Here is a 142,637-nt window from a genome sequence, read left to right as displayed (position 1 = left end):
AGTGTGTGACCATTCTGTGACGTCGTGGACTTTGCGCCCAGAATTTAAAATAAATCTGGCGCCGTCAATATTGCTCTAAAAAAATGTTGTTGTTTTTTTTCGCGTAAAATTAATTTCTTGGCACGCGTGTCCCAACCAGACTTTAAAAAAAAAAAAAAAAAGCTTTTTTCTTTTTCTTTTAATCAGGCAGAGGGCTGCCGAACGTTTACGTTCAGGTCCTTTAAGTAGCACGTTTTTATAGTTTTTTTTTTATTATGGTGAAATGATTCCAGTTGGCATGCGCGAAGAAATTTTGCAAATTGATTGATTGAATGAGTTTTAATGCCACAAGCGCCAAATTTTACGGCGCCAACAACATAGTAACATAAGAAAATAATTAATCAGGTAAATAATGGCCATACTACTTAATGACTAGTGACTTAGTGTTGAGTAATATTTCCCATGAAAGTGATCTTAGTGAGCTAAGACGCTCAAGAAAATCAAAGATTGAAAAATATTAAACTCAACGGCGATTTTTTCGAACACCCCATAGTTGATTTTCCCATTGCTTGTGTATGAAAAGCCCTGTCTGCATTTCCAAGGCAGCGATAAAAATGATGTGCAATGTAATGTGTTGTGGGTTACACTGTTAATTTGAAAACGGTCATATTTCGTTTCAAAACATGGTTCGAAACAGTCATCACCAACGATCCAACAACAAGAACTTCCACAGTTTTTTTCAGGCGACCGTCGCCGGGATCGCTTAATTTTGAAATTAAAGATGCACACCTCCGACTCTTCCGGACGGCAAAGATACTTGATCGAACGAATGTCACCACTTGAGTTCTTATGCAAATAAAGATGATTAAAAGGTTAATTAATATTTTCCCATATATAACCTTTTATTTTAATCTGAACGCAGGTTTTCATGACAGAGACGAACTTAATTGGTACTGCATAAAAGATTTAATAATTAAAGCATTAGTTTTTATCTTCAAGTTTTTCTTTATTATAAGGCAAAAATGACTTCCTGACGTTAATTTTCGTGTGCATGCGAGCTTGTGAACAGACCGTTTATGTGAGAGTCCTGAACAAACTCCAACACAAACCCACGGACAAACTAAAAGAAGAAAAAAACTACGTAACTTTTGAGAGTTTGTGTCAGATTAGGACCGGAGGGCTTCAGAATGGGAGATATAACGGGTGTTTTTTTGTTTTTTCTTATTCTCACAGATCTGTTTAAAAAAAAAAAAAAAGCCATGAAAGCTACACTTATGCGGTTTGTGCGAGTGAGGTATACGTCCAGTGTGACATTATGGGGGTGGCTAATCTTTGTTATAAGTCGGATAATTAATTAAAATTCGTTAATTAACTTTTTTAATTAGTGATACTAGTCATATGGTTCCAAGTAGAAATTCGCTGAGCGTCGTCCAAAATCCCTAAATCAGTAAATTTGAGAAAGACTGGGGTTCGGTTCCACAATTTATTTTCAGACACGTCAAGTTTCGAAGTTCAAGAGCCAGATTTTTCTTTTCAGCGTGCAATAAAGCGTCCGTTCGTGCATAGCCTCCTCTATGGTTCGTGACACGATTAGAGCAAGACGTGAAACAGCATCGGTGTCATCCTTTCGATTTTATTACTCGCCCATGTCGTCAAACAAAACAGCGCTTTTGTGTGTTTCTGCCTAAACGCCCCAAACAAACAGTTCGATACACGATATGTCTCGCGTGATCGTAACAAATCAGACACAAAACTAGTTCTTTTTCTTTTTTTTTTTTTTTTACTTTATCGCCTGGGCTCTAGAATCTAAAATTGTCGCCTGAGCTCTAGAATCTAAGATAGCCTTTTGACGTCCGCGTCTGCACCTGCACCCACGTGAATATCACGCACATGATCGCCGCGCGGTAGGTCGACGTTGTCACAATCACGAGATCTCCACTCGTCGTCGAAAACACGCCGCTTGACTTTTGCGGGGAATGAGCGGCACAATCGTGCTACACACTTCGACGGCTTTGTCCCGATCACGATATCTCCACACGCCGTCGAAAACACGCCGCTCGCTTTTTCACGGGCACGACGGGGCACAAGGGGCACAATCGTTCGCACCCTCCTTCTTCAACTGCGTCCCACTGGCGTAGCGTAGTTTCGCTTTGGACAGCTCGAACACCTACGGCGACGCCACGGAGTTGACGAAGCCATGCTGTTCTCACACACGTTCTCCCGTGCACGAAAAACACGAAACAATCACATGCCTCGGTATCTCTGAAATAAAGCTAAAACTCGATTGGAAACTCCTACTGCAAAGGCGAAGATACCTTCGTCTTAATTTTTTTTATATAATCGTTATTACGGTAACACTGCTCTGGATATATCCAAATATATTTCTTTTGACGATTTGACTGGTATTGATAAAAGCAAATACGCAGAATTACTTAATTATATCTCAAATCGTGTGGGTCATTCCAGAAAGACAAGGGAAAGTTTCTGTAAAACAGATTATAAGAAGTTTTCTTTTTTTTTCACACACAATCGCTCTGTGGAACCTGTTACCCGAGTCTTTTTTTTTATTAATGATGACTTGGGATCATTTACCTTAGGAAATGGTCTTGATTTGTTGTGACTTATTTTTATCGATTACAGCCGAGGCGGTATATTCAAGTGTGGTTTTTTAGTTTTTTATTGAGCGTCCATAGGGTTGTACCTGCTATAATGCCGAAGTTTCGGCGCTGTAGGTTTTCTTCTGTAAATAAATAAATAAATAAATAAAATAACCAAAGAAAATTTCGGAATATTTTTGTGAGAACTGACGTCTTAAAAAAAAATGTTTTTTCCCCAAACAATTAATGATTGCAACGTGCTCCCCGAACCATTTGTAGATCTAAGTTCTACAGTTCAATTTTTTTAAAGAAATAATGCCATTCATTTAACTGTGTGTTGGAAATTTGTGCTTGTCCTTTGTCCCCTTTGTTCCCCTTCTCCAGGGATTATTATTGTCATTCTTGTCCAGCTCGCTTGCACCTTTGCATTAATTGCATTATACGTAATCATAAGCTTAAAATGCAGGCCGTTCATCCTTGTTGGTGTTGGACTGGTGGCAGTTGATAAAACCTGTTTGCTCTACTCGCGTCTAACTCCTGGTTAGCTCAGTGTAGTGTGTTTGGAATGTTTCCTTTGGGTGTTTATCTTGTTCAATCTCATCATTTATTTTTTGCTGTTGTTTCTGCGCTTTTTTACAATTTCTGTGTCCCCCATACTGTAACGGGTAATCTAGGCACAAACAAACAAACAAATAAATATGCGCGCTATGGACAGGGCATTTAATTTACGCGACCGAGTGCAAAATTAGCTACCATTTTTTTTTTTTTCAGCTTCGCTTACAATTAATTTTAGTACCGCTTGAGGAAAGCAGACAGATCTTTGCGTATACCAAAAGTATGAAAATTGGACCGTGTTAAGCAAAGCGGTTTTGAATTAGTGGGAACAAATGAACTTGGGATCCTTTAGTAGCTCGTTTTTATCACTCTCATTTTGATGTATGCGATATCGAGCACAATAAAAATCGCCATCTATTTAGTTTGCAAAATATTGCCAGGGGTGCTCAAGTGGGAACATAAGAAAAAGTACCGACAAAGAAACTGTTGCCTTATCCAAAACATAAAAGTCAAAACGATTATTTTTATTGTGACCTACATATTAATTTCTCCTCTGTATAATGCCCCCCCCCCCTCACAAAAAAAAAAACAAAAAAAAAACACGAAATAAATAAAGAAATCTTGTTTTAGACGAAGGCAACAAACATATATATATATATATATATATATATATATATATATATATATATATATATATATTTGGGTGTATGTGTTGGCGCGCGCGTGTGTATGAAAAAAAAACCCATAAGATATCGTTTTACTTGCAAGAACGTGTTTGTTGCCTTCGTCTAAAACAAGATTTCTTTATTTATTTCGTGTTTTTTTTGTTTTTTTTTGTATATATATATATATATATATATATATATATTGATTTGGGAGTTGAAAGAAGAGAGAGCTCGTCTGTTACATTTCCGTTGCTCCGGTGACCTTGCCTGTGCTTTCGGTCTGATTTGTTTCCTGCGCGACGGTGCAGTTGTCACTCACATTCCTCGCCGAAACCCATCTCAACAAAATTTCGCACGTGCCTTTTTCTTTTGTTTACGGCCGCGTTTGACGCTGCGAAAAAGCGAAGGCGGTAAAGCGCGGCCGTGCCCCCGCGTTTGCCTTGGATGTGGCGCTGAAGGGAACAACGGAGGCGCTTGACCGACCGTCGCCACGTTCCGGAGTGGCCGACGTTGCCTCCGTGCTCCGCGTCCAGACAGGTCAAATATGGCCGTGCAGCTACGGCACGGCAGGCACCAGAATCTCACCGAAACGAAACGCTGACAAGTAAAGCCTATTCTAACCACCTTATCAACACAACTCTCTTATTCACCGGATAGGCGGGAAACTGTTCGCCACTGGGCACCGTATTAATCCTATTTATCGAGGCACATAGCGTTTATGATAACTTTGCACAGTTAACTTTTTTTCATGAGTGAAAGTAAACAGTGTTCCAGTGTTCCAGTCTGGGGCTCGATGGACATAATCGAAAGTCACTAAATCACTCAATTTTAGTCAGAAGATTTGGCTTTGTGCTCCGAGTGCTTTTTTTTTTTTTTTTTTCTGGGAGTTTCAAAATACACTTAACCCGCTGCCTGCACGGGTTTTCCGTTTCTTAGCATCCGCATTTTCGCTCCGTCAGTCCTGTAGCACATGCGGTAACTTCTGCGCACCGCCGCGCTCAGAGTCTTTCTAAAATTTACGGATGTTTGTGTTCAGATAAGGACGGCGGTCAGAGCCACGAGCCAAGAAGTAGGCCATGCCTACTTCTTGTTTTAAGTAAAATTTTTATATGAAGTAGCAAAACACATCCATACAACAGAATAAACCTTACTTTTGGAGAAAAACAATCTTAAAAACTGTTTTTGCGAAAAAAAAGAAAAAGAGAGAAAAAAAAATTAGTGTAAGAGGAGGTGGAAGAGCGATTTTCTCTATTGCGCGTAGACGCAACATGAGGGTCACAGCAATAACGAAATGCAACTTTCTACGACTTAAATATGTTTCACACATAAAACACGCCAACATGAAGTAGTTAGATTTATTTAAGCTTATATTTCAAGTAACATAAAATTACAAGCTTGACCTCTCGCACCACTCTTTCATCTTAATTATAATAATAATAATACCTTCTTCTCTTTGCCCAGAAACAACCTTTTAGTGCAACTGAATGGAAAGGTGCACGCGAGCTAATCCCTGGAGAAGGGGAACAAGAGGGACAAAGGACAAACACAAATCTCCAAACACAGCTAGGTGTCTGGTGCGCGACCGAAAAAATTCGCCTGATCCGGGTATCGAACCCGGGACCTCTCCATTTCCAGTGGAGCACTTAGCTGTGTTTGGAGATTTGCGTTGGTCCTTTGTCTATCTTGTTCCCCTTCTCCAGGGAATATTTTCGTAACTTTTCAGTCTTCACAGGCAGCAAGAGATCGCCGAAACCCAACCCAACACAACACTTCTTGCCATATTTAGGCGATAGACTGTTTGCAAACAAGTAAGGTAAAAATCCTCATGGCACGTGAAAATATCCAGATGCTGTTTCTTATTGAAGACCAACTGAATCCGCGACAAAGGGGACACGGGGACATGCAAGATGGATAAAACGTTGATAAATTCCGACTGACCCTTGACGGAAAGTGGAAGTCTATGGATCGTAATAGATCCATGGAATTAACATGGCCGTGGACAACTTTGTGAATAAATATAAAATCTCTAAACTGCCTCCTCATGGCAAGCTTACGTAACGCGAGTCGTCTAAGTAACGTTCCATGATGATAAAAATGGCCCTCTTCCAATATAGCGGTCATATATTGTTCTTAGCGTTCGTTTCTGTACATTTTCGATTGCAGTTGCCTGAGATATAGATAAAGAGTTCCAGATGACCGAGCCGAATTCTAACCGCGTGATCTAACTAGTGACTTAAACAAATGCAACAACATAAAAGCGACGAAAACTGTCGACACGATGAAGAAAATTAGCTTTCTAAGCGCAGCATTAACAGTTATGGACACGCGTTCATTGAATACCAGTGATAACAGACACCCGGGGCGCCCTCAACACTCTCAGAAAAAAAGGAGCCAAATGAGCAAAAAAGGGTCTTTTCGCTAAATAAGAACCGATTTCGGGGAAGATCCTTTAGAAGCGTGCTTTCTCAACCAAAAGCACCCCTCGCAAAGTAAAAAAAGAAATGCAGAGCTAGTTTCCGGCCTGGAGAGAGCGAAAAGGGTTCTTGTTGCAGCCAGGAAAGAGATAAAGCGATCTTTGGAAAAAGGAGGTCACTTAAGTCTTCTACCGGATATAGGGACACAATGACCAGGCTCGAAAGGCTTTGCACGCGAGAAATTGGGTGCGCCATTCTGTGGAAACAAAGCTGCCCGTGCGAGCTGTCAAGTCCTTGAAAGCTTAGAGAGGTGGAATGCCGTAGTTATTTACCAAGTCGCTTTGTGTTATTTACCAAACCGAGATAATCTTCGTCTCGGACCACAGATGAAACAGGCTTCGATGCCTTTGACTCCCGGGCCACCTGCTTCAGCGGTTTGAACACTGGCGTTCGTTTGCAAGCGTAACTGCTCGCCGTGTTTTATTTAGTAAGAAATGTTAGTATAAAGCTACTCTTAGGTACTCATTTGTATAAACCAGACGGGTCATTGAATTAAAGTTTATTTGAAGAAATCTGTACCTCCGGAAATCGATTGTGTAGTTTATTTCTCCCCAACCCCCAAAAAATGCATACAAATTTTCAAAGGTGCAAAACTTCGATGAATGAGCAACACACACAAAAAAGTGCATGTTGCGATGAATGAGTGATACGGTGATTAAGCGGCGTCGTGTTTTTTTAGTAACAAAAGCTATTTTTTAAATTGCTTTCGTGTTTAAACAATATACGTATAACTGCGCGTATGAATGAAAAAAAAAATAGAACAGAGGAACGTTTTTTTGTTTTTTTGTTTTAGTATAGAATGCAGTTGTCCTAGCTTGAGGTCATGAGTCATGACACCACCCGTCTCCCAATACGGCGCCTCTGATTGTTTCGCGGCACGCGCCAAGCCGCAAAAATAGAGTTGGGACCCATCCGCGAGGGGCATCAAAAATCCTGCTGCGCGGAAGGTTCAAGTGATGTGTTGCAGTCATCTTTATCTTCAAAAATAAATCAGTCTGTAAATGGTGGTTTTTCGATTTCAAGGAGCAGTTATGTCTAGAAGGATACCCCGAAATAATCCCATAGGCATATTCTATAAGTGCGTTTTGAGTGAAGCAAAACTAAACTTCGATATGTTGTGCGTTCAAATTTATGTGCAGTGTAAGAAATGAGTGCTCCGTCCGCCGTTGAACCCCGCTCGCTACTTTGAGGTCGCCCACCAAGAGTTAGGAGAATGGGATGGCATGAGGAAAAAAAAAAAAACAACAACACAGAAACGTGGTCGTTGCTGTTCTCGTAGTTTTCGCGAGCAATATGGCATGATAGGATGCAGAACAAATGGCCTCGGACGAAATGGCCCTGGACGAAACGGCCCCGGACAAAATGGTCCCAAGTGCAATCCCGGAGAGAATGGTCCCAAGTGATTTTTAGACACTCATCTTTTAATAAGGTGCTACTCTGAAGTTCTGTTAAGTACATTCAATGCTCTTATAATGCAACTTTTGTAGAGACTATAAAAAAAAAAAAAGAAGCTCAATATAGACGCGACAATGTTGGAAAAACACACACACAGGGCAGGCACCTGTCTCGTGTGTGTTTTTCTTCGACTTTGTACCGTTTATTTTGCACTCTTTTTCATTATGCCGATCAACCAACTAGCCAAACAATCTATTTTACTGCTTGATACAACTCTTTCCGATCTCCCGCTCGAAGCTTTATATTGATGCGGTACAGTTACATTTTGTGAACTTAATGTTTTACTTTAAAGGAGTTCCCTCTTGTAGCTCTGTTGAACAGAGCTACAAGAAGACGTTTGAAGCCAAACGTAGCACACATTTACAACTAGTTTCTTTGTGTAATGAAATGTTTATTTCACAAAAAAATGTATTGCATTATACGAATATTTATCTTTTTATATGTTGGGATTGTACCAATTAAAGCTAATAAAAATAAGGAGCAAGAAAAAATACGAAAAAAATTTATTTGAACCACTTTGTCCGAGTTTACTATTCGAACAATTTTGTCCGGGGCCATTTTTCCAGTTTTTGAGCTGGTTCTGTTTTCGATTCCCATTTCTAGTGTAAAAGGGATAAGCACCGCCTGCACGCCCAGCATTTGCGTGACGTGGCGCTTAATGAGCTAATATTTGTTCAGAAATGGCAATCGACGGTTCGGAGGTGGCTCCGATTGGAAGAAAAATTCTTTGTCAGCGACATCAATTCGCTCTCTCTGATTGATTTATTATCACTTCTCCTTCGAGTTCCAAAATAGGCTCGATTATCATTCAATCTTGTTTCCAGGCCCTCTATTTTGATAAATTCCTATAAAAAACACGTCACTGACCGGACACTGAATCATCGAATCTAGGTGCGTTGTCGTACTGCCGGCACAAAAGTCGCTCAGCCACCAAATAGGCCAACACGCGTTGCTCAACACAGTGTGTTGATTGTTTCCGTTGCCGGAAGGTGTCACGCCGAATCGAGAATTTCGCTCTTGTTTATTTTGTGTTTATTTTTGGCAAGAGAGTGAACTGCCAACAATTTTACCGGCGGCTGACGGACATGCTTGGTGACGTGATCGCCGTGTTTCCTGGCAGACAAGGACGGAAAAGCGATGACATCTGCATATTATCTTCGCCAGCGAACCATGGTTCAGGCAGCTCAACGGCACCCCAGAAGATAAGCCGTAATGTGTTCAAAAGCGACGTTTCGGTGGCTAATCTGCTCACCACTAGGCTGACAGTTCGTTGGGAACGTCATGCTCGTTTGACCAGTGAACCTTCTGCCTTGCACCATGTGATCACAACCGCAGAGAAAGGTGTCAGGTGATAAAAACCAGGCGACTAATTGGTCCGGCAAGCACGTAGCTTCCACCGCGCTGTCAGCTTAGCGGTGAACAAGAATGGGTCGCTGAAGGTCACTAGAGCCAACAGGATCTAGTTTCGTTGCTCGAGGGAGTGCCACACTCGCTCGTACGAGTGGCGGATCGGAACAATGTTTGACCTCCTCTCCCTTTGGGTTTGAAGCTCTAGAAGGAAGTACCTTCCTCCCTTTCCTCTTAGCCATCACTTGCAACATGTCAGCGGACGTGAGCACATGGACGATTGGAGACGTCTGCTGGTGGCTTTTTGAAAACGAACTGCAATCGGCCTGTTCATCATTTCAAGGTAAAACTTCTTCTAATCAGGCAATATTTATAATTTATCTTGAAAAATGCTATAAGCACAGTAGTGCTCAATATGGCCGGAAATTGTTTGATGCATAGGCAGAATAAGTAGGACAGGGGGCGGCTTCTTATTAATTAAGCTACTTGTCGTTTGAAATTTGTTTTTATGCTATTTTAACTTGAAGTTGTCCAAACAAGCAAGCTGCAAAAAAAAAAAAACAAAAAAAAAACATTATTTTACAGTCTTGTATGTTGAACTACACAAGAAAAAAACGTTTTTGAAGCGAACACTGATTTCATTACTACAATACTGACTATATATAATATGACAAAATGCTGAGTTCAAGCTTTCCGCCAGAAAGATCTCAAGAACAGAACTTCGAATTTACAGCGCGAATGAAATGAGCAATGATATCTCTTCGTAAATGTAAAAACGTATGTTACCGGGCTTTAATTAGCTAATGTATCCGTATTTATGGCCCCAATAAACGTGAGCGAATAGGTGCTGTAAACGTTTTTGTTTTTTGACCGGCCAGGGACATGGCACTCCGAGAGCCAATCACTGCAATTTACGGCACCGCTCAACTAATGAGGATGCCGAACATTTGGTTAGACCCAAAGATGCTGCCTGCGACATCAGGGAATGCAAAACGTCCCGCTTGCTTTGCTTAATGTAACAGCGCAGATTGCATTTCTTGGTCTAAACGTATGTTCCGCGTCGTCATTCGCTGAGAGGACTTCGCAGGTTGCAACGATTGGCTCTCGGAGTGTTGTGCGGAAATCGACAGGCGCGAACTTTTTGTGCATTTTGTGTTTGCACAAATGTGGATGTACGTTTGATAAGAATAACTGTTATACTTGGTCCTATATTCAGTGCTGCAACTATTATGTAAATAGCTTACATGCGTAAACGGCGCATCAACGTAACAAATTGTTTTTGTTTTAAGGATTCGTTGATACTCACAAATGTGAAGACGCCGTGAGTGCTCGCTGTCATGTTTTGCTCATGAACGAAGAGATAACTAAAGCGCCCCTGAACGTCGACTTGATACAAGACCGCATGATGCGGACGCTTCAGTCTTGCCAAGAATGGATCCACAGCGATGCTGGAGCCCTCACAGTCCTTGAGGAATTTCCGGCAATGACGATTCCCGGAATGGTAACTCAATATTATCTTCTTTATATTTAGTCTTAAAGTTTCGAGATTTTTACAGGTCATCAGGACTTCAAAAGTTTCTTACTACTCGGTTTATCGCCTGTGAATGAGATAGAAGCTTTTGATACGTGCTAAATTAAATAATTTTACCTCGTAATAAGGCTAGGCAATCAATTAGTTAACATTCCGATTAATTAACTACTGTTATACTCTGAAACAAGTGAGTTTAACTGGCATATTGGTTGGATTTAGGGTTACGAAAAGTCTTATAAACAAAAAAGTAAAAAGAATATTCATTTAATTCTTTTTGTGTGTTTATAACACAATTGTCTCTCATGGCTACTTAAGTGTTTTATATGATTATTATCTAGAGTGGTTTTGAAGTTTAAATAATAACGTACAAATATTTTATTTTAAATGTTTTCTATGCTTTTCTTGTGTATGAGCACAACGGCAAGTTGATATTTGAACTTGTTATTGTACAAATATGTACATATATTTTATTTTAAATGTTAGCCATGCCTTACTTCTGTATGAGGCACAATGACAAGTTGTTATGTACTAAGCCTTATAAGACGTAGTAAAAACTTGTCAAAGAAAAAATCGGTTGTTCTAGGCCTTTTCTGGACACAATATCTTGCCTCGAGATCAGCGCGACCTATAAATTGATTAACTAGTCAATATAAAAGAAAACGTAAATCGAAATTATTTTAATTGACGCCAAGCCCTACTCCACTATAGTGACAGTAAGTGGTCATTTAGCTAATATATATATATATATATATATATATATATATATATATATATATATATATATATATATATATATATATATATATATATATATGTGTGTGTGTGTGTGTGTGTGTGTGTGTGTGTGTGTGTGTGTGTGTGTAAACAATCCGTGTGTACAAATTCATAGCGCATAAATGTACTTTTGTAAACCAGCAACACTGTCCATTCGTTGTTTATTTTTCAGTTACTACAAGACGTTAAACTGCCGTTCGGCAAAGACATCCGGAGGACATGGGAGCCAAGATTGAGGCATTTACAGCTTCTACACAGGTGTTCCTCAAAGGAAAAGAACGTCACTCTGAACCTCGAAGAGCTGCTTGAAGGTATACTTTAGTTGGTGTTTTTGTAATCTATCACAAGTTTCAGACTGCGACGACGCAGTCTTCGTCCACCTTCGTCCAACATAAATATGCAGGGTTAACTTACTACCTCATTACGAACTGATGACCGCTTATCGGGGCCATTCGTTTAAGACAGGGTTAACTTATACTCAGAAACAACTTTCTGTGGCGTTTCTGAAGTGAAGAGTGCTTGTGCATAGCCTTGGATTGGCGCTTAAGATGCGCGGGCGTTTTTAACTTCGACTACATTGCCAAAAAAGTTGCCCAAGTCACCCCCGAGTATAGTGCATTGTCACAGATGGTAATGCAAACTTGTCAGGGTTATATCTTCAATATACGAGCTAGTAATATAAAACATATCCTTGCTTTATTTTCTAAAAATAATATAGAGGAAATATAAGCGACTAAAGTCAATGACAGGTTAAGAAAAATCTAAAAGAAGAAAGGCGATGGACGCTTGAAATGGAGAAAAGGTTTCTCCTCTCCCCTACAAGCTTCTGTCCGCTTCCTCCTCTCCAGCTCGTAGATTTTTTCTTAACCTGTTACTGACTGTAGGGCAAGAAGGATTAAATATGGGTAGAACCAACGTTTCTTGAAACATGCTAAAAATTCCTGTGCATCTACTTCCCGCAGAACACTCGAGAAGCCAATCACACCAATCCACGAAGAGAGCTCGGCGAATAAAAAGGCCAAAGCATGTTTAGACATATGAATGAAGCGAGAGATGTCACTGAGCATGGCGGTTCACGTACTGACTTCATGCTCAGTGTCACGTTACAGACTTCATTTTTAAGTCAAACATATTTTCAGCTTCTCCATTGGCCGAGTTTTCTTCGTAGATTGTATTGATCGGCACCTCGAGTATTCTCAAGAGAAGTGGACGCACGGGCATTTTTAAAAGCAGAGAAAATGCGGTGGCACGTTGGGCATTGTTTTACGTGTGTACTGCACATATGTTGTAATTTATTGACTTCCGATTTTCTTCCTTTACTACTTCTTGGATGGAAAGGGAACGCTTGATGCTGCGTACCGTTTTTCGCTTTTACACATTGTTGTAGCGAAGGGGGCTTCGAAGGGGACGCTTCGTCATCCGCTGGTCGCGCTCTCTAGATCGCACTGATTGACCCACTAAATGTTTTGAAGGAAATCATATCTGCGGGTATGTTTTAGAGCGTGAGGCTAAACGAGAAATAAAATGCTTAGTGAAACCTATACAATTATAATTGATCTGAAAGCGCGGCGAATGAGCAACTCGCAGCATAATAATACAGAGGAAAATACATGTGTTCATATTCTTGCTTTCTTGTTGTAGGAAGTCCGGACACTGATGCCACTCATCCATCTCCAGGAAAATGAATTTGACATCTTTTTGGACCTGACAGTGAGCGACATCAGAACGACAGTAGAAGCTGTGTGCACATTGCTGGCAGTGATACCCGTCTCGTCTTGAAACTGTTTCGAATTTTGTTAGCTTTTTTACTGCGAACAGAAGAATCAATTTTTGCTACTCCAATAAAGTATATGATTGGACATGATGTTTACTGTTCTGCCTGTCACCTAGTTAATTACGTACAGGAATGAAGTGTGTTGACACTGGCCAGACTGATGTTTGTCAACCTGTTGAAAAGGCCCAGTGCTAGCGATTAATGAACAATCTAAAGACACTTTGGTTGGTAGAAAAAAAAATGTACCTTGTGGAGCAAAAAATACAAAATACGATTTACTAAAAACTAACTAGGAATGTAAAAAAAACTCATTTGTCATAAAAGAGGGTTAGAAGTACAAAATATGGTTTACTAAAATAACGCCAACATAATCTAAAGAACTCGGGATTTATTGAAAGAACCAAGGAGGGTTCCGAATAAAACATGAAATAGGGTTCATAAAGAAAAACCAAAGAAGGATCCGTAAAGAACCTCGAAATAAGGTTCATTAAGAGCACGAAGAAGGGTTCTGGAAAGAACCCGAATGGGGTTCATTAAGAAGAACCAATAAAGGATACGAAAAGAACCCTGAAATAGGGTTTATTAAGAGCACCAGAAACGGTTCTAGAAAGAACCTGAAATAGGGTTCATTAAGAGCACCAGAAAGGGTTCTGGAAAGAACCCGAAATGGGGTTCATCAAGAGCACCAAAAAGGGTTTGGGAAAGAACCCGAAATAGGGTTGATTAGGAAGAACCAAAAAAGGATCCTAGAAGAACCCCCAAATAGGGTTCGTTAAATAGAACCCAGAAGCGTTCTGAAAAGAACCAAAAATAGGGTTCATTAAGAAGAACCAATAAACGATCCGAAAAGAACCCCGAAATAGGGTTCATTAGAAAGAACCCTTTTTGTGGGTTCTTTTCTGCACCTTTAAGGGTGCCGCCCATTGGACAAGCGAAAGAACCCTAAAAGGTGCTAGTTGGCACGCTTTTTTTTTAGAGTGAAGGTTGTAGGAAAAACACGTGCACTCATTCTTTATAGATAGCACAATAAGTTTAGGTCTCTCGGGATCAATTAAAAACGTGTTTTTAAGTTGAAACATTGTGCACAGAGTATTTTATGCTTTGTTCGCTTTTAACAAAAGAAGTTAGCACTCAACTATAGTACGTGTTTTTGTGTTTTTTTTTTCTATTGCGCCCGCTTCACGTCGAAGAGACAAATTTAAAAAAAAAATGCGTCAATTGAAAAATTAAATAAAATCGTCCTCAATTTTCTTTACATTTTCCTCGATGAACCCTTGAAAACGGTTAATTGAAAATCCGCAGAAACATGTTGCATTATATTGCTTTAAACTAAAAAAAAAAAAAAAAAAAAAAAGGAAACGATTAGGCAGGTTTATGTTACAGTGAATTATAGTTGGAGGGTTTATGTCGCAACAACTAGGGGTACTCGAGCACCGGATATCCGCAGTGGCCGTACATGGTCGCATTGTCTCCCAAACACCGTAAATCATATACAAAAAAAAAAAAAAAAAAAAAAAAAAAAAAAAAAAAAAAAACCTTGCGATCTTTTAAGTTTGATTATTATCAGTAATGTGGCTGATGTTGCCAATAAAAACTGACCTTTGCGGCGCATTCGGTCCCTAGGGTGTTGTGCTTGGTTGATTGCGCTGCACTGTGCTACCTTCCCAGGGTAGTATGATGTGGGTAGTCTGCTGACAAAAATGTTATTCGATTAATTTATCTAGACATCACTATACTCCGTTTTCAATTCCAATGGATGGTATACTTCGTCTCACCCTACGATGGACTAAAGGCAAAAGCTACGGACCGCCAGGTCCAATCACGAGCCACTTAGAAATTGTGCGATATTTCGCTTCGATGCACGTTTCGGTGCCCGCGTCTCGGATCACTGACGAGGGGACGGGTGGACAGTGGTTCGAATCGAAAAGCACTGAGTGACTCAACAATTTGAGATCTCAAAGAAGCCACGACATATAGGCTCTTTGCGGCGTCTAAGCTATAGAAATGATGCGACGCTTTTGGGTTTGAGCAGTATTCGTCCACCCCTAATCAATGTTAACCGTGTCATAGTATAGCGTGGAATGTGATTGGACCTGGCGGCCCGAGGCTTTGGCCTTTAGTCCTTCGTAGGATGAGACAAAGTACGAGCTATCTCAGCCGATTCGGCGCATCACTATGACGACACGTCACTGCGGCGTTTTCACTGGTCACGCGACACTCACACGGCAATAGATTGACTCGTCTAAAAAATAAATAAAAAAAAAAGGGACGAAGAAATGGAAAGTAGCGTGATTGGACCAGCGTTGCGCCTCCGCGCAAGTGATGCCTCTGGTGTTCGTAACGTCGCAGCAAGATAAGCCAACTCGTGATGATATGTACATACAGAGTCCCTTAGTACCGTATTATATGGGTGATTTCATCTCAAATCGGGCAGGCTAAAAGTGTCTAATTTTTAATTTTCACGAAAAAAATATATGTTTTTGGGGTATTTCTCAAATGAAGGAGGGCGCAAACCGCATGTTCTCCCGATTTTTCGTTCTCGAGTTACGAGCCGTAGAAGCCGCAGTGGCAGAAACTAGTGTTTTCGCCTGCCGTCGCAGGTCGCGTGTTTGACACCCTCTGCTGACGCTATCGTTTTCTCTACACCCTTTTAAATTTTAGCTCCTAATTTAATAGGTATTATAAAGATACCTTGATGTATTCAAATATTTTTAGAAATTTGATTATTTTCTAAAACAGATGTCAAACTCGTCACTCCGGTCGCTTTTCGGTCAAATTTGACAGGTCATTACTTTGTCTGTACTTAAGGTAAATTTTCTTTCTTTGACTCTATAGAAAGCCCAAAGCAAGGAAATTATAGATATAATAATATTATTATTATCTGCCGAGTAGCCGCTCCGCTACCTTCACGTAAACGTTGTGAAAAATAACAAATGTTCACACATTTCACGCGATTGCGGCTCAAACAGAGGACATACAACCAAAATATTACATTTCTAGAGTGTTTTTTTTGTAGTCGACTAATATGTCTAAAATAATTTAAAAAATAAAAATTTACAAAAATGGGGTTTTTGAGAAAATCGACCTCAAACTTTCAACATTTGTTATTTTTTACAACGTTTACGTGAAGGTAGCGGAGCGGCTAGTCGACAGATCATAATGATATTATTATATCTATAATGGGCTTGCTTTGGGCTTTCTGTAGAGTCAAAGAAAGAAAATGTACCTTAAGTACAGACAAAGTAATGACCTGTCAAATTTAACCGAAAAGCGACCGGAGTGACGAGTTTGACATATGTTTTAGAAAATAATCAAATTTCTAAAAACATTTGAATACATCAAGGTATCTTTATAATACCTATTAAATTAGGAGGAAAATTTAAAAGGGTGTAGAGAAAACAATAGCGTCAGCAGAGGGTGTCAAACACGCGACCTGCGACGGCAGGCGAAAACACTAGTTTCTGCCACTGCGGCTTCTACGGCTCGTAACTCGAGAACAAAAAATCGGGGAGAACATGCGGTTTGCGCCCTCCTTCATTTGAGAAATACCCCCAAAACATGTATTTTTTTCGTGAAAATTAAAAATTAGACACTTTTAGTCTGCCCGATTTGAGGTGAAATCACCCATATATAGGGTGGTTTCATCTCAAATCGTGCAGGCAAAAAGGGTCGAATTTTTAATTTCGATGAAAAAAATATATGTTATGGCGCCGTTTCTAAAACCGCAGTCGACACAAACCGCAAGTTCGTCGGATTTTTTGTTCTCGACTTATAAATTTTTAAAGAGGCCGCGGCGAAAAGCAGTGTTTTTCACACCCGTCGTGGGTCGGATGTTTCGCTTGATCTCCCGCCATGGATTTTCAGTCCACATTATATTATATTTTTTGAAGCACTCTGTGGACACATTTAAAAGGCTCCAATACCATGAAATAATTTTAGGCCTTTTGCTTTTTTTCTGCAAAAATGTCAAAAACGTCTCCTCGGTCAATTGTTGACAAACTTTGACAATTAATTACTGGCGATCTACTTGGGTTACACCGATATTTTTTATGTCCACAGAGAGCCCAAAACACGCTCTTTATATTTATTATAAAATGCCTTGGCTGTATAAAATATCCTTTGCGGTACGTTTACGTTAATATTATGCAAAAACCAAAAAGTACCATTTTTGAAATTGATTTTCTCAAAAAAACCCATTTTTTATTTTCTTTATTTTTTGTTCAAATGTAGATATGATAGTTGTCTACACGAAAATCAAGCCTAGAAAGTGTATATTTTGTTTGCATGTTTTATATTTAGGCCTCAATATCGGAAAAAGACGTCTTTGTTTTGCAAGACCTAAGTCAGACATAGCGACCCATGCGTCTTTATGAATTGTGAAAAAGTTTTCTTGAATTTTCTTCTGCATTTTGTAATCAATTATAAACGGATTTTGTGGTATTGAATATTTATGTATGTTTTGATAAGAGCGGGATCCATGAGATACATATCTAACCAAATCAGCAGGCCTAGTAGACTTTCAATAACCAAAAGGCACAGACGTTGTATTGTTTCGATTTATAAACCTTTCAAAGTAAACTAGCACGACTAGCTATTAGCTGTCATATTACTAAGACAAAGAAAGTCACCACATCGTCGATATATTATATACAATTCTTTACGAAACCAAACACTGTTGCTTGTTCACCGCACATCGCACAGGTCACCAGGAAATGGCCTTCCACTTCCGTAATACACAAAAGTGGTGACACAGAAACGGTCCGAAACACACAGAGAGTGTGTGATGGAGAGGGGTAGGAAATAAAAATAAATAGGAATTAAATTGCCCAACTACGATCTTAAAGGGCAACTCCGGTCCATACTTTCGATTATGGGATTATGACTGTTTTTAGTGCAGTCAGCGTTTCTGAATTAAAAGGTGTAATTTTTTTCTCGTTATTGTGCGTAGTTTTAAAGATATCGACGTCTCAAAGTTGTGTTTGGGGCGCGGCCGACAAGACCGAAACTAGCCGCTCGAAGTTCCGGCAACATTGGAAATCAGCCGCTATGTGGACGTGACGTCATGGTCGTTCTCGTTCAACGAGCACGCAGGCCGAGCGGCACCTACGGCTACCTCTGTTGCGCTAGCCGTCTAAAGATAGAAGGTAAGCTGATTTTGTTTTAATTCTGCATACGTGGTAGTTATCCAGCACATGCAGCAAGAGTTAGTGAGTATACCCAAAAGCTAGCGACTGGAACACCCGTCAACTCGTTCGGTGCCGTGCTCGGCGGCTGCCGCCGTGCGTGCGCTATGCCGTGCCGTACTCGTCGCTTGTATACCCAAAAGCTAGCGACTGGAAAACGAGTGAACTCGTTTGGTGCGTACTCGGCAGCTGTCGGCGTGCGTGCGGTCTCACGTATTCGTCGCTAGGCCTAAATTGTCATCGGGAGTCCGTGGAAGGAGCGGCGTTGATCTACGCCGCGCTGCCAGTGACGTACAGTACTGGGGGCCCTCTTGCTTTCGCGCTGCGGGTCAGTCGCAGACACAAAGCTTTGACGCTCTCCGGCGCGGGCCGCGACACTTGAACAGACGTGTGCTAAGCTGTAGACGTCTGTTTTTTCGTTATTTTTTCCTCAGGCGCGTAAAAGCCGAATTTTTAAGCTATGACACTAATTCACCACGCAAGTTCGTCTAGGTAACAGTGGCGTCACAAGCGGGGGGGGGGGGGGGGGGGGGGGGGGGGGGTCGCGGCGGGCTACCGCCCCGCGTGCCGCTGACCCTCGTGACGCCACTGCTAGATAGTGAATCTAATTTGTAAAAATCAAATAACTTGCCGCACTAAAAAAAGAAAAGAAAGAAAAGGAAGTTCTTTGGGTAGTCATTTTCTTCTCAAAGCTAGCGAAAGTTTTTGTGGGTGATAGAGGAAAACAGAGAACGTTAGCAAGGTAAGAACACTTTCTTTCCCTTCCACCTCCCCCCCCCCCCCACAATAACAATTTTTAATTGGAATACGTAGGATCTTAAAAGTTTTACTCCGTAACTTTTTGACTAAAGCAAGTGTTTTTTTTTTGTTTTTGCGTTTTTGCATTTTTAAGTATTATATTTACCTCCAGCCGAACTCGGGTAAATTAGAGTTCTAACTTACAAATCCGAACTTTCGCGATTTTTTGAAAGTCCTTTGTGGTATCCACAAGCCCAGTGTTAATTAATACTGCTGCGTAACGGGTTTGAACGATTGGGAGGCGAATGTTTATACCGCATAAGCTTCACGCGCCGGCTGTTCGCTAGTAGTCGTTACGGACCTTTGTACTACTCACGAGATAGCGTAGTAAACAAGCAGTGGCACAAACCAGAACATTCTGTTTTCCTCTTCATTATAAGCCACCAGTAACCAACCCGTAGGTTTCGTTCGTAACTCTCCGGCGAAAAATGATCGGAGCAGAGCTTCGATCTGGGTGTCGGTGTCCAAGGCTTTCCAAAGTCCACTCGTCGAACGGCGTTCACCCACAGCTTCTCCAATTTCCGATCCGTTGGAAACTTGTGAAAAAGCACCTCCGTGTTGCGCAGCGGGTTGTTTGAGCAGCCCACAGCGCTACAAGTTGTACTCGGCATATTTCGAGGAACAGCCGGGCAGTCTTGGGCGCACCGAGTTGCTCGCTAAAACGAGTCTTGGAGTCCTCACAAGCAAATAAACAAAAGGCTATACCGAAGTTACACGGGCTACAGATAAAAGCAACGTAATCACAAGCCGAAGTAGCGGTGGTAGCGGCACAAAGAAGCGCGCGCAACGGGTGCGCCCGTCCGGAACGGAGAAAAAAAAAAAAAAAAGAGAACGACTATGACGTCATGGTCCAATGTTGCTTGAGCGATCGGCAACCCGCTGCCCGCCCGCTAAGGAGCCGCGGCTCGCGGCGGGTCGCATTTTTATTATCGGCATTAGTTGAGAATGCGGCGTCCCACGGGCGTAATATTTTGGCTGGGGTCGTATTTTGTGTCGCTAAAGCGATACCAGTAATTTAATTCATTTTGAGTTTTGGCCGGAGTTGCCCTTTAACGAAAATTGCGTTAAAAAAAAAAAGTATCTAGGTTCGAGCGGTGGCAAGGCGATAGGTCCACGCCTGGTGGAGAGTCAAACAAAGAACTCGACGGCATGTAAAGGTAAAAAAAAAAAAAATCAATAATTTAATAAAGACGGGAAAACTCAGCCGCACATGGCAAGAACAAAAACCAACTCCCCGGGGCATTCCCTAAACGGGACGCAACCAAATGCGTGCGAACACGCTCTCTTCATCACCGCCAGGCCGCTACGCCATGACGAAATAAACCCAACAACTGAACAGTGCTAACAAACAGTTAGTAAAAAGACATTAAAAAAAAAAAAAAAAAACGTTCAGAAAAAACCGCACCCGATAAACAAAGTTCAGCGGGGCGAAGAAACACACACGAGTCGGTCCCACGACATTGAAGTCTGGCAGGATGACGGCGTCCACATGATGCTCGAATCTGTTCCTCCCTCTATTACGCACATCCACGACGGCTGTGCGGAACAGTGGCTGTACGAAAGAAAGTGAAGAATAGATTCAAGCAGGCGATGCGCGAGAAGGTAACCGAGACTGTGCTTCAAGCTTTATATCGGGAGAGGAGCTTTCGAGGTAGTTTCTGCAGTTACTCAAACTTTCTCTTTCCCCTTCCCTTTTTCAAAAGAACACGTCAGCCGGCGCTAACGTTTCATCTCGGGAGAAGCCCACTCTTCACAAACGGTTATAGTTGACAAGGAGGCTGACTTCGACCCAACTAGTCTCCGGGCAGAATACAAACACAAGTATATTTACCAACACGCTCGTTTTAATGTCAGTCTCCGGGCTTTGCTGTTTCCAAAAGAGATAACCCTTTATAAGGACAGAACGAGCGGGTTGGTGGGGATAATTAAACTTAAACACACCCTTCTAGTTTTCTTCCTCAAGTTTAATAGATAACCCTTCGGTGCTATCGGATCTCCCCGGAGAGAGAGAGTGAGCACGGCCGTTTTAAGGTAAGGATAGGGCGCTCGAAGCTAGGGCAAACAGGCGGTATCGTTTCACGCATGCACGGATGGCTGGTTTCAAATTTCCCCACATCCCTAACGAAACCGGCCCATCTTCGTGTGTGCGTCTGCGGGATTTCTGTCCCGCGCCGTCGGTTTTAGCGCGCACGCGGCGTTGTTTTGGCTGGCAGAGCAGTTGTTGACCGTCGACATTGTAAGGCTGTGGTGTCCTCATCCTTTCAGGCAACGATTCCTTTGCTTTCCCTTGTGCAATACTCTGACAGACTCCTCCTGGGTGGCTGTCAGTGTTCGCCGCGTCAACGACACAATCGTACCATTTCACTCCTCGTGACACAGGGTGCGCTGCTCGCTTTACTGTCACGGGCCGTCCCATCTAACACAACTAGCGCGAAAGGTCGTGGTCATCTGCTGGCTCCGAAAGGGCGGGACGTTCATGTAGGCCAATGAGGGCCCCGAATCAATAAGACGTCTGCCGACTCCTACACGTTAAAAATTTACGACACCTGCTGGTCTGTTAAGAAGTGTTGCTTTCTCTTTTTGGAAATCCTCCGATGTAGCTTGCCGCCTATAATAAAATTTAAATAATCAATAAATATATCAGGGTGGAAATACTCTATTTCATTTTTATGTGGGAACGTTGAAAAAAAGAAAAAAACTATTTCCAAGCTTGTGAAGACGCGCAATTCGCAAGTCCATTTCGAGCCGTAAAAACACGTTTTTGTACGATATTGATGCTTAAATGTAGAACATACAAACAAAATATACACTTTCTAGGATTGATTTTCGTGTAGACAACTATCATATCTACATTTGAACAAAAAAAAAAAGTTTTTTTTTAGAAAATCGATTTCAAAAATGGTACTTTTTGGTTTTTTCATGATATTAACGTAAACGTACCGCAAAGGATATTTTATACAGCCAAGGAATTTTATAATAAATATAAAGAACGTGTTTTGGTCTCTCCGTGGACATAAAAAATATCGATGTAACCCAAGTAGATCGCCAGTAATTAATTATCAAAGTTCGTCAACAATTGACCGAGGAGGCGTGTTTGACATTTTTACAGAAAAAAAGCAAAAGGCCTAAAATTATTTTATGGTATTGGAGCCTTTTAAATGTGTCCACAGAGTGCTTCAAAAAAGATAATATAATGTGGACTGAAAATCCATGGCGGGAGATCAAGCGAAACATCCGACCCACGACGGGTGTGAAAAACACTGCTTTTCGCCGCGGCCTCTTTAAAAATTCATAAGTCGAGAACGAAAAATCCGACGAACTTGCGGTTTGTGTCGACTGCGGTTTTAAAAACGGCGCCATAACATATATTTTTTTCATCGAAATTAAAAATTAGAAACTTTTTGCCTGCACGATTTGAGATGAAACCACCCATATATATATATACTTCGCTGTTGTCGCTTCGCTGCAGTACACAAGAGCGCGATGAGAAGCGCACTCGACAAAGCTATAACTATTCTGCCATGAGAGATATTGCGAAATCTCGGCCGAGTACTGTCGGTGTTTGTCAGGGACATCAAATCGAATAGCACTTTATTTGCGGCGATAGTCAAAAGTCCTGAAAATTCGCGCAAGCCTACCATAACGATCCGCACGTGCAGCTCGCCGGGCTCGAGTTAGTATATTTTCAGTAAAGGGAAGTATTTAAAGGGAAATCAGGTTTTGACGCAATGTTGGCGCAAATTCCTCACATTTTGCCGATATGTAGCAAGGCAAGCCATTTAGTGCATACTACGGGGATGAGTTGATATAGTTGGTTATGATACATTACGGGTAGGATACATATTATATGATACATTACGGTTATGATACATTAATTAGATACGCACAAGATTTAATAGAAGAGGAGGACGATCTAATAAAATAGTTGGTAGTCCAGCGATTGGTTGTCTTTTCTGTTTCTCCTTCCTACATTGTTCAGCTGGTTCCACCCGTAATGCATTTAGTACAGTTTAGCGCAAATGGCAGATCTATGATTTTCGAAAATCGTCTATAACTTTTGATTGAGATTAAAGCAAGTTCTGAAACTTTGACACCTGGTCCGAACCGCCAGTGCTACATTTGGGCGGGGAAAAAACTCACGATCGCTTGTTCGTGCTTTAACTCATCGCACACTGTACACAGCGCTTAGTGTAATTCTGGCGCGTATATAGTTCAACAGTAATTTAATTGTTACCGGCAGTGTTCAGGAGTATGGCTTTTCCAAAACGATAAGAAGATGACTGGCATGCAGGCGTAACGAAAAACAAGAAACGGTTAGGCAACAGCAGGCTTTTAGAGACGTACGCTGTGAACTAATCTAACGCCAGTGCAGTACAATCACTTGCCTGGGGGCAGTGGCGTCACTAGGGAGAGGGGGGGGGGGGGGGGGGGGGTGCCGCTGACCCTAGTGACGTTACTGCCTGGGGGTCTTTAACGTGCACCACGGAGTAGTAATCCACGGCCGCACGCCGGTAAGATGCTCATCCAGATCGAAACGAACATGGATGTGGGATTGAACCTACGGATCCCTGAGTCACTGTACCCGGGTTCTGCAGCGCGAGCTTTCGCTCCACGCGCTCCGACCTGAGATGCGTTATCACACTCGGCCACCGATCCGCCCTCGGGTATACCCGATGAAATTAACTTGGCATAGTGGCTAGTTACGAGAAATTTCACCTGTCATAGTTACACCAAATACCTTGGTTACACGTTCACTAGACCGACAACAGTGGTTTAACCAAAATTTCTTTAAGGTGAGGGGTGAGCGAGGGTGTTTACATTATTAATAAAATTTAAAAAAAAAATACTTTTTTTTCCTGGGGGGGGGGGGGGGGGGAAGGGAAGGGAAGGGAAGGAGAGGAAGAGAGGGGAGAAGATGTGATGCACATTCATATATTCTTAGTTTTATTCTTGTTTTCTTTTAACAAAAGCTAAAATTTACTTTCTTTTCCTCCTCTCCCCACACACACACACACAAAAAAAAAAAAAAAGGCCGAGCGTACACAAGACTGGTAGTTTGACCGCTATTAAAAATACTCTAATACGTAACTAACTAAAAAAAATTGTTTGTTACTTTTATTTTTGGCATAATAATATGCATTGAGATGAAGTCCGGTGTACCCAAAAACGAGCAAGTAGAAAGCAGTGTAACTTGACTACGCAGTTTCGATTTTTTTTTTTTTTTTTTTTTTTTGTGACATTTGGGCACGAAAGTGTCCATGGAGGCATATGACCCTGATGATGTGAACAAAGTTTCGCGTTCTCTGAAACTGGATGTGGGAAATAATCTTCAGGTAGCCTTAGGTAGGCCCTTAGCTGTCCTACGGCGAAGTGTTTTTGCAGAACCCGGGAGGCTGTTACTGAAACACGTAGTATATCCGCCTACACATCTTGATGAGATGCAGAGGCACGAAAGAGATGGTGTGCTCAGGAAAAATGAAAGGGGGGAAAGGGGGGGGGGGGGTTATAATTCAGAGGGGCCCTAACCCCCCCAGTCCTCGGTATGCTCGAGCTAAATGAGATAAGTAACAGGTCACCACTCTTCGGTACATCGTCGCTTCTGAGTCTGTCCTGTCTTGTGTGTAGCGCAAGTTACGCACACATTAACTTCGTTCGATTTACCTGCGCCTTCTGCACCCGTGCAGAAAAGTATAGGGCAGCGTACTTCCGGTATGTGTAATGAGATACGACCGGAAGTACACCACTATGTTCCTCTGTAGTCTTGTGCGAATAGTGGATTTTGAGTTCAAAGCGAATATTGATTTTGGCCGAATATTTTTGATTCGAATGTCGAATAGTTTTCCCACGTCTTCCACTACCATTTCATAATGCTTAGACGAAAACCCAGCTAAACTCGTGAAGGTTGTTCCACTTGTTCATTTATAAGCTAGGTTTAATCTATCTATTTGCTATTTAAAAAATTAGAAATGTATGGCTTCGGTGGTCAACTGTTACTACTTATAAGTTCATATTTGTCTTCCCGTCAGCAATACGTACGTACATATTAATGGTCATTCATCATCAATAAAATCTATTCGGTCAGGCGTTCCCCAGGGAAGCATCTTGGGCCCTTTTTTATTCAACCTTTACGTAAATGACATTGTAAATATCAGCCGATCAACGAAGTTTATCATTTATGCTGACGACACTAGTTTATTTTTTACTGGTGATACCGCCTCAGATCTCATAGATACCGCGAATGATACGCTAGAAAAACTAGCGAAATGGAGCAAATGTAACGCTTTAAAAATAAACATAAATAAGACTAAGGCAGTTCTATTTCGCCCAAAGAATAAACAAGTTGACATAAACAAGACCATATGTTTAAACTCTTCTAGAATTGAGTTAGTCTCTTCTTTTAAAACATAGGGTATTTTTTTCTCAGGGACAATGTCATGGGATGATCACGTTAACTACATTATATCCAAATTGTCCAGCATTGTTGGCTTGATATATCGTAATAAACACATATTTCTCCTTAAGGTAAAGTTGTTAATATATAATTCATTATTTTATTCCCATATAAACTATGGTCATCTAGTATGGGGCACAACTACTTTTACTAACTGTAAAAAAATATTCATTTTGCAAAAAAAGATTTTAAGAAGTATTTGCAAAGTCCCACTCGAATGTCCAATGGATTCACTTTTTACTCAACTGTGTGTAATTAAAATTTTTGATTTGTATAGATATCGCCTTTGTGCAAAATATATGATTGAAAAAAACATGCATATACATCATCTTGAATATTTAGCGAATCTAACACAAAAAGTACACTCGTACCAAACGCGCATTCTGCAGCCCTGGCAAGTGCCTCTTTTTAGAACAAATTATGGCCATTATACTATAGCATACACACTACCGACCATCCTTAACCACCTTCATATGCACAACATAGAACTTGACACGTTATCGGTGGGTACCTTGCGGGACATGATACTCTCTGGGCAAATCGGCCACGATTGAACGGTGCCTTTGTGTGTATTTTCTGAGTATTTTTTTTTTTTTGTAAAGGGGAATGTGCTTGTGTTTTGTGTATTGTACAATTAATTAACGTAGACTATTTTTCTGGTTTTTCCTTGAACGATGTGGGGCAGTGCTATTTTTTGTCTACTCTTAAATATTGTATTTTTTGTTATAGTGCCTTGAACGATGAGCAAATGACGTTATGCTATAGTGCCTGCTTATTTTCTTTAGTTTCATACATCTCATTGCCAACTGTTCAATCTCTTTTTTTGTTTAGCGTTCTCAGTGTATTTCTTTTTTTTCCGTGCACGCTGCTTGTAGCTGCTGCTTTAGGGGGGCTTAGGACTAGTCAAGCTGTACACACAGCTTTTTTCCAAAGCCCCCACCAACACTGTACCTTTCTTGTTGGAAATAAACCTATTATTATTATTATATTTATGCACTGTTACCTCAGAAGGTCTGATGTCTTGGTATGGCAAGTAAACGACGGATTTGACATAAAATGGATCTTATAGAGATGGCCAGATTGAGTGAATTTACGAATCTTGCTATAAAATATTCTTTCTTTAATCTCGAGTAAAAAAAAACTTTCAGCCTTTCCACTCTGGTGAAGAAGGAAGAGCAGCGAAGCTCTACTATGTGCCCCCATCTATGAGCGATGGCGGCAACCAGACAATTGGCAAGCCGGTTGTCTGGTTGCCACCGTCGCTTATAGATGGCGGTAGCTGTCCAGAGGGTTGTGTCGAGATATATTTGTCCGCAGAAACGAAACTGGGAAGCTTACTCTGAACACCTCCGCTATAAAAAGAAAGAATCGCGCATGATGAATGCAGGTTGTAAGGACATATCTGCCTAACATAGTATACTCTTGTATATCGGTCAGTTTAATTTTGAAACTTTCACTTTAGTGTAGATATACACATTCACAAAGTTTCCATTTATTTTCATATGCAGCCGGCACGCATGCACCATCCCGATTTTAATGTATGCTTTTCTTCCAAGCACGCAATTGATATATTCATACTTTTCCAAGTGTATATCGCGGCGGGTTACCCCGTTGAGTGCGCTTCTTACCGAACACCGATGTAATGCAGAAAAGCGACACCCGCGAAGCTCGCTTCCGCGAGTATTGCTTCTCCGCAGTGCACCGGTGCTCGGTAAGAAGAGTGCCTTAACGGGGGTAACCCACCGCAATCAACACTTCGAAAAACGCGAATATTGCAGTTCTGCTCGAAGCGAATATCTAATAGTGAATTATTCGAAACTACTCTTTGGAATTTCGAATATTCACACAACCCTACTTTTCTGCCCTGGTGCAGCAGGACCAGGTCCAGGTAAATCGAATGAAGCTATTGTTTGCAAACAACGTTACCCGGTGATTACCGGTGCACTAGATTTCAGCAGTTTTATACCGCCAGGTCCACGAAAGCGCCATAAAATAATTGGGGTTGTGTGGATATTTATCAAACTAAAAAAGCAGATGGTGGTAACCACACTTGATAGCAAGGTGATATCGAGAGACACACGGAGGCAGAAAAGTGATGTTAGTGATGTGGAGTTATGTTTTTAGTGATTTAATACTAAGGCTAGCTAAGGTCTTTTTTTCTTATCAAAATCCCCCAAAGTTATCGCATTTTGCTCTTGTCACCACCACATCACCACAGTAGCCACCACGTCCAGGTGGCGCAAGTCACCACCTAATTTAAACATCCAAGCTTTCATCGTCTGCTCGCCTCTCGGCCGACTCCGTGTATGCGGTCTGCTTCTTCTGCTCGCTGTCGCGGCTGGCTTTCAGTACGATCGATGTACTACAAGAATTTTCGATGCGAACCCGCATTCTCATCACGGCGGGGGGAAACGAACACCAGTGGAAGCAGGGTTTGTACGGCTTTCTCAACCCATGGTGCCAATCTCAGCAGCGTTCATGCGTACGACGACTGACACGCTCGCTTTCCAAGGCAGCGCTATTATGACGACTCGCTCTGGTCGACGCTCCCGGCGCGGTGTTGAGAGCGTCTGCTGCATGCCGAGTTCATTTGTCAACTAGGCGTTCGGCTCTAAATCTGAGCTATTCGACACCGATTCGGTGGACGCCGCCATGAAAATATCGGGCAAACAACCGCGTTGCTACGGCAATGCCATGGCAACGCGGATGCTTGCCTCAAATATTCATGGCGGCGTCCATTAACTGAGTTTTCTAATGACGATGAAAATGACCCAAGACTGATGTAAAAGATGGGAAACTTAGTAAAATAAAAAAAGACATCAGAGAAGGACTGTCTCAATAGCCAAGAGACTTGGGGACACTTCGTGGCCACGCCTACTTCCGTTCTCTTGAACGGAAGTGAACTTCCTTGCCTTGCCGTTACGCGTGTTCTTGTTCCTGTCGGTTGGTTTGTATTTGGTGGTGCGCCGTTTTAAACGTTTTAAGCGTGTTAAAGGAATTGGTTTGAGAATGACGACAGATCAAGAGACTGAAACTTTTTACTGTAAAGCGCTCGAGCTCGTAAAGGAAGCTGGCACGGTAAGTATGGCCAGAGTAGATGATTAAGTGTATCGGACGCGGCAATAGACCCTTTGACACATTTCTTTTCCTCCAAAAAGATCGTACGGAAAGCGATTGGCAAAGGCAAGAATATAGAGACGAAAACGGATTTCTCTGACCTGGTCACGGAGTCCGACAAAGAGGTGGAGAAGCTGATAATCGGGAAACTGAGGGAAGAGTTCCCGAATCACCGGTAAGTGCCTCCCCTCCGCAATGCGACTAGTTCGTTGGCTGTTGATTCTTGTTTACCCGCGTATTCCATGCAACCTTGCAGATTCATTGGAGAGGAATCCGTGGCGGCAGGTTTGAAGAGTGAGCTAACTGCCGAACCGACGTGGATTATTGATCCCATCGACGGGACGATGAATTTCGTGCACGGGTAAGAAAGCCTCTCGTGTGAGACGGGTGTGATTGTTCCATACTTATATACATCAAAAATTTCGCACAGCCACAAAGAGAAAGATGGGGAAGCTGCTTTTGTACGAATTTTGAGTGACGGGTTAATCTTCTATAATCTTTTGGAGGGATAATAGCGACATCTGGGCACGTCTGGGACAGAGCTGTATTTAGAAAGAGCTCGGCCATTCATTGGGAAGTATTGACCATTCCATTTAGCGTTCTCAGGGCGGCGCCATTTTGTTAGACCGCAGCACCCTCTCGTCAAATCCGGGAAGTTCAGCAGGTTCGGCGGTGTAAAACGAGAGAGAGGGCACGCGCTCGACTCCGCTAGCAGACGACAAACCGGGAGGTTGCCATTCCCCATTTTTGGGCTGTACCTGCGGGCTGTACCGAACATCGAACTCTCACTCGTGGCTGCCGTTATGAAGTGGTTCGTGTTCTTAAAATATTTTATAATTACTCCAAAATCGGCCTTTAGCGCTCTGTTGTTTTATTTCAGTAAATGATCAACTAGCGTATCTTTGTTCCGTTACTTCATTACCAGTGGAGTCAGCCGGCAACTCAACCACTGCGTCTTTTGTGCCAGGAGTGCATGTTTTTATTTATTATTTCAGACTTCCACACGTTGTCGCTAAAGGCCTACACCAGTACAAACTTCATATAGTAGTAAAACAGCTGCTGCAACCGGGTTTACTTTTCGTAGGAGCAACCAACCACTCTGGCACAGTTTTTCCTTTTTTTTTTTTTTTATTTGCACGCAGGTAACATTGCAGTTAGACTCAGTTAGTCTTTTTATTGAGCATAGCATTACACGATAACTCGCATATCAAAATCTGCACTTCAAATTTCCAGAATGACGTGATTTTAAACCGAGTTTGAACACCAGCCGGATGTTAGGTACAGCCCACTCGGCGGAGCAGATGACACACGGGGTGAGAGGGTGAAGGTTTTTTCTCTCCTCTCCTCCTAGTGGAACGGTCTATAGGAGGCAAACAAGGAGGCGCCATTGGCCGAGAGCGGACTGGCCGTGCTCCAGGGCGTCTTCACAGATTCGAATGTGGCTAGCCAGAAGCCGCGAATAATACCCTGGCGGTGGTCGTGAGAAACAATATCAATAAGTGTGTCGGAGTATCTCTCGGTGACTGAAAATTTTGTGCATGTCATGTTTCGATTGCGGTCGTGCAAAATCAAAATCTAGGAGATCGGTCGACGTGATCGTTCTCCTAGGAATATGCTCCAGGAATATGCCGTCCGACCCACTTTCGAGCAAAACAGAGTTTGAGCAGCGCATTTGATTGTCGTGTTGACTGAGAAAGAAGAAGAGAGGACTGGATAGACTGGATGAACGGTGACATTGTCGGTTCATTTTACGGCACAATACAACATTGATTCTTACAACTTTTTGCATGATCATAATCGAAACATTAGGTGCACTATATTTTAACCATGAAGGATTACACTCCATTTAGCTCTTACACACTTTTTAAAAGTGTTTCTCGCTACCACCTGTGGGAGATCATTTTCGGCTTCTGGTTGGTCAAGAGTGCATGTCTAACCTTCTATTTGAGTCTTGTGCACGCCCTGGCTCTGCTCGCTCCTCCCATTAACTAAACTCTCTCTATATAAGGCTCTGGTCTGGGACACACAAAAGAGAGTCCTGGCGAGAGAGATCTTCCTTCCCCTCTTCCCCGGTGGTGGCCAGAGAAACGACGGGATGATGTCAGGTGCAAAGCATGTATGGTCTGATACGACATAGGAAAGAAAGTGCGAGGGGGAAAAGGGTGTGCACGAGAAAAGCTGTTGTGGAAAGGAGGTGGCTCCTCTCCACTGGAGCTTTCCTAGTTTCTGCCTTTTCCCCCTCGCACTGTCTTTCTTATGTTGTATCCGACTGTAGTAGGCGCCCCTGCTTACGGGTAATAATATCTGCTAGCCATGCACACTTCCTGCGTTCCCCCTGCATTCCCCCTTTGTGCAAATAAAATATTGATTGATTGAGAGGAACTGAAAAGTGGGAGCACTGGCAAGACGATTTACGCCTAGAATAAAGCAACACCATGTAATCATTTCATATCCACTGTATTCCATTTTCAGGTTTCCTGTTGTAGCAGTTTCTGTTGCTCTAGCAGTTGACAAAAAGGTAAATTCTTCGAGTTGTGTGTGAAAAAGATTGCGCCTGTAATGAAAAATAGAGTGGAGTGTCTAGAGTTTTGTCCAAACAGAACAGTGACAGAAGCAGGAGAGTAGGAACGATAGCAGGCCCAGCAGAGTTCCGTCCAGACGGAATCATAGCAGGTGCAGCGGAGTTATGCCCAGACGGAATGATAGCAGGCCAAGTAGAGTTCCGTCCAAATGGAACAACAGCAAACCTCTTAGAGTCCCGTTGGTTCTGTCCTGAGGGACCAGTACGAAGTAGTGTTCCTTTTCATTCAAGCTAGAGTAACGATAACAAGCTTGTCTATTTTTTTTTAAAAACCAAGGTTTTTTGGGTTTTCTTTTTGTGATTATTTACAAGATGGAGCCACGATACCAGGTTTTCAATTTGCGAACCTAATTACAAAATTATGCGCTGCAATCAAGAAGAAACGTTGTGGAAAGTTTAAACAGGGAGTGCTCCTTCATTGCGACGATGCACCGAGCCTAAGGCCTTGCATTACAATGGTTGCCGTTCCTAAATAAAGATTTGGAAATGATATCCACCATAATCAGTGTTAGGAAGTACTTTAAGTACATTGTGCTTAAAGTACTGCATTAAGTAGTTTTAGAATATTTGTACTTTACTTGAAGATAGTTCTCTAAGTATGTACTTGGGGAAGCATGTTTTTCTGGTACTTTCTGAAGGAAGTATAAAAATGACTTCAAAGTACATTCGCCACATTTGATCTTGTTAAATTCATTACCATTTCTGAAAATAACTTAAGAAAATTTCCAAAAATAATGTGTAGAATGTGCATGTGAACAGTCATTTGAAGATGAAACTCGTCTCCTACTAGAATACTCGACATTCAGAAAGTGTTGAAAAGAGCTCAATATATGGCTCGTGGCACTTGATGACTGCCCCTGGTTGCTAGAGGAGGTGCTTAGCCTACCCCAGTTCTGCAAAGAAAGGCTGGTTGCCTTACATGATTTCACCTTGGAAACTAAATAGCAGACAGTTATTAGAGTAATAGACCTTCATCAAGAAGAACACAAAACTAGAAACATCATTCTGTGATACATTGACATTACATTATTGTGCTAAAATGGGCTTTTAATATAAAAACTGTGTGGGTAATCTAATGTGCATTACGACCCCTTTAGTGTATATTGCACAGTACACATAATCGCGTTCGAGTGTATGAATTGTATGTAAATAGCATAACAAATCGTTGCAACCTAATGTAAATAGTGTAGTTTTATACTTAGGAGTGTATTGCAGGATGTTCTTTAAAGTGCTTAGTTTTTGTGACAACTGTGTACTCAAGTAAATTAACACTAATAACTCAAGTTCAAAGGAGTAGCCAGTGCCACTATAGCGGCATCCAATGTCTCCCTTTTATTAATTTTTATCAGTTATTAAAGGAAAGAAATATACACCCCAGATTACCCCTGAAGCAATGCATACCTGTATTAAAAAAAAAAAAAAAAAAAAAATTGGGGATGAAAGGGCATAATGAAAGATTCTGTTGAAAAGAATTTTGCTTTGAGAGTACATTGTATTTATAGTAATTTACTCCAAGTACATTGTGCCCGGTGTGCTTACTACTTTACTTGAAGTAAATAAGATCTCATTTACTTAGTTTTTTACTTCAAGGACTTTTTATATGTATGTACTTTACCCAACACTGTCCATATTTTCTGTATCAGGCTCCTAGTGGCTACAGACTTAAAAAATCTGAAAGAAACACCTGCATGGGTGTTTCTTTCAGACCAGAGATACATGGTTTGCAGAGGTTGGACAAGCTTTTTTTACAGAAAGCAGAAGAAATGTGATAGGATTGCTGGGACAAGTGCATTGTGGAGCATAGGGATCAACTCTCGTGTATGCTGGACAAAGCTTCAGTGGCAAGTTTCTCTTCTGTCTGGACGGAACTGTAGTGGCGGCTATAGTTACGTCTGGACGGAATTCTTGTGGCGATTGTTGTTCCGTCTGGACAGAACTCTACAGGGTTTGCTAACTTTCCGTCTAGACAGAACTCCAGTGGTGACTATTCCTCCGTCTAGACGGGACTCTAGCCACCGTCAAAAGAGAAATATATTGCAGCTATATGTTGACTTTAAATCTGCATGACTCTCTTTAAATCTGCATCATTCTTGCCTTGCCATCCTTATTTTGAACAAACAAAATCTGTTTGCATTCAAAGGTTGTCTTGGGTATCGTGTACAATCCAATCCTTGACAGGATGTACACTGCTCGTAAAGGAAGAGGATCCTACTGCAACGGAGATAAGCTTCACGTTTCTGGAAACATGGGTATGTTGCAGTTGATACATTCATGCCATGGCTCTGGCTGCTGATCTTGCACATCCACGAGGCTGCAAGAGTTAATACAGTTCATTGGACCTTGGGAACAGGGGCGAATTTGAGGGGGGGGCAGGGAACTTTTTTCTGTCAATGAAACGACATACACCAGCTTTTTCTAGAAAAAAAAAAATGTTTAGTTTTTAATAAAATGGCAAACTTTTGGTTAAAAAATAGAGATCTGAGCAGCGTCTCGTGACCATTTCGCATCAGTCTGTGACAGCAATTCTCTTTGCAGACCACCCCCCCCCCCCCTCCAAAGCCAGACTCGTAAATTTGCCCCTGCTTGATATGGACAAAGGTGTCAACACAGTGTGCCTACTTACAGGAAGAGCCTAGACAACCTGAATTTGTCAGGAATTTGGGGAAAACATTGCAAGAGTTATTGAAATTTATAATAGACCGATCTCACTAAGCATTCGGCGCATGCGTGACGCCGCCATAACTTTAGTTCTCAGGAAGCAGACGGCCGTGCACGCGAGGGCTCGGACCTTCTCGTGCTTTACACGCGCAGTGCTCCAGCGAGGTTTTTGCACGTGCAAAAAGACTAAAGTTCCCTGGATGCATTGCGGCAGCGGTGGCGTAGTCAAACTGGCTGGTGAGATCGGTCTATTAACTTCTTTTATTAACTTGTATGTTCATCAGATCCGAACACAACTTTTCGGTGCACTGGTAGCTCTGTTGGCATCATGGCCAGCTTTCTGGGACACGCTGTTTTAGTATCCCGATTCTCATGACACGTGGCGTATCAACCTTGAGCAACCTAAAGCCCCTTCGGGTTTCAAAAGTAGCGCAAGGTTCGTCGTTGCACGAGGCACGTGCAGCCCTTGGGAAGATCATGGCAGCACAGCGCAGCACTGAGCTAGATTTCAGACTCTATGAATTTCCCAGAAGTGGCACGTGGCACGTGCCTCGAGAATTTTTACAACAATGAATGGCGCCACTTTTCCCAGGATAGAGGGGCTTTAGAACGATCTTTGCAAATTTTCAATAGTGTGATTGTACCGATTGGGTAACTTCATCTAATCACCATGCATAAACCGTGCATGAAAGTGGAGCGAACCAATATTAGCAACTCCAGCGAAATTGACGGCATCTAGTGGCTAGAACAGAAAGCTGTGGAGGCAGGTTCGCTCACCAGCCTCCTCAAGCGAATCAGATAGTCACAGCGCCTGGTGGTTTAAAGATGAAGCCGTGAAAGTAGGTTCAAAAACACGTGATAAAAATCGCCAATATATCGTGCGGTGCCCTTCTCACGCGCTGGCACATTCAGGGCAACAATGGATGTATTCACCCTCAGACAGACAGACATGTAGGCACCCTAGAGCAAGATAAACGGAGAATTTGAAAGCGTGCGACCGCTATCTGAACCTCCTCTCCTGTGCCTCTCTCCAGCCTCCCACCCTTTTCACCGTTTGCGTCTGGCCAAATACTTAACTAGGGGGAATGCGTTCCAGTCCGCTGATTTGCATTAGACAGAACGCCTGCAGCGCCTAATCCAGCCCTGACGGAGGGGAGGTCCGCGCAGAGTCTTCTTTTTTTGGCAAATAAGCTATCATCATCATCAGTCGCAGACATTTCACGACTACGCGCTATGCTACGCTGATGGTCGGTGCGCCAGTACAAGCCAGTGTCTCGAGGTGTGAAACAACGTCAAATGTGTTGCATGGTGTTTTCGTTTGATACTTTTTCGAAACGATGCTCACGATATACCCCGAGTTTCAGCAAAAATTAGTTGAGTTTAGGTTTCTGAATTTGGCTTTTAGAAACAAAAAAATCTCCCTAATTATGTGTATTTTCCCGTTTTGCAATCAAAAGGCAATCTGTTATTTTCTGTATTGCGTATGTTACTTCAGTGATGTGCTAGGAGGGTGTAGTTTTGGAATTTGTATCATCTAAACAGGGAAACACTATTCTTTCTTTTAAGGTGCTACCAGCTATTGGTCAGCAAGGCATTTTGTCTTTAGTCCTTAGTTTTTAGTTTTTATTTATTTGGCTCTGGAGAGCCGCGGCACCGCGAAAAGGCAGCAGCCCATACCATGGAGGCCCGCGGTGCCGCGTCTAGTGAACATGATGATGTGATGAGTATATACATGCATGATGACGATGACATGGATTGTTGGTATTGGGGAGGATGGCAGTCCGATTCGCAGAAGTCCAGATTTCGTGGAGGTGGGTTTGGGCAGGTCAGCACCGAGCCATGGGGATCTGGCACGCCGTTCGATTGGTGCATGAAGGAGCCCCAGGAACATGATGGCGCTGTTCCTCACTGGGGTCCACTGGGGTCAAAGCACCAGGCTCCAAGGAGGTAGCCCAGTCAAAGTAGAAGCTGTCACTTCCGAGGAGCCAGGGCTCAGATTGAGGCACCGCCGTCGCCCGGTGTGTCATCTACTCAACGTCGTCGTCGTTAAGTTCTTTATTTATACGCGTATATATGTATAAATAAAAGAAGGTAGATAAAAAGACACACAATCGAACGGCCAGCGGCGCGCCGTTCTAGTTATATTTCTAGTTATACATGCCTGAAAGAATATTGTTCGGTTTGTGTCTGTAACCGAGCTAAAACTTTACATACACAGGTAAATTCAAAGCAAAATATATACAATGCAAGTGTTTCTGACCCTACATAACAGTTGCTTATATTTAAAATCCAGGGCACAAATTTTGATTATAAACATCTAATTATTGTATAGTCATATTATAGCTGCCACATTCTTAGTCAATATGCTGTCAGAAACGCATTGTACAAATCTTTTTTTCTATAAGCCTATGTAAAGGTAGCTTGGCCGCAAGCTTCGTGGTGCACGGCAGAGTGCTAACTTTACAGGGGCAAAAAGCGGTCCGAATTTGAAGAAATTTTAACTGAGGTGTGTGCTATGAGTCGGCAGCTATTATATTCCTCGGGAACTTTACGATTCTTCATTTCAGTGAGAAGAAATTTAAAATTTTGTCAAAGTGGCCCATAGGACCCAATGCAGCAATATTATATCGGGCCCAGGAATAAAAAGTGTACAATCCTGAGGTTCAAGTAGGTATAAATAAGAGTGTATTAGTGCCCTCTATAGATATCCCGGGAAACCTAAGGATTTGTGCAGTAGTTTGGTTGAAATTATCATTTTACTGCGTTTTGCTGAAAATAGCCAAGAGAGGGCGTAAGGAGACCGTGTCCAAGAATGTTGGGGATGATCCAGGAATTTTTTTTCAAGGGGGGTGGGGTGGATGGCTGGTTGGGTCTCCATGACTTGGGGAGTGGGTCGAGGCTGAAGACCCATAAGCCCCCTTTCCCCTGTACATGTATCAGTAGAGCCTCAGAACGCTTAATTTCTATATATTTCTATATTAGTTCGGAGAAAGTGGTGGTTTCAGTCTTTTTTTTCTTTCCTTTAAAATTAGTTGAGGAATAAGGTTGATAAAATAGTTTGATAAACCTAGAAAAGTTGAGGCATTTGGGAACATAGTGATGGTAGACGTCTTGCAATTAAATATTGTCAAATTTAAGAGAACGCTGAAGGCGGGCAAACTAATGAATTTTCATATTGTAAATATCTGCAGTCGAGGGAACTGAGTATGGTATTTTCCGGTGTATAAGACACACTTTTTTTCCAAAATTTTCGGTGGTGCGTTTTATATGTATTTTTTTTTTTTTCTTTCTGGCAAACTGAAGGAACTGCTGTTGATGCTGATTAGTCTTTTTTTTTAACTATTATGACAGCTCAGTGCAAATGATGCATCATAAATGCAAGTCAACATCCCAAAACTGGAGTTCCATAACAAAAAAAAAAAAAGAAAGAAAGTCAAGGAAAATGGAAGAAAAAAGGAAAATACGTCACTTTGCGAGTCTCAAGTCAGTGGTTGTGCAATTTTTTTCCCGCGACCACACATTATGAAGTTCCTTCGTGGCAAGTGCGTGAATATAGGTGCTTCTTATAAACTAATTTTTATTTAGAAACTTGCAAAAAGTGGGGGGTGCATCTTATACAACTATGCATCTCATACACCGGAAAATATGGTACTTGGCAGTCATTGAACTCATTCTGAAGCTCTGTGGTGGACACACACATTGCTTGTATGAATAAGTTGTTCTTAAAATCCTGGGATGGGCTTACACATCCAATAGTAACATAGTTAATACAGTGCAATCCACTTATAACAGTACCACATATAACAATGAATTGCTTATAACAATCAGTTTCTAGATCAAAAACGTTGAGTTTCTACTGCAGATACAACATAGTCAGTTGTAACGACTGAAATTTTGGGTTTTCTTGTTATTGTTAAATAAGTGGATTGCACTGTATATGCTAAATGAAGTTGATTATGACTCTCTGTTATCATGTGTTATTAAGTGGATATAATCTTTTAGCCAAGAATGTTAGCATGACACCATACGTTACATTGCAGATATTTCTAAAGCGCTGATTGTCAGTGAAGTGGGAAGCTCCCGTGAACCAACTAGGATAGAATTTGCGTTTCGGAACATGCAAAGAATCACCCAGAAAGCACATGGGTAAGTGCTGAAATTTAAATGAATTTGGCCGAGGTTCCGATAGTGAATATTTAATTCAGTAAATATAGGCCCGAGGCATAATAAAGCTTTGAATGCCAGTTTCTATCTGGAAAAGCGTATCTTATACAATGCATATTTGAGCTATGCTCTAATAGGAATAATTATTGAAGATTGTAAGTAATACAATGATCTGGCACCATTGCATGCAGATATTTGTGATCCTGATTTATCCATAATGCACAGAAAACAGGCACTCTTTTGCTTTAATGGCTGGAGTCATCACTGCTCTTGCAGGCTACGTTGCATGGGTTCCGCAGCACTGAACATGTGCTTTGTGGCTGCCGGGGAGGCTGATGCCTACTACGAGTTTGGGATTCACTGCTGGGACATGGCTGCTGCAGCACTCGTGGTCACGGAAGCAGGCGGGGTCGTCATGGACACAGAGGGTGAGAGGTTGACCTCAATTCATTGTTACCGAATTTGAGAGAGCTGCGCTTAATATTTTAGTATTTTCGGACGTGCAATTTTTGAATTAAATCTAAGTCTGGATTCCTCTGGATAGTTTGTTTTTTAAATATTATTTGTGCAATCATGCTGCAGAGAAACCGAAAGCTGAAGGGGATCACTAGGCAATGCTGCTTTGCAGCCCCTCTCACTGGTATACTTGAGGAGGGACGAAGACACAGGGGGGGAAGATTAGAAAAGTTGAAATGCTTATTCTGATAAAAATTAGCAAGCAAAAAATTTATACTTTTTTTATGCTGTTAGCATGAGCAGGAGGAAAAGCAAGAAATGTGGAAGTCCCAGAATGGGTCCTTCTGATATCACGTGCCTTCCTGCTTAATTCAGCTGTTTCGCTGGCAGGATCAAAACGGCAGTCTGAACGTTGTGTTTTAATGCAGCTAGGAGCAGAATTTTCTTATCGTTCACAAGATTATTTCCAAATGAATGGTTCAAGCATGTTTGGTTAGGACACACGTGTCCCCATGGCCGCTGCAAAGTAATCGACCTCTTCCTCGCTGATATCATGCTTCAGACGGAACACACCCCACCGTTGCCCTGTTCTTGCCAAGTTAACTCAGTGGTGCCACCTATTCTGATGCTACCACTGGAACATTCATTTTTATAAAAGTTATCTGTGATAATTAGGCACTTACCAAATTTTTTAAAGTTTTGTTGTCTACTAAGCAATATAATTTAAGAAGCATAATACCCCTGTAAAAACTTGAGAAATAATTAAACATAGAAGGAGAGAACATGGACAGTAGACGCTTGAGCCACTAATTTTGAAATAGTCTTGAGAAAGATACAAATTACGCTGCTATCGACATTAACACGGATGCTCAGGTTTCCGCTTTCACCCTGCCAAAGTATTCAATGTAAGAAGCGAAAGTATGCAGGCAAGCTGGTTAGGAAATGTTATAATCTAAGCCCCAAGACACTGAGAAATAAAATAAATTTTGTGTCATCTTGTCTATTATTTTATTTCTCAGCGTCTCCGGGTTTAGATTATGATGAAATCAGTGTGTTGAAATTAAACATGGAGACTGAACTATGTGTTTTGAAAATTGAAAGATTTGCTGTTCGTGTTCTGTCCTACATTTAATTCTTCCTTAAAAAGCTACTTAAAAAAAAAAAAATTTTTTTTTTTTAAACAGTTTAATTGGGACACGCGTGCTTTTCGAAAAAAAAAAAAAAAAAAAGTTAAGCGCAATATTGATGTCGCGAAATTTATTTTAAATTTTGCACGCAACGTCCATGACGTCACGGTATGGTCATACACTCTTTCCAACCAACAAGCTTGAGTAAACTTAGAGCAATAAACCAGCGGCTGAAAATAGCACCCCCCCGGTTACCTCCATCTTGCCTGTTTGCCACATTAGTGATCACGTGACATTAAGATGGCTGCGCCCAGAGGTGGGCCCGATCAGATTGGTGAGATCATGGTCAGCAGATGAGCACTCTGAGGCTGTGTTCCAACCTTACTCGAATGGATCTGAGTTAATCCGGCGGATCAAGTCATGTGACAAGACAGATGCAGCAATGTTGGACGCAGGTAGGTTTTCGAACGCAACGGGTATGAGACCTTCACCCAGGAGTGAGATAGAAGCTGCGTTTGATTTACGTGCACCTCCTGCACCGGTGCAGAAAAGTGTAGGGCATGGTGTAAGATAATACTCTTCAGGTGAGGACAGCGCGCTCCTCGCACAGTGCAGATAAAGTTCGCTTTTCACTCTCTCTCTTTCTTTCTCTCACCATGGTTTCAGGCGGCGCCGGCAGATGACTCGTCGACCCGTGGGCACGGCAAAGACGACTCGCGCCGCCTCATACTCTACACGCGTAGAGCTTCAGCGAGGTTGTCGCGCGTGCAGAAAGACCATGGGGTACCGGGGTGTCATGGCAACGAGATAATTGTTTTCGCTCTAACACAGTTTCGCCGTTTGGCCGCCGGCGACACGGGCACAGTGGCCGCGGAATAATGCAGCCTTTCGAATGCCCGTCGAACGAACACTATCTGATTCCTCGCGACGCGCGTTCAGCCCCGCCGTGTCCTCACCCAAAGAGTTTATCTTTCACCGTGGTGTAGGGCGAAGTACTTCCGGTCATATCTCAATACACATACCCGTAAGTAGACTGCCCTACATTTTTCCGCACTGGTGAAGGAGATGCAAGTAAATCGAACGCAGCTTCTTTCTCACTCCTGGGTGAAGTTCTTGTACCCGTTGCGTTCGAAAACCTACCCACGTCTAGCATTGCTGCATCTGGCTTGTCACGTGACTTGATCCGCTGGAATAACTCGGATCCATTCAAGCAAGATTGGAACACAGCTCCAAAGTGCCCATCTGCTGACCGTGATCTGGCCAATCTGATCTGGCCCACCTCTGGGCGCAGCCATCTTAATGTCACGTGATCACTAATGTGGCAAACACTCAAGATGGCGGCAAAGGGGGGGGGGGGGTGTGCCATTTCTGCTGCAGGCAGTGGGTTCCGGTTTACCGCACTAAGGTAAGACTCAAGCTCGTTGTTTCCAACTCATCGAGATGGTCATACACATCTCTCTACCTCAACGCGATGGCTAAGCCGATCCACCTCCCCTCCACACGCCCAAAATGCCAAGAAAGAAAACAAGTGGAGGAGGAGGTGACTATCGCGTCTCGCGCCATCAATATTGCTGTAATATTTTTTTTTTTTTCGCACGAGTGTTTTAACTATGCAGTCTGTTGAAAAAAAAAAAAAAAATTTTTTTTTTTTTTTTTTGTGGCCTTTTGTCGCACAAATGCGCTCGCCTCGAAGGAAATATCCTTGTCACAGGGCAAGGTTGGTGTCAGTTTCTTCAAATGACATTTATGTGATCGGTGAATCAGCTTACGTGCACCGCGCTGCACCAGGAGTGCCGCATGCTGGTTGGCCGATCGCTCAAATGTCATTCAATGAAACTGACATATAATTTTGTTGTGTGGCAGGGTGCAGCTTTAATTTGGCTAATTGCACAATTTCATTATTAAATTGTGCCTCGTGGTGTCAGGCATGTATCACGAAACACCAACCATTGGCGTCCGCCATGCAGCTGCATGTCAAAAAGGTCCTTTTTGTTTTGATGACGCAGTAAACTAGTGGTATTTCGGTGAAAATCAATATGTTTTTTTCTTGCCTACACCGAGCAAAACAAAATACGATCAGTAGACCTCTAGCTCCTTCGAGGTATAAATTAATTCACAGTTCCTTTAAACCTGATCGTTGTCAAACACAGTGAATAAAAAGGGGCCATTTACAGCTTCAAAGGTTCTCTGTGGTTAATCTCAACAAACTTGCTGTAGAGACTAACTCTGAAGCTTGTGCCTTTACAGACTCCTAGCTACTGCACCTTTTCTCTGCTCAGTGAAAGTCACGAAAGAGCCAACACGTGATGTTTTATGCATGCGTTGTATATATGCAGGTGGGCCCCTGAACCTGATGAATCGTCGGGTCATCTGTGCCAGCTCCAGGGCTCTAGCGGATGCCGTCAGTCAGACTATTGAACATGTGCAGTTGGAGAGTGACTAGACCTACATGTTGTTGTCAGGTGTTCAAGTGAGATAATTATAGTTTAAGCATTTTGTTTTGTGCCCATCGCTATGTTTGGAATGCCGTGAATATTTTGAACTATTGTGCAATGTATCTGGACCAGTGTGCTGGCTTACTAGTCTGACTGTGGAAGGTGCTTTAACAGTGAGAAATGATTTATATGTGGCCATTTGGGTGTCAATTTCGTACCTTAGAGGGAGAGGAAATAAACGAAGGTTTACAATTTTCGCCATTCCCACAAAGAAAGCTGCCGGTTTGCAAATTTATCAAATATATTTACAAAATATTTTAGGCACTTAATATTTCTATAGTTCTTTTCTGCGATTTGAAAGTGAGTGATCGCCCTTTCCATTTCTACTTTCTCGTGTAATAGTTTTGATTGTGTTCTTCAGTTTAGTTGTGTGTACATGCTTGAAGTGAGCAATAAAAAAAGATAAAAATAATTTTCGCTTATTCTGTCCCGTTTTTCTACTTGTGTTCATAGGATGATGGACCAACGTGGTCTGATGCTTCGATGTACACAAATTTAACCTCAAGTGTTTGAGAACCCTTCTCTTCATCTATTTTCTAAAATGCGTGGATGTTTCTTTTAGTGTTTCTTTTTTCACCTACATTTCAAGAACATATAATAAATTGGTACCTCTTCAAGCTATTCATTTCCTTGTGTCACAGTTTCGTTCATTGCTATGAGCCGAGGGCAACTAATTCTGTTTCACCTCTCACCATCAGATTGTGCCGCCTCGAAAAGCCGTTTTCTAAAGCTTGGTGAAATCATGCATTATTACAGTTGATGCCTCTCTGTCGAACGATTTGTATCGTGTCCTTTGTTTTAAAGATGCCTTTAATTTTTTTTTCTTTTTTTTTTTTAGATGTTTAAACGTTTTGATTTATAAAAATTTGTTAATAAGTGGACTGCCGGACGCACGGCAAATGAATGATTCGGCTATTTTAATCTGGCCTTCAACGCCAAATCAACGCCGAACAGTCACCAAAGGGAGACAAAGGAGAGGTCAGTGATCAGTGGAAAGGCCGGAAACGTACCGCGCGGAGATCGGGAGGATACGCAAAGGGCAAAGATGCCCGAGAGCCCGAGAAGTTCGTAGCGTTCGTAGGAAAGGCGTCATTTGCGGCGTCACGGAAGGCCCCTTGTTGCCAGGGCAACCGATAGCCTACGGCCTACGTTTTTGTAGCATTTTGTTGTATTTTCTCTTGCCAGTCTGGTAATGAACAAAGCGCAAAATATTTATGAGCTTTGTTTGTTTCTGCGTCTGAAGTTTAGATAGAGACTCTTGGAGCTATCAGATTGTTGACGGGTCTGTTAACATATTATGAGGGTGACGCGCCGTCTCTCCTTTTCTCGGTTCCGTGCTTTTCTGTTTTTGTGTATGCTTCGCAGGAATGGTGGACCGTGTGGCAGCTTGATTTGTGTTTCCGAGCTTCGATGGGTGCGGGGAAGGCGGCCGAGTGTTGGCCTGGTTGCACCTGAGCCGATGGACGACACAATGTAGGCATTTAAGCAATCAGCTCCTTTATTTGTTCATTCTAGTCCAAGTTAGTGCAGCAGCGCTCCGAAACGGGCAGGATCCGTGGTCTAAAAAAAGAAGAAGAAAAAAAGAAAGTAGTAGGCTGATAGTCGGTGATGGCTGCGTCCGTCCAGCAGAACGGCAGCGTACCTGTTGCCTCGTCCTGTTTGCCCGAAATAGAGCAGATCATCCGGAAGCTCGAGCACGGGACCTCACTGATCAAATTCTACCAGAAGGGAAGGCCCGAAAAGCGAACCTTTGCGATCAAGCTCGAGACGAGACAAGTCATCTGGTGGCGGCCTGTCACAGGTAGAACCGTCGAAGAAGGAGCGGGTATGTAGCACCTCGTTCACTTTATCACACTTCTGGAGCTACAGTTCGTCTATCTGTGGCCCTGTCGCCGCATGAATCCGGTGCCAGACAAGTTCCGATGGAAACAGCTCGTAGACAGAGCAGTCTGGGCGAAGGGCGGCGTTGTTTTGAGAGCTAAATTTATCACGACGGCACGCTGATTGACGAAGACGTTATGCGCCTGGATTTCTTCTCTTGCTCGTAACGTGCACAAGATATTCTTGCGTGTGGACGGCGAGACTGTAATTTGAAATGCGACATCTGCTACGATAGATTGAAACAACCAACCAATGTTCATAAAAAAAGAAACAATATCATCGTCGACAGATGAATGTTTCATGGGATTCAGCCCCTTCGAGGTACCGGCCAGATCATGTTGTTCCTGTTTTCATTTTCTGTAATGATAAAACACGCGTATATATCACGCAGATATTATTCCATTAATCTTTTTAAAATTTTGCTGCCTGTGGATTACTGTGGGGCAGACCATTTGCGAACAACCCGAGAAACTCATTGGTGGTATCGTTTCAGTCGACCTACGCGAAGTGAAGGAAGTTCGGCTGGGCCGCAATTCCAAGATTTTCGACCGATGGCCAGAGGACGCCAGGAAGTGGGACCCGGCCCAGTGCTTCGTAATTTTTTATGGGAACACCTTCCGTCTCAAGACTCTTTCTTGTGTTGGTGAGTGTCTGTTATATTTCATATAAATGTCTTATTCACTCGAGATTCTACCATTTAGGATTCGCAATTGCTCAAAAATAACTCTTATCTTTTCATCATAAAGGATTCGCAGTTGCTCAAATTTAACTCTTCTATTTTTTCTTCAGATATACATTTAAAGGGATGCTGAACTGAAATTCGGAGCTCATGAATCAAAACTGGCGCTATAGGTGGGACGCTGCAAAATTAAAAAAAAACATCACTTGACAGCGATATCTCAAATGGATGGCCATATTTTTGTAAAAGATGTATGCCATTGAATACGACCGGCGAGGCCAACGAGACGTGATGTCATAGTTCTCATTTCCTCTCTTCTTCGCTTCGTCCCCTTGAGCTGGTCAACCGAAGCGAGGCCGGTTCCCCTCATTCTCAACTGTTCCGGGAGGATCGTGACATCACACTCCTCGCTTGATCGCGCCCTTCCTTTCCAAAAATACGGCCGTCCGTTTGAGGTATCGATGTATGAGTGATGTTTTGGAGGTCATAGCATCTCGTTCAACGCTTGTGCGGCCTTGTTTTGCGAAATCCAAATTTTGGTTCAGCATCCTTTTGAGCTAGTAGCCATATATACAGGAAGTCAAATAATAATCCTGAAACATGCCTTTAAAAGTTAACTATTCTATGGTGGTAGCAGCTAGCTCCTTGTGGATCTTGCTACATGGAGTCTGTGGAGTGGAGATAGTTGTTGTAAGAACGAACTTCTTAATCCGAGGGGTAGAAGAACCGATGTAGGTTGGCTTGCATGATGGATTTTTCACAATTATTTTCTATCTGCAAACGTTGTGAAAATTAAGTCACTAATGTACAAGTGATCTCACTCTGTGAATATCAGTTGCAAAGTTTTTCAATGTACCAGTCTTGGGACGTTTCATGAATGGATGGAGGTACTCTTTATATGGGGTGGTAGCTTGCCCCATGCAGATGTTATAACCAGGGTTTGCAGTTGCAGTGCTTGAATTTTGCTTGTGCAAGTGATTCTGGCTGGCTATGCTTGTTAGCTACTTCAGCCAAGGACTGCGAACAATGGATCCGTGGGATCCGGTACCTGACGTCCGACACAGTGACAGCACCTTACCCCCTCCAAGTAGAGCGCTGGCTTCGCAAGGAATTTTACAGCATGCAAAATCCCCGCAATGTGTAAGTACTCGAGCACATCTCTTGTTTTGGTCTGAGGTTGGTCATTCAAGTATAAGGGTTCCGACATCTGAGGCCTTGGCGTGGTCTCCAATGTGTTGTCAGTGAGTGAAACATTTCTCCAGTCCACTGTTTGGCAGCCCAGTGGAGAAAGGTCTTGTTTTTAGAGAGCTCTGCGGTTACGCTTCATGCGATTTGTCCTGTGCCATTCTGATGCGAAAGTAAAACTGTGGGGGTTGTTGCACCAAAGTACATGAATCTAATGAAATTTGAATAAGGTATTACTCAAATTAGACTACCTTCAGTTCATTCGGCAATGCTGTTATTCCTCCTTAAGTTATACTGTACTCATTTTCTCCACAAGAACCATGGTAAAAAGAGCTCGTTTCTTTGCACGGCGTTACTAATTTCATCCTTGATATGGTCAACTATGACACTTGCATGTACTATCGGGGGAAAAATGAAATGCGAACAGAGGAGCGCGTGACTCGCGGTACAGGCTGCACCGCCTGGAAGTGAACCTAGGGGCGAGGGTGCGTGGCCTACTTCGATGTGTTCACGCCCCTCGATTGGCGCTCCCCCAGCTTCGGCAGTGCGCTTCTCAGTGCGCTGAAAGCTGTCAACACTATCTTTGCCTGCTCGGCGAGTGCGGCGAGCTTCTTTGCACCGCACATGCTGAGCCAGCAAGGATAGCGGTGATAGCTTTCAGCGCACTAAGAGGCGCACTGCTGAAGCTTGGGGAGCGCAGAGGGAGGGGCGTGAGCACGTGAGAGTAGGCCACGCACCCTCGCTCCTAGACTCACTTCCAGGCGGCGCAGCCTGCACCGTGAGCCACGCACTCCTCTGTTCGCATTGCATTTTTCCCCGATAGTACATTAAAGATCAGTTATTTACTTGCATATACGTTAAAGATCAGTTATTTACTTGCATATACATTAAAGATCAGTTATTGGTTATTTAATTATTAGGGATGTGCAAATACTGCTTCGAATTGAAGAGCTCAGTGTCATCCCTAGCTTCAACACTGCTAAGAGAGCTGGCATGTCGTGCATTGCCTTTGCCCTGGGAAGGAATGACTTTGTGCTATTCGATTTAAACCTCCATTCATGTACTCCAAATTAAAATATATCAAATGCAAATCTTGTTAGAACTCTTTGCTCAGTGTATAAGCTATGTGCAGAGCTTGTTTTTTTTCCCCTTGGCTTTTTGATATAGTCTAAATTGTAAAACAAAAAGACATTCACAAACCTTTTTTTTTTTTTTTTAAATTTTAGTTCAAGTTTAGTTATTACAGAGCTGTCTTGACTGCTGTTATTGTGACCTCAGACAAAATGCCACAAAGTCGAAACAGTGAGTGTAAAATGATGTGTCACGTAAGGACATTGTGGAGTCTTCGACCAGGAAAAGTTGTGCAGCGAATTGGTAGGAGGACTGTACTCTCTTTCTGCAGATCTTAGGAAAGAAAATATTTCCTTCAGACATATTCTTCATTCCAGCTATTGTGTGTCACATGTCTAGCACTTCATCCTTGACAATTAATGTATATTCCTATATGTGAGTGATCAGGATCTCATTGTAAGATAAGGGTAAGGTTTTTCGGAAAATGTCATGCTTGCGAGATTTTTTTATGATAGGTAGAGATCCTGACTTCACTTAAATGCCTCTGCTTTTTAGGATATTAAACACGATTACATTTGCTTGGCTTTCCAGGATAACTCTAAAAGATCTCAAAGCATTCTTCCCAAGAGTCAACTGCAAGCTTTCGACGAACAAACTGAAAGAATACTTTCAGGTACGTAAACCAGTCTACTTGGATATATCGTCACACTTACAGATTTTCAACATTTGTAATCAGCGAAGAAAAAAAAAAAAAATTACTAAATTATTGCGAAAATAAACTGCATTGCCGAATGCTGAGTGTCAGCCCAAATGTAGCGGTCCAGACCAGGTGCCAAAGTATCGGAGCTTGCCGTTATTTAATTAAAAAGTTAGTTGCAATTTTCAAATATTTTAATTGGGAAAATGGGGCCCACTCCCGGTAGCTGATGCCATTAATATCTATGCTTTCGTTAGTTTCGTCGGCCGCCATTTCCTTGTTGAACATTTCCGAAAATTGTTTGTAACTTCTGAATCGGATAATGGCAAGCTCTGAAACTTTGGCATCTGGTTCAGTCTGCTACTTTACATTTGGGCAGAGATTGAGCGTTCGGTGATGCATACGTTTATTTTTGCGATGAAAAAACACTCTAAATGTTTTTGCGGACAACCGGTATTTGGAAAAGTTGCTCTTTTCAGGAAAAAAAGTGCTAAGCTTCTTAGGTTCTAGTGAGGATTGCTTTCAGGAATTCTTTTTGGTTTCCTTACTGCAGGAGGTCGACTCCAAACGTGCTGGTGAAATCGGCTTTGAAGGATTCGCGTCCCTCTATCATAACCTCATGTATGATAATAAGGTATTAACCTACAATGCAATTCCTCTTTCACCTTGTTGGAGCCCATTGTAATTTGTGTGTGTACTTGTTATTGCAGCTGTTTGCTGACTACTTCAAGCCTTTCTCGCAGGAGGATGCGAAGGTTACTCCGCAAGCCTTCGAGAGGTTTCTTTCGCAGGAGCAGAAGGTACACGAAATGCAATTAGTAGACACGGAAATTTAAGAAGGGTGCTTTCTTTCATCAGAAAATTTTTCATTTTTAGAGTAATAAAATTGGCCCCAGTTTTCAATCTACAAACTCAAGACCCTCATGCCTCTAATTTGAGTTAGAAAGGCTTGCTGGTCACTAATATGCAAACTATCTTGAGTAGACAATATACCACATCATGGTAAGACTTTATGTATGTCACCTGAACAATGTAAAAAAACCGAGCAAGTGCCCGCCCAAAAGAGATAATCTTGAGAAAATGGATGATGGGTGCTTGTTACTTCTGAGACAGAAAAGCAGGAGCAGCATGTGGTAGGATGGTTCGACAGAATGGTATAGGAGCAGTATAGGAATCTGTCGGAACCTCTGGCTTTTAAAGCAGATGCTCTGCTCAGCTTGCTTTGCGCCAGTATTCTCGTATCAAGCTTCTCTGCTTTGCACCGGTGCACATGTGGAAAGTTTTACCACTTTGCACCGGCGCACATGTGGAATGCTTCACCGCTTTGCATCGGTGTGGGTGTGTAGAGCTTCACCACTTTGCATCGGCATGCATGTGTAAGGCTTCACTGCTTTTCACCGGTTGTTCTTAAAGGGTAACTGCAAAGAAAAAAAAGTGTTTTTTTAAACAGCCTAGGTGGGACAAGCATTCACACGACAAATCTTCCGTGAACAAACAATTTTTTTTAGCAATATTTACGCCACAGGACGTAATTTAGTTGGAGTCACAACTTCTCCACATTTGAAACTCCTGCTCTTCCGAAGCACGCGGAGTGGCTGTTATACGCCACTCCGTGACGTATAGCAGCCACTACGTGACGTGACGTACAATACCAACTTTGTGGCGTGCAATTTAAAACGGACAAAATAGCCGCAAACCAAAAATCGGTCTAGCGCAATAAATATTGCTGTAAAAAATATTGTTTTTGGCGGAAAATTTTGTTTTGTGACATGTTTGTCCCAATTAGGTTGTTTAAAAATTCATTTATTTTTCTTTGCAGTTACCCTTTAATAAGTGGCTGACGCTGAGGGGCATGTCAGTTAGCTCGGTGGGCTCTAAAAGCTTGCTAAGATGTTTCAAGATTAGTTGCTGTGCACTTATTGCTAAATGGGTGTGTGCTTGGGTTTTTATGCTTTTTGCCTCTGGGGGGTAAAACCATTTGGGTAATCTTTATTAACGGCGAGAGGTTTGGTATCGCTGGCTGGTGGAATTTTTTCTCAACCCAAAGTGAGGATACTCCAACTTCCTCTGCTGGTGCAAGCATGTACAATGTCAAGCTTCTATGCACTATTAGCGTGAACTAGAAAGGATTGAGCGGGGCCACCGGAGGGCTATTTCTGAAGCTCCACATGTGGAAAAATTATTAGAAGGTGCTATGAGCGAAGTGGTTTGGAACCCAGTCCCGCTTTGCCGTGCGTTGCTGCTGATTTTGCTGAACGTCGAAGGCTATTTTGGATAGACTTCGAAGGTTATTGGGGGATTGTCATTGATTTAGGGAAAATCATAGTTCCTGCTGGCATTGTCTCTCGTATTTGCATAAACAGCAGACGCTTGTTTATGCATAAACAAACATCATACTTGTATTTCCATAAACAAGGAGTAAACAAGCTCTATAATATAAGCTCTTCACCAAACACAGAAAATTTTTAACACAGAATGTATTTTATCAGCAGTTTTCTAGGAAAGAAGTGTTGCGTTCCAGCGCTGCGCTTGACCAGCACACAGATCAAGGTCGTAGAGACAATAGAACTCCGGGCTGTATTCTTTATAAGACCTAGATGTCACACGTCGCATCACTACATAACGTCACCATGACCCGACGTGTCGTCACAATGCCATACGGCATCGCGACGATACCTTGACGTCAACTTCATCGTCGACGTCGGCAATGTGTGTTACACGACATCAAGACTGCATTATGACGTCATTTCGCATTGCAAACCAAGTCGATGTCAACGTTGACAACGACGGCGTCCTTGTTGTCAATGCGACTTCATAAAGACGCTTGGCGTCAGGTTGTCGACGTGATGCAACTCGACGTCCCGTCAACTTCACTGCGTCGATGTTACACGACATCAAGATTCCGTCATGACGGTAAATCGACGTTGATATTGGCGAAGGGGGCAACCTTACACAATGTCAAGGCTTCGTCGTGACGTCGTTGTGATGTTGGCATTGACGACGATGTCACGCGACGTCAGGACGATGTTAACGTGATGTCATAGTGGCGTTTGACGTTGCGTGGGGTGTCGACGTCGTCCTCGACGCGACGCGGCGTCACGATGGTGTTACAACGGCGGCTTAATGTCGCGTAATGGCGCCGTTCTCGACGCGACACAATCTCACGACCGCGTTACAACAGTGCTCGTCCTCGACGGAATGCAGCGTTACGATAGCATCATGGTGCCGTGTAACGTCTTCATTGACGACGACGTTGTGGTGTCATCGTAACATCACGTCGTCGTAACGTTGTGTTTTGACTTGACCTCTGACATCAAGATTATAAAAAATTATAGAGCTGTTCTACTTCACATGAAGGTGGAGGACCGGTGAAGTTGTTATTTTTTTTTATGTATAGGACGATGCCTTGACGATGACGTCTAGGACGACCTCAAGGGTGACTTCTAGGACGACGCCTAGAGGACGACATCTAGGACGACCTCAAGGACAACTTTTAGGACGACTTCGAGGATGACGCCTAAAGGACAATGTCTAGGACAACCTCAAGGATGACTTCTAGGACGACCTCGAGGACGAAACCTAGGAAGATCTCTCAAATGACTTCTAGGACGACCTCGAGGACAACCTTGAGGACGACCTCAAGGACGACCTCTAGGTCGACTTCGAGGATGAGGCCTAGAGGACGACTTCTAGGATGACCTCAAGGACAACGCCTAGGACGATCTTGAGGACGATGCCTTGACATGATGACAAGGGATCAGGACCTCACTATCTAATAATGCCATGGAAGGCTGACTCACGCTGGTTGCCCCCTCTTTTTATTTTTATTTATTCATACTTGCCACGACCAATGGGGAGTTTTCTGTCAACATCCGTGGACACATTTTTTTCCCAGATCCTAGTGCATAACAGCTTTGCTGTGAAAACAGTATAGCCCCTAAAGGGCTATAGTGCCCATATGACCTTGACCTGTGTATCAATCGAGCTTAATGCTTGAGGATAAGGGCCAAGCATGGCGGTGGAACCTAGAGCATTTTTCGTGGAAATGAGCTGATAGAGCACATTCTGTGTTAAAAACATTTTATCAATCCTTCGTTTAGTTCGCTGGTTCTAAATTAGACTCGTCGCATATAAAAGGAAGGATGTACCAGGTACGTACTCTGACAGGTGAAACCTTATTTGCCATCGCAATACGAGGTTGTCGGAGTGGCAAAAATTAAGTTCTTCGTCTCAAAATTTAAGCCAAGAAGGGCCGAAGTCTGCTCTTATCATCGCCAACTCGAGCAAGTTGCTACGCCGAAAATCCAGGCGAGCCAAGCCACTTCGATCGCAGCACCACCACGCCAACTTTCCCCATTCTGAGCTTCAACTGGAAGCATGAGTGGAGCCTGTAGCTTGCTCCACTCAATCATTTCTAGTTCGCTCTAGCAGTATGAAAATTCAAACCTAACCGCATGGGTAGCACATGCACTAACCAGAGTTAGGATAAAGCAGAAGCACACCTAGCGAGCTTCTCTCCATGAATTGTAGTAAAAGTGAGGCTCGATTTTTTATTTGCACTGAATTCTTCTTTGTATCATAGCAAGTATTGGGACAAACATACTTTCAATAATGTGCTTTATAAGTTTACCTCCAGCTTAATAGATTCAGGGGACAATTTGATTGCAAGTAGAACCAAAGTCTGGTAGTCTTCCACATGCAGCTCTGCACTAGTTTAAGCTGCTGCTGGCTTTAAGACATCATAATAAATTAAAACAACTATTGTTGCAACCTGAAAAAAAAAAATCGTTTTTTTAATTTGTTTTTTTAAAGGTCAACTTTTCACACATGGTACCAAAATGTGTAGGAATTTATGCATCATGCAGAAAATTCATAATTTCCTTGTTATGAGCTTGCATGCTCTTTGTATAACATGGTTTCTTGCCAGTCTTTCTCTATATACAGTAATCGCCTTGTGACTTTTGCTTTTCAGGAGTTGGTTTGCAACTTCTACGCTAAGTTTATACGTCGGTGAAGATCAAGTTGCAGTATTCCACGTAAAAGTATTTCAGTTCAGAGTAATGGTATTACATACATGCTCTCATCTTTTTTCTTTTTTCATAAATTAGATTATTGTAGAAAAGCAGTGAGAGTTGAAAGAAAGTACAATCTAGTGGCTTGGCATTAATGTTCATTCAGTTGCTATCCCAAACAAAGTTTCTTAGTGTAACATTCTCAGGTTTCTTTCATGCTTATATTTTGATGTATGCCACAATATGTTTCAGGAACCTGCGTTGGAAGACGAGCAGTCAATGAGCAAGTTCATGCGTGACTACCTTCAAGATCCTCTTCGGGATGCCCAAGAGCCTTACTTCACTGTTCCTGAGGTCTGCGCAATATCCTTATTCTGAACTGATTAAGTGTCGTGCAACTGCGATCACACGCTGTTTACTCATGTACAATGAGACTGGTCTATGAAGTAAGCTTTCTTAGATGTTGATAAGGAACTTTGTTTTTTTTCTTGAATCCTATAGTTCCTGGACTTTCTGTTCTCGAAACAAAACGAAATATGGGACAGCAAGCATAACCAGGTGAACCAAGACATGACGCAGCCCCTAACGCATTACTGGGTGGCATCTTCACACAACACGTAAGAGGACAGTTCTCACCTGTGCTCGCTCCCTCATGTTCTAGACACCATTAATTTTGCGTCTGCTTTGTTTTTGCAGGTACCTCACTGGGGATCAGGTGAAGAGTGAATCGTCTACGGAAGCTTATGCCAGGTGTCTTTCCATGAGCTGCCGGTGTATTGAGCGTAAGGCTATTTGGAAACATTGTTTTGTCACAGTTAAATTCAAGTCACATTTTGCAAATCTACTCATGCTCCATTATACTGCTTTTGGGCTTTTAGTGTTGGTTTTATAGGCAACAATCAAACATAATTATATTCTGTTTTCTTTTTAATTTTGGGCAGTCGACTGTTGGGATGGACCTGATGGAATGCCCTACGTGTACCATGGTCACACACTGACAACCAAGATTAGGTTCATTGATGTCATCAAGGCTATCAAGGAGCACGCCTTTGTCGTGTCAGAGTAAGTGTCATATCTTTATCCGAGCATCTGATAAGATGGATCAATTTGGTAAATTGTATTTGTAAGATGTAACCTGTTGCTAAACTTATAATTTCGAAAACTGATGTCTACATAGTGTATTCTAATACTGGGCTGGTAGATTATCTGAGCAAAGAAATGTGGACTGTAAACATTAATCTCTCACTGTGAATTGTAGGTATCCTGTCATCTTGTCAATTGAAAACCACTGCACCTTGCCACAACAAAGGAAAATGGCTAACTTGTTTCAAGAGGTATTTGGAGGTAGGTCATTCCTTAACAATAGGTACACAATCTGGTGGTTTTAGTATCCGTGAGTGAACAGTTGCATAACAGTTACATAATCAGGACTGAGTAAATGGTCCCGATTGGTTTTTGGAACACATTCTTACCTACAGGGAGTATGCTGGACTTCGTTGGCCACAGCATACAAACGGTTGCCATTCCATACTGCTAGCTCCACATAGCAGGGACCCCCAGAAATGCTGTGTCATTGATGTTGGTGTGGAACTCATTCTGGAAGAGCATTTTTCAATGAACCGGGCATCTGTAGTGTTTGATGAGTAGTATCTTCTAGGGGTGGCTGTTTGCGTGTTACAGCTGACGAAGCCTGGCATATTGTCGAGACCGGTTATAACGAAATAACGGTTACACCGAAGCGATCACGATTTCTCATTCCCTTTTGTACTTCGTTATAACCTAAGTCGGTTATAACGAAATAGCGGATATAGCGAAGTGATTTTCAGTTCCCATTGACTTCATTATAACCGGTCTCGACAGTAGTTAGTGTGGACAAACCATACATACCAGAGCGTGGCATCTTTATTTCTTTTCTTAATATTGTACTATAATTTGCACACATTAATACCATACTTCTCATTCTCAATCCTTATAATAAAGTGTCCTCATTGCTCAAATATTTTTTTTTTTTGTGCTTCAGAAATGCTTTTGACACAACCTATTGAACGAGACGGCACTAGGATGCCATCACCGGAGCAACTGAAACGAAAGATTATCATCAAGGTAGGATGACCCTTTCATCTCTCAGCCTTGCCAAGGCCAACATTCCTTGATTCTTGTTTGACATTTGCTGAAATTAGCTTCTGTATATATATACCACACACCTAATGTATTGTTTTTCTTGTGTTTATTATAAATCTGCTAAGAATAAATACTTTTATTATAGTCTTTTCCTTTATAATGCAAGATATTCTGGTAGCACCACTGGAATATTTCTTTTATGAACACTTTTACTTGCAGCATAAGAAGCTCCCAGAGGGAACAGATGAAAAGGTGATCGTCACCAGGAGTGATGAAGGTAAACTCTTTTCCTTTTTCTCTTGTTTTTTTTTTTTTTTTTTCATGAACAGTATTTACAATGCTTTTCATTTTCAATACCTGTACAGGAGGTCAGGAGACCGATGTCAGCAATGCTGTCAAAAATGGAATCCTCTTCCTTGAAGATCCGGTCGACAAAGTAAGTTTGACTTTGTCTTTTGGAAGTCCTGCTAGAACCTGCCAATCTTATGGGCTGTTTTGGGTAAAAGAGGCTTCTTTTCTGCTACCTTTTGGAACACTTTAATGGGACACTTTCTTTGGGCCATCAGATGAGTATCTAATATTTTTTCAGAGAAATTGTTGTAAATAAATTTGCTGATTTGTAATGACAGGTAATGACCTTAGTTTGTATTGTTTCGGCACTTTCGTTCCTTGTGTTTCACACTCCTTAGGTGTAGTTTTTACAGTCGACTTCTTTTAATTCGACCTTGACGGGACATGCGGAAATGGGTCGAATTGTCCGAAAGTCGAATTAAAAGATGCGTGCGAAATTCGTAATACCCAGCGCTTTAGAATAGGTGGACTAACTTTTTCCGATGAACCATTGCACATTGCCGCATCGTGGTGTCAGCGGCTCTGTATGTCCTTCGCGTATTCGGTGTGGTGTCAGCAGCGGTGACCGTCGGCCGGCGCCGCCACCGCTGGTGCCCTTGCCATTGCAACGCTGCTGCGGAGTGGTGCTCGCTGCTCCGCAGTGGTGTTTCAATGGTTGTGTGTATCGGCGCCGCCACCGCCGGCAACCATTGCAACACCGCTGCGGAGCAGCGGTGTTGTAATGGTTGTTTTGTGTTGAAACCCGCCATGTCCCGTGTCTCAACATGTTCACTCGTCGTGCTTCAAAATTTGAAAACTGGTTTTTTCGCTGTTGGGCGCGGAAGATGGCGCTTGTAACTTGCCCACTGCATAATTCGTAAAGAAAAGGACAGTTTTTGTGTGTCACGCATGGCCAATCGTGCTTGTGACTTGCCCATTGCCGGTTCTCTCTAGGTCGAATTAACTAATATTTTATATTTCAAGATTGAAATAACGAGTTTCTTTTTCTATAGAAATGTATGGGCTTTTACCAGGACCTTCGAACAGGGTCGAATTAACGCAAGTCGCCTGTACCTTGGTAAATAAGTACTAAAGATAAAATACAGCTGCAGTCACAAATTGGCCGCATAAATTGCCTGTTTTGCTACATTATTTTCTTGAAGAGTTTCTCTTCCCATCGCCACTGTGCTAGGGCGACAAAAAACTAGGTATAACATAACAAACAAGTGGCATGTTAAAAAAAAAAGTATTCTGTTTGTGGTGTTCTCTTCTGTATATTGTTTTTTCTGTACAGCAACGAGAACTAAATCAATTATGCAAAACTGCGACAAAACATTGGTCTGAAGGTTGCCTCTAGATTACAGGAATTCGATACATGCCAATGATTTTTTCGGCACAAAAATTTGAATGGAGCACTCGGAACATATGGGAATGGCCATGCTATCACAAGCAGGCTGCTCTAACATTTAGCTACTGAAGATCTCTGTTGCTTGCATCCATGTCACAGTCAGCATTTTCTCTGGGAACGTGGAGGGTAGTTCAGTTGATCCTGTTCTCTCGACAGGAGTGGCGGGCCCACTTCTTCATGCTGACTCAGAACCGGATGTACTATGCGGAGGAGCAACAAGCCCAGGATGAAGAGGACGAGGGCGAAGGTGACGGCACTGGGCTACAGCAGCAGCGTGAGGTACTGCACTGGGCCACTTCCTCAAAGCACAGCAGTGAGGGAGTTACCGAAGCTCTGTTTTAGTTGGAAGATGTTTTGTACGTTGTTCTCAAACTCGTTACCTTTAAATTGGAAATTACTTCCTCGCAACGAGACCCTTGGAGTTAAATAGCTTGAGTATGTTATGTGCAGCAGCCAGCTTTTTGTCTTTGGCAGGGCGTGCCGAATGAGGAGCTTCACTTCGGGGAGAAGTGGTTCCATGGAAAGTTGGCCGGGGGCAGACTCAAGGCCCAAGAACTGCTGCAGCAGCACTCTCACCTCGGGGATGGCACCTTCCTGGTGCGGGAGAGTGACACCTTTGTGGGCGACTACTCCCTTTCGTTTTGGTGAGTTGTGCTTGAAGCTGTTTTTGATTAGTGTTACCTGTTATGCAAATATTCGAAATTTCGAGTAGGTAGTAGTTTCGAACAATACATTACTATTCAATATTCGCTTCGAGATGAACTGCCATATTCATATTTTTTAAAGTGTTGATGAGGTCGGTACTTAAAGGCGTAACCCGTCGCGATCGACAGTTGGAAAAGTATGAATATTGAAATTGCATGCTTGAGAGGAAAGAACATTCTCAGAGCTAGATGGTGCATGCGCACGCCTGGTGTATTTATCCCCTTAACCGTTTTGGACGAGCCTACCTCATGAATGTGGAGCCGTCCCCAAACTGTTCAGGACGAGTATAGCTTGTCTGCTTTCCCCAGTTCACGCACTCAACTGCTTTGGAGGAATTAGACTTGCTCATGTTTTAGTTTGAGGCTCTGCCATCAATAGCAACACTAAAAAAAAAAGTTCAGTTCTGTTTGTGGCTAGAAACTTGATTTTGAAGGCAACAAATATAATCTTGAAGACAACAATTGAGCAGTTGAGGGTCAGAAATTTTCCAAAAATGAAAAAGGTTAAGGGGTTAAAAATAAACAAACTTTGGGATTGTTGATATCTACAGGGTCAGGGTGTCCCCGAAGAAAGGTTTACATTTTTTTTTTACTACAGAAAGAAATTGTGCTTGACGGAACGCTCATTCTCTACCCAAACTAATCCTAGCGGTCCAGACCAGATGCCAAAGTTTCACAACTATAGTAAGTAGTCCGGCCCCTCAGCCATAAATTTCAGAGACCCCTGGTGTAGCAACCGTTGTTATCTCAGTCAAAAGGTGTAGATGATTTTCTGAAAAATTTAATGGGAAAATGGGGCCCATTTGTACCCGTTTTCGGTAACCGGCGCTATATGACTCCATGTATTGTAAGAAATCCATCGGCCGCCATTTTCTCAATGAAAATTTCACAAAATCGGTTATAACTTTTGAATAAGATACTGGTTAATTCTGAAATTTTGACCGCTGGTTCAGACTGCTAGGGCTACATTTGGACGGAAAATGAGTGTTCGGTGATGCATTGTTTCTTTTGGAGGTAAAAAAAACCCTGGAAATATTTTTTTGGGGACACCCTGTACATTGCAGTAAAACTTTCAAAACTAAACTGTGGCTATTATGCAAAAGAGTACATGTTAAGCAGAGATGCCCTGACAACCTGCACTCATCATTCATGATTTTTTTTTTTTTCTTTTCAAATTTGAGATTGAAGAAAGAATATTTGCATTTAGCTAGATTTTTAAATCGACTCATTTAGGCATAGCTGCACATCTCTGTGCAGAGCGGAAGTTTCTTTGCTTCTTGCACAGGAGTTGCGATGATGCCAAAATGCTGAGCTCTTATTGGCTGATTAAAAGAAAAGAATAGTGGGTAGACCTCAAGGCATCTAGCATTGAGGTCTACCCACTATTATTTTAATCAAAGCCAATCGGAGCTCCTCGTCGTTCTGGTGTCACCGCTACTCCTGCTCAAGAAGCAGACGACTTGCTCTCCGCATAGGTTTAAGGAGCAACACTGCTTCTAGAGCTTTTTTATATAACGTGTGATTCAATTCAAATGAAATTTACATAGCTTATTTCCAATTACAATCTGACTACAAGTATGTACTTGGTTTTGATGTAACCTAATTAGTTTTGTTAATATTGAAAATTTCATTTGCAAAGATTATAGGAAGGATTAAGACAAATTGAATTACTAAAATAAAAAAAATAAACATATATCAGTGAACTAAAAGGTATCTGGAATCCAATAAGGTATAAATGAAAGCTCTAGGATGCTTTATAAGCTTTTTAGGACATTTTTGAACTTTTCAGTTTCAAAATGATTTGTTGCAGGATGCCTAAAAGGCACCTAAGAAAAGCCTGATACCCTATTTAATATATTTGTACCCCTTATTGCACATGTCACACATACACCTACCAGAGAAAGAAAAAAATATGAAGGCTAGATATGTGCAAGTGGAGATATGGCTTCCATATAATAGTAAAGGGCATAAATAGTTCACTCAGAAATAATATAAAAAAAAACATCCTCAGATTCATTTTACTTTGTTTCCAAGAGAATATATCAAGATGAGAGAGATTTATTTAAAGAAAATCCTTCAGGACAAGATAAGTGTCTGCCAATCTTTAAGAAACACAATTTCAAAGATGTGTTTTCTTAGCATATTTCTGCCTCAAAGAGCAGTGTCTCCCCTTAATTTTATGTGAAATCCGTCGTTTACTTGCTTGCCATCCCAAGACATCAAGCTTTCTAATGTCACAGTCCATATAGTTAGATTAAAATTAGCTTATAAATGGATAAGTGAAACTTGGCAATAACTTTCATGAGTTTAGCTGAGTTTTCGTTTAGGCATGATGCAGCAGTAGTGAAAGGCTTGAGGAAACTTTGATATTCGGTTAGAAATATTCAAACAAAACCACTATTCACATATGACTATTCTTTAGGATTGTACCACGGAATACCGGTCTTTGGTGTCAGCCGTCAGTACTAGTCTGTAGTAGCAGTCACTTCCACCAGGTGTTGTCTAGTCTATTTTTGGCCTCTCAATTTGAATCACAGCACCTATAATCCCTAGCTTCATTTTTATATTGGTGCATTTTTTTGCATGTTGCATGTAAGTTGTCAAAGAACAATTTGAACGACTTTTACTTTGCCACGTAGTAGATTTAGTGTTTGCGAGTGTATGTAGCTGAGCAGCCATAAAATTGCGTATGAACAGTTGCTTTCTGACTGCAGGCGCCAGGGCAAAGTGAATCACTGCCGGATCAAGTCGAAACAGGAGCGGGGTCAGACCAAGTACTACCTAATTGACACTGTGGCTTTTGACACACTGTACAATCTGATCAGTCACTACCAGACACATCCACTACGCAGCCAGGAGTTCTACATGTACCTCAACGAACCAGTACCTCAGCCTAACAAGCACGAGGGCAAGGAGTGCGTTCAGCTTTGCTCTTTTCACTTCTCACTTTACTGCCCTCTATGTTTCTGATATTTCTGGACTTTTAGGGTTCCTACAGCAATAATCAGGTTTTTCTTTCGTTGACTAGGTGGTATCATGCTAACATGACGAGAACCCAATCGGAAGAGCTCCTCAAGCGGGTGAAATATGATGGCACCTTCTTGGTGCGTCCGAGCGAAAAAGAAGACAGCTGCTTTGCCATATCCTTCAGGTACCTTGGTCAATTTTTTTATTTTTCATAGCAATGCCCATGTTGGAAACCAAGTGGAAAATGGAGACAATGATGTTCTCAGGGCCGAGAACAAGATCAAGCACTGCCGCATCAAGCAGGAGGGTCGCCTGTTCCTGATTGGCACGGCCCAGTTTGAGAGCCTGGTTGAGCTGGTCAGCTATTATGAGAAGCATCCTTTGTACCGCAAGGTCAAGCTCAAGTACCCCGTCAATGAAGATGTCATCCGGCGCATTGGAACCGTATGTAGCCCCTGTTAAAATATGACACCAAATTTAAATTAGTATGTGCACACTACAACATTGTGCCGATGAGGTATGCAAACGTTACAGCATCCCTTCATAGGTGTTTGTGTTTCATTTGACTTGCAACTACATCATAATAGCTTGTAGGGGTCTACATCTCTTGCCTTATGATTTGTGCCAGTCATCGAGACCCTTGAGATAGCTCTCTAGTATATTTCAAGGGACTGTTTTCGAGGCTTTTGAGAGGACCCTGAGGTTTGTCAGGATCTGGGACGGAAAATTTTTGCTACATCCAAAACGTGCCATTTCAGTGTATCATTGTGAGTTTCCCGTGTGCTAAAGGACGTCCATGTGCAGTAAATGAAATTCATTAAGGAAAAAGTTTGCTGTTGTAAGCGGTGCGTACGACAACTGCCACGGCAGTGCTAGTTGATCCAATTCTGCGCTGATGTAGGCACCATTGTGGCGTTTCATTTTGTAACAGGAGCCCGAGGAGAGTCCCCCGCATGCTGGGGGACCCGCGGGGACCTACATGGACCCGGACAGCTTTTCGGGGGCCTCCCAGATGACGGTGAAGGCCCTGTATGACTATCGGGCTCAACGAGAGGACGAACTGTCATTCTGCAAGCACGCCATCATCACGCACGTGGTGCGCCAGGATGGGGGCTGGTGGCGGGGCAACTACGGTGGCAAGCGCCACCACTGGTTCCCGGCCAACTTTGTCGAGGTCCTCGACACGCAGGATGCCTCGGAGGATGGGGTGAGCCGTACACCGATCTTCCCGGTCCTCTTGTTTGGCTCCACTTTGCCTGTGGTGTTTTTTCTTAACTCTGCTATGTGGCTGGTGGGTTTCTCCTGTTTCATTGGGAAGCAAGCACTAGCTGCTTTGCTGGCAAGTTGCAATGCACTACAGTCAAGTGGGAATTCAACCACTTGATATTAGAGGCCGTGACATTTGAGGTTGTCCATTCGTGCAATAATATTGTGAAGTTCGAAGGGAACAGCTTTTTTTTTTTGAAAATTAATGAAAATGAAGCTACTTTTGAAAATTAATACATTGTGAAACCACGCATAAATTAACGATTAATTGAATATCAAATTATTGTCTGTGATGTAACTCGTGGGAAATTATGAGTATGATCCTTTTTTTATTTCCTTCCAACCTTTCTTTTCTTTTGTTCTAGTTTCTATGTTTTGACTTGTTTAAATTCTATTTTTTCTGAGTTTACAGCTCCCTTGCTGTCCTTTCCTCGAAAAAAAAACAACTGTTGTTTACGGAGGAGAAATCTTTGAGGAAGGTGCTTTTTATAAATGTATGGTAGTATATTGAGAAACCCGGTTGTGTTGAATTTGATGCCACCTACTCCCATGCCGTTCATTTGCAGTCTGGGGAAGCGATGCCACTAGGAACCCTGCAGAAGGGCAGCATTGACATTGCAGGCTGCACCGTCGGTAAGTCCTTTCAGAGACGCGCAGATGAGGAAAGTTGCCACCCAAACTTGGCCAAAACTATAAATGAGGTATTCGGTTGGGTAGAGATTGTGTTACTGTCGGACAGTAAAACTATAAAAAAATGTTATAAATGCCACCTTCTATCCTGCTTATAACCTCCTTTGTGTTTTCTCCTCCGAAAAACTTATAATTCTTTTAATTAATAACTCGTACGTGCAATTGTTTGCAGGCTGTTGCTGAACATTTCCTTAATTACTATTTTTGTCCTTAGTTGTACCTAACCAACTTTGTTTTTTTGAGGTGTCTGCATCCTTTGAGGTGTCTGCCCACTTGCCTCGTTGCCTATCGAAACCGTACGTCTTTCGCAACTGCCACAAAAACATTAGTGAGGCTTACTCTCTTCTGCCTATCTTGAATTGCTGCCGTTCTATCGTTAGCCATACCTATACGCAACCGTGTCGAGATCATATTTCATAACCCGTAGAATTTTCACGACGCGTGCGGTAAACATGGTGTTTTTTTGCAATAGCCAAGAAAAGGTGGTTCCTCGAGGTAATACTCCTTGTCGAATCTGGGAACCCCTTGCAGACATCCTGCAGAGCTGGCCGGGTCGAGGACGGGAATGGGTGTTCCGCATCGTGTCGCCCACGCAGCTGGTGCCCATCGAGATTGCAGCACTGTCCAGGGAAGAGATGCACGACTGGGTCCTCAAGATCCGGGAAACTGCCCAGTCGGCCAACGACATGGTGGGTACCTCCCCCACGCTCGCCTCGGGATGTCTCGCCGATAAGTGTCTCGAACCGTGCATCCGGCTCGACTCCGAGTCGAGCCGGAAGCCTGGACGTTCTAATAAAAGGGGACAAAGAATGCGACCCCTTTTAAGTACGCAGAAGGAGAGATCCAAGTTCGACTCGGTTGTGCTTACACCCCTCACCATCACAGATCCAGCAGAGAAGGGAAATGGAACGGAGCTTGAGGCTTGCTAAGGAATTATCCAACCTCATCATCTACTGCAGATCTGTGCAGTTCTGTCCCGAGAGTGAGTAGCCGTGCCGCCCCGCAGAGTCGTCGCACAAATTGCTCGGCCTCGGGCTTGCAGATTTTTGTGTCTCTCGAATGCTGCGGCTCACTGCCCTCTTTGTCTGTTTGCAAACAGGAATCGGGAATTTCACGGAGATGTCGTCGTTCCCAGAAACGAAGGTTGAGAAATGGATAAGTCCTCAGCATTGCTCTTTCTTCCTCAAATATCCTTTTTACGATTGTCTTGTTTCTTCTCCCTGTCTGCCCTGTTTCAGGTATGTCACATAAGTGCATCAACGTGGTCTAGTTTTTTTTGTTTGTTTTTTCTCCATATAGTGGCGATTTAGTTATGTTTGTGTGTAACCTCTGAACGGCATGGTGGGCCTTGGGATAATTTTTTTATTTACACGAGCCTCTTGAGGTCCTTGACTGCTTGGCACATACCACCGACTTCAGTTCAGCCGTGTGTACCCCAAGGGCAGTCGCATTGATTCCTCCAACTATGACCCTGTCCACCTGTGGAACTGTGGCTGCCAGATGGTGGCTCTGAATTACCAGACTCCAGGTATTTGGCTTGCTGATCGAGCTCACTGATGAATCTGCCACCGAGTTAAATTCAGTTTTTGGAGCAACCCAACTTTGAAAGGACTGTAGTGGAATACTCTTAAGGTTCGAGTGGCAGCTGTGATGGGCACTGATTGTGACTGCGTCACCTCGTTTGCAGATCGACCAATGCAGTTGAACCAAGGCAGGTTCCTGCAGAACGGAAGGTAATGTAAAGCTCACATATTGGTCGTTTGGGTGAATGCAACTGTCGGTATTGTTCGTAGGCATTGTTTCAGGGAATGCAGGTTCGGCAGGAATAAAGGAGTATGCAGCGTGTGTTTCTCATGCTCAGACTTATCCTTGTGAAGAGGAAGTATATGTCAGACTTGCGTTATGCTTTGCTGTGCTGTTCATACATTGCATTTGTGAAAGTCGCAAGGTCCTGAATTCCTTTTCATTTAGGTCTGGCTATGTCCTCCGTCCTGAGTTCATGCACGAAGATGGCTATGATCCATACGATCGGACCAGCTTGAAGTCTGTGCACCCAGTCACACTGGCCATCAAGGTAACGCATTATCACCGTTGATATTGTAAGAAATGTATCCCTAATGTAGCTTAGTTAAAAACTCCTGGAACAGTCTGCTTGGGCAATAATGTTAACTTTTACCGGGACTGTTGAGAGGAGGTGTTCATGTCCCAAGATTCGTATCTTGATGACAGGAATAGCATGAAAATTAAAATCACTTCTGACAAGTTAATCCCACAGGGCTGGAACTGTCGGTTTCGCAGTGCTGTGTTTGTCTTTCACTGGTGTTACGTTTTGCAGTGTTACATTTTTTCATAACAATTTATTGACTGTTTTTCACTTATGCTTTTAATAATCGTTCTGCCTTTGGAGTTTCTTGGTGCCTTCCTTCGATGAAAAAAAATCTCGGATTAAAACGTTATAGCTCAGTGCAGTGTTCCGAATTTTCACCTTGAGAGCAGACATGCTTTTCTCATATTCTGTTCAATACTTTGTCATTTGCTCTCTCATTTACATATATCAATTAGATTATTAAGCAGTCTAGTTATTGCATATCCTTTTAGCTATATCTAAAATTTTCTGGTGTTTATTTATGTGGAAGTTTGTAGGTAGTTTTTGCGAGCTATTAATTCTTCAAATATTTCACTGCTTTGTGGGCTTTGCTCTCTCCAGATTTTAAACCAATAAATATTAGTGCAAAAGAAAACTGAACAAATCACATTAAAGTGAATGTACTGTCTAGCATTACGTCAGATGTAACTTTAAACATTAGTTCTCAGCTAACTTCTTTCTCTGTGACATGGCTGCATTGCATCGGAATGTTCCAGGTGATAGCTGCTCGCCATCTCATGAAGTCTGGGCGTGGGATTGTTAGTCCTTTTGTGGAGATTGAGATTGTTGGAGCAGACTTTGACTGCAGCAAATACAAGACGGGGACCATTCGTAAGTTGTTTCTTTAGAATTCATTCTTTAGCCCATACTTGCACCCAGAGGTAGCACGTTGCTGTGAAGAAGTAGTCCGCGATGCTTCAATATTAGCCTACTCCGTTTTACTACATTTCAAACCAGCTAGAACAGCCATGGCCATATTCACGCTTCTGCTGCATGAGAGGGTATGGTGTATGCTCTAACTACATGCTCCGAATGTAAAACCAAATTACGTAGTCGGCATTTTATGCCAGTAAAGCCTTAATAACTGTGGTGGTGATATGCCTTATTGCTTAGGAACTTATCAGCTGCCAGATGTTTAATGCAGTAGGTATAACACTTTGAATGTGGTGCACTCTGTACAAATGGCGTGGGTTTGATTTCAGCGGACAATGGTCTGAACCCGATCTGGAATGAGGCATTCATGTTTGATGTCTGCAATCCCAGCGTGGCCCTTCTCCGTTTTGTTGTTCAGGACGAGGACATGTTTGGTGACCCCAATTTCCTCGGCCAGGTCACCTATCCTGTGAGCTGCCTCAGGACTGGTAACTGTCATGTTTTCTAGTCTTTACTGTAGCTGTTGATTGATCTTTCGCTGGGCAGGTCGATCTCAAGTGTGCCGTAATGTGGATGGGCCACCCATGGGATATAAGCTCGTTTTTGTTGGCAAAAAGGATCCACACGGTGTGCATTTTGACCAAAATGCTTCCCTCTGTGCATGAGAGGAGGAGATGCGAAGATGTGAGAGGGAATGATCACATGTGCGACGAAGCTCTGCTCCAGCAGACACACTGTGTTCCGAATCTTACTCGAATGGATCGGAGATACTCTGGCGGGTCATGTCACATTACAGCACAGATAGAGTAACGCTGGATGCAGGCACGTTTCTTCATGCCGAGGTACAGAACCGTTACCCTAGAGTGAGATCGAGCAAATTTTGGAACACTGCCTCCGTTTTCTTTGGTGTGTAGCAGACATAGCACGCAACATCTCTGGCGTGATTTGGTCGTTCGTTGTGGCTTGTCTGCTAGTTGTTAGTCGTCAAAGCAACGTACAGTCGCAATCCACATGAAAATTAAGACGAGATCGTCAACTGCTTCATACTGGCAATGTCGTGAAGTGGTGGCCATGGTGGTATGCGTGTGTTTTGTGAACCAAGCATGGGCAAGGCGTGGAAACTGCCATGATTGGCGTTCCATGATGCTCCCCGAAGCAGTCGACGATTGTGTGTTTAAACTTCGTATGGATTGTGGCTGTACCCGCTGCTATGACTCGCAGTTAACGTTGGAGCTCTGTGATTCAGCACCGACGCCATAACAATCTCTGTGCAAGTAGCGGACAAACTTTGCCTTGCTTTCTGTCTACCCACTCGGATCTCTCGAATCAGTGCTCAGCACTGGGAAGTTCAGTCATTGTGTCTACCCACTATATTCTTCCAGTCGGAGCGCAGCTCTGTGGCATCGGGACCCTCTGTGCAAGAAGCAGATGAACTTGCTCTTTTTTATATGATTTAGCGCTTTTATCCGTACGGAGTGCTGGTTTTAATTTAAAACTTGGGCATTCACAATGCTCAAAGTTTGATTGCGCCATGTTTCTTTTTTTTCTTTCTAAGGATATCGCAGTGTGCCACTCAAGAATGAATACAGTGAAGAACTGGAGCTTGCATCTTTACTTATTCATCTGGAAGTGTATGCTACGAGGGTAAGTTTTTTAGGTGCTATTGTTTGTTTGAATGCAGAGGTACATAAAAACCAATATATGTAGGAACTATCGACTGTACCTTTTATGCTCCACATCTAGACTGAATTTAAATCACAATAGGGCGGTTGTTCAGCCTGTCAATTTTAGCAGACTGTACACCATACTCTACCGTATAATCCCGAGAGATAGCCCACCTAAATTCAAGAGCGAATCGGCTGAAAATATGGAGTGGGCTAACTTTCGGTGTACAATCAAGGGAGGTTTAAAAAAAAATAGCTATTTTTAGATTGTGTCCATTCCAAGCTTGTTAGGGTGGCAAGGGGCAACGAAGCAAAGATGACTGTACTTCTCAGTCATAAATGTTTGCTTTTATCCCACCATAGCGAACTAGCCGCATTTACGCCGAGGTCATCATCGATCCTAACACTACTATTACTAAGAGTGGGCTATCTTTCGGTGTTTAAATGAATAAAACAAATCAAGCCAAAAATAGGGGTGGGCTGTCTTTCACGGGTGAGGCATCTCTGAGGATCTTACAGTAGTCATTGCAAATGCTGTATGAAACATAATGTTCAGAGAAGTGTTTATGTGACATCATTACTGTGTATAGGGTCCTTTTTTGATTGAAAGAAATATGACATTTTTTTGGCAGCGGAGCTGTTAACGGCTAGTTTCCGCAGGATCGTGTCCCCCGCAAAGAAATGTCGACACAAAACTCCCGTTGTCGCCGTCGCTCATAGATTGCGGTAGCTGTCCAGAGTGTTGTGTTTGCCGGTTGTCCGCTTGTCGCCGTCGCTCATAGATGGCGCAACCTTTCCAGCCTTTCCACTCTGGCTTGGCGACTTGCGGCCAGCCATTACTTCATTCTCTCCATAGTACAGCTTCGCTGGTCTTCCTTCTTCACCAAAGTGGAAAGGCTAAAAGCTTTTTTTTTTATTGCTTAAGTGATGAGGCAGTTTGTTGCATAGCAAGAAGGAAGACTCAAGGATTCATTTCTTGTTTCAAAGTAATTTTTTAGCCCCCCTTCCCTATTTTCAGAATTTTTATTATTATAAGCTTTTAGTCTTTTAGCTTGTCACTTTTACATATTTTCGTGGCTCTATAAGTTTATTGCGCTGGGTGCGCAAAACATATTGTAGCATGCACTAAGTGACAACTTGTCATGTTTGTCTGATCATAGGGAAACCTATAATCAAACCATGTTGATGCATATGTATGAGGCAACTAGGATTCCTTATTTTCTGATTTTTTTTAAATTGAAAGTTCTGCATTTATTAGTGTTTACCTTTGTCAACCGTATAAATTCTTTTAAGTTCAGCTATATCGGATCTGAATAAAAAAATATACGTGCCAAACACAAATATCAAAAGACACAGGAAGTCATTAGTCTGAGCCTGTTGCCTGTCTAATGCCATTAAGCAAGACGATGCATAAGCCAGATGCGCAAGCACCACACTAGCATACATCCGCGAGGCTTGATGATGATAAGTTTTTAAAATGGCAAAATATTCCGCAGCTTGCATAATACGGAATCCTGCTAATCCCAATGTGTGTGTGTGAATTTTGAATGCATTAGAAGAGTGGAGTGTACAATAACTTTTCAGGGGCCTTTTCAGGAGTGCTTGCATTGACGCCGCCTTTGTTTCCAGTCAGTGTCGTGCTCTGTCTGAATATCTGTGCTCCTCCCGTTCCCCCGCTGCAAACATATAAGCGAGTTGTCTCCAGTGTAGTCGGAGGTACCATTAACCACGCCCTTGCCATGGACTCCAGGAGGAAGATGAAGCGTACGTGTGCATCCAGCGACTGCGGGATGAAAGCCGGGAACTTGGGCGTGCGCTCGAGGAGAGCGAGCGTCGAGGCGACTTGCAGCAGGCCCAGGCCCTGCGCCAGCAGCTCTCAACCACTCAGGAACAGCTCCGCACAAAGCACGAGGAGCGCAGGTCTGTCTGCACGGACAGCGGCCCAGCGGTGGCCCCGCTCCGCCTTGTCTAAGGATAGTTTTGGTGCTCGGAGTGGAGTGCCCAATTCTGCTCGTGTTTGTTCTTTGTTTGAAAAGTCCAGCCTTGTGTTGAGGTTCGAAAGCTGAAAGTAACAGTGTCCATTTCTGCTCATGTGTGTTCTTTGCATAGGAGCCTTGCATAGAAGTTTGGAAGCTGAAAGGGTTTCTAAAAAGAAATCAAAATGAACGCAAATTTGTGGCCAGTTGACGTTTCTAAACCCAAAATCACGGTGATTTACTTCAGAAACAGCAAACAGTGGTGAAGAAGAAAGGGAACTAAAAACATACAAATGGGCCCCCTGGTGACATTGCAACGGGTTAGTTACTCGTAAGTGTGCACTATCAGGCAAGCTTTAGCGGTGCTTCGCTGCATTGCGTGCATTAGCTGATACAGTAGACTCTCAATAATTCAAACTCCAGGAAGCCACACATTATGTTTAAATTATCAGAAATTCATCTGAATATGATGCAAGATAAAATTATGATTTGCCATATGAATGGCTACACATAAAAAGTGGATATTTGGTGATTTTCTTTACATAAGCCTACTGATCATAAGCAGGTATGCCACACAAGAAACATTTGTGAAATGTATGACATAAGTTTATTCATCCCTCAAAAATGTTGTTTATCGTGGACTGCTAGGCAGCACATGATAACTCAAAACAAAATTAAGTTTGTTTATCAGTCCAAGAAATTGTCTAATGTGGACTATTAAGCGGGGACACACGAGCGATGAGAACGGACATCGCGCGGCAGTTTTCATAGCAACTTGCGCGGACGCTGTAACGTGGACCTATGCCATGCCACCACGTCACAGCGTCTGCGCAAGTTGCTGTGGAAATTTTTGCGTGATGCCAGTTTTCATAGCTCATAGTGCCCTGCTTGAGCCCCGTTGAGTACGCTTCTCACCAAGCACCGGTGCACTGTGGAGAAGCAACACCCGCGGACGCAAGCTCCACGGGTGTTACCCTTCTGCAGTGCACTGGTACTCGGAAAGAAGCGCACTCAACGGGGCTGCGAGAACAAAAAGTATGAGTTACACGAAAACGCTGTTGAAATTAAGCGGCTTATGAATACATTAAAAACATAGCAGGACAACCAAAATTTTGAAATTTGTTTGAATTTACCGGAAGTATGAAATATCCGAGCTTGAATTATCGCGAGCCTACTGTATAGTACTAAATCTACTTCGATGCACGGTCATACGGGCACTAGCATAAGCCAACTAAAGATGTGACTGCTACTAGAATTGCCAGTTATGACGTCGCTATCTAACAGATTCTTTACAGCCTGTTAATTTAGTGTTGATGCAACAAATTGAAAAAGCCCGGAGGTGTTTCCTTGTCTTGTTCTTGTTTGTTGTCATGCCTGCATTTGCCTATTTTTGGTCTTGCTGCACGAATCCTTTCTATTTAGTGTATGCAATGACAATTTCTTCTCTGTTTTTTTTTGTTTTTCAGCTCTTACTTTTTTTTGTAATTGGAGGCTCACTTCAGCACAGGCACTAAAAGTGCCAAGGACAGGGACATAGTAAAGGTGACGACAACACTGGGTGCCTTGTGTCGTCTTCACTCTGTCCCTGTCCTTTGACGCTTTTAGTGCATAGTGAACCAACTCGCCCAGCTCACTATTTTGTCGCACTTTAGCACTTTGACTTGCATGATTCTGGTTTGCAAGTCGATACAAAGGCACGGCAACTGGAAAACTTGGTCTTGATCTCTGATATGTATGTGCATGGATGTTTCTGGGTAGTCTTCCTGCACCTAACTAGTCTCCTTTTTGAAGAATGCACTAAGCAAACAGTAACTGGTGTTTCTTGTTTCCTCATGACACTCTTTCTTCTCCTCAAGGACCACTCTTGCCTCTCCTTAAGTGACTTAACCTCGATACCAAAGGTTGGTTACCAATTATCTTGTTTGGTTCTTTATCTGACTACTTTTTCCATTGATGTTTACTAACTTGTGCATTTTGAATAGTCATTTCATCTTTTATTAATGTACTAAACGAATTGTAACCCTTTACTAATTTTAACACAGTTGAAGACAGTACAGCCCAATTTAACAATCTAAATTTGAAAAATATGAATATTTAGAACAGCACTTTGTTAAGAGCAGGATTCTACTGTCATATGCGTGGAAGTTTGGGGCATTTGTAGCCACTGAAGCACTTGCTAGAATTGCCTGGAATGGTTCTGTGAAAAACCTGACAAAATATAATCGGGTCAAGACCGTTGTTAGCATAAACATGCAATAGTAGCTGATTTTTCTTCACGAGAAAAATTATGAAAAGGCAGCAATACTATATTGTGTTTTCACTATCTGTGTTGTGCACTATGCTATGTAAACGATTCCAAACTAAAGTATATCACTCATGATGCAGCCACTCTGCAGTTAATTTGGCACTAGATGTAGTCAGATTAGGACTAAAGCCAGTAAGCATTGTCAACTCTAACATATGTGGTCAGCACCCTCTTTCCAGAGAGTTCTGAGAGTCTGAGAGGACTTGTTTTTCAGGTTGGAATTGGAAAGATCTCAGCCTGCTTGATCTGCCATGGGGATCCTCGACAGCACATTTCAACCCGACCGATCAGCCGGATGTGTGCCTCGGTTCAGACGACAGTCTTTGTGTAATTTCGTCCAGTGTGAGTGTTGGTGTGGCATTTTATGGATCAATGCCTTTGAAAAGTTAGCTATTTTTTGGTGCTCTTGCCAGCCACTCAGCACAGATGTCTCGGCCTTTCTTTGTCTTGGTGTGTGTACATAATATATATTTTTCCAAGATATCAACCTGAAGGACCCAGAATCTGGTAGACGCTGACTTGCGGTTTCAAAGACCAAACCACGAGATTGCAGATAGAATAAATTGTTTGTGCCTGGGTTTTAGAAGTAGGCTGTGTAATGTTTACACAGCCTACTCCTAAGGCCTTCTGTCGTGACACAGTTTTCAGAGACTGTGTCTTTCTAGTAGCACAAACGTTTCTTCCAGTTTCACCAGTCATTCCCTTAAATTTACCTAGGGGCTGTTTAACACAATACATTGCTGATGGAACTGTGCATTGTGAAAGGGCTTTTCCATTCACTTCCCATTTTTGAAGGATCTTTTATGCGGCCACTATAAAGTAGATGCACAGTGATATGTTTTCATGCAACAAAATTAGAAGCGTTACTATGTTTGTTACGAGTCATTTAAGGGCAGGGAAGCAATGTTGTCAAAGTTCTACCAGGTGCTACTAAAACAATGTATATAAATCCACTTAATATTAGTAGTCCGAGAAGGCATTTACAGCTTTAGCACACCTCACTACTTTATTACCAGCACGCTTCAGGGAATGAAATCCGGGCATTGTGGAAACATTTCTGAACATTTACAGCTTCATCGATAAAGTTTTATTGGCAAATTGTTTTGTAATTTAATATTTTCATTAATGTGCAGCATTAAGATATGAGATTTCTTTCGCTATTATACTATTACATCTTTGGAACATTAATTGTTGTACTGAGTGTTGCACTGAATGTCGGCCAAACTTTTCTTAAGAAAACTATGCATTGCATAGAAAAACGATTGGAGCCGTATCATTCATTGTTGAGGAGCCAATTTAGTGAGGTTTTAGGATAATCAAGTTTATTATTAATTTCCCACCTTTTGAGTAACATAAACATGATTCCAATGAGAAAATTGCCAACCATCATCAAAAACCACAAAAGCAGTAAATTTTAGAGTGATTTAGAAAATATGGGAAGCATGGTGTTCCACAAAAAGTTACTGTTAAATGGTGCAATGCTGGCAGAGTGAAAATTTAGATAAGAAACGGAAACACTGCGGACGTTTAGAATTTTGATGCATTCTTGAGACCCAGAAAAATGAAGCACGTGCTCCAAATCTTACTAAAATTGAGACCTTGTGATTTTTGATGATGCCCAGCGAATTTTTAATTGGGCTACATGTTTATTGAGACTAATTAAGTAGTTATGCAAAATTAGTAGAAAAGCTTCATTACCCTAAATGCTATATACAGGGCAATTAATTCTAATTCAAAGATTAAAAAAACAAACACGAGGTGAGGGTTAGACGAGTTCTATCTTCACTATGTATTTATCAGGCTCGGCGGACAGTGGATGAGGGTATGATCGTTGCGGTAAGTTGCCTAATTAACTAAAATCTGTTGTTTAACTTTTTAAATATTGGTTTTAGGTGTCATTTTGGAATTGCAGTATTGATGACAATTATTACTAGAGGCCAGACCAATGAACTTTCACATTTTTTTCGCTCAATTTACAAAATTGCAGTGGCTTAGCTCGGTTATGCCAGGATATACGTAGCGTAAGCTTAGGTTCAATTGGTTATTCTTAGCTTTCCTGGTTGTCTAGGATTAGCTTGATTATCATGCTTACCGCTGCTTCCATGATGCACACACGGTATACGCATTATGTGACTACTTCGGGATCCGATGACTCCGCTCTTCTTATTGCGGAGGAGGCGCCGTGTAACCGAGCTTTCGGTTGCATGTCAAAAGATTCTCAGGTGGTCCAAATTAATCCTCAGTCCTCCGCTGGGGCGTGCCATATACCCGTTGTTGGTTTGGCCAGCTGTGCGCCGTGTTGTTATGTATCAAGCAACCAAGCTGCCGCCCAGAATAACCGGACAGCGCGAGCCATGATCTCGAGCGGGTACATGCGCGCGGCGCGTGCATGGGGGACTGACCTAGGCGCCATACCAGTCCTGTCTGTTCCGTCACTGCTCCTCGCGCATGCGCAGCACAGCTCTCCAGGAGCCATGCGAAACTGCTCAACCTCGGTCAGTGTAGCTTACGCTACAAAATTGTGTTTTAAAAGGGCGTTGCAAGCCCTGCCCACGTTGCCAATTGGAAGAGTGACATAGTCGTTTCAGTTGCGTCGTCACGTGTGTCATCAGCGCACCCACCAAGGGCGCGCTACCGAGATTGTGACGGCATGATTGAAATGACTATGTCACTCTTCGAAGCGTCAATGTGGGCAGAACTTGCGACATCCTTTTAAAGCATAATTTTTAAATCAAGCGGAAAAAATGCGGAAGTTGATGTATTAATATATAGGAAACTATTACCTTTCTGCATATTGTAACTGCCGTCAATACTCAAACTGCAACATGACCCCTAAAACCCATAATTAAAGTTAATTAAACGGCAACTCCGGTCAATATTTTAGAATTTGGGATTACGACTGTTTTCAGTTCAGTCAGTATACCTAAATCACAAGGTATATATTTTTTTTTTCGATATTGTGCATAGTTTTCAAAATATCACGGCTCAAGTTTGATTTCGGGTGTCTACGGCAAATCCGGAACTATCTGCTCAAGGGGGATGGCAACAGTGATCATCAGCTGTATGGCCGCGACGTGACGTCGCCGTGGTGCAACGTATGTGTTACAACGTACGGAAACAACTGCAGCACCACTGCGACGTGATGTCGGGGTGCTGTGGTACACGTCGCCCAGTGTTGCTTGACTAAAATTAACCCGCTTGCCATCCACTAAAGAGCAGCTGGTCGCAACTTTAAAGAAGCCGGTTTTGGTGGAGTACACGGCTTCACTTTGACGCAATGTTTCAACTGTAATAGATACAAGGTGTTCCAAAAAAATTTTTTTACAGTGTTTATTGAACCGCAAAAAATAAACTATGCACAGCCAACCGCTCATTCTCTGCCCAAATGTAAAGCTAGAGTTCCGAGCCAGATGCCAAAGTTTCAGCGCAAACCGATATCTTATTCAAAAGTTTTGTGATTTCCTGAAAATTTCAATGGGAAAATGGGGCCCATTTTTGCCTGTTTTCGGTTTATAGCGCCATAGAGCTCCATGTATTTGAGAGCTCTGTCGGCCGCCATTTTCTCATCTAAATTTGTAGAAAATCACTTGTAACTTTTGAATAAGATAACGGTTAGTGCTGAAACTTTGACAACTGATTTGGACCTCTAGCGCTATATTTGGGTGGGCAATGATCACTCGGCGATGCATAGTTTATTTTAGCGGTGAAAAAAAAAAGCGGATGAATTTCTTTTTGGGACACCCCGTACATGGTGAAAACGGAGCTCGTCCAAACTCTCACCTCATAATAAAAAATAAAAAAAAAAAAAAATCTGTTTGAATTAAAATTAAGCACTCTCTATACCTCGGTAAATAGGCTCCTTGACAGTGACTAATACTGTATCAATCTGATTTCTGTATAAGGCATAGTTTTTACACACAACTTTGGGCCAATGTTCGGTGAAGCACCCTGTATACAATCGCAAACAAATTCTGCATTGGGTAGCATGATCTTGGCAAAGTTTTTATTTATTTGTGGCATCTATTGATGCTCATGCCTGTCTGTTAATAGTGTCATTTTGGTGAGTTTACACCAAGTATTTAACTCTTTATTGAAAGAATGGAAAGGTGTTTGTCATAGCTTCTGATGCAGCACTGAATTCCAACCATAACAAATGCTCTCAATTTGCCTTGGACCTCTTTCAATTCGTAAATCTTTCATGGGAACATGTTTGTGTCCCAAGCATGGAAAGGCAGACGTTGCCAAGAACCTTCGATGAGCTTCATCTGAGGGCATGCTTTAGCCAACAGTTGAACCATGATTGTGGAAAGAGCATAGTGAGCACTAATTTTACTAATTGCTCAGGATGTAATAAATTCAATGTGGTTTTGAGGTCAGGTCATTTTAAGAAATATGTTTCAGCATGACTTGTCTAATGGCAGCACTCTAGTGGATTGAAAATATGCGTGCTGCAATACTTAGTGTCTCTGTGGAAAAACATGTGCAGAGTTCTACTGACAAACTTTGGTTTTCTAGCCAATTACTTCCGAAGTATTACCAGATTTGCTGACATTGTGAACTTAGTGTCATGCTGATAACTGAGGAGACAGTCTTCCACTCATGCCAATTGTAACTATATGATAGCTGGGTGCAAGCAAGGATCATGTGGTGGTCTGGGAGTCTCTTATCGTAACAAATTATCTTATCATGAGCTCAAATTAGATTTGTTTGTCTTCGAGTTATTAGTATTAGCAGACTTAATTTCATGCAAACAGGAATTAGCACTTTTTTTTTACTGATTTCAGTTATGCAGTATTTATTTTAAAATCTACATTGTGATTAGAAAAAAAAAAACAGTTCATATTGTTGTGCCACCATATAGGTCACAAAAGTCAGTTATACTATTGTGGTGAGAACAAAAGTAATGGATGTAGAATGCTGCCAGAGAGTAGTCACAAAAAAGGTGCAGCATAGCACAGCTATTTTGCACTGTCCGACATGCAGCACATAATATTAAACCATAAGGGCGCCTTCAAGCATCTTTGTAGTATGCCTCGTAATATGTGAAATATGTTATTTGTGTAAGTTATATTAGTGCTGAATGTAATGTGCAATGAGAGTTACGTGCTCTAAGATGTGCATTTAAAAGATGTGATGTGTAGAGCAAGATGGTAGATGGGGCTTGCGTCAAATGCGAGGTCAGTGCCACTCCAGAATACTTACTGCCAGTGATGGCATTGCTCCTTTGCCATAAGATGTTCCACAAACTACTTTTTGTGTGTTGTATAAACTTCGATGTTTTAAAATTAAGGCATCCTATGCAGGAACGGAAGCAGCTAAGTACATATAGCTTTTCCTTTAGTATACTATTGTTGAGGAGTGACGACTGTAACCTGGATGTCTTATTTTAAAGCTGGTCCTCTCTTGCCTTTAAGCACTGGTTGCATTTGCCCATGGGCATGTTCTCTTTTGCAATTTTTTTCACGGTTTGATGCAGCATTTTTGTTGTGCTGTACCTTCAACATGCCTGTTTGCCTCTCATACCATCATATGCCAGTTTGAAATGTAAATGTTTCATGTTGCCGTTTTTGTTAAAAATATTTATTAGCACTCGTTAAGAGGAAGCATGCCATTTCAAATTTTAGTCTGGTGTAATAAAGTCACTGCATTATGCCTGATGTATTGCAGTCTCACTTTCCATGTGTATTCCTAGAATTCATGTACAGGCTCATACAATTCAATCAAACCCCCAAGTTGCCTCCCTTTCGTTTGAGTCTTGCAACTATAATGGGTACTACTCCTTTTTAGCGGGAGGCAGTGCCTTCCATTTCATTTTCTGCCCTACTTACTACATAGCTAAATGTAGGTAGAAAATAAGTTGCCGCACGGTCGGCCCCCTTCTTGTGCGGCAACGGCAGACTCCTTTTTCAATGTGTGTAGCTCACAACTGGCGGTCTGATGGCACCCTCTGAAAAACGGGGGTGTTGCGATCTTCGATCCTGTTTTTAATACATGGATTGGACTGACGTCGCATTGCATACTTTTGGATACCATGAAAGAGAGAGAGAGGGAAGCTTCTTTTGTGGGAATTTGGAGCGACGGGTTGTCTATAACCTTCTAGGAGGAGAATAGCGACGTCTGGGCAAATCTGGGAGGCACGAGAGGGTCCCGGTAAGGGGGGAGCTCCTTCCCCTCTTCTCTGGTGGCCATCAGAGCACTCTCTGGATGACGTCATGTATAGGAAAATCATTTAATCTTTTTTTTAGGATATTGGAAATCATTTTAGTGCCTCTTTAATTGCAGTCTTAAGTTTTATGCACATTTAGGGAATATAATGTTCTACTTGATATATAATATAGATCTGCCATTTAGAAACTTGAACTGAACAGACCGAGCAAGACATGGCAGAAAGAATGAGAACAACCATAAGGGACAAAAAGAAAAAAAAAAAAAAAAAAAAAACCCTTCTAGGAAACTGCAGCGCCGAATGATCCTCACTGTGCTTAAAACACGTCAAAACTACATTGTCACATGCCTCTCTCCGATGCTCCAATTTGCTCGCTGAGGTCGTAGCTTTCATCGCTTGCCAAGCTGTGATGAAATTATGTATAAATGGTCGAGAATTCAATGCTTGAAGTGGGATGAAGAGAGGCTTTATTTTCTGACAGAAATATCTGACTGCTATACATATTGGACTTGACCTCGTCAGTTCAAGTGGCAGCACCACCCGTGGCAGCACCACCCTAAAGTCCAGGCTGTCCCATTTGCATGCTCTGTTAGGGGGCACAATTTTAGCAGCGAAGGCAGATTTCTGTCAATAGCCCTGTATCACTTGAGCACTTGGACATTCATGGTTCCAAGTGCACACAAGATTGCACCTATGAAGACTGGCCAACATTTAATTGCTTGCCTCCTCTCAAACAGCCCGAACACATGTACCGTCCCCTTATGAATGTCCATGAGCGTGCTCCTCTGCTATGAAAACCAGTCATCTGTCGTGCCGCCTGTACAGTGCCGACTCTATGTCCGTGTCCGTACCTTCGGACAGCGCGTCAACACTGTCAAAGCCCATCAGCACATTGTAGTAGGCCATGGTTTTGAACCTGTGCTCAAGCAACATGAGCCTTCTGTTAGTGTCTCGATCAACCACATTACCCAGCATCTGCACAGACACTGAATCGCGCTTTCCGCCCAAGGGTGCCAGCCCTCCAGGACGACATGTCCTTACTTTCTGCAGTCCTGGGATGGCCCTATGAAAGACCATGCGAAACAGCTGCTGCGATGGACTGTAGTAAATGCGCACGGGAACGTGTGATACCAGATATACACCAAACAGCATGAACACAGTTGCAAAACAACACCCCACACCCAGTTGAAGAGGGCTATCAAAGATTTCCGCCATACTTTGCTGCATTGGCGAAAGTTCCATGTTTGGCTTGGGTTGGGTTGCTTGGTCTGAAGTGCTGAGCATGGTTGCTAAGCTTATACCAGCCAATGCTACACCTGAGGAAGTGCAGCTGGTAAGGAGCAGGTAGTTCTGCAATCCACTATTGTAGATAAGACGATCCTGGGTGGGATTCAGGCCGTCCTTGCGAGCGAAGGCTTCGGGAGATTTCATTTGGAACGGCAGCCATGACCTGGTACTTGCTTGGCGGCAAACTCCAAAGGGCAGCTGCACAAAATCATGGTTCATGGCCTGCACTGCCAATGCTCTCCAAAAGCTGCCTCCTCAAAAGTACTATGGGACAAACCTAACATTTAGTGGGCAGGTACACTTCTAAAGGCTGGCATTTCATACTCCCAAACCAACGGAACATAAGGGACGCCCCAGTCGAGGGCAGAGTAAAGGAATGTTACATGCTTGATTTGATTACACAGTGCCTACAGCAACTGGCCTTGATCTGGGTGTGTGAAATTTGGTTTCAATCTGAACTTGTCAACTGGGTATTTATGAGCAGCTTTATGATCTACCAATTTGAGGCTCTGAATTGCTCTACCGAAACTCTTGCCTTACTATATTTCTTATTTAATAAATAAATAAAAAAAATTGAGGTGCATACCTGTGGACGAAATTTCAGCAACGGCACACAAGTGGTTTTTAGGCAGTGACTGCACCAACTGGAATGGAAAGGCTGTGTGTCAAGATTGGACCAGCATTTCAAAGCTTATGTTCTCTTATATCTGACTTGCCCTGAACTAGATAGGGCATAGCACGCTAAACTCTTGTCTACTCGACTCGGAGCTCTGGGGAAACCATGCATTTGGGCAACCGCTCTCGGGGGCTCTGGACCATCTTTGTCTGTTCTTTTTATTGGATATGCACACTTCCCGAAGGAGCGCACAAACGCGCTTATACGAATCAATAGAAAGTGAAATTAAGCTCATACCGCATGGTTTACTGCTGCGAAGTGCGCCGGCCTTATTTTGTTGAACCTTCGTTCGCCGGCGTCGGCTCTCGCTGCTCATTAAACGAGAGGCGCACAACAGAAGGGTTACTAATTTGTTACTGAAGCACAGCGTTATATGCCCTACCGGTCCTACAGGTCCTACCAAAACGAACCAAGTCAATCGAGTTGCCTGACCGGCTTGACTCAAGCCACTCAAGCTCAAGCCAACCAAAGCCAACGGCAGCGGCAGAAAAGTAGCAAAGCTGGCAAAGTCGGCAAACTGCAGCGCTGGTGGAGGCGCGCGGATCACTCGGATAATGATCACGTGGGTTGTTTCCGTTGTGGCCAGCTGCCGGTGTCCCGTATCCGCGGGAGGAGCAATATAAAGGGCCTTTTTATCCAGTTTTGTACTCGGGTGTTCGCAGCATTCATTCTTTTTTTGACGCTACATTGACACGATCAACGATGTCGGCAAGCAAGCCCCCATACAAGATCGGTGAGTTTTCGCGAGAAACTGCCCTGCAAGCGGGCGCGAGCGTGCACTCGTGATGAGCACGTGTTTTTTTTTTGGCGCGATGAACGAGTGGACGACCATGTCGCCGGTTGACCTCACTGTTTCTTCTTCGACTTGAAGTATTAATTTTCTTCTTCCAATAAGATGCTCCTAAGCAGCCCTGCCGTCGAACCTTTACTCAGTTTTCGTTGTGTTGACAAGTTCCAGCCAGAGATCAATTTTCGTGGACTCGTCAGGGGCTGTCTTTCGTCTGATTCACTCGCTCATCGGTCCTGCATTTCGCACATAAATGTTTTCACTCGCAGAGTAGATCGTGCAGGGAGTCTCCCTTGATTGGACAGCCAGACACAGAAGCGGCTTCGCTTCGTTTAAGGTAGTCGTATATCGTGCACTCGCAGCCGGCGTACCGTTTTAACTTTGGAAGCAATGTTTTTCTGGGATGTGGCTTGTCGCAATAAACCGTGCTGATTCAGTATCAAAGTGAGGATGCGCAGGTTGGTTATACGGTACTAGTACACATATTTAGGGAAAGAATGTCAACAGTGTAAGGCAGAGAAGATGAAAAGGTGGCAGAGTTGGGAAGGCCGTACGTTTCTCCTCTACACCAAAATATTTGCAGTGATCCAGCACTTTAATGAGTGCGACGTCAGGACCACTGCCGAATAACTTCGGGAAGAAGAGAATAGTTATGCGAACAGAGCAGTTTCATTCCCAGTAGAATTGGTGCACTTTTTTTTCTTTCTGAGCCTGCTGTGCACCCCCAACACCATCATTCTTTCGTACGCCTCTTGGGAACGGATAGGTATGGAATGTCGTTTGATTTCACAACGTTCTGTCTGTCAAGCTCCGATAAAGGACCCTTATCTTGATGCTTTGGAGACCTCGCACGCCACCATTTCTGCTGTTTCGTCAAGAGTGATATCTGAGGTGTTCGTACCGTTATCGATAGTCTGGTCTTTAGGGTCTTCAATTGAAAAAGACCCTAAAAAGAAACCTTTTTTTTTTCTTTTTTAGGCAGTCTTGTTGGGACACGCGTGTCAAAAAATAAATTTTACGCGATTTTTTTTTTTATTTTAGGACAACATTGACGGTGAGAGATTTTTTGAAATTCTGCGCACAAGGTCCATGACATCACGGAATGGTCATTCGCTCTACGAGATGGTAATTCACTCTTTCTACCTCAACGTGAAGGTGAAGCCGATCCACCTCTTCTCCTCGTGCTCGAAATGCCGAGAGAGAAAACAAGTGGAAAGGAGGTGACTACAGACTAAATCATGTCTTTTGCCGTCAATATTGCTCTAATTTCTTTCTCGTGTAAAATTATTTTTTTGGCACACTTGTCCCAACCAGACTGTTTAAAAAAAGTACATTTTTCTTTTCAGGGGCCCTTTAAATTCCTCCTTTCCCTTCGGCCAGGCCTCAGCTGAACCAGGACTACATAGCTATGTCTAGACCAGGGTTTAAGGTAGACAGGTGGGGAAACGAGAGCCAAATGAGCGACCAAATTGTGTCCCCCTCGGTTTTCTCTTTTTCTGTGGTGCCATCTATGTGGAGCACCGCAAACTCTGACTCCAGGTGGGCGACCGGTGGCGACCGGCTACACTGACGGTGATGGTTTCTCGTGGATTTTCAATGGAAGACTGTCGTGCTCTCAGTTTATTTTGCGCACTCTCCCATAAAGTTCCATGCAAATCCGATTCCGATTCTTTTTCTCTCGCCGTAGCGCCATCTGTCACAAATCGGGGGTACCCCAAGCAGACGAGAACACAATCCGGTCACGGCACTGCGGTTGGCTTCTATGGGCCTGTTTCCCCACCTGTCTAGGGGGGGAATAAACATTCTATATAGTGCCAAGTCTGGCACTCTTTCTAATGACAAGGTTTAGCACAAGCTTGCATAAGACAATAGACACGTAACTGCAGAAAGTTTAGGGCTGCAGACAATATGTACTGTTAACAAACTGAAGGAAAAAAAAAATCAAGCAGCATCAAAAAGCAAGTTGCTGGGGCCTTTTTTGTTAACGATTGGTTCAGCGATGGTAGAACACTTGGAGAAACATGAACACCATGAGGGTGCATTTTTGACGCTGTGTGATTGGTCCGATCAACTCGTAGTGTCGTTGCATCTGGACTTAAGGTGAAACCAAGTGTAGGAACACATTTCATGCCTTCTTTTTCACAATTCTGTAACTTAAAAAAGTGCCAAGATCTTGGGTAAGCTCTTAACTCGGGACATTTAGTACAACAGCAGGGACCATAAAACATTTCTTGCCTGCTCTGTAAATTACTTCTGTCACTTTTTTTCCCCCATTATGGGAATCTAAAGGCCGTTTTACAGGTTACGGTTTGTTTGTGAAGCTGCATATGTGGGGGGGGGGGTATTGCTGCACAGACACCATTCTCCTTTCCCTACGTAAATTCAAGTGTAGTGTTGCACACACAGCCTTGCAATAAACATCGCCATGCGACACTCCCTTTGGAAAAAGATCAGATTTGACTCGAGGGCCACTTTACTACCCACCCAGTATGTTTTGTTCGTGAGGAAAGTCCATGAGGAAAGTCAACATTTGTACAAGGGACACTTCTGTTCTCTCTCCTGTTACCCACTGCTGAAAACAAAGATTTTCAGCTGAAATAAAGGGTTCTTTTTGCTGTAGCAATCATTTACTCCTTTAGGACTCAAGCTCCCCACGCCTTAATTTATTTTCTTTTTCTCTCTGCATCAAGCTTTTTTTTTAATTCTTTTAGTTCCTTAAAAAATTATAGCAAGTTTCCTGTTACTAGATGAGTTTTTTTTTTTTTTTTTTTTGTGGTTTGCAGTTGACATTCAGCACACGTTTCGCCGGGCATCACCAACAGCTTGCTTTCCAGCTGCATCCTCTGTACCCATTTATGGCTTCATCCGTTTCGTTTTGGCACCACATCCGTTGCAGCTAATATTATCTCTACACTTTTAAAAAGCACCTTTGTCATTTAAAATCATATCTGTTTTGTGTGGCATTTGAATTCCTAATAGTTTTCTCTCATTTTGCCTATCCAGTGTTGTAGACTTGCTAAGGGTAACATTGTAGTCTCCAGAAGTCTGACGACAGAAGTCCTGCAAGCTAGTTCTATCTTGCAAACTCCAAAGGATTTATTGCTTAATGTGTCCCATACTCAGTTGTAAAAAAAAATAAATAAATAACACTGCTTTGATTTTTAATTATAAAAAGAATACTCCCCTGCATTTATTTAATTTAGTGGATATTTCTGATAATTTTGGGCAATTGTGGATTCTGTTTGTCGATGCACACTGGTAAACAACTAAATAATATCAGTTTTCTTTTTTTTTTTAAATGAGCCAAATTGAGAAACTGAAACTGAGCCAATTTCGGCTGAAGTTCGGAGTATATCTGGGGAGCCCATCGTTTCCAAAAGGTATTAACCTGAATTCTGTCATATTATGCGAGGGAAACCAAAGCAAAGGCGGTCGCGGCACAGGGCTCGGAGCTAGTCCGATAAGCACATATTCCTGTTTTTCTAGGCCTGCTTCAGATGTTGAACAGTGCCCTGCTCATTTTGAAAAAAAAACAAAAAAAACAATTGTTGAGCACCGGATGGAACATGTTGAACAGCGACCTGCACTGCAGGTGGATAGTGTCGCTACACAGCTGTGCCTGTACACTGCTGCATTCCTTCCCTTCTGCAAATGTTTAATCTCCTTTGAAAAATACAACTAAAAACTGGCAGGTTGTGTGCCCTTGTATGCATGCTCATGCAGTTCTTGCATGTGCTGCCTCTACTATGGATGACTGCTGTTAAACTCCTACATTTTCCGAGTGGCAGACTTTGCCCAGTTTTGTAAAGTGTTTTTTTTTTTTTTTTTTTAATGCTATTTTGTGTTGACATTTGAACTTGGAATATTTTAGAAATAATTAGTCTTAGCCCCATCTCCATTAATAAAAATAACAGAATACAATAATTATAATTTTGATACCCTCTGAATCACCTCAATTGCGTTACTTTAAAAAAACATTTGGGTGCGTGGAATGCAACAACTAGTGATGGGCTGGATTTTTGCCGAATTAAAAATTCGGCGCCGCATATTGGGATTCAACACAGAACTTTTGCCAAATTTTTCAAAAGATTCGGCAGATTCAGCAAAGATCCATTGGTAACAGACTTGACTTTGATATTTAATTCTTTTCTGGCAAAAAGGTTTTTTTTTTTTTAATTTTTTTCTTAAATTGAAAATGTAATGCATATTGACAGTTGTTACTAAATAATGTGATATTCTACAAGATAATTGTATCGGTGTCATTTTTGTGTGTTTACTGGCAATTTTACAGCGGCTTCTTGTGGAAGGGGCGTGACGAGGTTAGGTGGTAGTGCGTGTAGTCACGAATCATGATGCAGGAGTTTCGGTCTTGATGCCTCATCTGCGCAAGCCTGAAAGTATGTGTACAAATAAAAGCAATAACACTGCATTCTTACTTTCTCTGGGAGTTGCCGTCTAGTACGCGAAATTGAATGCAACGGTTGCTGAGCCTTCACCATAATTGATAACAATATTATTGTAAATACACATGTCTTTTTGAGTCGCATGACGTCAGCTTTGCATGAAAGTGTGCGTCCAATATTCACAACGTCTCGTTTTTAACCTTTAAAATGCCGGTTTCTGATGTTAGGACACACAGACGTTTAGGAAGATGGGAAAAGTTAGGAATGTCGGATGTGCAACGTCGAGCACGATAGTTAAAACACAATATTATTTTGTTTTGGCACAAACTACTTGCGAGCCGAAAACAGGATCGTTATAATTGCGAGGAGTGTTTTAAATTAATTTTCAATGTTTCAACTACCTCATTGCATCACTGGAAAGGTCAAATGGATATGACGTTATCCAGAATGTACCGGATCATTTGTCACTTGCGCAGTGGACTATGTAAATTACTGGTGGTATCTTCTGTTCTTGAGACAGTAAATATTGAAGAGAACTACACTCTCAAAGGCTCACAAACGCACAGTTACCGTATTGCCTGCTCTATGCCTCGCCGTAACCGCTGGTTGACACACTGTACGATAATGACCGCACGGTGTCCATTTGCAATCCATGGCCCCGTCGCATTCTCGCGCATGCAGACAAATATGGGGCTCACAAAATGTGTCCTTTTCACATCTGCCACACATCATCTGGTAAGCCTTTCATAGTAATGGGATGCACTTTTGCCATAAATTAATTTGCCAGCTCATTACCATTTTTTTATGCCCATAATAGCCTAGTTTTTGGCGCATAGTAGTTCGATAAAATATTGGCGAGGGCGCACTACACTGGTACTTGTTTTGCATAGTCCGGCACTTTTTCTTCTGCATTGGTCTGTTGCTTTCCATTGCTGCTAATCGGTGGCCTCTAATGGGTTCCCCTTTATTCCCCGTCTTGCAGCCGACATCGGCCTGGCTGAATTTGGGCGCAAGGAGCTCGTTATGGCAGAGAATGAGATGCCTGGGCTGATGGCTCTGCGTCGCAAGTATGGGCCGTCCAAGCCCCTCAAGGGGGCTCGCATTGCAGGCTGCCTCCACATGACAATCCAGACTGCAGTGCTCATCGAAACCCTGATTGAGCTGGGTGCCGAGGTGACTTGCCCTTCCCACAGTATCGACTTCAATGCCTGCTGCACCGAGGCCACCGGGCGCACAATCTTTGTCTACAAACTGTGGGGCTCGTCTTTGACCTACCTATTTCTCTGTATTTCATGCTTTTGCATTTCAAAGTATGCGAAAGTTATTTTTAAAGTTAAATTCGATGCTCCTCAACCTCTTTGTGCTACATTGTTGTGGCCAACGTGGTTTCTACAGCACTGCTGTCGCTTCTTGTGCGAGTGCGCACGAATGAGGTGCGAGATGAAGCTGCAGCAGTGCGGTGCTGCGGCGGCACTGTGGATACTAGACTAACCTTGGCAGTGTAGTAGAAAAAAAAATGGCACTGGAGTAGAAACCATTCCAAAGATTGCCTTGTGCGTGCTGCCATCTTTGTCTATTAGGCTGTGGAATGCTTTCTGAAAATGCATAGTAGTCCTCTTTTGCAGAGTATCGGACACTGCGCATGCGTCCGTAGCCCAGTCACTTGGCATTTTTGTCGTGGGCAATAAGTGCTGGAAAGGTGTATGCCAGAGGTATCCTAGAAGGACCAATTTTAATCCTAACTGAAATTTTCATGCCATAAGAGACCTTTCCATAGACGTAATTTGCGGTCTACTTCACCGAAGAACTTCTTTTCATATTAAATAATTCATATTGTACCTTTACTCGCATCACCATGCTACGGGCCAGGCTTAAATAAACATGCTCAAACGGCTGGAACAATCATACTAATAAAATAGCTGCTAGTTATCCATTGCTGTGGTGATTTTCAAAGCTGAAATGGAGATTACCGTTGCTGCTTCTCATGTCAGGAGTCTATTACCTCTACTTCGTGTGATATGTAAAGCTGCAATATACTGTCTAGTTATTCTAGTTTTGACTTATGTTTGTGTCCCATATTTTCTAGAACAGTGCTTTTGCAATGTATATAATTTTAAAAGAAGTTTGGCAGCATATTTAGTCCCTTACCCTATGTAGTGTTAAAACACAATTTTCATAAAGACTAATTTCTTTTGTGTTCCTGTAATGTCTGTGATGCCACTTGGAATTTCGGAGGGAGTCATTACATAAGGACTTTTTGTGCATTGAGCTGTGCTGTTTTCTTTTGTATGTCTCAAAGACTCATCTTGGTGCACTTTTTCCAAGTGATTGTTGATAGTATGTGACCTTTATACTAATATCGGGGGAACCATTCTTTGTGTAGATTACAGGAGCCCAGCCTAAACGGGGCCCTTCAACAGCCCCTCTCCTTTATATTTTGATTCTGAAAGCCACCCGGTCTGTCAAGGAAGCTACGAAAGATCAATGGATAGTTCTGCGTTTCCTTCAGGATGTGACAAATTGTTTGTTTTATACAAACAATTTGTCTGTCATGGAAGCTATGAAAGAATAATGGATAGTTCTGTGCTTCCTTCAAGGATGTGACAAATTGTTTGTTTTAATTTCTGACTTCTGTAACCATAGTTTTTCCTTCTTCAACCCTATTTCCACAAGCTTTTCCTCAGTACTGCTTTCCACAGTGCATAGTTCCAACTCCAAGCCTTTGCCAATATCCAACTGCTGCTGTTAATTTGGAATGTGTATTTTTCTTCCCTGGTTTAGTCAAGATACCTAAATGTGCATTATTCTTAAGTTCCTGTAGTTTTGTAGTCTTCTATAGAACCTCTTGCAGTAGCTTCAACAAGAGCTTCAAATATACTGTATATAATAGCCAATATCGCTGTGTTCCTGGTATTGTATTCAAATTGTTTCCAGGTCCCTTCTGTTCAGTGTATTCAGGATACTACACGAGCAATTGTAAAGTTGTTGTGTGAAGATTGGTGTCATTAGTTGTCTCATATTCCCTCTCTACTTACTGTTTCTAGGTGCAGTGGTCAAGCTGTAACATCTTCTCAACTCAAGATCATGCAGCTGCTGCAATAGCCAAGCGCGGTGTGCCTGTATATGCCTGGAAAGGAGAAACGGAGGAGGAATACATTTGGTGTATTGAGCAGGTACAGCTCTGTTTGGCTGCAGTTTGTGTGTGTTGGATTTCATTGTTTTGTCCCAGCTTTTTGCTGCTTGTTTATTTCTATACATATCGCCTAAATTATCCTTTCAGACCCTTGTGTTCAAAGATGGACAGCCACTAAACATGATTTTGGATGACGGCGGTGACCTGACAAATCTCGTGCTCACCAAGTACCCTCAATATGTCTCTGGTGAGCCTTTCGACCATAAGCAATTGCTTATGCTCTTTTATATTGCTGTTCAGCAATATGGTGCAACAATAAATTTCAATCTCTGCTGCACCAGGCATTCGAGGTGTGTCCGAGGAAACTACCACGGGTGTTCACCACCTGTACAAGATGAAGAAAGAGGGCAAGCTCACGATCCCTGCGATTAACGTCAATGACTCTGTGACCAAGGTTTGTACACCTGCAGCCTTTTCGAGATTGTTTTTTTTTTTTTTTTTTTTTTTTATCTCTGCCCTAGGTACCTTGATATGGTGCTTATTTTGCTGGTCTTGCAATATGTCTGTAGTTTCTTAGTGCAAAATTCGAATTCCTTGCCACTTTCTGTTTAGCCGACATACATAATGGGCTTGCACTGTGTGATGTGCTACCCTTTGCACCAAAGGTGTTGCTATTCATTGTCTGTCCTGTTCAATAAAACGTGCAGATGTTCAATGACCAGCAGAAATAAAACCTCCCGCGAGAACTAGTTTGTGTATATTGGCACATTCATGGACGATATGAACAAGCCCAGTCTGGGCGTGGCTTCAAAAGACCTCCAGTGCTATTTAACGGACAAAAGCACTGCTATCATTGAGGCTATTGTGTGAACAAATGGCATTTCAGCGGCAGTTAAATTTTTCTCATTACTGCCCACTTAATTGGCAGACGATTGCCAACACCGATGTGGTAGTGTTCAATAAAATAAAATAAATACCGCTTATCGTCATTTATCTGCAACAATTTTATGGTTAAAATAATTTGCATCGCGTCATTTTTACATTGTTTATCGTGTCCCGGAGCATAGAGACAACTCCTTCATTAAAAATGTTGCGATTCCGCTGCATAATCGCAAAACAAAAGTCGAGCTTTTTCCACCACCTGCAGCCGCGAGTGGCGGCCGAAGGAACTACGGCGAGAAGCTTACGTGACCTCGCTTGGCTCTAAGCTGCAGTATAACGCCCGCTAATGTCAGCAGAGAGAGGGAGAGGAAGCTTGCTCCGCGAGAGCACACGGGAACCTACACGGCACCTCGAATTATGTCGCTAGGAGTGCGACCAGGTGTGCCTCTGAAGACTGGGAGTGAGTTGGAGGGGTGCCAGGAATGCCAATATTTATCTTCTTTTTTTTTACACAACAACTAGGACACGCAGGCGAAATAGATTTTCTGTTTTTTACTTCAGAAGTGTCAGAGAGCAACGTCCACAAATTTTTTACTGAAGTCCGGAAATCGTTGCACCCTCCTTTAAGGCAGAGGCTCCTGTGGAGAAAGCCAAGGTCTCTGCACTTCTTGTTGAATGTATGATGTACCGTATTTACTCGCATATTGGTCGATACGTCGTATAGGTCGACCCCCTAACTTCGGGACCCCCGAAAAAAAAAAAAAAGTTGAAAAATATAATACCGGGATTCGCGTATTGGTCGACCCCCCAGTTTTGATGAGGCGATTTTTGAAAAACAGGTCGACCTATACGCGAGTAAATACGGTACTTGGAGGCGGTGACGGAAGACGCAAGATGCATATACCGCTTTGCAAGCTGACACGTGTCTGGGCTGTAGTCATTGAAAATCTACTTGAAGGTAAACGTTCGGCAGCCCTCTGCCTGGTTAGGAATAGACATTAAGCAAAAAATAGGGACTCCAACCAAAAGGGATCAAAAACTGATCGCTCAACCTGCTTACCCGGCGGATTCAGCCACACTCAATTTCATTTCTTGTTGCTAATCAGCATGAACTCCGTGACAGCGGTTCAAGCGGGATTGACGACAGGTATTGAACGGCCGCTGTAACCTTGATCACGGTAGGGCTTCCTTCAGATAGAGAGGGCGGCAGGCATTGTAAGCCACGTGCTCGCCTGGACTTTTTCATGTTGCCCACGACTGCCCTTCTCGATATCTATTTGTATCGCGAGCATATCCATGGTATCCACCCGCTTTCTTCTAATATCCACTAAAACATTTTTTTTTTTTTTCTATTTAATTAGTAGTGTAGAATAGTAATATGTTAACCCCCCCCCCCCCCCCCCTTTTTTTTTTTAATGCGAAAGCATTAACTGGGGGGTGGGGGGGGTCCCATGGAGCGAGCTGACGTCATCAGTTTGAAGCGCGAAAACTGCAGCTAATTTCCCTGATCCCAAAGGTTCCATTGGCAGGCGCGCATCGACGGTGCTCCTATTGGCCGCTGCGCTCATCAGTTTCCACGACCGCTCACCTCATGGCGCTGCGTGTCTATTAGCGCGCCGTTAACACTGAGCGTCCAAGGTCACCAGAGGAGCATGCGCGCTGACCGGCAACTAAAATTGCGCAGCAGACGAAAAAGGAAGCAGACGAGTGGCTCGCATGCTTTCTCAATCACAACTCATAAGAAGTGCTTAAATGTACCTGGAGTTTTTTTTTTTTTTTTTTTTTTTTTTTTTTTTTTAAAGGGTGTTGGTTTAATGTGTAGTCTCCTATGTGAACTCGATCATTTTAACGCTTCACTGGCTGCCTTGTAGCATGGCAGTGTGCATTGACTTGTTTTTCTCGAATTGTGGCCTCAAACGACCCTTTATCCCTGGTACCTGTCAATGTTTCCTTTGAAACCTCGGACCTGCTTGGTCAAGTCCAAAGCAAGCTTTCCTTGGAGATTTATGCTCCACATCGTCGTTTTTCTCCCCAACATGACGTTGGAATGACTCTTCGATACACCCTGGTGCTAAATCGCCAATGCTGTTTCTGTCCCTTCCTGCAGAGCAAGTTCGACAACTTGTATGGTTGCCGGGAGTCTCTGGCTGATGGCATCAAGCGGGCAACTGACGTCATGATTGCTGGCAAGGTGGCTTGCGTGGCTGGCTTCGGCGATGTCGGCAAGGGTTGTGCCCAGTCGCTCCGTGGCTTTGGTGCCAGGGTGCTTGTTACGGAGATTGACCCCATCAATGCCCTGCAGGCCGCCATGGAAGGTGTGCCCTTTGGTTTATCTTCCTAGCATTTCTGGGACTAAATAGCCTATTCATGTATTTGCAAATGAGTAGGCAGGATGGAAAGGGGGAAGTGGGGGGGATTTCTAAATTGCAGTGGTTGGAATGGATAGCTTGGAGTACTAGACCGATTCTCTACATAGGGGTGACCTAATCTCTGCTTCCAGGTTATGAGGTAACCACAATGGACGACGCCGCTTCAAGGGCCTCCCTGTTTGTGACAGCTACGGGCTGCCGTGACATTTTGCGTGGCGAGCATTTTATGAAGATGCGCAACGACTCTATTGTTTGCAACATTGGCCACTTCGACATTGAGATTGACGTGAAGTGGCTGGACCAAAATGCCGTGGAGAAGGTCGAGGTGAAGCCACAGGTGAGATATTGCTTGCTGTCATTTGTTTTCTTACAAGAAAGCTAAAACACTTCTTTAAAAAAAATTAGATGGAGGTTGATTCTAGCGTAGTTTTATCCCGTGAATTTTAATACCACGTTCGATTGCCCAAAGATGTAACTGCACGCGAGAAGACTCTAAAAACCTCCGGCCAGTCGTGACATTGTAAAAGGATCTTTCGGCCGCCAAGCGCGTCTTGCTCGAGTGCCGCTGGTGCAATTGCAAGTTTGCCAGGCATATTCCTCCACACTGCTACCAGTCGTAACATCTTTTTCTCCCCTTTCTAAAAATGGCAAGAGTGCATGTGCATAGCTTTGATAGGTGCTGAAAATGCAGAGATTCCGAAAACTCCTTTTATGACGTTGCGCTCTGGGAAGGAGCGTCATCAGCGGTACTTTTTAAAATGATTTTTAAGTGTTTTCTCAAATACAAAACCGCTTCAGCTTCCCTTTAAAGGGTACCCTATCTTTCTATTCATAGGCCATTCATGTGCAAGGTTTTTCATTATTAAATGTTGATATTTTGTGTCTATACCTGAATGAACATTGTTGACAAACTCGTGTTTCTGCAGGTGGATCGCTACAAGCTCACCAATGGGAACCACATTATCTGCCTTGCCCAAGGCCGTCTTGTGAACTTGGGCTGTGCCATGGGTCACCCATCTTTCGTCATGAGTACCTCCTTCACCAACCAAGTGCTTGCCCAGATTGAGCTCTGGACCAAGAGCGACCAGTATGCGGTGTGTAGTGCTTGGTATTCTGCCCATGCTCTGGACCCTTCCATTCTCACCTTTTTCTGTTGCATAGTCTCTAGAAATTGCATTCATTCTGCTTGGTTCACTATACAGGTCTTTTTTTAGTCTTTTCAAACCAACAAATAATTAAAAAAAAAAACTGCAGTGGAAATGGAGAATTGATACCTTTGCGATATCTTTACGCACCGCGGTGGACATCGGGTAGGGAGCGTAAAGTGATGATTAGCAATTGAATTACCTAATGTTCATTGATTCACTTTAATATTTGCTTCAGCTAGCCCATTCTAGTTAGAAATTTGTTGTCTGTCATAAAAATGTGTCATAGCAGTGGTTGGAATTCAGACAACTAGATTTTGCTCCGCGCTATTTGGCGAAGTTGCGTTGTCAAGTTCCCGCCATGCCAAAACTAAGAGAAGAAGAGCACAGAAAGCGGAGCTGCTGAGGAGACGGCAGAGTATGGTGCGCCTTTTCGATGACCACATGACCCTTATCAGCGTGCAGTGATTCGCTATCCACATCATCTGCGGTGGCTGACATCGCTTCCCGGTGAGACTTCTGCCGCTGTTTTTGCATCTCAGTATCTCGTCTGCCCACGGCTTAAATTTGCCAGAGAATAGCGCAGAGCAGAATTTTTCTGTATGAATTCTAATAACTGCTATGGCATATTTGATGACCAGCAACACATTTATAATTAGATGTGCCAGCTGAAGCGAATATTTAAAAAAGTGAATTAGTGGATTTAAGTAATTTGCTAATTTACACTTTACTCTCTCTCTACCTGACATCCACCACAGTGGGCAACATTATCCTGAAAGAATAGGTTTTCCATTTCCAGTGTCTTTGTGGCTGTGTGTAGCGAGGTGTATTTTCTGATTACCTTTTCTTTTTCCCTGTGCTGTTTGCCTGTCAAAATTACCTTGTTGGAGCTTCACCCTGTGTGCCTTTCTTCAATATCTTTTCCTCTTTTTTGTTTCTTTTATTTAGCTCTTAACTTTCTGTGACATTTCCAAAGAGGAGTGCATGTGCACAGCTTTGAAGGGATACTGAACTGAAATTTCGAACTCGCAAAACAGGACTGGAGCGATAGGTGGGACGCTGCAGAACCCAAAAACGCCACTCGTACAGTGATATCTCCAACGGATGGCCATATTTTTGGAAAAGAAATGTGCAAATGAACACGGCTGACGAGACGTGCGACGTCGCGGTTCTCATTCCCTCTCCTCGCTTTGTCCCGTCAAGCTGGTAAACGAAAGCGAGGAGAAAAGAAGCGAGGCCTCTTCCCTTCATTCTAAACGGTTCCAGGAGGATTGTGACGTCAAAGTTCTCGCTTGTTCGCGCCTTTTGTTTCTAAAAACACGGCTATCCATTTGAGAGATCGATGCATGAATGAGGTTTTGGAATTCGTAGCGTCCCGTTCGACGCTTCTGCGGCCTTATTTTCAAAAATCCAGATTTAAAAAACAAAACCAAAGGGAAAAAAAAAAAAAAAAAATTTTTTTTTTTTATACAGTTTGGGTGGGAAAGGATGCCTTAAAATGAATTTACAACTAACAAATATATTTTAGAGCTATATTTACGGCGCAAAATTAATTTACGGTCGGTGCCAGCGGGAGCTGCCACTGGTTACGTGGTACACCTATGCACTGCCACACTGTGCCACTGCTAGAGTCCCCAAAACCCCACGCTGAACGTAGCGCACCGCTGGTTGAACGCGTTTCTGCACACTGCCGCGACCGCCGGAGGGAACACACTGGCTCGCCACCGCCGTCAATTTCTGGCTGGCGGACAGGTTTATCACGTGGTCCTTGCGCTCTTTCGGGAGCTTCCTTTGCGCTCTAAAAGTTGCTTATTGATCTTCGTTTTTTTTTTTTTGTTGTTGTATTTTAAACGAAGATTAATAAGTAACTTTTAGAAACCATAGGAAGCTCTCAAAAGAGCAGAAGCACCACGTGACTATAGTGGCCAGTCACGTGACCAGAGCGGTGGCTTTTTCGCTGCCTCCCGCGGTCGCCAACTGCAAATTCGTTTCGCCCCGTAAATATGTTTTTTTTTTTTGTTTTTTTTTTGCTGTAAATTTGTTTTATGCCATCGTTTTCCCGTTCATGCGTCCTTTAATCCATTTCTTGACCACATACTGCCATACCTTTGACTGCAATCCCTGGTTGTAGTGCTTGTAATTTTGAACAGAAATTTTTATTTTAGGGCCTTTGTTTTTTGGCATTTTCAGGGTTGTATGAAGGAAGTTGTTCCCTATGAAGACTTCACCTATTATAACAGCAGTTGAATTCCAGTTGGATTGGGGAGATATTATAAATAAGTAGCATGTATACCTAGACTTAGGGGGATCAGTGGCCGAGTGGGCTAACGCGTCTCAGCGTGGAGCGAAAGCATGCGCTACAAAACCTCCTGGGTTCGATCCCCGCCCTCTGCCAGTTTCGATCTGGATGAGTTTCGTACCTGCACGTGTTCGTATGATCACTACTGCATGGTGCACGTTAAAGACCCCAGGTTAGCGGTTGTACTGCACTTGCTAAATTTCTCCTCTACAGCTGAGAGACTAGTCACCCATTGAGGCATACCAACGTCAATGCTGTCTAAACATACAAGTAACACAATTTCTTTTTAGCTAGACTTTCTGTTGGTGCTAGAAATGTGATTTTTGGTTTGGTAGTGACTATGTTGACTTGCACTTTCAAAATAATTTTCAACATTATTTTGATGTCCGTGACGCCACTTCCTGAAGATGTGAAAATATTTTCAAAAAAATTTTACGTCCCCCGTCAAAATATTTTTGTCATTATTTCGACATCTTAAAGGGATGGTGAACTGAAATTTGGATTTCAGAAGAACAATGCAGGAAACGTAGGCGGGACGCTACAATCCCTACACCACTACTCGTAAGGCGATATCTCGAATGGATGGCAGTCTTTTTGGAAAAGGAGGTCGAGATTGAACCAGGCCGACGAGGCGCGTGATGTCAAGATACCGAGTTTCCTCCTCTCTTCGCTTCGCTCCCTCAAGGCCGCGAGGCGGAGAAGACGCGAGGCCGTTCCCTCTCCTTCTCGGAGAAGCATGACGACACCATCTCTGTCAAATGCGCCTCCTTTTCTTGAAAAAATCGGTCATCCGTTCGAGATATCGCTGTATGAGTGATGTTTTGGTGTTTGTAGCATCCCGTTGCACGCTTCTACCGCCCGTTTTGTGGAATCAAAATTTCGGTTCAGCATCCCTTTAAGCTCAGAACTTTGGAGCTTCCGAGTCGAGCTTTTGATCGAAAGTGGCTGTCAAAAAATATAACCTTGCGTCGAGATTCGACACACATTTTACGAAAACAAATGTCATCAGTAGACTGCTGATTTTGACCTTCTAACTGGTATGGAATGCATACATAACCTTCTCAAAGTACATAAGCTATCAGGGCAAAAGTAACATTTGCTTGGTTGTGACAAACATTACAGAATGCGGCACCGCTGCTTTTTATGATTTTTTTTCACAAGATTTATATAGACAAAGGAGCTGAATGCCGTGCCATAAAAGTTGCAGTTGATTGGAAAATGCGTGTATCTCGTACAGCCGTGCCAGAACCTTTGTTCGTTTGCATCGGTCAAGAAACATCAAGGAGGCAGTGTTTACATTCACATCCTTTTAATTAACATCCCGGTGGTTTCGTAGTTAACCCGCTCGTTATACACAAACCAAACAAACAAATATAAACTAAATGACGAACATGCGACACTCCAGGTAAAGACAGGGTGGGAGCCAGATGCAAAGCGAGACTGCAACCATACAGAGACACGCTCGCATGATATGGAGGCATAAGAAGCGTGCCGAATTTCTCAGTGTTACGTAGTGTATGCACTTACATTTATTACATGGGAAGCAGAGGGATATCCAGGTTGCCTTTGTTGTATATTCAAAATTATATGAAAAGTTTTTTTTTCTCTAAGTGAGACGTGTGCCGAAATGACATGCGAGGTCAGAACGCTTGGAACATCGCCGCCGGTCATGGCATGCCCGAAAGGATCAACTGTCAAACCAGTCCCACACACACGCTGAATAAGCCATTTCACTGTCAACTAGGACCGAAACTTCTTAGGCTTGCAACACATGAACCTCGCAAAACATCAACACAACGCCATCGGGAACTAAACGGAACAAACCATGAAACGGCTACCACTGCGACGGCTGCATTGAAAAAGGACGTCCAAATAATAAAGCCAGTATTTTGGCGTTTTACGGAAGTGACGTCGCGGACATTGAAATAATTTGAGAGAGATTTTGACGGTGGACGTTGAAATAGTTAGCCTTTTGATTTATTGCTTGCCAAGGCAGTCTAGTGTGAAAATATACCTTACATTTGGGATATTGCATTATTGTCCAATTGGTTTTTAAGCCTGCCTCGAGAGCTTAGACACGGCCTCGGTGCACTTATGACATCAGTCGTGAGAAAAGCCTCGCTTCCGTTTTTCAATAAACACATAGATACTGCTTTTTATTTTTTATGGCTGTTATACTTATGGCTACAAGAAATGAGTGCAAGGGTGTTGTTCTTCCTCCTGCATCGTTTTTGTCGAGGGCACAAGAGCATCATTTGTGCTAGCCTGAATGCAACTGCCTAAAAGTGTTTTACGTCCCCTGAAAGCTTGTACAGACACTTGAATATATCTGACTACAAATTGCCTCTCTGGCAGGTTGATGTCCATTTCCTGCCCAAGAAGCTCGACGAGGAGGTGGCTGCCCTTCACCTGGATCATCTGGGTGTCAAGATGACTAAGCTGACCAATGAGCAGTCCTCATACCTGGGTATTCCATCTGAGGGTCCCTTCAAGCCTAATCACTATAGATATTAGGATGATTTTCACTTCCTTCGTGGTGATGAGTTTTTTAATCGCTGCTTATGTAATTCTGGATATAATTTTTGGGAATAAACTGGTGCCATTGGTTTATACCCTCGCCTTCTAGAATTCTTTGGGTGGTAGCCAGCACCTAAAGAACAAGGTCATTGTGCCGAGTCCTGTACCAGGCAGAGATTGGCCACTAGTGCTGCACCAGCTTTTGGCTGGAACCTGCGTCCTCGCTACACAAGCCAAAGCTGAATGCTAAAGCACCGCTTGTGTCCAATCTGTGCTCTGTGATTGGCCTCCAGTGGGCGACGTGGAAAATCTAGCACTACGGCCTTTTTCTGTTCGGAAAGCCCTTCTACCCCCTTTCGTGAGTGGAATATTGAATACCTGCCTCATCTGTACGAGACTGAATTGTTGGAGGGACGCCACAACTAGAATGGCACTACTTAAGAAGGTAGGGTGAGGGAAAGGAAAGCCGGGAAGGAGGAAGCAGACAAAATGCTAAAGAGAGGAGGTACCCCCCCTCCAGCATTCCATCTGCTTCCTCCTCGCCGGTCTTCCTTTACCTCGCCCTACCTTCTTGAGTTGCAACGGACTATAGTTAATGTGATGAAAACTTGCCGCCCTTGTGTTCGGCCAGTGTGCTCAGTGTTGCCAATGATCTGTCGTAGTTAGCATCGGGGACATAAATTGTAGTGAAAAGGCCCCGAGATCTTCAGGCTTTCACCATGTATGCTGGTGCTGTAAATTCGGGGCAATATTCTCCAGGATCTGACAATTCCCATCTTGGTAGCTCGCGGCGACTGGCGTTGATACTAGCTATTGAGACTGCCAGGCATTTTGGTTTGCTCTTGGGCCGATAAATGCTGTTGGCTATAGTCTCTTACTTTTCTTCTCGTGTACACCCTGTTTCCTGTGTTTGGCACTTCCACTTCCGGCAGCCAAACACTGCCTGCTTTGCTGGCTGGTGTTGCACGCTCGGACGGTTGTTGGGATTCTCTTAGATCCGTAGGGCACTTAGTGCCCACAAAATAAAACCGTTAAAACGTGTTTGTCTAACGGAAGGGTATCTGGCACGCCCCAGTGGAGGACTGAGGATTAATTTCGACCACCTGGGAATCTTTTGACGTGCTACCGAAATCTGTTGCACGCTTTCTTCTCCGCAACAAGCCTCAGTCAGATTGTAACCACTTTGGCTGGGTTCAAACCCGCCATCTGGGGATTCATAGGCAGTCGCTTTGCCTTAGAGTAGCTAAAGCCCTAGTAGTGCAAATAAGTGAACCTAAACACAAGCAGGCTCATCTCTAGAAGCTGCCTTTTTTACTCTGCTATTCTGCCAGCATTTGATTGGCATCTGTACTAGTGCTTAAAGTCTTCAACCAGTAGCAGGGGGTCTCTGTTAACGACCCTCCACAACTGAGCGAGTTTAAAAGACTGGGAGATGGGCGTCAGTCGTCGAGCTCGACCATCCACTGCAGCCGTAAGTGCAGCTCCGCTCCTCTCCAGTGATATAACTGCCTGGTTCCATCAAGTGAAATTCTGGTTGAAAATTTATGGCATACCAGAAGATATCGCGCTGCCACTGCTGATATCAAAGCTACCTTCCAAAGACTGCTCGGATGCAGTTCGAGAACAACATGAAGTTGGCATTTTGGCAGCACTATAATTTAGAAAGCCCTGTCGAAAACCAAAGAGCAATGTTTGCTCGGAGGCAGCCTCCAACAGAAACATGCATGGAGTATTCTGTCTAGAAGCTGCAGCTGATATACTCCCATTTCATGATAACTTGGCAAACTGTGGAGGCTATATCCCCTGTGAACCAGTAAGCGTTTCTGAGCAAGTCTTGTGATAACACTCCATGGTCGAGGCCACGGAGGCCTCAATACCGCCACAGTAACAGCGCCGTTGGCAGCAAAAGGTAGCTCTAGGTTTCTTTTTCTTTAAACAGCAATAGACCCTTTGCAAAAATCCCAAAAGCCTGCATGTACCGTGCAACGAATTGCAAGTGTCCTCGGTACGCCCCTCCCATCGTCTTTCCTCCAGCTACCGCATGACATATGCGAGCAGGCACAGGTTAGCAAGGCAACAACACTCGAGTAGCCGAGTTGGACTAATGCACGGAGAAGGGGGTTGAGGGTATTGCATTGGCTAGCTTGCGAGGCTGCCCCTTTCTCATCCCTCTCTTTTGTACCGGCTCTGTTGTCTACTACACCCACACAACGCTTTGTCGAACCTAGTCGAACCTTGCCACGATTGCGATGCAAAGTAAGTGGATTCGGTGACATAAGACGTGAAGGTAAGTAATGACACATTACATATTCAAATAAGTGAATAGCTTCACCTGTCGTGATGCATTTACGCTGCCACAGGTATAGTTTTGGTTTAGGTTCATAATCACAACCATGGCTGCTGGTGGTAGCTCACGCGCAGTCGTGGAGATGCACCGAGAAAGTGTGTGATCTGTACCAAGGGTTCCAAAAATCCCCCGACGTCATGGTGCTGTACGTATTGCAGCAGATATATTGAAAGTTGGTTTGTTTTGCAGCAGATGACTCTTGGCCAGCAGACGACGGCCAGTTCCTTGGCGCAGCGACACACACGCTCCCGTGACGTGCTGTCATGTGCCTCGCTTCAATGCTCTTATTTGGTCGTAAATGCCTCCACACTTAGACAAGTTATCGTGAAACGTAGTGTAAAGGAATTGCAGAAGCGAAAATGTTAAAGTTTTGGATGCTCACGAGGATACAAAGGATGAACTCTGCTCCTTCTTCAACACTGAGCAGCAACAGCAGCCAAAGGAACCCAGTCAGGGACAAGCTGCTGTGTTCTGAGAATGACAAACCATGACCAAGCCATACCAGCCCAAAACACTTGCCAGAAAGATGCAGTCCAGATCAAGACTCAATGGAGCTCCCATCAGAAAGTTCTTAAACTTTGCCTGAATCGCAAGCAGGAAATGCATTTTGCTACATAATGCCCACAGCCTCTGATGCATGAATTTTTTTAATGACAATGTGCATTTCAAGCTGTGCCTAATGTTGCAAATGATCAGAAAAACTCCGGTCTTGTGTCATCAGGGCCTGCATTTGCGGGCGTTAAATGGGTTCCTTCATTGAAACCCTTCAGCTAAGTACAGTCTTGGATTCGGGTCCCACAAAAAGTCTCACGATTGAAGCCATTTGCCGAAAACTTCAGGCGACACCTTTAAACTCTTCCCTTAAACTAGTGGGAGCAAATGGGCAGCCACTTGAAAATATGGGAGAAGTGAGTGTCTAAGTCGCAGTGGACGTACAGTGATTCCGACACTTTTATGGTTGTTTCACACTTAAAAGAAGACTTTTTATGCTCATCAAGGGCATTTATTGACTGGAGTACAAACAGTCTCCATTCAGGCTGAAGGACCACTCAAAGTATATGCGACTGCCACACAAGAGATACGGCCCTTTCCAGAAAGGTGATAGAAATAAATGTTGGGAGTTTCTACGAGCAAGGCAAGCATCGAGGCCCTTTATGTGTCAAGCTCTAAAGCAGCGATTAAACGGTACTTGTTGGAATTGCAGCCGACACTTATCGACGCAGGAACAAGTATTTTCGAACTTGGAACTGCAGCCGACACTCATTGACACAGGAGCAAGTATTTTCATACTTTTGACGATAAACTCTTCTCCGAAGCCATTCAAAATCCCCGCGAAGGCGTTCTTGGGCATAGCAGAAAAAGTAGCAGCTGTCGAAACAATGCGGGGTGCAAGTTCGTCTGCTTCTTGCACAGGGGTTGCGATGATGTCGGAGCACTGAGCTCTCATTGGCTGATTGAAAAAGATAGTGGGTAGACCTCAATGTCAGAGCGCTGAGCTCTCATTGGCTGATTGAAAAAGATAGTGGGTAGACCTCAAGTCATCTAGCATCAAGGTCTACCCCCTATCCTTTCAATCAAAACCAACCAAAGCTCGGCGTCGCTCTGACGTCGCCACAACTCCTGCGAAAGAAGCAGACGACTTGCTCTACTCATAGACTTATCTCCAACTGAATGCGAATCAGTCCTCCAATGTTACAGTTTTCGGATCCAGAGAACTGGGAGGACGCTGCAATAGTTTGCAAAGAAACCCAGGAAGTAATAATGGATGGTACGAGCTTTAATGTGGGAGCCACTGAATCCTGAGGAGCTGGAAGCTGTAAAAAAGCTGTTGGAGGAATACCATTTTAATTTTGCAACAGACACTGCACAACTCTGGTCTTGAAATAAAGAAGCATTCTATTCCCACTGGTGATGCGAAACCAATAGTTCAGTACCCAAGACGGATTTCACCTGGTCAAAGAGATCTGGTCGTGATAAAATATCCGATGGATGAAAAATAATTCGATATCGACAAGAATATGTGTGTAGACTACAGGAAACTTAATGCAGTAACCGAAAACGTCATCTACCCCCTACAACTTAAGATGATGCTCTTGCGGCATTAAGTGGAAGCATATACTTTTTGCTGTTGGATCTTTCAGGATTCTAGCAAATAGAGCTGAACCCTTACAACACTTCTTGACAGCTTTTGTTACGCAGCGAGGGCTGTATGAATTTCTGAGAGTGCCGTTTGGATTGAAAGCAGCGCCTGCGACGTGTCAGCGAACTGTAGATGCCATTATCGGTAATCTGAAGTACTGCAACTTACTAGTCTACATGGATGACCGCATTGCGCAGTACGTTTCAGGAGTACATCCCACAACTCCGAGAAGTTTTTGCATGTTTTGAGGCAGCAAATCTCAAGTTCAAGCCTCGGAAGTGCCAGTTTTTTTTGTACAAGAGTTGCTTACCTTGGACATATTGTCTCCCAGAAAGGCATTGCACCTGACACAGAAAAGCTTGGTGCTGTAAAGAGATTCCCTGTTCCTCAAACAGCGGCTGAAGTCCAGTCATTCTCAGGTCTGACGTCACATTTCCGAAAGACCATTTAAAATCATAGCGCCATTGCAGCCCCCTCCCTCCCCCCCCCAGACGGCCTCTGAAAAAAAATAACGCCTTGACGTGGGGTGCTCTACAAGAACATGCCTTCCATGAACTAAAATATGCGTTATGTAAGCCTCTTGTCTTGAAGCATTTTTTCTGAAGATCCCAAATACAGCCTCCAGGTCTACAATGATGCTTCAGTCGACCTAGACGCCATGCTCCTCCAGGAAGCGAAAGCCGGAGACTACAAGCCTGTTGTGTACCTCAGCCATTTTTTTCATAGAGCAGAAGAGAACTACACCTCCACTGAACTCTAAGCTCTTGTGGTTAAGTGGTCCTTGGAGCAGTTACGTCCTTACTTAATGGGCAGAAAGTTCCAGGATGTTGTGGATCATCATGCGCTATGCTGGGTTCTTTGCTACAAGTAGGGAAACCAGCACTTGATGAGATGGTCTCTTCTACTGCAAAAATTTGACTTTGAAGTTGTGTACAAGTCTGGCACATTTCACACTGCCCCCGACTGTCTGTCTTGTGCTTCAAGTCACAGCTGTTTGGAAAAAAGTGAACGGACTCGCACTTGCAACGTGTTTGCTGTCATGGAGCCAGATTTAAGTATAAAAAAATATGTAGGACCAGCTCACAAATGATTTCTTTTATGCTTGGCAAAAACAAAGCGACCGGAAATACGTCACAAATTTCATGGAAGTCAATTCGGAGTGCACATAGGGATCCGACAAACCTACGAGAAAATCCACAGTAAATATTTCTGGTCTCGACTGTACCTGAATGTACAACGGTTCATGAAAAACTGTGACCTTTGTCAGCGCATGAAGACGACTACCACGTGCCCTTACGGACTCGTGCAGCCAATTAAAGTCAATGCGCCATTTCACACAGTCAGACTCGACATAATTTGACCGTTTCAGGACTCCCAAAGGTACGAGTTCATCACAGCAGCCATAGACAACCTCACGAAATTTGTTGAGGCGAAGGCTGTTCGTAACATTGAGGCTTTGATGGTGCAGAAGTTCATAGAAAGGATAATTATCCTCAAGCACGGATGCTCCACAGTTACCGTAATATCCCGAGTCATCGCCCCACCCCCTGCCTCCTGAAATTCATAAAAAAAAGTGAAAGCCGTTTACAACTCCCTGTAATGCCGAATTAGAGCGCAGCTCTTGAGGAGGAGGAGGGAAGGGTACTGGGGGGAGGTCAAGTGACCTTGGAGGGGGGGGGGGGGTGTCACGTGACCTAGGGGGGTCACGTGACAATGACGTCATCAGTAACGATGACGATGCGGATACCGATGACGTCATCAGTGACGTCACTGATGACGTCATCAGTGATGCTGACGATGGCGATGCGGATGCCGGTGATGTCATCAGTGATGATGACGATGACGATGCGGATGCTGGAAACGTCATCAGTGACGTCACTGATGACGTCATCAGTGATGCTGACGATGGCGATGCAGATGCCGTTGACGTCATCAGTGATGATGACGATGACGATGCGGATGCCGGAAACGTCATCAGTGACGTCACTGATGACGTCATCAGTGATAATGGCGTCATCGCATTGTCATCGTCATCAGTGATGATGACGATGCGGATGCCGGTGATGTCATCAGTGACGTCACTGATGACGTCACCGGGGGGTCACGTGACCTCGGGGAGGGGGGGTGTCACGTGACTTGGGGAGACGTGACTTTGGGTGTCACGTGGCCCTGGGGGAGGGGTCACGTGACCTTGGTTACGCCGACGGCGACGCCGCTCAAGCCGGGAACGGGCCCCTAAGAGCTGCGCTCTAAAAAGTGGGGTGGGCCATGTCTCGGCGGATAAGCGCAAAAAGTTTAGAAGCTAAAACACCCATTTTTTGTACATATCTAGAACGGCTGCTGGATATGTACAGAAAAGTCAAATTAGTTTCATTGTTTTATACAAGGAATGCTCATGAAAGAATATTTTACTATCGCGAAGTCCGTTGCTTGCATGCGTGTAATGAAAACTGCCTATCGGCACGTAGCGTGAACATTTGTTCCGTGAAAGCACGGTTCTAACACCGCTATGTTCTCTATGTTAGTAAAAAAAAATAAAGAGTCGAGAAGAAAATAGAAAAACTAACCAGTGGTGTCACTAGGATCAGTGACACCCAAGGCAATAGCCCGGCGCGACACCGCAACACTACCCTTGAAAGAAGTGACGAAGAGCAATCCTGGGGGGAAACGGGAAAGCCGGCAATCACGCTGGCAAATACTTTTGCGTCAGGCAACAAGTTGGGCACCTTGTGAATCACAAGGAGCAGGCTCTTGTGCAACTTCCTTGTTTGGTGCACACACACGTGCATCCGTGCGTGGTGTGCTATCAACACGAGTTGAGGTGCGTTCCTGCGTGGCGTGGACGGCACCACGAACACGGAGCCCAAAATGGGACGCTTTACAAACATCTGTGTGCGGTGTTCTAACAAATATTTATTTACCCGTTGACTTTGTCTCAAACATTGCACAACCTTACTAACCGCAGGCACGTTCTGGGAAAATGACTGGGTATTTGTGGTGACCTTGTTTCGGTGGATATGGACTTTGAACTTATATCTTGAACCTAGCTTACACTCTGTGGTCACATTCCAGGGCATGGGGCGGTCGGTGACCTCGCAATCCCTGAATGGGTCACTGCTTGTGTTATTTTTCCCCGACTTCTTTTTTTGTTAAAGTTGAGGCTTGGGCGAGTTGGTACATACTTCGGAATTAAAACAGCGCGGAAAGACTTCTTTGTCTGGTCTTCGTCTTTCCGTGCACTTCTTTGTCTGGTCTTCGTCTTTCCGCGCACTTCTTTGTCTGGTCTTCGTCTTTCCGCGCTGTTTTTACTTCTTTTTTGTCCGAACAAATTTTTTTGTAAGCAAAACAGTTTCATTCTGTTATCTTCGTTGTTTTCCTTTTGCACGCATGAACTCAGACTTCAGGGTCGCGGAAATTGGGAAGGAAATGCGTAAACAAAGTCTTTCCCTCCTTGGTTTTACTTTGTCACGGACGTCCTCCAACTGTAAGGTCCGCAGCTGCGTCATTCGGGTAGGATGAATGTTTGCGGATCGTGGATTCCGCGTTGGGGTATTTGCAGGGGTGGGCGATCACTCTGTGTTTTTTTTTAAAAACAACATTTGCCCCAAAAAGTGGGGTGGGTGATGACTCGGGGATGGGCGATGACTTGGGATATTACAGTAGTTACAGACCGGGGCACACAAATGACTAAAAGATTGACATTCGACTATCTCAAGCACCTTGGTATACGCCACGCAACAACTATGGCATATCACCCGGCTGCCAACGGCCTTGTTGAGCGATCCAACAAAACACTGAAACAGATGATGCGAATCACCACCTCTTCTGGAGAGCAGAGGGCCGATGTTCTGCCTTATATGGTGTTTTGCTACAACACCGGATACCAGGACACAACTCAAACTCCAACCTTTTACCTGCTGCATGGGCGTGATCCTGTTTTCTCCTCGGATGTGGTCTAGAACAGGAAGGAGCTGCAAGGACTGCAAGCAAGCTTCGACAGTAGAAGGATAAGTGTATTGGACTTGTGATTATTGACCGGGACAATTTGTGTTTTATGGGTGTCTCGGTGGGACGAATCATGCTTTGTGTGTACATCTCACATGCTGTTGTTTTTTTTTTGCATAATGTATACATTGAGTCAATGTAGTTTTGAGGGGCAGCATGTGACGAAGGAGCGCGATCGAGAAAAGGAAAGAAGAGGAGAGAGCATGGAGATGGAACGAGTATCGACTGATGAAATACATATCTAGATGACCCAACAAGCGACGTCACATGCTAGCATTGCGCCATCAGCAAGATCGACACAACTCGCAGGAGACCGAAGCCTATCCCATTGCCACTCCATTCCGGGCCAAAATGCAACCAATTCTATTCTCGTTCCAATCCGGAATCATTCCAACTCCCTGCACGCTACATTTGTTAACTATGCTGTGTATTCTGTTGCCCCCTCACCCCACAACCCCCATTCCTTTTCTCCCCCAGGGCAATGCAGGTATCTCACTTTATGGTCTTTGATCTCAACAGTACCCACCACTCTTCGGACGGCAAATAAATATCACCCGTCCATCTCTCCTTCAGGGTGGGCTTGCTCCTCCGATGGGGCAGTGAGGGTCCACATGGAAGGTCTAAGTTCATAACAAAAGACAGCCGGTATAAATATTTGCTGTATTTTCTCTTCAAAAACAATGGACAGCTGCGTGCAAAGGACACCATAAAGCCTGCACATGTGAGAGAGTCGAGGTCATGTCAGCAGAGAACACGCTCTCTCGTATAAATGCTGGACCATTCACTTTGCAAGGAAGTCGACGGACAGTCTCTATTCGAGCCATATTCTGCACATGTACACCAGGTGGAATTAGCAATGGGGTTGATGCCTGACCTCATCATCCTAGGACAAGGTTTCTCCTTTTGTGACCTGAAAGAGAGAGTAGGCCACATCATTTCAGGTCACTAAATGTGGAATGCTGATGCCGGTTATATACACCAGACTTACCCTGGCCTCCAAATACTCTATTCTTCTTTCCAGGGACGTAAGCTTTTCGTTTAGGGTTGCGAGTCGTGCTCTGCATGACATGTCTGCAAGATAATAAGGTTGCTTCATATGCTGTAATTACAGTGCTTACCAGCACACCACACAGGTTCTATTTTAGTTTAGGGCTTTTATCGGGAGGCACTCACTTGATCAAATGACGTTTTAGCGAATGCCCACGTTTCACCAAATGACACTTTAGCGAATTGTCAGTTGCCGCGAAGCGGCGTTAACGGGTGGGCCAAGTGGGTGCATATTTTTGTAATAAGCCGCTGCAGACTGTCGTTGCAAAGTGGTGTAAGCGCAGCGCAGGGGGGTGAGTTGATACGCGGCACCGTTATAAGCTTAAACATTGATTCCACAAATGTCGCTGTTCGCTAAAATGTCATTCACTTATGTAATATAAACCAAGCTTTCATCCTAAAATACAGTGCTAAAAAAAAATTAGTTTCTTTTAATTCCAAAAATGAACTATGCATCGTCGAACACTCATTCTCTGCCCAAATGTAGTGCTAGTGGTCCGAACCAGATGCCAAAGTTTCAGAACTAACCATCATCTTATTAAAAAGCTCGGAGTGATTTTCTTAAATTTTCACAAAACCAAGTATAACTTTTGCACAGGATAATGGTTAGTTCTAAACCTTGGCATGTGGTTCAGACTGCTAGCGCTACATTTGGACAGAGACAGAGCGTTCAGCGACGTGTCGTTTATTTTTTTGCAGCGAAAAAAAAAAAAAAAAAAGATGTCTTGTTGTTGTTTTTTTACACGCTGTGTTTACTTTGTGAAATGCAGTTGAAATAAGATCGATGAGCAACAGGCATAAAACATTTTGAACAAAATGTTTCTTGGAGTTCTCTCGTTTGCTACTACACCCATTTTACCCCGAGAAAAAAGCAAGAAAAGCTTTGTGCATAGTTCATATGCTGCATGATGAAGTAGTTAGGATTTGGCTGATAGAAGAATGTGATGCTTTTCATGCTTGAAATATGTACACAGTGATGAAATAAACTAATCTCCAATGCACATCAAAGTATATTAGTTTGTCGCATAAAGTGTGGAAATTAGTAACGCCCTGCGAGGAGCCAAACGTTTTATTGCCGCTTTTGAGGTCTGGTGACCAGCTGGGTTCAAAAAGGCCGCACTACACCCATGGTCAACTTTCTGTGGCATTTTCAACGAGAGCAGCGCACTTGCACAGCTTTAATCGGTGGTCATGCACATGCCCCCGTACCTTCGACTGCATAACCACAAAGTTTTGAGCGAGTACAGCTGCTTTATACTTCGAACAGCTTATCTACCTAGATGCTACACGCACTCTCATCTGCATAAATACACTTGATGGCCCACTACAGGATGATGACCATTCTTAAATTTAAAAACCAGTTGCCCGATGTTTCCCTAGTCGAGCTTTCCTACCACGTACTCAAGCTGGCTGTACTCCTCTCTACTTGTTTAGTGAAGCAATCAATTACAATGTTTTGTTATGCAAGCTGGCAAAAGTTGCTGTAGTCGTGACTCAAGTTTCTCCGTGAATCTCGTATAATCGCTTTTTATAACAACGCTACTAGGTAAGCCGCTCCAGGTTTGACCAAATGAATCTGTTCGTGCGGAAGTGATACGCATTTCTGTTCGTAGTAGTCGCAATGTTTATGCTCACCGAATGATGTCAGGAAGTCTGCGATCTTTTTGATGCTTCCACTGATTATTTCGATGTATTCTCGGTTGGCCCAGTCCTGCTGTATCTGTTTCTGGATCGCTTCTCTTTCCGACACAGACATACTGTTCAAGAATTTGCTGGTTAGTAAAATGCAAGAGTGCTTCAAAACAAAAAAACTTTGGCCCAAAACCTAAGCGGTCGCTTCGCCTCGGTCCCGTCCACACGTTCCAAGCTCTGGTCCCAAGGAATGACACCCTTTCCGTTTCCTTTTTGGTTGGATTATAATGGATAGGATTTGGATTAAAATATTTTAGTGCCAACCCTTGTCATTAGTCATACAAAATACTAATACTAATACCAAAATGAACTCATTTTATATATTTGTTTTAAATATTAGTTCGTTTGAAGTTTTTTTTAAAATTATAAATGTAGTATTATCAATATTAAAGTTCCATTCTTGACAATTGGATGGCCATGCGACTATAAAACATCACTGCTCTCACCTAGTAGTTTTAATTTGTTTATGTAAAACTATTAGTTACTATAACTTTATATTAACAGGAATGATCCCGCCAAATTCACAAAAGTATTCTACGAAACTTTTCCTACGTAATTTTTTTTTTTTTAGATTGGTGCGACCACGGTGCTAGGTGCGAGCGGTGGTTGGTGCGCTTTACGTGTTGTGCCTCATTTAGTTTTTAAATTAAAGTCAAATTAACAATATGCCTCCCAAAAAGAAAGCCCCCGAGCCGAGTAAAAAGACCGAAATGAAGAAAAAAGAGAAAGTAATCGAGGTAAGTCGGGTGCCAAGTCCACACTTCAGCACCAGTATGTTGCGGCCATGGCGCTTTTTTTTTTTTTTTTTGGAACCAATTAATTCTATTCCATAATATGCCGGCGTGAAGCTCGCCAGTGTTCAGATCTGCCCCCATTGAGTAGAAACCTGGCCCTGTGGTTCTACACGCGTTCCTATAGTTGACTTGGCCGCTTGAGAGGCGCCGGTCAGTCATCGGGTGGCACGTCTCGGGGCTGTTCACAACGTGTGCCACTTCTGTGCCGTGCCCCTGACGAATACACGTTTTCGTCGTTCAGGACAAGACTTTTGGTTTGAAAAACAAGAAAGGAGCCAAAACGCAGAAGTTTATTCAACAAGTCGAAAAACAAGTCAAGTTCGGCAACCAACCTGCCAAAAAGGTGAGCGATTTTGTGCTCTCGATGCATGGCAACCATTCCGCTGTTTTATACCGATTAACCTATGTTATGACGTTTCGTAAAGTACGAGTCGTAAGGTACTTTGGAACGAAAATAATTAAAACGTTGTGGCATCATTTTTTTTTTTTTCTGTGCGTCTTATTTGGTTATACTGGTGTCGTCGCGAGCTACTGTCGCGAGCTTAACACAGCGCTCGCAGTGTTAAGTGCGCGACAGTATCGGCTAAAATTAACTAAATCCTCCGGGTTTATAAATTGCTGTTAAAAAGAGAGCATCTGGCAATCTTTGTTTCTCCATCTCCTGAAGGGGATGAGTCATGTCAAGTTTCATCTGAATAGGTCGAGGCGGTGCCTGTCAAAAAGAAGACGGAAGCCGAGGATCTAAACTCGCTGTTTCGGCCTGTTCAGAAGGTGGAGAAGGGTATGTACCTCTCTTTACGGTCATAAACTTTATATTTTACTAAATGAGGTAACTTGCGCTCCCTCGAAGCCACTTACGACGAGAGAATACACTGGTGCCATCTGTTGGGTAGCCCTGAAACGCTTGAATTTCCACATATAGAGGGTATCTGAAATGCCGAGGCTCCATCTAAAATGAGCCGTAAAAAATCTGCGCTGCGCATAGTAATCTAAACTTCTCCTCAAAGGTGTATTTCATAAGTGGGCTTTACCTCACAAAATTACAAGGCGGAGCTCTTGCTGCAAAAACATAGTGCAAAAAACCTTGCCAGGGTCAACGGCGGGCGACAACGCAGACGACAGTCGAGTGGCGGCATTTGCCGCATGTATTGGTAGATGGCGCTACTTCTGTAGCGTATCGGCGAAAGAAAGCAGACGACATGCAGTTGAAATCTGTCGGCAACAAGAGCGCCGTCGTTATGCAACCGCGTTTTCGGTTATTTTTGTTACTTCAAGTTTTGCCATCATTGTCCACATATAGGTACAGTCGGCGGCAAAAGTTTGCGGGGCGCGGGAGCGTCAGCCGAAATGACTGGTTGCGCCTTCTGACGGTGCGCGGCCGCTCTCAGGATTCACGCTTCGAGAATGTGCTTCCTTTCGTGCTCGAAGTCATGTCTTTTTTACTCGCTTCCGCCCGACGTGCACGAGATGACCGGCGCAAGGTGCCGCTATGACAGCCATCATGCCGCGCGTCTGCCTTGGCCATCTTGATGGGTGACTGAGCTCGCACATGCTACAGATAAAGATAACATTTCGCGGCACCTTGCGCCAGTCCCTGTTATCTCGTCGGCGTCGAACGGAACCGAGCGAAAAAAGCATGACCACGAACAAGAAAGGAAGCGCATGCGCAAAGCGTGAGTCTTAAGAGTGGCAACGCGCCGTGAGAAGGCGCAGCCAGTCTTCTCGGCTGGTGTAGCGTGCCCCGCAAACTTTTGTTTCCGACTGTACATTACAAAAGGATTATGTTCATTGTAATAGACCACGGTCGTCGCGGGCAGTCTCGATGTTTTTTAAAAGCAAGTCGGAACCAGAGCCGTATATTGGGAGAGTTTGGCCAGTGGGTGTGGCGACGAAGACGCCGGAGAGGAGAAAAGTAAATGAAAGGGAGGAGAGCGCCGAAGGAGCGAGAGAGAAAGAAGGGAGCAGAGAGGAGACGACCGCCATTTTTTCGCAACGCTGTCGGAGACTGGTCGGAGGAGAGCACTGCTGAGGCTACGCGTCGTCCGCTACGGGCCGACTTCTTTTTCGCCTGAATAAAAGTTTGTGGCCATACGCCGAAAATCTTCATTTATTAGCTTTTTAACCCACCAAGGAATAACAGAATGTCATTTTCTTGCCAGAGCCAGCGATATAATAGGCAATAATCGAGATTTAGATGCCGATCCCACGCATTCCGCCGGGAGAATGATCGAAGATGGCGGTCCTCCCTACTCAGGTGGAAGCAGCCGGGAGTTCACGCGCATGCGCTGATGCCTCTCGCTCTACGCCACGTGCTGATTGGCTCACTTGGGAGGAGAGCGTTAAGGCGGCGAGATCATAGACTGACCAAACTCTCCCCATATACGGCTCTGGTCGGAACAAGGATGTAGCGCCATCTATCAATACGCGCGCCAAACGCACCCCACCACTCGACTCCGTCATCCGCCGTTTACCCTGACAAGTTTTTTGGCCCTATTTTTTACGGAAAGGGAGTTACGCCTCGTAATTTTATGAGGTAAAACCCACCTGTGAAATACATGCTTGACGAAAAGTTTAGAATGCTACGTGCAGGCGCCGATTTTTATGGTCCATTTTAAATCGAGCCTTGGCATTTCAGACATCCTACAGGGTGATACAAGGAGACGCCAGGCTCTTTAGATCGACCGGAAAATTCGGTTTCTTAACCTATCGCACTACGACTTTGTGCAGCGTTGCCCACAGATGGTGCATTTTTTTTGTAAAATTTGCAAAGAGCGAACTTACCTGAGGAAAAAGTAAAGAAAGAAAAAAGCTTAGCTCCTATGGAAATGCAGCGAAGCCACCGGTCTGCAAACGACTCGGCGCCGTTTCGCACGGGAGACAAGGAATGGCGCAAGCGGTCGCGACGCCAACTGCCGCCAACGGACGAGCAGACGACGCCGAGAGCCGGCGTATTTAGCAGACAAGGAACTGCAGTTCCTTGTTGTTACTGCGCCTGATTTTGTTTCTGCGACTGTTGCTGCCTGCGGAACGCGCGCCGCTTTTGAGTCGAAAAGATTGGCTGCTGAAGACGCTGGCTCTCGGCGCCGTATACTCGTTCATTGGCGGCGTTCGTTGCGCCATCTCTTGTCTCCCGTGCGAAACGGCGCCGTGTTGTTTGCAGACCGGTGGCGTCGCTGCGTTTCCATAGGAGCTAAGCCTTTTTCTTTCTTTACTTTTTCCTCAGGTAAGTTCACCTGTCGTCTCCTCGTATCACCCTGTATATATTTCTGTAATTTTTTATGCCTCATTCTGAGGGCTGGATATAACTCTTCCGGTGTTATAAGCAACCAATTCTCAGAGTGCATAGATTTGATCTCGCAAATACTGCAAAGCTAGTTATACGCAGATGACTATGAGAAGGGTTCCAGGAGTAGCTGATAGATGGTGCCTACGTGCCAGTGCATTCTCTTGTAAGCGGCTGCAAGCTTGGTTTCAAGCGAGCACACTGCAGTCGAGTGCACTCCATCGCAAATGTGTGAACCAGTCTTTAGAAGGCAGTGGTGTCACGTTAAAAGGGGCCTAGAAACCATTTTTAACCTTTGCCTCGATAATTCTCATAAGGAAGCTTCAGTGTGCAGTGGTTACTGAACATGTTTTAGTTTTCAGTTCAATTCCTTAACTTCAGAATGAAAAAGTTTGAGAAAATCAAATGTTACTTTGTCTTGGTTCCGCTCGGAAGAAGACTGCAATGTGTCTGGAATGCGATAGGTGCATTTTGTAATGGATTAACTGCTCCAGGACTGCAGGCGAGATGGGGAATTGGATGATCGACACCTGTAGACAGAACAAACCACCTGTTCTGAGCATCCAGAAATATCTGCAGCGGTCGTTGGATAGCGAAGTAGTACCCTTTCTTTAGATTACCCAGCAGAAACGAAGCCTTTGGTCAAGTGCTGATGTGTCTCGATTCGCTTTCCTCTCGTTGCACAAGATGCATAGAACTGTCTTGAAAGTGTCTCTTGGTCCGGCAATACTCCATGGCTCCACATGAGTTTTATTATTGAGAACACAATGCAATTCACTTTAGTATTGTTTAGAAACTCCGCATGTAAAATATAACCATTTAGTTCCATCTAAATATTTATTAAAAGGCTCACCAAAGTTCAAGGTGTACCAAGTCAACAAAATCTGCTACATTTTGGCAGCTAAAGGAATGCCCAAACAGGATACTTTAAGGGCAACTCTGCTCAGTTCTGAAGATTTTTGGATAATGAGTGATTTCACATTAAAAAGCCCTAGTAAAAGACAATATGTCATTTGCTTCGCGAACAATGGGATATGTATTTTTTAATCTAATATTAAACACAAGCAGAAAGCGAAACCAAAGCATCGGCTTCATCCAGCAACATTGGCCTCAGGCCGCCAAGAACATGGCTATCACGTGGTACGAGATGTCACATGATCCTTTACGCAACGACGGCGGGATTGGGGTGGGCGTGTGCCAGGCGCAGGTGTTGTCTGCACCGCAGTCTTCACCAGATTTTGGTGTCTACGAAATTCGACGACGTCTGGACAACTGCGGTATAAGTTTGCGCACATAGTGTCCGTAGTGTGGACGAAGCTCTGAGAGGCAATAATCACAAACAGTGAGACGACGACGGCGGTTGTGATGTGGGAGACGGCGGCAAATGGCAGGACCATTGCGGGGCATTCGGACGGCTCTCAAGAAGCGCACTGCGGAGGCACGTTCGCCAATCATGTGGACACTGCCGAGCACTGAGAGGAATCGTTGGCCGACGTCACTCGTTAAACTTGCCGGGAGAAGTTAAAACAAACAAAAGGAGGCAATGGTGATGACGTTTAGCTCAATGTTGGCTTCGCTCAAGCCATAACTTTGACTGTGCTGTTGGCTGTGCCTCAATTCGCCCGCTCGATTCAGCCGATTTCGGTAACTTGGCGAGTTGCAAAGTTTGCCGGACTGTTTAGGAAACATTCAGCCAGAACTACGTCGTAATACTTGACGTGTGGTCTTCCTAGGTGATACTGAAGAGGACTGCATTGTTGTTTCAAAAATAAAAAAATGAGACGAAGTTGCCCTTTAAAAACACTTGAGGCGACACTTCTCCGCCATATGAAGTGAAAGTTGCCGGCAGTTCATTTTCTGTTTAGACATCACGGCTTTCCTCCTTGCCTCCTCTGCTTTTCTGTGACATCAATGCTCGTCAGATTTGACGTCACACGCCACCTGCCAATGGTGTGCCTGTTGTCTGGCCATCTGTTTTGCTGTGCCCTCGTATCCTTTCCTTTCCCGTTCTCGGGACTTGAAGAGCAGCCGAGGCCTTGAGCAATTGACTGACAGCTAACAGAGCGTGTGATGTCCGGACTTAGGTGAGCATGCTCTAATCCTCCGTCAAGGACACAAGTGGACCTTGGCAAAGGGAAGTTTTCCTCCCGGCAAAAAAAGCTTGACAGAAGCGAATCGCCGCGCACTTTAAATGGCAGAGAAGTGTCGCTTCACACATTCTTGAAGTGTCCTGATCAGACAGCCGTTGACACACAGCACAGTTCATTAGGGTACGTTGGAGACATTCCAATTTTTGGGAATTCTTCTATTTTTCCAGGAAAAGCTCAGAGTTGGTACCACTAACATGATACGTACGCTGGGTGAAGTATTGTGAACACACCACATCGGCAGTCTTCTAAGAGTTAATCCTGTTAATTCTGATGTAGCGTACATTCTCTCTGTCTCGACAGCGTTTTACTTTCAAACTTGGGCTGTGTTCCTGAAGGACACGTGCAGGCCACAGCAGTACAGACGCCGTTGGAGCCTGCTGCAATGCAGATGACACTTGCGCTGCGGCCGTTTACAGGGTGGCTCATGTGTCTACTGTATGGGTGCCCATGTTATGACAATGCAAGGTTGCACGAAAAATATTTAATGTTTCAGGAAACCGATCCCGGAGAGCCGTTCATTAGTAATTTTTAGTGTGAAATCGCCCATTGCCCTGGACTATTTGGAATTGAATGGAGTTGCCCTTTAAAGCAACACTTTACTCCCAAATAAACTTTTTTTTTTATCTTTCTGGATAGGACATACAAAAAAGAAAAAGAGAATTAACGCAATATTTACGTCGCCAGGTGCAATTTAAGTTCGGAGTGATTTCGTCTGCCAGTGCGTGCCAGCTCAAAAATGATTTCTATTTGGAAGCCAACATCACAGCGACGTCAGTGTAAAAGTGATTTTGTGAGCCTCCCATCGGTTAGCAGGAGCATGGAGGAGAGTTGCTCTCACTGCATACCTCCCCTCTGCGCACTGAGAAAAGATGTGAGAAAAAGGTGGAGAGGAGTATGGTCTGCATGACTGCATCCACGGCTCTGTCTAAATTGCGTGCCGCGGCATAAGTATTGCATTAACTAATCTTTGTTGTGTGGAAAATGCCGTTTGTGACTTCCTTGAAGAGACATGACTTTCAATCGCTTTGGTGGTTCTGTGTCCTCCATCAGTGGGTTGGACCTAGATGAGGCTTATACCTTAAGGGAAACAAATTTGAATGGCACCTGTGGAGAGATCTTAGTGCAGAATGAAAATCCTTCAATCACAAAAATTGATACCCCGACTTTATGTTGCAGCATCCTTCGTAACCATTTTTGCTTCACGACATAAACCTCGCAACTTGAATTTTGATAAAAACAATTTCAATTTCTTTCTCTGCGACGTGTGTTGAAGGGCCCCATTTGCTGTGACTTGTGTTAACTAGCAGTTGAATTGATAGGCATTTGTGGTCTATTTCTCGACAGGCGCAGACCCCAAGTCTGTGTTGTGTGCCTTCTTCAAGCAAGGTACCTGTGGCAAAGGAGATAAGTGCAAATTCTCACACGACATTACCATCGAGCGGAAAGCAGAGAAGAGGGATATTTACACCGATGTTCGTGATTCCGGTAGGTTGCTCTTCGCCACGGCAGGACAACTATTTTATTACGCTGGTTAGAATTCTGTAATCTGCATGTTTAATTTTAAGTTACCCAAGTGGCTCAAAGTGGGCAACCTCTGCTTGATAGGGGGGATAAATATTAAAGAAAAGAAATACTTATATGTTGAATCCTTCGTTTCCAGGTTTTCTATTTAAAAAAAAAAATTGGGGGGTAAAAATCGGTCACTTTGTTCCCAGCTTGTAATCGGGGAGAATTCGGGTTTATCTAAGTAATTATACTGGAGTTCGGGTTCTCCAGGTTATATTTAGAAAGATATAAGTATAATGAACAAAAAATAGCATTTATCAGTTTTAATATATGACTTTCTTACCATATTTACTCGAGTAATAGCCGCACTGTTTATGAAGAAAACCTGAGGGTTCGCTTTTCCGCGGAGCACGCAGATTGCCAATCACCACGATCGACAGCATGATTCCGGCTGTTTACAGGACAGAGATAACGTCTTCGTGCCAAGATACCATCTGTGAAGATTGCATTTGTATGGAGGATTGTGTTCTCGATTTGGTTATTTGCTATGTCATTTATGTGCAACGCAATGATTGGCTGTAAATGTGCTTTTAGGGAAAGAAGACGCAAGGGCCTTGTTCATAAATAGTGCGGCTATTACTCGAGTAAATACGGTATTTCGCAATTAAGTCATTACCCCTTTGACGGTCCAGCTTTTTTCCCCAAGAGGTGTTTCCCTGTGGTTCGGTTTTGTTTGCAAAAGAATTGTATAAGGAAAGGGTGAATACGCAGGTTTTTTTCTTAATTATACAGCGGGAGCACATACAGTGCTTGCAAGCTGTTTAGGTTTAGAAGCAATAAATGAATATCGAAGGCGAAAAGTTGTCACCTTTCTTCCGTTCGGTTTCATTTTGGCGGATCCACTTCTACAACACTCCAGCGGCTTCAGATTCCTAACCGGACATATTTTACAGAACTTCTTTATTGGATGATGAGCTCCTATCCCCTAAATTTAATTCTGAAAAGCAATTGGGAAGTCTGAATCGGAAGAGCCAGTTCTCCCATCCAGCAGCGTCACTAGGGTCAGAGGCACACGCAGAGCAGTAGACCTCCGCAAACGCCCCCCGCCGCTCTCGTGGCCTGCCACGACACCCCTCTGAGCGCTGTACCCGGGGCAATCCCCTTCCCTTGTGACGCCACTGCTCCCTTCAGCACTACCGCCAGAGCGGCCGACATAGAAAGTAAGCATCACATGCACGGAGCGTCTAATTTGAAAACTATAAATAACCCACCAATGCGAAACATACAAGTAGAATGTTTATGGTTTACAAAAACGTTCAGGGACTCCTTTTATGTCATTGTAGTTAACTGAGGCCAAAAGAATCTAGGTTTGTTTGTGAGGTCTGTGGCCAGCGCACGTGTTCCTCTTACCAACCCTTTGTTTCCTACAAAATATTTTCGAGTAATTTGGAAAATGGTGGAAGTAAATTTCCGAATTCAGGTTTAACCCGATTTTCAAGAAACATGTTTCGCGTATAAATATTGGGTTTTACCCAAAAATGAAGGACCCTACTTAAATGCTGCTCTGACTTCCAGTGTAGCTGCCTAAGCCGCCATTTCCAAATTTGTGTTTGAAAGTAGCTGTGGTACTTGGTCATATACCTGTTATAATGGAATGGTTGATTGGAGAGTGGAAATGACCTCTCTGTTTACTCTGTGACAGATTCAGTGGCAAATTCAGAGGGGGAGTCCGGACGTCCTTACCCTTCCCCTTGAATTCCGCATGTGTAAAAGTTTAGGGTGGGGAATACCCCGATTCCTTCTGGAAATACCTGCGTCCGCCCCCAGACACAGCAAACACAAACACGACTGCAGTAATTCTGCAACCCTTATGCTAATTGTGTAGTGCTCTGTGTACTCTTTGTGGGTTGGGTAAGATAATGCACAATTGAGACAATGTATGGAGGAGCTCAGTTTAGATCAGTGTATATTAATGGAGCCAACAGGTTGCAGTTAACTTCCTTGCAGCGAGAAGTAGCACAGAAATAGTGTGAAGTCAAGAACATCATTACCATACCCTTAACTGGGGAGCACATGCATAAAATGCAACACATGGCAATAACTTTGAAAGGTGGTCAAGTCATACAAGTGCCTGTGCAAAACAATCTTCAATGCTAAGTTTATGCACCCATACTTCTAACTCTACAGTCCCCTAACATTTTCTCCGAGCATCAAAACTCCGTAGTGACGCAATTAACTGCTACTCTTACTGCTGTCAATCGGACCAAAAAGAAGTTTGCAATGCACCATTTGTTTCAAACAATGTTTTCTTGTAGAAAAAGTTCTAGTCACACAGGTGAAAAATTACAATTGATCCGTCTGATTGATCAAAAGGGAAGCTAGCTTTCGTGGGTTTGAAGCACATGTTGCCTTGTGTAGCCCAGCATATGGCTTTTAATGTAGCATGACGTTTTTGTAGGCAGTATGAGGTCCCTTGCAGCCTCTAAGCAGTTTCTTTTGCACAGATACAATGGAGAACTGGGACGAGGCTAAGCTGGCTGAAGTGGTGGAGCAGAAGCACGGAGAGGCTGAGAGGCGCATGCCCAAGACTGATATTGTGAGTTTGCCGCCTCTGTTGTCAAAAGAAAGGTGTGGGATATAGCACACTGAGATTAGTGTAAAGCCCCTAACATTTGTGAGCCCCTAATTTTCGTGTGTGACTTGGAAAATTTGCGAACTCTAGGGACTAAGAATATTTGTATCGTCTGGAGAGACGAATTCCAGTTTTTGGAATTCGCGAAATTTAATGGTTGCAAATATGACCCTGCCGCCCGATTCGCGAAAAATTGGGGCCTCAAAAATGAAGGGTTTTACTGTACATGTCTTACTTACTCTATGCTAAAAAGGGAACTTCTTGAGTAAAATATTGCATTTTGGCAAACCTTTAATTGTCATTTTCTGAATTGTAAGCTTCCTATGCAACAATATGTAGCAGAACTGTATAGCCACGAAAGCTTGCTGGTTTACGGTTGAAGGCAGATGTTTCGAACGTCTTCGCGAGATCGCCTCTTACCCCATGGAGGTAATACAGTAGACTTTCGATTATTCAGTCCCGTTTCATTCTAACAGTTCAGCACTACTGGCAACCGTGCATACATAATAATAAAGAAAAAAAGTTCTCTATTTCAATCTTGAAATGTCAACTATCGGTTAACTCAACCTATATTGAATTGGTGGCGGGCAGATTAGAAGCACAATCGGTTGTGCCTGAGGCGTCAACAGTCAGATATATCAAACTAAACGGTTTATTTCTTAATCTACAAAGCGTGTGCGAAGCCTCACTGAGCACACTTCTTACTGAGCACCGGTGTACTGCGTAGAATCAACACCCGCGAAAGCGAGCTCCATGGGTGTTGCTTCTCCGCAGTGCAGTTGTGCTCGGTAAGAAGTGCGCTCAACGAGGCTGACTCATCGCGAACTGTGCCTGCAAGTGCAGTTTTACGACTCCGACTCTTGGGACCTCCCAGATAGAGCACTGCACGGGCCCACTTTTTGAGGCCCGGCCCAGCCCGGGCTTGCTGACTCTTAGTCTTACTCGACCCGGACAGGCCTGATGGGATGCCTAATTGATCAGGCCCAGCCTGGGCCTGGCCCGGTGAGAGGCCAAAGCATGCCTCATCTCTTAAATTCAAGTGTGCCCTGAGGTTGCTGTCATATCACAATTACATAGTGAACATTCAAAAGCTTACACAAATATAAAAGACATAGCTTATCTTTGGTAGCAAAAAAGAACTTTTTTTTTTTTTTTTTTTTCAAAAGTTTTAAAGAAAAAAGAAAGGCAATCATACCTTCCCCTGTGACGGGATTGCTCTGGTTTTTTTGCCCGCTGGGAACTGCCCCACTATGCTGATGGATTTTCCGTATCTTCTTGCGGGATTCGCCCCAAAACAGCTTTCCTTATTTCTAAGATTATTTTAGTGGCATCGTAGCGAGATGGCACTTCCGTTTCTTTGTTTCTTTTGAATCTGAACGATCAATGCATTAGCGTTTTCTTCTCAACGTTTTAAAAAATGACGCCATTGCGTGAGCCCGGCCTGGGCCCAGAAAGAATCCGTACTGCCCTGCCCGGGCCCGGCCCAGACCTGGAAACAGTCCGTGCTACCCGGCCCGGGTTTTCGGGTAGGCCCGGCCCCGTGCAGAGCTCTACTCCCCGTGCGTCAGTCTTCTTGCACAAAGAAAATGGAGAGCAAACCATATGGCAAATTCCACTGGTCGTTTTGGAGCGCGCCTGGATTGTCTTTCCTGGAGCACGCCATTTCAGTGGGCGATCGGGATCAAGACGGACATGTTCCATTCGTCGTTTTGGATCAGATCAGGATCCATGCTTGTGTTTCGTACCAACACCAAAAACTATGTCAATGCACCGAGAAAGTGAGGGAGAGGAGGATACGAGAGCGCGCGGGGATGTCGGAATGTCGAGCTCTTGTTGGAACGATTAGTGGGTAGACATAAAGCTAACTGCCTTTGTCTCCACTGCACTCGTCGAACGCTTGAGAACGCCAATGTCCGGCGTTTGACTTTCGCATTCAAATGCGTTCGACAAGTGCAGGGGAGACAAAGGCAGCGTTTGTCACCACTGCACTCGTTGAACTTTCAGCTAAAGTCCAGATGCAGCCGACGCTACAAGCTAAGGGGACCAATGAAGCAGCGTCAAAAGCGCAAGTCTCGAGGCTTTTCTGTTTATAATTGGTACAGCCATAATATTACACATACAGTAACAACACAAACACCTTGATGGTGCACTTTTGACGCTCTCTGATTGGCCCCATCAGCTCCTAGCGTCGGTTGCGTCTGGACGTCTGGGGAAAACGAAGTATAGAGTGGCATCATTCGGTACCAGTACCCAATGTTTTTTGTGTTTGTACCTTGCAGATTTGCAAGCACTTCCTGGATGCCCTCGAGCAGAACAAGTATGGCTGGTTCTGGGAGTGCCCCAGCGGAGGGCAGAAGTGCCACTACCGCCATGCGGTTCCCCCTGGGTTTGTGCTCAAGAAGAACAAAAAGAATGCAGATGAGGTCAAGCCAGAGGATACTCTGACCATAGAGGATCTCATTGAAACTGAGGTATGTTGCCTTGTCTCTCTGCATGCCGATTTTCAGGATTTCCCTGCAGGGCATGGTATCGGTTCTCATGCCTTTTGCTAGGGTGGGCACAGAAGCAACATGACAGATATATTGGCAACTCAAAATGTGACGACAGACGTAGTGTCCGGGCGGACTTTCACGCCTTGTGGCTTCTTGTGGCAAGTGCGGGTGTACTTCAGAAGTAGACCGGCCATGTTTTTGTTTAATTTGCTAAGCATATCTTATCTGACATTTCCTTCCCGACTAGTATTGTGGGAAATGCTTTGACAGTTTGTCCCGAAGTGCGACCCCTTTGCATATTCGTGTCGCTTTAATGGCAGCCATTCCAAGGAAAGGTGAGTAATATGTGCTAGGGATATCAGCTTTACCTTATGAAGTATCTACTTTTTTTGTGTATCTTTGTAGTGTAGTATGTTTTCTTTTTAATCAGGAACTTAGATTCTGGTACAGGCAACTAATTTAAATCTGCTTATATTTCTTAAACATGTAAATCTAGAAGAACATGCTTAGACTGCTGTCACAAATTAATGAATGCCTGAAGATCTGCTGCAAGAGGTTTTGAATGGGAAATTGCAGAAAATAATGTACTCAGGGGTGGACAGTATTTCAAATACAAGTATTTGAAATATGTATTTCAAGCACTTTGTGCATTTTGCATTTGTATTTAATTACAAATTGGGTAATGTATTTGACGTGTGTATTTAAATACTAAAACGTGGGTATTTCAAATACAATTGTAATTAAATACAATTTTGTGGGCAAAAATACATCCCTCAAATTTATTGTCACTGTCCAGAGCAGGAAGAAAACTATGTTCTGCACCGAATGCAGTGTCTCTCAATCAAGCACAAGCGTTTAGTGATTTTGTGATTATGGTGCTAGTCCAGGGCAAGAATAGTGACGAAATCGACGTTCACAGGCAGACTGGCTAAATAGGTGCCTGTGACAACTTGTAATGCTTTCCAGCCTGATTTCCATCCATATTTTTGCCTGGAACATTCTAAATGCGCGGGTCGTCCAGATTTTTGTAACTGGTGCGAGTTGCAACAATAAAAAATTCTCTAGCTAGTGCTGCGTAGGGTGACCACCTTCTTGCTGGCGAAATGTGGGACACGCGGGGCAGGGGAAGAGGGGGCGTTGTAGAGGAAATTTATGAACACGCACACCACGAACCGAGGCTCTGTTAACACACTTAATATTATGTGCTGTTTATACACCTGCAAATTGTATTGCAGCAATTAAGCTAAAATAATTTTCACTCTCAGACATATATCTTTTTATGACAAATATATTATTAAATGTGTCGAAGTTGAAAGCATAAAAATGAACTCCAGCAGAACTCAATGCATCAAATGAAGTTAAAGGGGCACTGACACCCCAAAGGTCGTATTTACATTAAAACCTCGTTATAACAAAGTTGAAGGAGCGATCGTAATTATTTCGTTATAACCATTAGTTTGTTATAGCCAATGTCCATTTCTTTCCTATTAGCAAGCAAGGGGAATTATGATTGCTTTGTTATACCCATTAGTTTGTTATATCCCATTTTGTTATAACGAGGTTTTACTGTATTTTTATTGTCTAAAACGATGCAAGTTGCAGTCATAGACACGCAAAAAAAACCGCATCGCGAAAAAACATTTTCCCGCGCGCGCGCGCGCCTTTTTATTTTTGGCGTTTGATTTTCCCGCGTCTCGCCTCCTCGCTTCTTTTGATCGGTGACGTCAAAAATCAGGAAATTTAGAAGCTTTGTAGGCGACATCTCTATAACATTTAATTACGGCAATCCTAAAACATGTTTTTTAACGCAATTGCGAACGCACTACGGCCCTTCTTTTTGAAATACCAAAAATCGGGAGTTCGTTGTGGTGCCGTCTCCTGGATTTGTATCCTCCAACGGTAAACAGGCGACACCGCTCAAAACCGGTCCGCCGCAACACCGGGCGCTCGCTCCTTTCCTCCTCGCTTTGGGTCGCCATGGCAACAGCAGGGAGTGGTGAAAGGAAGTCGACTCTCAGGTCTCCGCGATTTTTGACGTCAAGGCACCGGCGCCGATCGCGCGGGAACTTCGAATTCGGCATTTGGAAATTGTTTTTTTACTTCACGAATACTGAATTCCCAAATCTCAAATTTTGAGGGTAATGTCCCGGCATCGTTTTCAATCGTTTCGGATAATAAAAAAAATATGATTTTGATGTGTCAGTGCCCCTTTAAGAAACAGTAAATCTTTTTCGGGTTATTATTTCCTGTCAAAGTTTAGTTTTATCAACATGGTCCTACACACATTTTTAACATTTTGTTCTTTTTCGACTGTTGTGAGCTGCAGGCTTTTTGCCTTGTGTAGCTATCTTCACTAAAAAAAATCCACAGCAACTTTTCTGCATTGACGCAACAATATGAAAATAATTACTATGATTTACATTTAAACTTTTGGCGAGCAATTTTCTCTTACGATATTTTGCCACCAAGGGGAGAGGCACAACGGCGCATGCGCGTCGGGTCTCCTGCAAGAACGACGGTCGCTTCCTGCAATGCTTGGACAGGAAATGGCATACCATAGCGATTCACACGATTACCAGCGACCTCCGCGCTTCCCCGTGCCCCGTTGTTCAGCGGCACCATGAATTGCAGAGCGAATTTTACGACAGTGTGAAATGCGGGACATTTTGAAGATTTGTGAATTTCTCGCGGGACGCGGGACACGAGCCCTTAAATGCGGGACAGTCCCGCGAGTCGCGGGACGGGTGGTCACCCTAGTGCTGCGCGTCTTGGTCGTCTTGGTTCTTTGTTGGTCTATACCAGTATGTAATCGACAAAAAAAGCTGCTTGAAGCTCTGTACTTTTTCCACCTATTACGTCCAAGCTGATTACATTTTTTTTTTGTGATTATATTTCTATTACGTTACTAGAGCCTCGCACACCAACTCCCGTGTGTGCCATGCAAAATGATAATGAGATACCCAGAAATCCGTTGCAGGTGACCTGAATTCGCTAACGCAAATTTTGAGGAATGTATTCGGAAAAGTATTTGGAGGAGACCAAATACATTTGATTGTATTTGTATCTTGTACTTAAATGCTTTTTTGGAAATGTAATCAGATTTGTAATTAAATACATTTTTGACGAAGTATTTTGTATTTGTATTTCGATACATATTTGCATGTATTTTGCCCTTCCCTGAATGTACAAAGTCTGACCTTCTTATTCCAAAAAGTTAAAGTAGCGTAAAAATCGTAGCAAGAGCACGGACCAGCATACAATGTCCGGACTAGCGAAGCCCAAAGTACAACATTCAGAGTTGCCTAATTACCATAAAATACCGGGCAAGTGCCCGCCCAAAATGTGGAGATAATCTCGGTAAATCTAGGGGGATGGGTGTCGTTAGGTCGGGGAGCAAAAAATGCGGGAGCATGAGGCAGGGCAGGTTTGACCACTTAGCACCAGACTGCGCGCACAAAGCTTTACTGCCTTGCTCTGTTGTGCTTGGAGAAGCGGCTGATGCGAAGGAGTATCTCTGTTAGCAAGGTAAGCTCAGAAGTCTGGGGTAGGTGCTTATTGTGCCATGGGTGCATGTTCAGTATTGTGCAGTGATTGGAACCTCGCATGTAAAACTCTGGAGACTTGTTTTAAGTACTGTTCCAGAAATTTGTTAACATGAAAGTATGAATTGTAAGTAGGGTTCTGAATTTTCTGAGTTAATTCTTGAGCAAAATTGAAAGGTATTTTTCCGATCTATTTTTTTAGGGGCGAAGCTCCTTAGGTTCTGGCCTTGTCTGTCCGGCGTCCGTGCTCACATCGATCTTGCTGGTGCTCGTGATTGTGCTTGTGTAGGGCAAAAAAAAAAAAAAAAAAAGAGATAAAAGTCGACAGCTTCGAACCTGTGCGGGGAGACCCCAATGGATTTCTAGTCCATCGCCTTAACCACTCGGCCACGACTGCGGGACGAGTAGAGGGCTCTGAGATGTAGTAACTCAAGAGCTGGGGATGTTATGGATGAAACGTTGCATGTAGCCGCTCAACGTCTATACAGGAGAGGACGCTGTTGTCAAATGCGTATATAATCACGTTAAACTTTGCATGCATTGGCTCAACGTTTATAGACGAGAGGGCGCTGCGGTGAAATGCTCAAATGCGTATATAACCACGTTCCATACCACACATTCTCTTTCTGACATGGATGAAAACGAACGAAAGGCTCGGCATGCTGCGGCTCAGTGTCTACGTAGACAAGCACCACCAGAGCTTCGCCCCAATCTACATCATTCACCACGTGGAGATGCGGTCATTTTTTTTAAATCAAAATTTGGAGTTGTTTTGAACTTTTGCTTGTCATACACAAAATTTAGTTCTTTTTTTTTTTTTATGTTCAGCATTATTGACTTATGGAGAGAATCTCGATTTGCGAGTTCAATTAAAACGCCCTTTTCAGAGAACTCGACAACAGCAACATACTTTAAAAAAAACAAGCTAGCTGGTGGTGTTTCATGGTAATAAAACCCAAGACTCGGAAACACAGAAGGGGACGAACACGACACAACGTCTCAACAGACGGCCTTTCATGATACAAGTTGGAAATTGGAATACAGTTGATTAAATACACTTGCCTTTCTTGAGGCAAGTTTTCTTCAGATGGAAGGACAGATGGGAATTCCAGTATTCAGCAGTTCGGACAAGTCCTTTTTCGTTGGCCATGGTAACTTGCACACGGCAAAACTTGCAGACAGTAATGTCATTGCTGCCATTCACTTTAAAATTCAGGTATTCTTTGGCTCAATTACCGGGCAGCTTTCGCTTCCTGCCCATCGCGCGGAGGTGCGGAAAAAGCCTACGAAATCTCTCGAACCTCCGTCGTCAGTGCGAACGACAAGTTTGGTCTTCAGCAAAAGTAGGCCCAAGAAAGGCGAATTAGTGACTCTAGGCATGTGCGGGAGGAAGGCTTCAAGTGGAACGGAAGGGAAGACTGGAGGTCGTTGGAAGGGTACCTATTCTTTTTGATAAGGGGTCAAAAAACATTCTTTTGTGACCCGCAAAAAAAAAAAAAAAAGGTTAGGATTTTAGAGAAAATAAAGGCCGATCAGTTTGCACGTGACAGTCCCCAAATTTTTAGTTTTCTGGCATGAAATAAATGTTGAGCACATTTTCTTCTAGGATTGTTTTTATCCCATATAATTGCCATTTCAGTAGTCACATTCACCTGGAGAAATGTCAAAGGATAGCTGAGCGAAAATGCCCAATTTTTAAACAAGCGGCCATTTGGAAAGGAAATGCATTATTTCTTTATGGAAACAGAGTTGCCCCTCGAAATTTCCCTAGATGAAACAAACCACTCAGATGCGCTTTGGAGGATGATTCCAGTTTGCTGCATCAAGAAACTACTACTTCTGTTGTTTTTTTTTAATATTATTTATTTGATACCTACATTGCCCGGGTGTATCTCAAAACATTCCATTCGCACTTAACCTTGCGCATTTCGTCCCATTCTCATTTGGTTTGCCTCGTTTGAACCAAATTTTCATACAATCCAAACCAATTTCTTTCGCAATGAGTCCATTCTCATTTTGCCCATTATCTGAGAACATTCCATTCGCATTTGGACCTTGCACATTTCATCCTATTTTCATTTGGTCTGTCTTGTTGGCACCGTATCATAAGATTTGAACCAGTTTTTTTCGCAATGGGCCCATTCTCACTTTGCCCGCTCGTGCTACGACCAAATGGCGCTAGTTCGGCATGCTTTTTACGTCGATATGCCTTCACGGCTTCGTTGGTGAGCCTTACCAAATTTGGTCTTACCTCGTTTAGGCCCCCAGCATACCATCAGATATATGTAGGGTCCTTCATTTTTGGGCAAAACTTGATATTTCCCTATATTAACACCTTGAATATGCTTTTTGAAAATCTGGTTAACCGAATTCGGAACAAAAATTACACCATTTTCATGTTTTTTGGTGTTCTAAAAGTGTGGAGCTCAATAATGGAACTTGTTGAAAGTACGCATGGGAGAAGTGATGCAAGAAATATTCGAGTAATACTTTCTGGGGGGATAAACTTGTTTTAGCGAAGGCAATTTTGATAAGAAAGCGCTACCCCAGAGTACCGAATGACTCGCTGACGTTTCTGTGCGTTGCAAACGGAAATTTTGATGTTGAAAAAACATTATCTCAGTTAAGATATGTCTGAAAGCTAGAGAGGTCTACTATCGAACCAGAAACGCCATAAATGCAGATTATTATGTTTCAACAAAAAGTTGAAATGACCAAGTGAGATGGGCGAAACGAGAACGGGTTCAAATGAGGAGGGTTTAAATGCGAAGAATGAAACGGGAAAGAGCCAAATGCAATGGGTCAAAGCGAGAAGATCTTTTTGAGAAAGAGAAGAAGAAAACACACAAAAAAAAAAAACAGTAGGTCACAACAATAACATTATTTCATAAAAAAATGAGCAAGCAGTGGAAATCAATACCTATTGGGTATCACATTCCAATCATGAATGGTCTACGGAAAAAAAAAAAAAAAAATAGTACTACTTTAGTGGGTCAGTGCACGCAGAAAGTTCTCGGATCTTTTAATTATTGTTAACCCTACATAAAACATAATGAGGAGCAAGAATTTATTTAGGATGGCCTATACCGATCAATGTTTTTTTTTATTTTACGGCCTAAGAAATTTTTTGTGATGTAGCAGGTCGAAGAGCTCTACAGACGGAGATTTTTTGTTTTTTATTCCCGGCTTTGTAATAGCATGGTTACTCTTGCACCCAGGCAAATGTTAGGCAGTGAAGCGGGTGAATTACCTCCACCAACATTGCAAAGATTTGCAGTGTTGACAGCTTGCAGCATATTCCCGCTCAGCTCGCAGCAGACCCTCATGCAAGGATTTGTGCATTGTAACGGTTTGCGATGGTTTGTGCAGAGGGCCAAGCTGGGCAGCAACCTGGCTCGTATCACCTTGGAAAGCTTCCTGGCATGGAAGAAAGCAAAGATCCAGGAGCGCCAAGCGACCGAGCAGAAAGAGCGAGACCGCAAGCGAGACGAATTCAAGGCTGGACGCAACATGGGGGTGCGTCTTGGTGTATCTGCTCTTAGCTTCCACTTGATTCATTAGTACTTTTTTTCTATTGGCCGTGTACGATAGTCACTGAATGTTCCCAGAGTACCGAATTCTATTCATTCCGCTTGCCAAAAATCAGGCCCCGCAGAATCCAGTTCTGATTGGCTGGTTTAACCTGTGTCGGAAGTTATCAGTCAGCCATTCTGGAGATAGGCCCAAAACAACAAAAAAACTTACACAAGACGTTTCCGCGTTACCACGGCTACGGCTACGAGTTGAGAATGAACAGAAGGTGTGTTGAATTTTTCTGATTTTTTTTTTTTTTATCGAATCTAGTTTCGGCAAAAGGATTACCGGCTTGTTTGCTCGCTCCGGTTGCGCTGGTGCTGTGTTTCAAACTATGCCTCAGACGCCAAACCTAACATTCGACTTCGATGTGTTTCGAGGTGAGAGAGAGAGAGACGAAACAGCAAAGAGCAACTCACAAACGAGTGTCGCCACAGTTGTAAATATATCAGCTTGAACTTTAGAATTAACTTTAACATGAAGGAAGAAAGGACAGGAGAGGACAAACAGCTGACTACCAACGGTGTTTTAGTGTAAACTTCTTCCTTGCACGCTTGCTTCTTCATTTAGAGTCCAAAGTAGAGCACGATAAACCTATTACATAAATAAACCTATTGCACTAATAAAGCGTCTCTTAAGGGAACAGCGGCAGGACATCTGGCAGCTCATTGCAGGACATGCCAGTGCAGTGCAGCTTTTAACAGCACAATCATTCTAGCCAGTAACAACAATCCTCATGCACGTGAGATGATCGAGGCGCTCGCTATCGAGGAACATATGGAAGATTGCGTCAGCCCCCCATCAATCACCGTTCACAAAAAAGAAAGACAATACCTACAAAATGTCACGCCCCGAACAACAACAGCACGAGCTTGTGGCAGGTTAGTTTCAAAAACAATAATTTTTAGGGAATTCTGTGTAATTGTTCTCTATCATTTGTATAAGAGTAAATATCGGTAGTGATCTTTATTACTGCAATAGGTTTATTTATGTAATAGGTTTATCAAGTTCTATTTTGGACTCTAAATGAAGACGCCAATGCGCAAGGAAAAAGTCTACACTAAAACACCGTTGGTAGTCAGCTCTTTGTCCTCTCCTGTCCTTTCTTTCTTCGTGTTCAAGTTAATTCTAAAGTTCAAGCTGATATATTTACAAGTATGTACCAACAAGCTCAACGCTTAACCGTTATTCAGTCGCCACAGGCCAGGAACGTCAATTGAAGAGCTCACAGAAGGACGAACGCTACACTGTACGTGCTTCGCTTCAACTGCACAGGGCAGTGCTATGTTGGGGATCGCGACTGCTGTGCCGCGACTCAGTTCTGAAATGAAGCTTGGGAGTTTCTGTACTCTGGGAACATTCAGCGACTTTAGGGTATGAAATTGAAGGGATGAAAATTGGTTAGGACGCCCGAATACCAATACCCTATGACTGCGCAAAATGTTATGCATGGTGTTTATTAATGTCGCACTTTAATTTTCTGTGCAGTTGAGCGGCAGAGACATGTTTACTTTCCGGCCTGAACTGGCGGACGATGACCAGAATGAGGAGGATGAGGAGGCGTACGACCTCACGCGATTTGGAGGGGAAGAGGACAGCACTCAGGTGAGATATCCTCGCTGCTTCCTTTGTGACATGAACCCTAGGTGAGGACTCAGATTTGGCATACATTTTGGGCTGCTGCATAGGTGTGATTTATTTACAAAGCAACCTACCTGCATTGCCGTCGAGCATTTTTGCAGGGGTGGGTTTTTCAGAAAAAAGTTATTTAGACAACTGAAAGAGAACCAAAACCTTCTATGAAATGCAACTAGTACAAAAAAGGCATCTATAAAGCAACGAAATAAAACGGGCATTTTGTGTCCAATGCAACTGGAAGGCAACTTGTCAGGAATACGTCCTTTGGCAACCTATTCTACTTCTTCTATAGTTCTTGGGGAAAGAAATGAAAAAGCGAAAACTTCAGTCTGAAAGGAGTAAGTACGGTCGGATTCTGTTTGGGTGGTCCTCCCTTCCCATTGCGTAAAATGGTTCCTGTTAAAGCATATTGCCATTAATTAATAGTTTATTGTTATATGTATTGTTATTATAATTCTCGTCATCTAAAACTTTTAACCTATCAAAAAAGTTTTCTTCTTTCGTTTAGTAACTCTCAGTGTATGACCTTTTTAATGCTGGTGACACTCGCTCCAAATGGATCCCACTATTCAATCAAGATTCCACTCTTAAAGAACCACTAAAAAGAGAAAAAAAAAAAAAAATGCTTTTTTTTAAACAGTCTGGTTGGGACATTCGTGTCCAAAAATAAGTTTTATGCGAAAAAAAAAATTTTTTAGAGCAATATTGATGGCACGAGATGTGACTTAGTCGGTTGTCACCCCCTTTCCACTTGTTTTCTCTCTTGGCATTTCGGGTGCATGAAGGAGAGGTAGATCGGCTTGGCCATCATGTTGAGGTGGAAAGAGTGTGTGATCATTCCATGACATCATGGACTCTGCGTGCAGAATTCAAAATAAATCTTGCATTATCAATATTGCTCCAAAAAAGATTTTTTTTTTTTTTTTTGCGTAAAAATAATTTCTTAACACGCGTGTCCCAACTAGACTGTGTGAAAAAAAACATTTTGTTTCTTTTCAGTGGCCCTTTAATCCACAAAAAGAAAGTTGAACAAAGTTGAAGAAACTCTTTTTAAAACTCGGTACAGACACACTGCACTGGGTTTAACTCTTTAGTGATGGGTAGAATGTAGGGTTTCATGGTCAGGGAGGGAGCAGAAGAGGCTGGGGTTGGGCCAGACAAGCAGAACGTTATTCCCAAAACGTGCACATACTAAGAAGGACACTAATGCAACGGACATCGAAAGTGTGGATAAATGGTACATAAACAGTGAAACTGATAACACAACTGCCATCTCTGGTTTCACATTTTCAAATTTCATTTTCTGAGAAATTTGGAGGATGTTTTTCCCAAGTTTAGTTGTTGCCAGAAGTTTGGTTTTTTAAATATTTGCCTGCTTTGACCTGCAATTTTTAGTTTTTAAAGTTAAAACTTTAGTGCTCATACTATTTTTTCTTAAGCAAAGTTTTTCGTTTGTTTGTTCCTGTATGTTTTCATAATTTTGACGAGGCAAATTACCGTGTGCCTGATAAAATGAAGTATTTATTATATATAAAAAAAAAAAAAAATTTGTTATCTAGGTATACCATTTGACTAGGCTGTAACGTTTTGTGCCTTTTTCATGCAAGATGGGAGTTTGCCGATGAAGGGAACAGTGGAAAATGATGCGTGTGCTTCTTTATTTTCGTAACTCGAAGAATGTCTGCGATATTGAAATGTTTTAAATCTGCCAAAGCTCTGTCATGATCTTATGCACAGGCTGCATAGGCTTATGAAAGGATTTATATTTGTATGCGAGGTGTGGAGACTAAATAGAATAGACAGAAAAAGACAAGAAAAGTTTCCGAAAGGAGGTTAAAGACTGGCCACAATGCCGGCGGTCCTGCCCTTGTGGCCGAAATTCAAAACGCTCGTCCGCCACACTTCCTTCCTTTTTACGAGGGAGGCGAAGCGGTAGCTGCTCGCCTCAGCCACAAGGGGGCAGGACCACTGGAGCAAAGATGCTCTGCGATAGAAAACAGAAGAGACACGAACGCCCTGTATATGATAATCTTTTCCTCCGCATTTGTGGACTGCCAGCGTCACACCTGTGGCACGAGTGGAAACTTTAGCGCAACCCTGCGCTTACTACATGCTTCAAATTTTTCTCAAATTGACTGATTTGAGATGACGCTCAGCAAATTTCTAGCTGGAACCATTTCTTTATTTTCACTAATTAAAAAGGTAATTAACAAATTTTAGTTATTCGACTTATTGTGAAGATGAGCCCCCATGGGTATCTCCCCCTGGCTGTATAATTCACCTGTACAGACTGCAATATTTTACGGCTTTTTTTAAGTAAATCTACTTGAAGTAAAATTACACCCTGTATATTTATCCAGCAACTCTTGTACCCTACGTAGAAGTGCCTTGCACCATAACAACAGTCTGCAAACTTTCGGTATTGACTGGCAGGCAGCCTCTGGCAAATTTCTACAAATTCACACATGGACAAAGATGAGGAAGTCTGATTTGCAGCCAAACTGTGCCTTTATTACTTCTACTGGTACGGGGAAGTGTTAAAATTTTGATAACTACCTGTATTGCACCGTACCATGGGTGCCATTTCTGGTTGGAATTCTTTGTATAAACTTGTTTGGTGTATCAACACTCAGCCTTTTTCATGGTGGGGTTCATTAAAAAATAGCGCTTTCGCCTATTATGACCTTTCTTTTTCTTCTCTTGTAATTGCCAGTTTTGAGATAACTTTACATTCATTTGCAAATGCTTTGACCCACACAAACTAATGTCTGAGAGAGCAACAAGGCCCTTAGTTGTGTCCACTCAAAGCTTCGCAATTGCATGTGAACATTTGGTCGGCCTGCACTCGTGGATCCTCAGGTGCTGTTGCGAAACCCCCTTTGACCTGCTGTTGCGAAACCCCCTCTAAGATGAACAAAACCTTCCATTGCTACCTTCACCACCTATGCTTTTGTTTACGCTTGCTGTTAGGCTGTACGAGAGATCACACTAGAAAACCTGACAGCTGAATCCTTGCAAGGAGGAGACTTTGCTGCCGGAGCTTCAACAACGGGTGAGCTCTTGATTTTCGCAATTGTATTCTTCAGTTGTTAGGGACAGTACTGTATTAGCTTCCTCTAATGTATACAGTCTTTGAGGGAGTGCTGGCAATATGCTAGCAGCTGCAAACATATTTTACAGATCAGAATTGGGGTTAAGGCAGCCCTACTTAAAAGTGTGCCGATTTTAATCGCACAACTGAGTCGCTCGTTGTTCACACTGGTGAATGAACCAGGAAACTCTCTTTACATGCAATCATTACCATTTGGCTTAATTAAGTCCCCTTTCATAAGGGTGTTCTTGCTGATGCTGAATATGTTACTGGTAGGATTTCACTGTAAATTATAACAATGGCTGTGGAACTTTTTTTAGGAGGAAGTATGGCCACTTCTGTTCCAATTGACGAAAGGCTCTTTGAAGATGATGAGGACCTGGATGACCTTGAAGATGATCTTCAAGACCTGAATGTGGAGTAATGTGTCAGGTTCTCTGACAGCTTGTTGCAGTTTTATTTTTGTGAATAAGTAAATAAATGAATGCCACAAATAAACTAGCTTGAATTTTTTTTTTTTTTTTTTTAAGCTTTTAAAGGTTAGCAATTGTAGACTCGGCCTCAATTCGAATGGATAATCTATCCAGCATATTTCATGCCAAGAGTCCACCATACTATAGAAATTTGCATAATTGCGGTCAAGTGGTAGCAACAGAAAATAATTTGATTCCAATCGAGCTTACCGTAAAATCCCGAGAGATGCCCCACCTTTGAAAGATAGCCTACCCCTATTTTTGGCTTGATTTGCTATATTTTTTTAAACACCAAAAGATAGCCCACTCCTGGTAGTAGTGTTGGGATCAATGATGGCCTCTGCGTAAATGCGGCTAGTTCGCTATGGCGGGATATAATCAAATGTTGCTGACTGGGATGTACAGTCATCTTGGCTTTGTTGCCCCTCGCCACCATAACAAGCTTGGAATGGACACGACCTAAAAATAAAAATTTTTTAAAACTTTTGATTGTACACCGAAAGTTAGCCTACTCCATATTTTCAGCCAACTTGCTCTTGACAATGGTTAAACGTTGTGAGTGTTGATACATACCTGTGAATACATCAGCTTGAACTTTATAATTATATTTGAACATGAAGAAAGAAAGGACAGAAGAGGACAAACAGCTGACTACCAATGGTGTTTTAGAGTAAACTTCTTCCTTGCACTTTGCTTCTTCACGAGAGTCCAAACTAGAGCATGATAAACCTATGACATAAATAAACCTATGGCACTAATAAAGATTACTACTGATAATTACACATATACAAAATTATACAAAACAATTACACAGAAATACCTAAAACTTGTTGTTTTTGAACTAACCTGCCACGAGCTTGTGCTGTTGTTGTTCGGGGCATGACATTTTGTAGGTATTTTCTTTTTTGTGAACGGTGATAGACGGGGTGCTGACGCAATCTTCCGCTTGTTCCTCGATAGCGAGTGCCTCAAGCACCTCGCGTGCATGAGGATAGTTGTTACTGCAGTAATGTTTGGAGGTGGGCTAGTCAGTGGTGCATAGTAAACATATAACTAAAACAATGCAAAAAAAACAAGGATGCGTAGAAGAAGAAAGAGCGCTATGTCGGTGTCCCTTCTATGTGTCCTTGTTTTTTGTGCTGTTTTAATTATATGTTTGCTATTGCTTGTTACTGGCAAGGATGGTTGTGATGTTGAAAGCTGTACTGCACTGGCATGTCGTGCAATGAGCTGCCAGATATCCTGCCTGTTCCCTTAAGAGACGCTGCATGCTTGCAGGCTCTGTCATTGATCCATTGGCCTGTTTGGCCAATGTAGCATTTCCCTCATGAAAGGGGAATGGGGTACACCACCCCTGTTGTGCATGAAACGTTCTGTGGGCCGTATCAGTTTTTTTTTTCCATTGTCCTTCGGTTGTCTGCACATGGAGTAGCAGGCTTTGTTAGGCGCGGAGCATACTACTTGAACGTCATTTCTTGCAGCAATCTTTTGCAACTTTTTTCAACTTTGAACTTGTCTGCGGTTTCACTAAAACACTGTTGATTTACACTAACGTTTAGTGTAAAGTTTACACTAAAACACCGTTGGTAGTCAGCTTTGTCCTCTCCTCTCTTTTCTTTCTTTGTGTTCAAGTTTAATTCTAAAGTTCAAGCTGATATATTTACAAGATTGCTCTTGGTGTTACATGGGCTATCTCTCGGGATTTTAGGGTATGCAGAGATACTCAGAACTTTGGTATGTATTCACATTTCCATCTCGTCTCGGAAGGCTTGTGAAGTCGACACTGCTGTATCTGAGGTTAAGATTTCTGTAGTTTGTACTTCGGTAATGAGCAACACAATTAAGGGCTGCTGATGGATTCTTGGTTACTCATTGACGTAACTGATGTTCCATTTGTGAAGTAGTAGGTCGTTCGTATTAGCCTTGCACCAAAAGCTAACTTCCTTCTCAAAAGCAAATCCAATAACTGGGTGGGTGGGGGGGGGGGGGGGGCACTTGCTTAGACATGTGTATTAGAGCTTTGCGATAATGATTGTTATAATTTGTTATTCACTTCAACCTGGAATTGAACACTGAAGTTTGAAACATTTCTCGTTATGAAACATGCTTGGATTGGTCAGTTATAGTCCGTTGCAACCTAAGAAGGTAGGGTGAGGGTAAAACGGGCTGGAGAAAAGGAAGCAGACGGAATGCTAGAAAGAGGAGGATTCCCCCTCTTCTCCAGCGTTCCGCCAGCTTCTCCGGCCCGTCTTACCCTCGCCTCACCTTCTTCAGCCTTAAGCCAGACTCATTTTCTGAAAGTTCTAGCTCCATTTTACATAACACGATATACTTCGAGCCACAATTTCCTTCCTTGTGGAATTTATACTAATTTCTATGAAATCTTGACCAAGCCAGTTTATTTGTGCTCAAAAGTCATGTTTCTAGAATAGTCAAGCGGGTAATGGGAGGCTGGCTTGATCACCAATGCTTCACCACTTTAAAGAGAGGATGAAAGAATGTAAATTATAAACATCTGGTAATTTATTTTAGGCTTCATATGAAATGGGCCATAAAAAAGAATGGCTGTAAAACGAAAACGATGTAGAATCTCTCTGGTGCATGCAGCATTAGTAAAAGTACAGGGTCGAAAGCGTTGCCCCAGCAGTTGGAAAAGAGGGGAAGGAGGAACCCCCCTCTTACCCAGACCCCATGTTTGACTCCCTTGGAGACAAAAGCGGCTTTTCTCCCTCTTACCCGTGGCTTCCACAGCACTACACGCAATTAGTGAGAATAGTAGCAGAATTCTCGTTAATAAAATTTGGAACACGATTTACCTTGCATTGGGAACAAAGGATGGATCCTTCCCAGCAACCAACTGTGCGCGCGCTTTTCGAGACCCAGTTCAATACACTTATAAGAATACTGAAAAAAACTTGAAAATTCAAACGTTATAACTGATTATCGTTGTACCTGGACAGGAAACTGCTCGTTATAAGCGGTACGTTATAAGTGGTACATTATAAGTGGATTGCACTGTATCACATCACAATTGTTTGGCACAGCCAATTCTAAAATAAACTTAGTACATCAGGTGCATCATCATCTTCTGCATTACATTTCCTGGAGAACCCTTCTACTACTTTTTAACTGCACAGGGATGCTGCAGATAACTAACCACATTTTTCCATCTGGCAATGTGGGGCCCTTGGGTGTCAGCACCTCAAACCCAGCCTGACCTAAGCCTGAATAAGGTTCTGATAAATTGGCAAGAGCACACCCAAGCCTGCACAGATCCCCACTGCAGTAGTGAGAACGGCTCGGCCCGCCCGCACTACTACTCCCAAGTGTAGTGTACTTAACACTGTCCCACATCTAGTAATCAAGTGAGGATACTTTGCACATTGTGCCCGCCTCCTTCAGGAGCACTAAACAAGTGTTCTGTCTGGTCTCTGTTGTACAACTTGGACTGTGACCAATTTACGTCTTTAGTTTCAGTTTCAGACGGTCGTCGCTGTACATGTATGGCGGCGATTACGGATTTTAAAGTGCCTGCCTAATTGCGAAACCGCATGCACCGCGGGAGGTGTTGCTCTTTTGGCGTACTATAAATGTTATATCTTTGGCAAACTATAAACATATTTGCATGGTGTTTCACTTTGCTGGGACTATTTATAGTTCTGAAATTGGATGGTTGCTTTGCATGTCTGGCTGCTTTGGTGGTAGTGGCAATTGGAGCGCAGGCTCTTCCAGTTCGGAATCTCGAACCACCGGAACGTTACGGAAGCGGACGCGCCAAAATGAAACCAAATGGAAGAAAGGCGACGTTTCACCGTCAATATTTCAATTCGATGCTTCTAAGCCTCAACAGCTTGCAAGCACTGTAAGTGCTCTTGTAAGATAATTAAGAAAAAAACCTGCGCATTGACCCTTTCTTTACACTATTCCTTTGGAGACAAAATCCGACCACTGGGAAACATCTTTTGGTAAAAAAACTCGACCATCAAAGTGTTAATAGGCGAGTATTTTTGAACAGTAAGTCCACAGGTACTCGGACATTGTAATAAAATTTACATTTATTATCTGACTACCACATTGGTGCAATGGAATTTTGGAATGTAATCTCTTAAACATACATATGTATTTTTGTATTTGATAAAAAATTGAACAAAAACAGGTTCAAGAAATACTAAAAATAGAGTTCCTTTGGTGCGTGGTACACATGCACATAAATGCACTTTAAAAAGGGGGCATGTGGAGCGGTTCAAGCCTTCATGACGATGAGGTTGTTCATAAGGTCAAAGCTGTTTCCATCGGGCTGCAGTTTGTATTCCTTTCCGGAGGCAACAGCGACCAAGTACCCATAGTCGTCCAGGCCTTTGATTAGTGCTTTGGAACCAAAAGTTTGAAGGGTGACCACTTGACCCCTGGAAGAGATGTATAATGGGTATACTGCAGAGAAGACGTACATAAAGCCAAGCACCCGACACATTCTTTTTGGTACGCAATAAGAGTAAAAAGTGACGATCGCGTGGGCGAGAGCAGTCTTGGAGATTCATCCTGTAGAGGAGAGTACAGCAGCGCCACCCCGCCCGTGAGCGGACAAGAGTGCAAGTGCAGTTGTGGTGCTGGTGTCGAGCACTTTCGCCAGTGGGGCACAGCGGGCGAGTCTTACACCTCTCTCCTCTAGCTCATTCGTACCCAGTGACGGAACCGGCATTTTAATTTTTGCAGGAGAATTTGTAGCAATCAAAATAATGGTCTGAAGGGGCCACAAATGCTTTTGGAGCAGATGTCAACATCTGTTTGCTCACCATTTTGAAACGAAACAATGATGGCATCACCGAGTGGAACACACAGCCTTATTTTTAGAAATAAGGCTCAGGTCATAAGTAGGTCCCATTTGCAATTTGTATTTAAAAAGAAAAGTAAAATAAAGCCTCCCCTGCTCTCTCTTTTACATGATAGCTTATTTAGTCTGGTAACATTCTTGTAAAATGCTAGCAAAAACTAGCGTATTCGCTAAGGCGTCTATTCATAAAAGTACCTAGGTCCTCCCAAGTTCTCTGAACTTATAGAACTGCAAAAACGACCACCCAAAAATATTATGAAAGCCTACAGTTGCACTTCAAAAAGTAGCACTGCGCATTTAGCGGCGTTGAAACCGTAGTCGAGTCGAACTGCGCTGCCATATCGATTCACTACTGCGGGTGAACTACCTTGACTGCAGTCTTTATTCACATATAGACCCGCGTTTCTTTTTTCTTCCCCTTTCTAGGCACAGCCATTTAAAATTAGAGGTCAGCCCACACTCAAGTCCAAAAAAGGTTGACCTGTAATACCAGTGAGCGTAATTTCCGAGTCAATCGTGCGAACCCGGGTGCTACCCCGTGTCAGCTGCTGCTGCTCCTAGCACTCGGGGGCAAAGCGGTGAAGCTCGATGCGCGCGCTGCTGTGGGGCAGTGAAAGTCGACGGGAGCGGCGGGAGTGTTCTGGTACATTGTAGCCAGACATGGAGGCATGTGCCAGACAGATTTGTACGGTAGGTACTCATCACAAGTAATCAAATTACTTGTAAGCGAAAACTTTTTGGAGTAATCTGTAATTATTTGAATACATTTACTGGGAATAATAATCTGATTACTTTTGGAAGTACGGAAATTACTTCTAACCATTATTTCTCTTCCCTCTCCTTTCTAATTGTGCTCTGTCTGTAAAAGTTTGCTACCAAGGAATTCTCCAACCAAGTCTTTGACAGAAGGATGGTTTACCAAAATTGATGGATTTAGAAAAGTAGTTTATAAAATATATATAATTTAGTGATTTGAATTCATAAATATTGAACATAAAGAAATGCCAACCATTGTCAAACCGGCAGAAAAATCTATCGGCATGGAAACCTGAAGTAATGGACAAGTAATGTGTTATGTATTCCAAGTAATCTAATTTAATACTTTGAACTACGTAATGTAATGGATTACTTTTTTAATTATGTCAGTGATGAAAGCGGCATTGGACCCTTTGTAGCAGGTTCTGTAGCAGCCAAAATATTGATTTGGAGCAGCCACTGATGCTTCTGGAGCAGATGCCAACATCTGTTAGCACATTGCTTGAAAATTAAGAAAAGTGACTGCATCGCTAGATCAGTTCATCTTTGATAATGATTGAGGGTTCCTCTTTGATCCTGGAGCATATTACTTATTACCTTTTGTTATAAGAATAGATAAGGCACCAAAGGTAGTTTATTTAGCCTGTATGAGGAAGTTCTGTAAAATGCCCACAAAAACCAGCTCGTCTATCAACAAAAATGTGTCCCCCAAGTTTCATGAATCTACCGAACTCAAGACTAATATAATGAGCTGCCAAAACAACCACACCCAAATATTGTGCAAACCTACACTTGTGCAAGTGACACTGCTCCTTAGCAACGTTGGAACCAGAGTGAAGTCAAAGTTCGCTGTTCCTTCGATCGACAGCTGCATGCGAACAACGTTGAGTACCGTTTATTCAAATAGAGACCCACATTTTTTTTTTCTCGGCGCAGACTTTTAGTATTGAAGATCAACCTACCACCAAGACAAAAAAAAGTAGACCAGGAATAGTACTGAGCACAATTACTGAGCCTATAGCGCTAACCCAGGCACTCACCCATGTCAGGCGCTCACACATGTCAACCGCTGCACCTAGCACTCTGGTGCAAAGCGGTGAAGCTCGACATGCGCGCGCTGGTAAGAGGCGGCACGGAGGCATGGGGCAGACGTGATAAGTAATCTCATCAGGAGTACAAGACCCTGGTCGTGTCTTCTCACAGTAGCTGCCATCCTACTATTTGGCAATGTTTTTTCGCAACTTTTCGCTTCTCACTGGAAATTTAGACAATGTCAGCGATCAATCTGCCCCAACCAGCGCGGTTGACGAGCAATTACAAGCCAATGGGACCAACCAGCGTGAAAGCGCGACATCAAGGCATTCACCCATCTTCATGTGCATGGTCTTTCATCGACTAAACAAATCAAGTACAGCGAATTTCCCGTGACTTGCGCTTTTAGTATGTGTTTGCGGTTGTATGTGTTCGAGCCTTCGGCTGTACTCTGACCCCAAATAAAACAAACTATACGGTGAGTAGGAACATTCTGAAATACGTATTTGTAGCATTTTCTTTTCCTCTTAATTCTCTAAATATTCAAGTCGACCAATTTTTTTTTTTGCTTTATTTATTTCGGTGCAGGTGTGGCGCAATTCTTAGCAAAAAATGGCACAAGATATAGCAGACTTTCGTTCATGGCGCAATTTGGCACAAATACGTAAAGGACGAGCGTGTTGTTCATGGTACTGAATATGAGGAAGGGACAAAGGGACGGACAACAACAGTTGTTGTTTGCGTTGTTGTCTGTCCCTTCGTCCCTTTGGTACAAATGGTGCAGCATTTTTACCACTGCATACTTGCTTCTCATGGACAGCGGCACAAACAGCTTTACTCCATTTCAAGCCGAAGCTAAAAGCATGAGCCTGCTGCCTTGGATAATGCATCTACTACGAAAGTACACATGCATGGCAGGCTCGCTCAAAGCAGGGGGTTCACTCTTGTCACTTTGGCTACTTTTGTGCTTAACGGTGAAATAAAGCTTGGCATTCACCTGTGGCTGGGACTAACACACAGAATTTAACTAGCGATCTCAAATAATACTCCTAGACGTAGGGCACCATAGTCTTTAAAATGCTTTAGTTTGCCTTACCCATGTAGCCAATACCGATAGTAGTCCTGAAGAATCATGTTGACACCACCACCCTGAAAAGTGGCCACTAGGAATTCCAGTTCGTTGAGTGCCTTGGCGATCACTTCCTCCGATGTTAGGGGTCTGGGACATTCCTGACTTGCATTTCTGGACACCACTTTTGCAATGTCGTTGATGCACAGCGTGGGCTGGCTGTTGGAGACGTTCAGGCCACAACCTGGGTGACACAGTTTCTTGTGAGTGCTAGAGACAGCGTGTATATAGATTTTTATCCAAAGGTTCAGTTCCCTAATGAAGAGTGAACAAGTTTTTCATACACAACAGCCAACACTTCTAAAGTATAAGCAGATACAGTCAGTGTTTGGAAGTACTTTAAGTACATTGTACTTAATACTACTTCAAGTAGGTTCAGAAAACTTGTACTTTACTTGAAGTACAGTCTCCTGCAATATGAGAGACCCACTGGGAGCGCGTGGCCGAGATGGCGGTGGGCGGGGACGCTGTGCGTGCCTCGGGCGATTCCATTCTGCCTCGAGGGGAGGACACTCACTCGGTGCTCAACCGGGCTTGAACACGCTCAACTCTTTCGTGACCACGTTCATAGGCCATCAATCACCGGTGATAGATGGTTTCCAAGCGCCATCAAGAAATTAAATTTAGTGCAGAGAATCATATTCCACAATCTCGTGGATAGCCGAAGAACGCTAGTTTCGGTTCTAAGGTAGGTTTAAGCTTTATCACAAGGTAGTGGGCTGTCAAAACTAGTCCTGGGATCGGAGGTTGCACTTGTCTAACATGACTAACTGCTTGCATTGGTCTATGTAACAAAGATGGCATTATTTACATAGTCAAACTGTATTGTGGCATATTTTTTAGACCGAGCTCTGGGACACTTTAAATTACGTTATAGACGTCACTTAACAGATGGTTGTCGGTAAGCATCACTATAATTTCCAAGGCTGTCCTGAGCCGGCGTGCACATTTTATCTTCCCAACAAAGCGCACAAAATTTCTAAATACGAGGGAACTGCAATCAAGGCTATGAACACAAAGAAAGCATTCTGCTGGGAATGTGAGGTGTATTATCTGTGTTTCACCGATAAGCATTCCTCTGTTGAAAAGCACACATTACGGAAGATAACTCTCCGATGAACGAAAAATAGACAATGTTAGTTAGAGTACACCAACTTTCAGAAGTAATAGCCCTGGGTGTGGAGCACATTTTCTATATTCCGATTTCTTTTTTTTTTATTTGTCGTCCAATTTGACATAGCTGTAGAAGTTTCGGCGTTTATACACCCTTCCACACATGCATCGCATTTTCAAGAAATATAATTTTTAAATCTTACCGACATTATACCAACCTCTGTTTCTTGTTAAGGGGGATGGTAAGGTAAACGGGTCATCTTGGTTTTAATTTTGTGTCTCAAGAACTACTGCATGTTTTATTGTGAAATTTTATGTATTGAATGGATAGACCTTTAGGGTTAATTTTCTGTTGCTTTTTTACTAAAGCATTTTTCATATTATTAGTAACAATGTCAAATCTTAAGCTGAGTTCTAGTTTTTAAAGTACCTTTTCTAAACAAAAAATAGAATGCTCATTTAATTTGGCACATATATTCTACATGTTACTGGCTTTGAACCGAACCTGAAAAAATAATTGAACATGCAGCATCCAAGAAAAATATTGTTCT

The 142,637-nt window shown here is 43.1% G+C and overlaps 7 protein-coding genes across 13 annotated transcripts in view; 4 read left to right on the top strand and 3 right to left on the bottom strand.

Moving 5' to 3' along the window:
• Window positions 1-28,464: 28,464 nt before the first annotated feature.
• LOC8035253 (inositol monophosphatase 1) lies at window positions 28,465-42,593 on the top strand. The gene is made up of 8 exons (XM_029975128.4): window positions 28,465-28,661; window positions 28,742-28,875; window positions 28,957-29,061; window positions 31,173-31,218; window positions 33,422-33,530; window positions 37,980-38,085; window positions 38,380-38,531; window positions 42,023-42,593. Exons 1-8 carry the CDS (start codon window positions 28,593-28,595, stop codon window positions 42,127-42,129), a joined length of 828 nt encoding a protein of 275 aa, XP_029830988.2. The 5' UTR covers window positions 28,465-28,592; the 3' UTR covers window positions 42,130-42,593.
• An 870-nt stretch (window positions 42,594-43,463) lies between these two features.
• On the top strand, window positions 43,464-76,813 carry LOC8024678 (1-phosphatidylinositol 4,5-bisphosphate phosphodiesterase gamma-1). Of its 7 annotated transcripts, none has more exons than XR_003917800.4 (34): window positions 43,466-44,006; window positions 44,556-44,705; window positions 45,743-45,881; window positions 47,589-47,670; window positions 48,248-48,328; window positions 48,405-48,494; window positions 52,959-53,060; window positions 53,208-53,323; window positions 53,403-53,488; window positions 53,648-53,768; window positions 53,965-54,050; window positions 54,727-54,809; window positions 55,047-55,104; window positions 55,193-55,263; window positions 56,722-56,844; window positions 57,040-57,209; window positions 59,984-60,184; window positions 60,298-60,420; window positions 60,503-60,680; window positions 61,168-61,443; window positions 62,069-62,135; window positions 62,724-62,881; window positions 63,078-63,174; window positions 63,292-63,379; window positions 63,596-63,720; window positions 63,880-63,925; window positions 64,164-64,266; window positions 65,055-65,169; window positions 65,541-65,699; window positions 66,767-66,855; window positions 68,626-68,795; window positions 69,099-69,171; window positions 70,708-70,752; window positions 71,371-76,813. XR_003917800.4 is itself a non-coding variant. In XM_029975125.4 (33 exons), exons 1-32 carry the CDS (start codon window positions 43,790-43,792, stop codon window positions 70,727-70,729), a joined length of 3,792 nt encoding a protein of 1,263 aa, XP_029830985.1. In that variant the 5' UTR covers window positions 43,466-43,789; the 3' UTR covers window positions 70,730-70,752; window positions 71,371-76,813. The 7 variants fall into 7 exon arrangements, 3 of the variants coding, with proteins under 3 accessions (XP_029830987.1, XP_029830985.1, XP_029830984.1); XR_003917798.4 differs by having other exon boundaries at window positions 69,099-69,182; XR_005798730.2 differs by lacking the exon at window positions 70,708-70,752.
• A 953-nt stretch (window positions 76,814-77,766) lies between these two features.
• Window positions 77,767-79,833, bottom strand: LOC8024679. The gene is made up of 3 exons (XM_002406548.5): window positions 79,523-79,833; window positions 79,196-79,253; window positions 77,767-78,807 (listed from the first exon to the last, which is right to left on the bottom strand). The coding sequence occupies exons 1-3, from the start codon at window positions 79,525-79,527 to the stop codon at window positions 78,124-78,126; spliced, it is 747 nt and encodes a 248-aa protein (XP_002406592.3). The 5' UTR covers window positions 79,528-79,833; the 3' UTR covers window positions 77,767-78,123.
• A 5,606-nt stretch (window positions 79,834-85,439) lies between these two features.
• On the top strand, window positions 85,440-96,915 carry LOC8024680 (adenosylhomocysteinase B). The gene is made up of 8 exons (XM_029975123.4): window positions 85,440-85,648; window positions 87,520-87,648; window positions 87,756-87,855; window positions 87,950-88,062; window positions 90,598-90,805; window positions 90,991-91,196; window positions 91,786-91,953; window positions 96,659-96,915. The coding sequence occupies exons 1-8, from the start codon at window positions 85,499-85,501 to the stop codon at window positions 96,815-96,817; spliced, it is 1,233 nt and encodes a 410-aa protein (XP_029830983.4). The 5' UTR covers window positions 85,440-85,498; the 3' UTR covers window positions 96,818-96,915.
• Window positions 96,916-105,953: 9,038 nt separating this feature from the next.
• LOC8024681 (probable protein BRICK1-B) lies at window positions 105,954-108,277 on the bottom strand. Its single transcript, XM_002406550.4, has 3 exons — window positions 107,995-108,277; window positions 106,301-106,383; window positions 105,954-106,222 (listed from the first exon to the last, which is right to left on the bottom strand). Exons 1-3 carry the CDS (start codon window positions 108,113-108,115, stop codon window positions 106,196-106,198), a joined length of 231 nt encoding a protein of 76 aa, XP_002406594.1. The 5' UTR covers window positions 108,116-108,277; the 3' UTR covers window positions 105,954-106,195.
• A 330-nt stretch (window positions 108,278-108,607) lies between these two features.
• Window positions 108,608-133,250, top strand: LOC8024682 (zinc finger CCCH domain-containing protein 15). Its single transcript, XM_029975122.2, has 10 exons — window positions 108,608-108,788; window positions 109,087-109,188; window positions 109,545-109,626; window positions 115,623-115,763; window positions 118,289-118,380; window positions 120,696-120,887; window positions 127,820-127,966; window positions 129,512-129,628; window positions 132,632-132,713; window positions 133,073-133,250. The coding sequence occupies exons 1-10, from the start codon at window positions 108,717-108,719 to the stop codon at window positions 133,174-133,176; spliced, it is 1,131 nt and encodes a 376-aa protein (XP_029830982.1). The 5' UTR covers window positions 108,608-108,716; the 3' UTR covers window positions 133,177-133,250.
• A 4,012-nt stretch (window positions 133,251-137,262) lies between these two features.
• Window positions 137,263-142,637, bottom strand: part of LOC8024686 (biotin--protein ligase) — a 19,270-nt gene continuing 13,895 nt past the window's right edge. Inside the window, exons 9-10 of the mRNA XM_029975120.4 lie at window positions 140,941-141,157; window positions 137,263-137,631 (exon numbers count right to left, since the gene is read on the bottom strand). Of these exons, the coding sequence (XP_029830980.2) occupies window positions 137,469-137,631; window positions 140,941-141,157 (380 nt within the window). The 3' untranslated portion in view covers window positions 137,263-137,468. The remainder of the gene's footprint in view (window positions 137,632-140,940; window positions 141,158-142,637) is intronic.

The sequence above is a fragment of the Ixodes scapularis genome, unplaced genomic scaffold, assembly GCF_016920785.2.
Source record: "Ixodes scapularis isolate PalLabHiFi unplaced genomic scaffold, ASM1692078v2 PGA_scaffold9__187_contigs__length_104089568, whole genome shotgun sequence".
In the NCBI taxonomy this organism is placed as follows: domain Eukaryota; kingdom Metazoa; phylum Arthropoda; class Arachnida; order Ixodida; family Ixodidae; genus Ixodes; species Ixodes scapularis.
Note: the sequence above shows the minus strand (reverse complement) of the source record. Positions and strands in the feature narration are given on the sequence as shown.

Excerpts from the sequence above, each read along its gene's own strand:
- LOC8035253 (XM_029975128.4), top strand. The coding sequence starts at position 28,593 with ATGACGACAGATCAAGAGACTGAAACTTTTTACTGTAAAGCGCTCGAG. Across the intron at positions 28,876-28,956 it reads GAAGAGTTCCCGAATCACCG|ATTCATTGGAGAGGAATCCG; the intron begins GTAAGTGCCTCC and ends GCAACCTTGCAG. Across the intron at positions 29,062-31,172 it reads ACGATGAATTTCGTGCACGG|GTTTCCTGTTGTAGCAGTTT; the intron begins GTAAGAAAGCCT and ends TTCCATTTTCAG.
- LOC8024678 (XM_029975124.4), top strand. The coding sequence starts at position 43,790 with ATGGCTGCGTCCGTCCAGCAGAACGGCAGCGTACCTGTTGCCTCGTCC. Across the intron at positions 55,264-56,721 it reads TTGAAGATCCGGTCGACAAA|GAGTGGCGGGCCCACTTCTT; the intron begins GTAAGTTTGACT and ends TTCTCTCGACAG. Across the intron at positions 66,856-68,625 it reads TGGAAGTGTATGCTACGAGG|GAGGAAGATGAAGCGTACGT; the intron begins GTAAGTTTTTTA and ends CATGGACTCCAG.
- LOC8024679 (XM_002406548.5), bottom strand. Across the intron at positions 78,808-79,195 it reads TGCTGAAATTTCGTCCACAG|CTGCCCTTTGGAGTTTGCCG; the intron begins GTATGCACCTCA and ends GATTTTGTGCAG.
- LOC8024680 (XM_029975123.4), top strand. The coding sequence starts at position 85,499 with ATGGCAGAGAATGAGATGCCTGGGCTGATGGCTCTGCGTCGCAAGTAT. Across the intron at positions 85,649-87,519 it reads TGATTGAGCTGGGTGCCGAG|GTGCAGTGGTCAAGCTGTAA; the intron begins GTGACTTGCCCT and ends TACTGTTTCTAG. Across the intron at positions 90,806-90,990 it reads CCTGCAGGCCGCCATGGAAG|GTTATGAGGTAACCACAATG; the intron begins GTGTGCCCTTTG and ends CTCTGCTTCCAG.
- LOC8024681 (XM_002406550.4), bottom strand. The coding sequence starts at position 108,115 with ATGTCTGTGTCGGAAAGAGAAGCGATCCAGAAACAGATACAGCAGGAC. Across the intron at positions 106,384-107,994 it reads AGACTTCCTGACATCATTCG|ACATGTCATGCAGAGCACGA; the intron begins GTGAGCATAAAC and ends ATTATCTTGCAG. Across the intron at positions 106,223-106,300 it reads TAGAGTATTTGGAGGCCAGG|GTCACAAAAGGAGAAACCTT; the intron begins GTAAGTCTGGTG and ends TCTCTCTTTCAG.
- LOC8024682 (XM_029975122.2), top strand. The coding sequence starts at position 108,717 with ATGCCTCCCAAAAAGAAAGCCCCCGAGCCGAGTAAAAAGACCGAAATG. Across the intron at positions 109,627-115,622 it reads TGTTCAGAAGGTGGAGAAGG|GCGCAGACCCCAAGTCTGTG; the intron begins GTATGTACCTCT and ends ATTTCTCGACAG. Across the intron at positions 129,629-132,631 it reads GGGAAGAGGACAGCACTCAG|GCTGTACGAGAGATCACACT; the intron begins GTGAGATATCCT and ends GCTTGCTGTTAG.